This window comes from Achroia grisella, unplaced genomic scaffold, assembly GCF_030625045.1.
Source record: "Achroia grisella isolate CSIRO2021 unplaced genomic scaffold, CSIRO_AGI_Agris_v1 utg511, whole genome shotgun sequence".
In the NCBI taxonomy this organism is placed as follows: Eukaryota; Metazoa; Arthropoda; class Insecta; order Lepidoptera; family Pyralidae; genus Achroia; species Achroia grisella.
The window spans coordinates 5,542,132-5,686,310 of record NW_026712905.1 but is presented as its reverse complement, the minus strand read 5'-3'; the positions used below and the strand labels follow the sequence as shown (position 1 = coordinate 5,686,310).

At 32.0% G+C, this 144,179-nt stretch overlaps 5 protein-coding genes and 1 non-coding gene across 8 annotated transcripts; 3 read left to right on the top strand and 3 right to left on the bottom strand.

The window, feature by feature from the left end:
- Nucleotides 1-53,248: 53,248 nt before the first annotated feature.
- Nucleotides 53,249-60,397, top strand: LOC131846602 (uncharacterized). Its single transcript, XM_059195938.1, has 5 exons — nucleotides 53,249-53,321; nucleotides 53,906-54,131; nucleotides 57,399-57,529; nucleotides 58,191-58,346; nucleotides 60,216-60,397. Exons 1-5 carry the CDS (start codon nucleotides 53,249-53,251, stop codon nucleotides 60,395-60,397), a joined length of 768 nt encoding a protein of 255 aa, XP_059051921.1.
- A 19,214-nt stretch (nucleotides 60,398-79,611) lies between these two features.
- On the bottom strand, nucleotides 79,612-97,942 carry LOC131846381 (chromatin-remodeling ATPase INO80). The gene is made up of 28 exons (XM_059195656.1): nucleotides 97,762-97,942; nucleotides 97,308-97,553; nucleotides 96,702-96,907; nucleotides 96,058-96,261; nucleotides 95,279-95,373; nucleotides 94,531-94,726; nucleotides 94,131-94,268; nucleotides 93,369-93,565; nucleotides 92,625-92,886; nucleotides 91,798-91,977; nucleotides 91,003-91,258; nucleotides 90,269-90,415; nucleotides 90,003-90,143; nucleotides 89,602-89,723; nucleotides 88,905-89,191; nucleotides 87,871-88,121; nucleotides 87,291-87,394; nucleotides 86,702-86,863; nucleotides 85,969-86,128; nucleotides 84,816-84,943; nucleotides 84,206-84,295; nucleotides 83,584-83,661; nucleotides 82,880-83,038; nucleotides 82,370-82,472; nucleotides 82,011-82,084; nucleotides 81,641-81,737; nucleotides 80,480-80,701; nucleotides 79,612-79,799 (listed from the first exon to the last, which is right to left on the bottom strand). The coding sequence occupies exons 2-28, from the start codon at nucleotides 97,540-97,542 to the stop codon at nucleotides 79,612-79,614; spliced, it is 4,482 nt and encodes a 1,493-aa protein (XP_059051639.1). The 5' UTR covers nucleotides 97,543-97,553; nucleotides 97,762-97,942.
- Nucleotides 97,943-100,097: 2,155 nt separating this feature from the next.
- Nucleotides 100,098-116,027, top strand: LOC131846446 (zinc finger MYM-type protein 4). 3 transcript variants are annotated; one of them, XM_059195750.1, is made up of 20 exons: nucleotides 100,098-100,376; nucleotides 100,893-101,294; nucleotides 102,002-102,249; nucleotides 102,720-102,885; nucleotides 103,282-103,437; nucleotides 103,999-104,154; nucleotides 104,666-105,943; nucleotides 106,169-106,445; nucleotides 107,094-107,202; nucleotides 107,917-108,028; nucleotides 108,261-108,896; nucleotides 109,391-109,558; nucleotides 110,235-110,521; nucleotides 111,075-111,285; nucleotides 112,027-112,152; nucleotides 112,816-112,937; nucleotides 113,499-113,637; nucleotides 113,971-114,070; nucleotides 114,414-114,589; nucleotides 115,189-116,027. In XM_059195750.1, the coding sequence occupies exons 2-19, from the start codon at nucleotides 100,949-100,951 to the stop codon at nucleotides 114,586-114,588; spliced, it is 4,812 nt and encodes a 1,603-aa protein (XP_059051733.1). In that variant the 5' UTR covers nucleotides 100,098-100,376; nucleotides 100,893-100,948; the 3' UTR covers nucleotide 114,589; nucleotides 115,189-116,027. The 3 variants fall into 3 exon arrangements, with proteins under 3 accessions (XP_059051733.1, XP_059051734.1, XP_059051732.1); XM_059195751.1 differs by having other exon boundaries at nucleotides 103,279-103,437; nucleotides 103,999-104,145; XM_059195749.1 differs by having other exon boundaries at nucleotides 103,279-103,437.
- Nucleotides 116,028-116,704: 677 nt separating this feature from the next.
- Nucleotides 116,705-137,009, top strand: LOC131846593 (uncharacterized). The gene is made up of 16 exons (XM_059195930.1): nucleotides 116,705-117,631; nucleotides 118,261-118,611; nucleotides 119,148-119,403; nucleotides 123,637-123,827; nucleotides 125,109-125,308; nucleotides 125,469-125,546; nucleotides 126,733-126,981; nucleotides 127,349-127,623; nucleotides 128,332-128,539; nucleotides 128,959-129,085; nucleotides 129,462-129,681; nucleotides 130,247-130,396; nucleotides 130,850-130,948; nucleotides 131,465-131,672; nucleotides 132,500-132,567; nucleotides 136,605-137,009. The coding sequence occupies exons 1-16, from the start codon at nucleotides 117,252-117,254 to the stop codon at nucleotides 137,007-137,009; spliced, it is 3,465 nt and encodes a 1,154-aa protein (XP_059051913.1). The 5' UTR covers nucleotides 116,705-117,251.
- Nucleotides 137,010-140,034: 3,025 nt separating this feature from the next.
- Trnaa-ugc (transfer RNA alanine (anticodon UGC)) lies at nucleotides 140,035-140,106 on the bottom strand. The gene has a single exon. It is a non-coding gene; the product is annotated as a tRNA-Ala (tRNA).
- A 2,504-nt stretch (nucleotides 140,107-142,610) lies between these two features.
- LOC131846372 (meso-2,3-butanediol dehydrogenase-like) lies at nucleotides 142,611-143,739 on the bottom strand. Its single transcript, XM_059195644.1, has one exon. The coding sequence runs from the start codon at nucleotides 143,595-143,597 to the stop codon at nucleotides 142,836-142,838; it is 762 nt and encodes a 253-aa protein (XP_059051627.1). The 5' UTR covers nucleotides 143,598-143,739; the 3' UTR covers nucleotides 142,611-142,835.
- Nucleotides 143,740-144,179: the final 440 nt, after the last annotated feature.

Sequence of the window (144,179 nt, the reverse complement as noted above, 5' to 3'; positions counted from 1 at the left end):
TGTTTATTTTATGTATAGAATATAGATTACAACATGTCTATTCTTTTAATATTGGCGTAGATAAATTTATTATTCTTCTATTTTCTTTCTTTTATATACAAATATTAGTAAAGTTAAACATTGTAAACAACCTACTAGCTAGATATATTTAGAAAACCATCTTCGTCTACCTCTTTTTATATGTAAGTTATATAATTAGTTATGTATTATGTATATTTAAACATTAGGATCAAATCGTACAATGATGTATCATATGAATAGATACAAAATGTAAAATAACTTTGTATTGAAAAATGCTTCTTTGCAAGAAATTGTACTGATGTCATCTTTGAAATCAATAGATTTAATATTTCTTTTTAATCGGTATTAATTAAAGGCACCGTCTGAGCGGAAGTAGCCGGTATAGACAGGTGAATTTCTCGAAAAAGTTTACAAAATAATAAAACTTTGTCGATAGTCACTAAATGTAGATAAATTACAAAATCATTGTAGTGTTTATCTCTTTTAACTTGACTTTTAAATTGACTTGAATGATAGTAGAGTTTTTATATGAACTGGATTCACGTGGCGTACGTGACAGTTGTATGGTCAATTTTACTGAATTACACGCCATGATTTTTTACCATAAATAAGTCAACGAAACGGTTGCTTTTTATGAGTAGAATATAATTACTGATGCTTGCGGTAGGTCGATTTTCTATTTTTTTCACTGTCCAAAACTCAACCCCTGATCTGAGTACCATAGTTGAGGTATTTTCAATTACATTTAATATAAAACATAACATTAATGAAATCAGGTCATTGTTGAATAAAAAAACACGGCATCATATCACGATGGCTATAATGATCAATAGCCCTTCATCGACCGTGGTACGACTAAAAAAACTAAATTACCTCGTCGTGATTCTACCACTTAATAATCATAGTATACACGGTATCTCACGACTACTTCAAAAATAAAATGCCCATAAGAACACCGAGCCCCACGATAGGTCCATTCGAAAAAAGAACGCACTGATTTTTTATCGAAAGCTGCGAACGGCCAGCAGGTGTAATCTTCAATGAGGGTTTGAAAAAGAAGTTCGAACAGAAGGCCTTTTTCCCACGCCCTCACGAATAATGATTTTAAATTTCGAATACTGTGTACCAATGACAAACTGAAGATAATTAAAAATGTTATTACATCATTTTTAGCTATAGGTATCACTTTGAACTTTTACCTTACTCATTGCAGATAAGCTATTATAACAAAATTTCATTACATTTTAATAACCACTAATTACATAAATGTTTCAAGCATGTAGGTGGCCCTTATATAAAATTTAGTTCATTTCGCTGTCAATTAACAATCTGTTTATAGCTTACAATTTACTTATTTGTACATTGTAATATTTTTAAAGCAAATAAACACCCCAATGTAGTGATCATAAAATTAACATACAAAAATATATTAGTGGGTATAATGATTATATGTGTCTTTATAATTATTAAACACGAACATCTTTATTCGAATCTAAGTGCAAGTTTTATGCAGTTATAGGCAATAATAATGCGGCGACTTTAAGATAACGATCAATATTAAATAAGAAAAGTTGCTAATGTCCCGTTACTTCAAATACATTGTCACAAGTGCCCGCTATACAAATATTAGTACATAAAAATTACACTTTAATGTGTACTGAATGTATTTTAACTGTGGAGCTTTGTTTAAATGCGAATTCATGTTCGTTAACATAATAATTAATATTCAACTTTTAAACGATATTCTAATATATTTTTATTATAATCCGATTTTTAAATGACTTCAAGATAGTACAGACATGTACAGTAAAGTCTAAACCTTTTATTTTACTTTTTACAGTAGACAGATTTTAAAAAGATACTGCTGTGTTGCTGCACAATTAACTATAACAAGATATGTATAGTTTATATATACGCATACTGAAAAAGTGATGTGGATTTCAATGCAACTTGAAATGTATCACTCCTGAAATTACTCCCGATACTGTGGACAATAACGTCGAGACTAATTGATAGTTAGTTAATACAATAATTCTCGGATTAGCAGTGTTGTAAGTTACGGTTACACAACTCTAAAAATTGCGTTTATTTGTCCAGTAACATAAAACGCTTTTAATAATTAAAATGATGCATAATATAAGAATTGATAGCTTAATCAAATACTCGCCTTATTTAACACTACCGTTTTGATATTATATGTAACAATTTGTAACTTCTAAAAAGGAAACGTTTGGTGAGCTTTTCACAAAATATGTTTTGTTTCAATTCAGTTGGGTTGGAAACCTTCAAAATAAATCTATGCAAATAATTGCATGCAAATATACCGCGCTGAAAAAAATATTGTTATACAGATTGAAATATAGAAACAGTGAAACATAAACATTTCTTTATTCTTCTTGACGCTAGTCTTTACTCGGCTATCTCAAGAAAATCAAAGCACTAATATATTTTTACAGTTGTCAATTATTATGGTACAAATAGCGTTATCGAACAATAATAATACCCAGTTTTAAAACATCACAATTATAATACATACATGTAGTGCGCCATCTAGCGTCAAGTAGCTAACTTCACAAAATGTGAAATGTAACTGCCTCCACTGTATAACGTCGTAAACAACTTGTGACGAAAACTTTCTTATGTTATATGTTTTTTATTGAGTGAACTATTTGAAAATAAAAGACATCGGATCACACAGATACCAAGAAGTAATCTTAATAAATGTAGGCAGGGTATGCTTTCTATTTATATATTCTTTATTTTAAGCTTAGTAAACTCTATAAAAAGCATCTGCTATTAAAAAACTTTATTTTTTTATTAATGTTTATCGGTAGGTTACCTACCTACCTCATCCCTTTTTCTTCGACGACCTCTATGGTCTATTGATTTAGCATATCGCCTATTTCCGAAGGTCGCGGGTTTGATTCCTCGCACGGTACAAACATTTCTATTCATTAGTATAATTGTTTTCTGGGTATTTTCTATGTATGTGTACACACATAATGTATTTATAATAAACATGTGTTTTATTTACATACTACAAAATACATGTATACTTTAGTAGCATAGTCTCAGAAAGAGAATCACTTAAATTTAGTACAAAACTATTATATAAGTGCAATGCAAACTAGAACCACCTGAATAAGAATGATAACCGACCCCTATATAGCTGCCCACCTTCATGAAGAAGTACTTCTAGCCGAAGAGGGTGGTGCATCGGCGCTACTGTGGCCGTTGTCAATGCAGTGACCACAGAATCAATTGCAATATATTAGTTTTATAATATTAATACATATGTATGTTCGTCTATAAGGTATTTATAATATAGTAGCCTTGCTTGCGTATACCCTAAAATTTTACTGCAATATAATAAACCGGAACACTTTCCGCAAGCTGCATAAGAAGCAAGTTACTTAAGAATTTGTACCAAAAAACCTGCTTACCTCCAATAAAACGGAATTAATAAGGTAGAGCTCTATTCATCTAAAAATACGGAAGTAACTATCGATTGCAGAAAGTACCATTGCACTGGGTTCAGTTTTGCTGAATATCGCTTTTAAAATGATTTACGCAGTAAATTGTATATTGTATTTATTTTTGTAAATAATATGCACATTTATTGTTAAGCCGAAATCGTGTATAATCGACACTTCTCAAAGGTTGACTGGGAGATAATGCTGTAGTTTTAAGACCACCTACCAGTCTAATAAATAAATAAAAATTAAAGCCTAACTAGATAGGTATTGAACATCAATTAGAACAAAATTAGTATGTGAGTTTCTATACCTGCTAATTATGTTTTATATACTTTTATTCTTTTCGTGCAATAAAATTTGCCTATCTTTACCTTTTTATTATATATATTTTATTACTCTCAGTAGGTAGAAGAAAATAACAAACATAACTTTTTGTTACTACTTATTTATTTCATAGAAAAAAAAAAAAAATGTTACTATCGATTATTTCTACTATACTGTCAATCATTGCATACGACACATGAAATAGTTAATTAAAAATTCCTCTTATGCCTTTAGTTTTATTGTCTATTTTACACAGAACATTAATTATACCCTTGAAATTCCTAGAAATACTGCGACAGTGTATTTTTTTACAATCCAGTGTTGATCCGTCAAACTTACTAGTATTTCCCGCCAACATCTGCCGCCGTCCCGTTACACTCTCAGGGACGAGCATGCATGGGCCTTTCACGACTGATGCTCGGATAGCGCTGGATGCAGACCGGACCAATCCATTGAGTACTGTTTATATGACATTTACTACGAAACTAGTCATCGTTGTTTTACGAAAAAGTTTATTAAATATTTATATGTTTACGTGAAAAAATAGATACAATTACAAACACATTTTTTTTTATACATATGATGCAATACCATTTTATGGGTGTACATTTTCTTTTAAATATCACGCAATGCTCTTTCATACCAAACTAAGATTATACATATCTATTCTTGATAACTAGAAAGAATTACTCAAACATTTTTTTTCTAAATACAAAGAGAAAATACTAACTAATATAAGAAATTAGACAAAGTTATTAATACGAATATTTTTATTATGAGTGTCGAACTCGCGCCCTCGGTATATAAAGTAATATGCTAAACCACTGGACTCCGGAAGTCTTTTATTTTTTTTATTGGTAATTTTTTATATAACTCTGATAACATATTATTATCACTAGAAAGCGCTGATTGTAAAAATTCCGAAAAAAAGTTTTTGCTATAAAATAACATAAAATATACTTGCCCGACTTTATGGAAAATATTTTTTTAATTTCCTTACAATTGGTAGCTTAAATTTTTTTATCAATTCAATGATAATATTATCAGTAACATAACCGCATTATTACATTATATTTCTTACAGTAGCCTTTGAAGTTGACCGATACCGCCGCCCGTGCAAGTAGCAACGCTACTTTGCAATCGCTGAAAGTGGTATGTTCAGAATCGGCTACTGAATCGATTACATGTGTTTTAGTACATATTATACTACTTATATCCTGCAGCGATGCTCGCATGAATTCATATGAAAGTATTCTATGTTAATATAATATATGATCTATGTGCGTATGAAGTTTAACGTCAATAAATCTAGTTATTTTTCCGTGAAAAAATAACAAACATACAACCATCCATTCCAATTTTACTGTAATGGCAATATAATAAGGCGATCAGATGGAATACCTGATGAAAAGTCATCAGAATCATAAAACTACGCAACGGATTTTGAAGCTTTTTTTTTTAATAGATAGAGTGATTCTAGAAGAAGATTTATTTATGTAATACATATACACCCGGATGATGCCGGGGCGAATAACTAGTATAAAATAATTTTAAGGTCAGAAGCATTTATTCCTCGAAAAGACTTATGCAAATTTTTTTTATATAGCTCTTCAATTAAGAAATGGCAAGAATCTTAATAAAGTTCAGAATGTACATTTCAAAGAAGTCCATGGATTTAATTAATGGGAAAACCATTAAAGCACCAAGAATTTAATTATAGTATTTTATATTTTAAATAATGAACAACATATAATTCGAGGTGCACACGAATATATAGAAAAACAAAAGACAATCTGCCAAAAACGCAGAGAATTCTCTATTTGAAATTTATGAAGAAACAGTAAATAGCACCTACCAGTATCTTTATTCCATTTCCCTACAACTCAGCTATTACATTTATACACGTTTTATAATAAAAAAATAAAAGAAAGCATACATATAGACAGACAGTCAATAAGTAACTATGTAAAATATCAATACATATCTACCCTTTCCATTATCATCAGCTATCCGAATGTTGTAATATAATGATTGCTTTTAGGAATAAGACCGCCTTGTTGTACTCATACATGTTATAGTTTGTGTGATATTATTTAGTAAGTACGTGTTAAGTATAGTGCAAATAAACCGTATTCTGTCTATCAATATATCAAGTTATTATCAATATAACACTGATTTACACAGAATATGTCCATTTTCAACCGACGCTAAAGAGAGGAAGTTCTTCGGGAAGGTTATTCGAGATTTATGTTACCTTTTTATTAATTTTGATGATGATTTTCTGAAACATTTCGAAATTTAATCTCGTTAAAATTGATACCTAAGTAAGGTATAAATTTTACAAAGTATACATTATTTTTTTTATTTAATAGGTTTACGGCTTTGCATAATTGTTAATACCTTACACAAAAAGTAAATATTACCGACTTCAAGAATAAGTATCAAAATCGCCACAGATATTGTGTACAGGTACACTAAAATTGACTTGTTTACTTTTTCAACATGATTAAAAAATTTCAATAAACAGTCATATGAATTATTGTCCACATTGCTACAAATGGAATCCATCTATAATAAACAACTGAAAGAAGTTTCGAGCAAGATTTTGGCGGGAACTTGGAAGGCTGCTCGCGCCTAGTATGGCCACCACCTGCACTCCACCTGCCACGTCGTGCATCTGACACAGATGTAGATTAGTGCGTGACCAAGGAGATTTAATATCGATGTTTTTACCTCAAACAACAACTATAAACACCTATCTATATATATATACTACACATAAACTATAAAGCTGTCATTACAATCTTATGTATATTTTATTATTTTAGGTATCCTGATCAATAAAGTTTAAATAATTTATTGTATTACATGTAGTTATATACCCAGTTAATAATATTTATAGAAATGTCTTTACAATGAATAATGCTTTTCTAAATATTTATATTAGTTTCAATTCTTTATTATATGTATATAATAACAAGTATACTATCATACTTTCTTTTTATATCAGTAACATTTTTATGGCCTTATTTCGATAAGATATTAGAAGATTATGTACTAATAGGTCTTTCGTATTTGGAACCCATAACAAGGGCCATTGTGCCTATATTAGTGAGTCAAATGGTGCTGGTCACAGAAACCATTATCACTTTTCACCAGATGGCCCTCTCAGCTTGTTTGCCATTCCACTATCTATAAGAAGTTGTATTTGTAATTATAGCTAATGAGTGTTCAAAACTCTAAGATATTTTTTGCAATCTACGCCCATTAGCACAATTTATATAGTCGATTAGGGTTATTTATCTTTCCATTTTAAGAGTAAATTCAAGAATGTTAATTACGAAATAAAAATAAATTATAATGTGCATGGCCATACTTGCTTATCAATTAATTACGAAAAATATCGATATTTTAATGGTAAGCACTAATGCTTGAAGCACATCTCATACAATGACGAATGCGCTTTACGTTTACTCTGTGCGAAGTGGCCTAATTATTACGCTTAACTGAAAGCTACAAAGCCGCTAGACTGTCCAAAATAGTATTAAAAGAAATAAGTTTTATATTTCGAACTGGTCATTGCTGCAATATAAAATAGTATTTACCTAACCTATATTTATATTTCAATTTACATTTTTATGTTTTAACATTATTACTTACATGCAGTTATTCTATATTTGTTTATAAACTAAGTCGTATAAAACTAAAGTAGTCGCAGCTCTTGTACACCTGTTGATCGAAGGTCGATTAACAAAGTCAAGCAACGTTCAGTGCAGTCAACAAGTGGATGGATAACCATAAATATAATGTTACGTGCTCGTTGAATTATTCGACCTATTGGTTCTTGTATCAGTGACCGCTATATTTTTTGTGATGACAATGTAAGTCAATGCAATTATTAAGATCAATAACGATGATGTTTATATGGTACCCACATTGTACATAATTCTAATGCTTTATTTCGCCGCAAATGAGTGTGTCTAACACAATTCTGTCTGCACAACGTGGTAGAGTAAATATTTAACAACATTAATACAGCTGATCAAATATACTGACATCTCAATATGTGCTATTGTTAATATGGCGTGTGTGCGTTTGTTTTTGATTATGTAAAATGAAACGCATTTTTAACGACTCAATTTTGCTATCTACTCGTCATGTTTGTATGTGTTATACTTATGGACCATTAATATTTAAAAATGTATATGTCGCCTAATTTACATAATATTTTTTTAAACTCTAGCCTATGTGTCATTCTGATGTATAAGTTATATTACTGTAAAAACGCATCAAAATCCGTTCAGTAGTTTTTGCGTGAAACAGTAACAAACATCCATCCGTCATCAATATATATGGGTATACTCAAAAACTTTCTCGTTTGTAATATTAGCACAGATAATTTAATATATTAGTAAGATCAAATGCGCAGTACTGAATCATAAATCTAACAAAAATAAAGATTGTGTACCCCTCTTTTTGGTCCTTCAAGCATCAGTGGACGGACATCTTTTTGATACGCACCGTAGAATATTAATTATACCCAGGAATAAAAATTTGGTATCGGCAAAATTTGAACTATCGACCAGAATTTTTGAATTGAATATCTCTCAACAAGATTTTAGAAAAAAGTGTATTGTTATCATATTTAGATATACTTAATATTTAATTATTTTGATTCCATATTCAAAACTTGAATGTGTCTAGATTTACAACTTTCTTCGATTTGTAACCACTTACTGGTTCAAGTCAGGTTTTTGTCTGTTTAATTAATAAAGACAATAAGGTACTGCACGATTTCGTACAATGCAATTTCTCGAGAACCTTACCTACCTTATTGCAATTCTTGCATAAGTGGCCGAAACTGTCTTAATTATATGAATAAGCAATTTTAACTTTACTGGCGGTTACGTATGGGTATTTCGTGATACTCTTCAACAACTTTAAAGCAACTTTTATTTAATAATTTATATAAATTGTCATTTTTTAATCCAAAAATAAATTTTCATTTATTTAATAATTTTATGTAATAAATATGTAAAATCTTTATAAATTAGTTTATTAAAATAAATCGACTTGCTATTTTTAGGTACTTTTAAACTTTTGCATCTGTATGCAAAAGTTAAAAAGTACAGCTACTATGTAGCTGCACATTTAAATTATAAATTGATACACAAGTTTCTTTTTAGCGAACTCACAATTCTTAGACGCAGTAACCTAAGTCAGTAGGATACCAAAACGAGGATACGAATGATAATTAGATTAAATTATAATAAAAATACCAAGTATTCTGAAAAAGCATGTCATCAAAAGAGATTAAACAATTTATAATGTTTCATTATGTCACTTATTTCTGCTCTCTAATTCATCCTCTTGAATATATAATAATAAAATTCTTAACTATCTCAAATATTAGGTGCTTAATAAATTTTACCCACATTCATATAAAAAAATATGTGGTAACAACATTAAAATTTACAAAATATCTAACAACGTAATAAAATTTAACAGTTGAGTTTCTTGCCATTTCTTCTCAAATGAAGTGCTTGGTCGAACATGTTGGTATGGATACTGATAAAAAAAATTTACATGCATAAATGAAATTACATGCAAAATGTCGTACATGAACAAATTATTTTGAGTTTGTTTAACTTTATTACGATCGTAATAAAGACCAAAAAGATAGAATAATTGAAAATACCCAAAGCACATTATCGTTGCTTCATCAAATCATCTTTTTATCAATCGTTTGAAGGAGCCGCGTTCATTTTGAGTATAAGCAAATATGATGATAAGGTACGCCTGGCGCCTGGCGCTAAGTTATTCATTCAATGCCCAAGTAGGTACTTATTGAATACTAAGTATCCAACTGCGGACATTTATTTCCACAGCTAGCTGTCTCCCGCGACTTTATCTGCTAATTATACACATTATCTCCTATTTCACCTTGTTCTAGTTTTTTAAAGATAAAATATAACCTAGGTCCATCTACGTAATATATAATTCAAATTCAAATTACATATATATTATACATAGAAACGCCCAGACCGCTACAAATAATCATACTCATGAATACAAATCTTTGTACAGTGCTAGAAATTGAACCCGCGTCCATCGGAAGTAAGGCTGTATGCTAAACCGGTTTAAATAATCAATCTTTACATAAATTTCTTTAAGATCTGTTTTCATTTAGTTGACAAAGTGTAACAAAAAGACACACATGTTCACATTTATAATATTAGTATGGGTATTGTACAAGTCTTATATTAATTGACTACCTATATCTTGTATTATATCGTAAAGTAGGTATTAGTCAATTAACATTTTATTGAAGATACCAGGGATAAAAATATTGTACAAGTTGTATGTCATTTTTCATTCATATGTTTAAAAAAAAAGTTTTTTTCCAATGTTCTAAAGAAAAATTTCTTTAGGTCACAAAGTCTGGATCTGATGTTATTATCTATCTAATCTACATAATCTTCAAAAAATGCAAAAGTTCCAAAACGAACAAACACATTTATCCCCAATATATAATAATATTAGTGAGAACGTTGTGATCTAGTGATTACTAACACGACCCAAGCCGAAAGGTCGTGAGTTCGAATGCGATCGACAACAAGAACTTTGGTTGTCTTTTTATTTTTCTGACTAACTTTTAGGTGATGAGCTTTTAGGACTACGGACATCACTTTAATATGTCAAACCCGTGATACCACTCATACGTTGCCATTCCAGAAGACGTTCTCATGGCTCTTATGTATCCTGCAAAGCCATTAATTACATTATAAGAAAATTTCGAACAAATGACATTAATATAATTTGTATAACAAATATTTAATATATACTATGAAAAAAAATTTACTGCGTTGCCAACCACTTATTTTTGTGTTTTATATTAAAACGTGACCGCCATTCCACATCCTTTCACACTGTTCTGTACGTAGGTAATTATGGTCGGAAATTCACTTAATTTTGAAAATATAAAGGAAGAAACTAATTAGATAAACCTGGCCGGTGTTCGCACACGAAATTCTGTATTGTTGCTGTTTTATAGTGCTATAGCCAACTGTGTGTGAGTTGAGCAATAAACGTTGCTTTATGTATAATATCTTATAGAGAAAAATCTAGCTCATCATTCGTAAGAGACAAATTACAAAGCTTAATTTTAACATGAGTTTAGTTTATTGTGATAATGTGATTTTGATAACTGACTCAAACAAGCTTCACTTTCACAAAAGACTAAATCAAGCATTATTATGACACAATTTGAAATTAAGCCTGGTATTCACAATAGACATCATTCATCGATCAAGCTTCATTTTTACACGAGACGAAATCAAGCTCATGAAGGAGCCTAAATGAAGCTTGATTTTCGCAAGAGACTTAATGAAGCCGGATTTTGACAATAGAATAAATATGATGTTTATAAGAAACAAAATAAAGATCGATTTTCACAACACATAAATAAATCTGAATCCATACTCCCTGATCAAAATCTTTTAACTTATCGAAATGAAACGACAAGACATGTTTTTGAATCTTCGTCTACCATTTCCAAACATAACATAAATAATCTTTATTCTACAGATTATAATATCTAATTAGGCATCTATATAAATCAATGAGATCTATGTACATAAGGAGGCTACAAGTATGCGCGGTTGCGCGTGCGCACGCGATAACACTGCGCCTGGGCGATTATCGCGACATCTCCTGGGAACCCGGCGATTCACACAAACCTACACTCTAATTATATTGTATGCTTAATAAGAAATTGACGACCGCTATAACTACAGTAAAAGAGCTAATAATTAAACTCGTAATTTTATATTTCGGACCTTTCATGTTACCAGTACCTATGTATAAAAGCTTGTAAAGTTTGTAAAGCTTGTAATTAATTAAACATTATATTATTTTATTTGTACTTATTTATTAAACTTTAATGCACAAAAATACATACGTACATATGGCGGATATAGCACCTTGCTGCGTTATCTACCAGTCAACCATGAGTGGTGCAGAGAGATTGTTAGCGGTGCACTAATATAAATGAGACATGTCAAAAAATATATAAGGCAATATATGAATAAATTTCTATAAAAATAGTACATATATATACATATACAGATAAATAAATACTTAATGATCTGACAATCAAATTATAAGTATAGCCTCAAGTTGAAAGTAAGAAAAAAATATGTGACAATAACTGAAATAGCCAATAAACTGTCAGCCTTCCTGATGGTAGGTAAGTTGTAAACGTCCCTTATATACAGATAGAACATAAAATAGATTCATATTAGAACTATCTATGTACAAGAAAATTCACGCGTACGAAACAAAAACAAATTTAAACAAGAAACAAAATAAATATTTAACTAAACGACGTAACATCGTTACCTAACTTTGACAAACTACTTTGCAATTTGTCGATTTATATGTGAGAATATTGTTCCCTTGTTAAAATGCAAATAAACTACTTCATTAACAACAAAATAAAACACAGTAAGCATACAAAATCCGTTGTGTATCGTAAAATTGCCATAAATGATTAAATGTTAATACATATGACAGTACTAACACATAAAAGATTAAATCCTTACAAAAAAGTTAATTGGAAATCGTAAAATGAGCAGTTTTCGTTTAATTAGCGGTTGTAAGATTATATCTTACGAAAATTAAAAGTTTAGTACCCCCCGACGCTAGAGGGCGTGGTATATACATCCTGTGGCTTATCAGTTCCGGTGATATATATCGCCACTGTTTAATTACAAATATCTTTATATGATAACGATTATTTTTTATATTTCTCATTTTTATCTGTCCCCGCGGAGATGTTTAATTCATAATTCTGATTCGTAATCAAATATCTAAAAAAATATTTTGTTTGGATGATAATGATGTCGTAATCTCATTTGTATTTATGGCATATATAGAGGTACGTAGAGATAAAAGCAATGATAAGAAATACAAAATATAGCAATAATTGTCAAAAGTCAAGCTGCTAGAAAAAAAAAATCTTCAGAATATGTTTAAATTTCTTAATATCCTTAATTGCGAACATAATGCATGTTGAAATGCACTGTTTTTTTATTATTACGAGTAGGTACATACTGCACACAAAAACCCAAATAAGCAAAGGGGATATGTCAAAGTCAAAAAACCTGCTTGTCTGTTTGTAACAGTTTATAGTTAGCGTGTTTATTTTATGGTGTCATCATGTAGCATAGAGAACAATTTAAACGAATGTAACCATACCACTTTTAATAAAATTAGGTTGATCAAGCATATTCGTTATAACTATACATCCATATACTCATTTATATTTTTGATACGATATTGAAACCTCTGAAATTAAAAAAAAGAGCTTATTTCTTCTTGAAAGGACCCTGATATTGCGGGTGCTCATGGGCGGCGGTAACCACTTACCATCGGGTAAGCCTCAAGCTCGTTTATCCACCAATATGTTGTATACTATAAAAAAATTATTACCAATAAGAAAAAGCAAACATACCATCACGACTGTTATCCCAATTGGGGTAATCAAAGACGTTGTCAATTGTACTTGTGATGACCGTAACACTTGACATGTGTACACTTCGCTAGGTATATTTGAATCGAACAAAGTGGAAGGGGGATACCCAGACGCCTTTTTTGGATTTTTCTTTTGGTTTGATGTCGATGTTTCCTTCACTAGAGATTCAACGGATCAGTTTAGTGCTCAAATTAATTCAGGTTTACCGTTAACTTATTAGCAAATAAGATAATAACCCACCTGATAGAAGGTGACGTTTTTTTATGTAAATTTGTTGAAATTGCAAATAAGTTAAAGGCCTATCTGATAGTAAGAGGTGATTATCAATTACATTATCGTACCCGTGAGTGGTATGGTATACTCACGTATTGCCATTTCAGAGAAGTAAGATGTCATGCCTCTTATCTAGTAAATTCACTGCCTAATTGCACCCTATATATAGATATGTAGGTGATGTTCATGCTGCATGCAGAGCTGTCAGCTTGTTTGCCATTGACTTCACAAAAAAAACGGTACAATTATTATTCTGGCACGTAAGAAATCACAATGTCGTTTTCGTTTTATTTTCATGTGTTTAAAACAAAACACAATCAGTTTACTAATCATGTTTTCATACCCATCTTTTAAAGTAATGTTTATTGTAATGAACCTATTACCTTTAAGTTACAACAACACTTGCCGTATGAATACTAATGTAATATCTCGCCAGAATTCAACCCGGATACTTTAAGCGGAAGGCACTAACGATGTACCTACTAACTTACGTGTATGAATACCCACTGAATATATTCATTAACATTAAGTACCTAAATGATCAAAAATCTAGTTTTGTTATGTAATTGGCATTAAAATATTTTTATTTGAGCTTTATAAAAAGAGTTTATCTAATGGGATTTATCTATTTGGATATAATCAAACCAAAGGAAGTCTTTATTTCTAGATTTTTGAAGTTATATCTGTAATAATGTTGAGATAGATCTGTGGTGTGATAAAAAGAGACAAGATTATGAATTGATATGACAGTGGAAATTTGTATATGGCGAAAGTATCGTAGAAGTTAAAAAGCATTAGTATTCTTAATACTCGCATCTTTTGCACAGTAATGAAGAAACTGTCTTAAAGAAAGTATTGAGGCTTAGCAAGAGATGGCTCTACTGCAGTGTATCCCAACCTTATTAGTGCCATGCGCCACTTTGTCATTCTAAAATTCTCGAACTGTGTAAGATTTATGACATTAATAAAAGTTGTGTTGTTTACTTAAGAAATTCATATAATAGGTTTAAAATTATTAATGAATCAATAAGTAAATTTTCAAAACATATAATAAAAATTGAAAGACATATTCTATATAATTTTAAAAAATATATATGTAATTTAAGAAAATATAAATTTAATATAATTTAAATAAAGATACAATGAAAACGGGAGTCAATACCGAAATGACTGACAATTAAGAAAGGAAGAGAGTACGAATATTAATAAAAGCAGAAATATGTATATTTTGCTTTCCTATTATCCTACTAATTGAGAAATCAGATTATTTATAAATGGTATATGGTATTAGAAAATAAATATAGATCATAATAAATCACAGGTCATTGAATTCAATACCCTCAACACGAGTTATGTCTGATTGCGTAATACAAGAACTTATTCTAGTCTGAGTTTTTGCGAACCGATAAATAGCGGTATTTTTATGCCGCAACAGGTCTATTTTTTGCCTAAATCTAAACTAGATTCCATTACATTCTGTATTCCATATGATGAAGAATTTATTAAACTATGGAATGACATATAAAAGACGTATTAAATCGTCGTATTAAAAAATAATTAAATGAACTATTGTGACTATTTAAATATCGCTAGCTATTTCCCCCAACTTATTCTGTGTATTTTTGAGCTAATAAATTGGCTATGTCCGTCTAAAGGATATTACAATCTACTTACACACAAAATTTTATTAAGATCAAATTAATCTTGCAAAGATAACAAACGTATAAATAAAAATAGACTTTCACATATTTATTAGTGTATTATTATGGGTATTGTACGAGTCTTATATTATATTTTCTATACCCTTTTATTCCGTAAAAAAATCGACTTCGAAAAGTCTAATGAAAGAAAGTAACTTATAGAAATTATAAGATAGTAAATCTAAATAAGGTTTAACCGTAAAATAATTACAGTACTAGCGCATGATGGGTAAAAACGCAATTGAATATATAATCTAGATTAAAGAAAATATTTATGACACTAACATCTAACACTTATAGAACAAATATTAAATGCGAGCCTTCGTATAATTGTCACGAACTAAGTTACATTTAAAATATATCTAAAAAGCAAAGTATTAAAGTCTGCTTTGCTAAATTCGTTTGAAATAACAACCTTTGATCTAATTATATACGATTTTGAATTCTATTCTAATAGTATTAGAGTTTATGTCAGATTTAGAGAATATAATGTTGATAATAACAAAGATAATATGCGCAGGGCCATTAGATACTAACTCAATTAAGACGAAAGAAAAAATAATTCATCTGCGGGTCTCAAAATTACTTTATTTGGCCCATGTTCATGAGGCATACTAATTTAATATAATGACAATAGTATTATTTAATTATATAGTGAATTATTGTAATGATTATAACTTTTTATTATTTATTTTGAGGATTACGCAAACTATTATACTACAAATAAAATTACTAACATTACAATTTTTACTCAGTTTTTTTTATATATTGCACAAATATGATTTGTTCACATAGATACGAGTATTTTCACAGGAATATTGTATATTTTATATTAGTGACAGTAATATATAGTATGTAGTATATATAAGCAAATGGCATTCATTTCTCTCTGCCTCTCCCTCAGCTGGCGTGAAGATTTAACGCTGAGAAGACAGGTGACATTCTACTAAACCGTGTATATTTTCACCATATTACATATTACAAAACAAATTACTAACCACAAGGCATTAAATAAATACTTTTCTTAACAATAACGCTAACAAAACAAATGGGCCCTTTTGTATCGCTGTCTTAACAAACTATTGATTTTCGGATAGGATTGTGTTACACTTTATTCTTTTGTCACAACATTCAAGGTTTTAAGTAAATATTTATTCTGACAAATTAAAATAGTTATCTATAGATAATATATAATACACTTAAATTATTTTAGACCACGACCTAATTTTCCAATATATATCAGTATAAAAAAAAAAAAAATTTCTTGTAATTCTCGTGGATTTTGCAATTATCAAATTCTATAATACGCATATTTTTAATTATTTCTCTCGAAACTGATACTTTTATAAGTCATAAATATTAAAATTTTAAGAGTAAGCGAATTTCATTAGAATAATAATCTTAGTAATTCTAATGATTTCGCCGTGTTAGAGCTAATCTCATTCCGATTTTTCACTCATACACGACTCATATCTTGTACGACAACGCGTTTATTATATCACACAGTACGCCCGCACATAGTAGCGCCATCTAGCATCGAATAGCAAAAAACAATTTATTAGTTTGTGGATTAATTTTATTATTGTTTATTTATTTTTCACATTTCTAAATGATATCGAATGTGTATATGTACTGTATTAAAAAAATACATGTTGAGTATATTCTTTAAAGGAACAAAATTGTCTGTTGATTGTTTTGGGAATCATTTTCTCTTAATAGCATCGATTTCTTTTTAAGTTAAAAAACAGTCTCTACCGACCTAATTGTACCTACATCTATAATTCAAGATAGTAAATGGTAAATATTGCTGAAGCTTAACTGTAGTATTAAATTTTACTCTACTACATCAATAGTCAAACTATATATTTCAAGAATTCCGTCAGTGGTCAATAATGAGGGGTATATGTATTGCCAGCAATGTATGTTTGCGAGCCAAGAACACTATATTACAGCTACGCAAATCTGCTGAATGCGAAACGGATATAATCTTCAACCACAATAATCCCAAAGGCGCGGCGGCGGCCAATAAATGAAATAGAAATCTCAGATGTTATAAATTTCAACTTGTTAAAGGGATGATTTAAACCTAATAGGTATGTAAGAATTTTTGTAATTTATAAATTATAAACATGACAATTACTTTTTAATGATATTTTTTATTTCTATTAGTCAATCGCCCTGACTATATCAGTGTGATTATAAATTTATCTGTTTTATACATATATACCAACTAGCTGTTGTTAGCCACGACTTCGCCCGCATGAAATTTAACTTTTTCTTATTAAAATAACATTTCTGAAGTAAATTAAAATAAATAAATTATAACATTGGCTATTGAAATGAAAGTTCCGTCAAAATGGGTACAGCCGTTTTAAAGATGAAGATGAGAGAATGCATATAAAAGTAGATACGATACTTACATTAAAAAAATGGTTGTCTGTCTGTATGTTTGTTGTTGTTTTTTATGTAAGTATCGTATCTACTTTCATATGAATTTAGCCAAATTTGGTGAAAGCTGTTAATTTGGAATTACAGACAGATCCTTCAATTTTATTTATATTTTGAGAATATGTAGAAATTAACATAAAATATAACCTGTGTCACTTTACTATAATAACTAACAACCTTGGAAATAATGAAAAAAATTGACAAAAATTTCCTTATTAAGTTTTGTATCTATTAAATTAATCAGTAAGTTTTAGCGGTTGAATTGCGTGACGCACAACAGTGGGAAGGCATTTTGCCTCAACGAAAGGAAATCAAAGGTAGGCATTATAGACATTGAGCAATGCAAATACTTTCACTCTTTTGACTTTTTTAAATGATCTACGAATGAATGATGATCGTTATCAGTTGACAAACTTAATAAATACTTTAAACAACCGACAAAAGATTCAAAATATTTCCGCCCCGTTTGTTTATGGGCAGTAAAACTCATTTAACTTGATTACAAAATATGTTCACTTCATTCTGTGCTTTCTACTGCTACTCGTAGAGACTCTGATAACTATAGGTAGTTGATTTATTTTTTCAATTAAGTGATTATTATATTTATTCACTTTTGTCTATTTTTCTATTTGTATTTACACAAATTTTATTCAAAAGAGCAACACACATATTTACTGCTCGCTCTTTTGTTATTGAGTCTAAGTTTCGAATGAGTGGTATAATAAAAAATACTTCAATTCAATAGTGCTTATATTGAGTTGAGTATATTTTAATAAAAAATATTTCAATCGCATTTTCTTCTGTCTTTGTTTACGGTTTTCCTTTATATGTAATATTATGAATGCAAAGTCTGTCTATATGATTTTTCTTTAATAGATAAAGGAATGGTGAAAACCCGCCAGTATATTGTAAGCGCAGGCGGCGCTTACAATATGCTGGCGGGTGCACCATCAGTGGAGGTTAATAGGATGAACATGAGATCAGGTTAGTCTGCCCAGCGTGGCAAATTTACACGGAATTTATCACGACGGTTTCCAGGGGAACCGCGAGGATGTCGACCTGACTTGGTACATTCCTAGTAATGGAATTATTAATCCAAATTGCTACTAATAATCCCTTTTACCCCTGTCTGTTGTTATTTCAAGTCTAGACCTGTGGACGGATCTTAATAAAAATTTACGTGAAGATAGATTCTTACACGAGAATAAACATAGGTTATCTTATATATCAGGTAATATTCTGGAAGGGTATAAAATAGGGGATGAAAATTTCTCTAGATGGTCATCGTCACGCGAAGTCGTGGGTAACCATAATTTTTTTTTTACTTGTACATGATTTCTGATCAATTAACATAATTTAATGAACACCATGTGGTCAACCCTTCCAAAGTTAAACACAAAGAATCCTTTATTTATCTGACCATTTCCAACGGTCAATTTTTTGCTACGAATTATCATTATGTCATAAAGGGGTAGCAATGTATAAGGGGTGAATTGTACCCCAAATTATAGTCTCTAAGACGTCATTTGCACCTTCAGAAGGTAGCGAAGTGTGGTAATTTTGTGTAATATTATTTTAATGTTACAGTGCCATCTACATACAACTTAATGTTTACTTTGTTATGCTTTTATTTAATACATATATCTTATATAAACGAAGATTGAAGGTATTATTTAGGTTTCAAGTCGATGGTCGCGGGTTCGTTTTGCACAGTACAAACATTTATATTCTTGAGTATGATACAAACACTGCTTAGCTTTGAATTAGATGGCGTTGTGTGAATTGTTTAAGGATATTATTGTAATATTAATAGTACCACAGATATGATAATTAATAGTAATACCATCATAGTCGCAAAATAAGTCACTATTTGTTATTTATAACATGATAAACTGTAAAAAACCCATTAGAGATTTTTTACGATCTGCATACCTACTATTTGGTAAAATGGATCATGGATCATCAAACACTAGTAAACTTACCGAGAAAAACTATAAACTGAATTATATACTATTTATATTAATATATGGAGAGGCTGGAATATAAATAACAATAAGGAAAAGGCGCAAAATTTAACGTTTAAAATTATAACTAAATTAATGTTTGCTATAGGCAGCAGTTCTCTCTTGTAACATGTGAACACCGTAAACTATATAAGTGTGGATTAAGACCTTATCTCCAATCTGCAGTAAGCAAAGACATCCCAATAAAATTAAAGTTACAAACTTTATTATACATAATTTGTATGAACAATTAAGAAGTTCCACAAAATTATAATCTCAGTCCGATCCATAACCGTTAAACTTAATAATACACCGGGTTCCAGCGATCGCTATAAAGTCGTGCAAACTGTCTAAAATGTTAACTAATTACGACGCCCTTAACGCCGCCTGTGTAGGGCACGTGGTCGGCTCAGCAGGCGACGCGGGCGCATATTAACATACGCCGTGACCGACGTCGCGTCTAATAAAATAATAACACAACGCCTGCGCGTGCGCACCGCTGCGACACTGTCCGACGCAGGCACGGACTCAGGTGTCTTATTTTGTCATTATCAAAAGTTATTTTTTATCGGATAATTAAGATTTGTTAGTTAAAAATTGATTGGGTTGAAAAATTGGGTGTGCAAAGTGTGAGTCGTCGCGTAATGCTTGTTCAATCAGCTGGAATGGAATCGACTAAAGGAATATTAGATATAGTCAACGCATTACTACTAATACAAGCACTACTCATAAACATATTTTTTTACAGTATTATCTATTATCTAATATAAGTATATTAAAATAGACTTGTATAAACTCATTAAAAAAGTGCTGTTTTACGTCACTTCTAAGTTACTGTATCTAACCTGTATAGAATCTAGAGTATTACAACTTCTTTTTACTTAAGAACAATTAAAATAAATGAGTATTATTACATTGTTTACTATATTTTTAACATATTCAATCTTCTACAGGTTATATAAACGAGATATTTACCCGAGATATAACACTATTAAAGAATCTAGAAACTAGAAAAAATCAGTAAAACATGATTTGTCTTTGTAATAGTTTTTTATGGTTTCTTTTACACAAATTTATAAAACAAAGAAACAATATAACCAAAGGTAAAGTTTAAAAATATATCCAAATTGTCACAATATTCCACCGCTGACCTTAGCAAAAGAAGTCAGTAAACTCATTAGTATATCTACAACTTATGAGTACATATAACGTATTTTACATATTATAAATGTAGTTTCATTGTAGATGAAGGATATTTTAAAATTAATATTAATATAGACGTTGCATATAAAATCCATCCCTGTCCGTTCATAATTGTCGGCGGCAGCGGGCGGTTGCGGGTGCAATGGATTTTTTCTACAAATTGGACACAATAGGACGGTGCCGAAGGTGTCAAAGTAACTTAACCCTTTCTTTCGCCGACATATGTCTGATAGTTGCATTTCCGATTGCGTATTCAAAATCACGAATGTGTTGAATCTGTTACTGTTCGTTGATATAAAAATAACTTTGATTATTTAGAATACTTTGTGTCTAAATACAAAGAACGGGGTGTTTAAACTTAAATTATAATATAGCTATATAATATAAAAAAATAGTCTATTCATAATTATCCACTGCTAAAGACACACTAGGGTGGAGGAAATACATTTATACAGATTCCGCGTGAACCTGTATACAAATAATGTAGTAAATATAATCAAAATTGTTTAAAAATGAAAAATAAGAGTAAATAATATAATACTTACGAGCACTAGAAACTGCTAAAGATAAATATATTTTTTTAAAAATAGAACTATTTCTCCGAATAATTCCCTTCTCATATATATATATATATATATATATATATATATATATATATATATACATTTACAGAAATCACAAGAGTAATTTTGTATTCCCAAAACTGTACACTTGCCTCCAAAAAAATGACACACAAACTGTCCTTTTGTGCAACGGTGCATATCGTCGTTAACTGGATAGTCAAAATGCACCGAAAGGTGTACACTTCCGTGCACTACATTGCATATTATTGTGGATGGAGCGCAATCTGCATCATATTGCGGTTGCACATTTTATTTTGCAATTGTACTCTGTATTGTGTTATACACGTATGGTTTGAACAGCTTTAGTCCACTGTATGACTATAAAAAAAAACATTTTGAACATTCGAAATGGGGATATTAGTTGCAATTTATGTATAAATTATTCAATAGGTTTCTCATTATTGAATAGTCCGACTAAAATTCAAATAGTAATAGAGTGCAATAGGAGTTCATGTTTCGTACATGAGAGAAAAGAAGAATTAGAAATATCAATTCATACAGAGAAATGAATTTATGACCTTTCAATCTGTCGGGGTATTAAACCACTACGCCACGATAATTTATTAATAATAAATATTCATATAAATACAATACTATTTATGTATTTTTCTATGTAATAATCAAAAGATTTTTTTATTTTTGTTAATCATAAAAAATATTATTCATTATCGTAGCCTACCTTTTCTTAAATCATGCAATCTTTTATCTCAAAATATATTCTGGAAAGGAGTGAAATTAAAAGTTTATGCAGATGGAGTTGCAGATAACAGCTTGCATTGTTATAAATGTGAAATTTAATTGCACAATTTGACATCACATTACACTGTGTTAATAAACAAACCTTCTCCTTTTGAAATATATACTTCGTCCTAAGGAGAGAAGAATCATCGCTCCTATATCCTTCAATTCTTGTCCTTGATGGGTATAGATAGCGAACTTTAAAAGGGCGAGTACAATAGGTCGCAGTGCTATAGTTTTAAAGCACCTAACAATACTCCAACCACCACAATAAAAACTATACACTAATAAGTAAGGCCATTCGTTCCTCAAGGGTGCTTTGTCTCTATATCCATGTGAACTGTAATTAAAAACACTTATTTATTTTCAATAAAAAAACATCACTACTTATTCATTCCTGGACAATTCGAATTCTATAGTGTGTACATTTCCTAATTGCTATAATATAAGAAATAAAGGCCATTCCACACGTCAACCGGACGAGCATTAGGGCAGTAACACACCGGTTAATGACGTACCTCGTTATACCCCCTTAATTATAATACCAAGGACTTACGACTGAGTTCTAATGGCACAGTGCTGGGAAAGTGATTATTTACATCGATGTCATTATCATACAAATTTGAAACTATGCATACGAATGAGAATATTCTTGCTAGATATGTGTACAAACAAATTATTATATCGAGACATTTAATATAATGGTAAGGTTCCTATATTAGAATACGACAACATATGTCGTGGGTTATTTCGGCCATCTTTATTCAATAGGTCTCAGTTTATTTATTTATATAAACGTAAATCTCATTTATAATATAGGTATATAGATCTGGTAGATTTGTATTGTATTGTACAATCTTTATGTACTTAAAACATGCTATCTCAGTATTTTTTCCCCGAAAACAATCTGAAACCGTTAGAAGTGGCGCAGAGAGCAGATAACTTAAAGTTTCTACATTTAGACCGAGATTATATCCAACAAGGCAACTATATCAGTCCTGTGAGGTTCTAACAATTCGTCAACTTTATATATACTCGATACAGGAGAGAAGAATTCTTAATCAACATTCTCTGTCTACAATATGACCCAAAGCTTTTGACAAAACGAAAATCGTATAATGTATGTAAACAAGTAAATAAATTTAATAAAAACTAAATTTTGCTCAGAGATTTTTTCCCATTTTTGTCCATATTTGTACAACAATATTAACAAACACTTATATATATCCTAAAAGCAAAATAAAATGCAAAAAATTGTTATTAAAGTGGTTATTAACCCTATCGTATTACCGATAGTGTGTCTGTTCTGGGGTGATAGAATTAAGAAATCTTATATATTTGTTTGATTTGTTACTTTGGTGGGATGGACAAACAGATTTTCGGTGACGTATCTAAATTCCTTACACACACTCACAGTCATTTCACACACACACACACACACACACACACACACACACACACACACACACACACACATACACACATATCATTAACTATATTATATACCGCAACTAACGACACATTATACAACTTTACCTCACAAAAATTATTTATTAGATTTAGTAAATACCAGTAAGTCCTCGGAGAGAGCCTATTAGATCTGTAGTACAGGTTTCGACTTAGTTCAGATCTTTATTCAAAGGAATAGCTTTATTTAAATATAAACTTAATATTGTAATAGCAGTAAATAAAGATTATTATTATTATTATTATTATTATTATAGATCAGTAGAAAAAGAAGCAAACGTATTCTATCCGATTATTGCTTTTCGGGCGTTTCTTTTTGTATGTAAATGTAACTAAAGTCAAGAATTTTAAAGCAAATTAATAATGGATACTTATGGTTAATTATATATATGATATATATAATATGACAACTACTAGTGTTGTATACAGAAGCATTCAGCTCTTTTATAAAACGATATTTCATTTTATTATGCTACAATTGTAATAATTAATTTATGAAATAAATGAAAATTATAACAATGTAATTTTTGTTGTAATTATTATCAATATTTGTCAATCACATTGGGATATTAATTGTACAGCTACTATTTTTACTAGTATACTATAGATTTTCACACTTAGTTTACCACGCTATATTATATACATTCTTTATTGCACAGATAATACATATAATTTAGACACAATGTGAGCAAAGGCGGACTTAGCCCTAGATCTCTTCCAGTCAACTCAAAACAGTGGTATTGAGTGGGTTAATATATAATTGGTGCAAAAAAATGTCAAACTACTAAATAAAATACCAATTATTAATTGTATATTCTAACACAAAAATAATGTACATAAACATAAATAGTTGTACATATATATGTATATATGACTAAATATACATATCATATTATACATAAATATCTTTAAAAATATTCTGAGTTTGTGATAATAGCACTTACCTCCATTGCAAGTTGCAATGACTGTACTAAACATTATTAAAGCGATACGGTTCGCTGGAGTTTGCACATTAACCGTGAACTAATGTGGTAAAGCCATTAGTTCTACTTTCAATTTGATAAATTACCTAAAAAAATTTATACAAATATACGTTAAGACGATAATACTGAACTTTTTATTAAAATTTTTATATCACATTAATAGTAAAGAACCTTGCCACTCTTCTGAAGGTAAATAGTTACCGTAGCCTTTAGAAGCTTGAAACAAAGGTGTTAAGGTAAAGGTGTTAAGAAAATATAAAATGTTATTTGAATATAGTCTAAAATTTTTTTTTTTATAACACAGGGGACAAACGAGCTTGCGGCTCACCTGATGGCAAGTGATTGGCCGCCCATGAGCACCCGCAACACCAGGGATGGCAAGTACGTTGTCGGTCTCTTAAAAAGGAATAAGCTCTTTTCTTGAAGGTTTCAATATCGTATCGATTCGGAAATACCATTGCTGGAAGGTGATTCCACAATGTGGTTGTGCGAGGCAAAAAGTTTCTAGAAAACCGCACTAATGAATCTACTCGTACTATTGATTAGAATAAATCAGTATTTGGGATAAATTCTAAGACAATTTATCACAAATACTGATTTATATACAGAGTAACTTTTAATTAAATATAGATAAAGTAAGCTGCGTTCTTCAGAAACATTAAACTAATAAAGAAATCTTAACTTACGTAATTCTCGTAGGTGTTAATAATAAATTAATCCAATTTATCATGTAATACCCTAGGTATCTGAAGTCTACTCCTATATTGCTACAATAATTCTTCCACGGTTGAACTTAGTATAAAAGAACAAAATCCTGATATTTTTTTGTAGTTGGAAATGCAATTAAGCTGACCACCTGATAAATAGGAACCAACGTCTTAACATAAACAGCACCACGGACATTATGTCATAATGTCATCATTTGATGCTCGTGGTACTATGCATACGTTGCCATTACAGTGGAATAAGCTGCTGTATAACCTCCATATCCTGTAATTTAAACCCATCAAACAAAGCAAGTGCTTGACACAGGTGACTTTGTACAAAGTCTACGTCATTAATATCTTACTTAAATAATAAAATTCTACTCTGTCCTTCCTAAACAGATATAAAAGCCATAATAAGTCATAAAACAATCGTTTCACACAGTTCACGGTCAGAGTTCAGAACCAAGAATTAATGGTGGAACAATGTTGAATGTCAGGTGAATATACTACCTCGGTAACTAATTAACATTCTATACAGTAATATATTATTATAGGCCCGGCTCGTGCAACACTCGTGCCGGCTAGGGTTGACTTGTGTGGGCGACCGAATACCACACGAAAGGTTTACATGTCGATGTCGCGATGTCCTATTGAATAATACTAATATTATTCAATACGACATCGACATGTAAACCCTTCTATATATTATAAACCTTTTTCTTTATTTATCGAGATGGCTTCGGTGGTCTAGCGGTTTAGCACGCCGCTTTACTTCTGAGTGTTCCGGGGTCGATTCCACGCACGGTACAAACAATTGTTAAAAATACTAAACTAAATAATCACATTCATGAATATGAATATGATTGTTTAATCTATATTACTAACAATCCCCTATATATTGAAGACTAATATTAACATAATTATTGAACAATGAACAAAATCAACCATATACACATAAGGAATATAGTATGTAACACAACAAACATGAACTGGAATATTAAGAATTTTAATTAATAAATAACTTATATTTTTCGATTGTTCCGCTCTATAAAAATATTATGTATGCATGCATGCAGCATGCATGTAAACCAACCCTAACGAAATCACTTAACCCGTGTACACCCGATTTTATTTCAGTTAAATACATATTTACATTTTAATATTAGTGCGTAGTACTCAAAGCGTCGCGCGGTATCACGACTGCAACTGTAAGGCACGCGACACACGCACACAGCACACGACAGTGTGATCATGCCCTTACATCGTGACGTGCGTGATATTTGTAGGATTACAATAAACATACCACTGTTTACAAATGCTTAACGCGATCATGTCGTTATGCACGAGACAATATCTGTTATACTTAATTATTATCACGACTAAAGATTTAGTTGCTATTATTTGAATGTCCATTGTTCACATTTTTAATACTATGTACAATGACGACAAATAAGCTTACGGCTCGCCTGATATTAAATCTCTACGGTAGATTGTAGACGTTTTAGATTACGTAGATATAAACTTTATATTTGCAGCAATTGCATTCAACAATTTTAGTTTTCATTCGTATGAAAAAAACATTCCTACGGTTTAAAAATCTTTGAAATATAATATTTTTATCTATTACAAAAAAGAACATAAATACAGTTTAGAGTGTACCGAATGTATTTTTTACAGTTAATTTTCAAAGCATCCTATGTATTGATAATGAACTCCGGATGGTAACTGGTAACTGTCACCTACAAAATGAATAGAATGACAGGCACCACGTCGTCGTCATCTTAACGGCCGTTATACCTCTTATGTGTAGCATTCTTAAGGGCCAAATGCCATGTATCCATGTCCTGTAAATTAGGTGGCAAATAATAATAAAGTAGTTTTCATCCACCCGGAAGACGTCTCTATACTGCAGTTCAATAATATAATTTTATTTCAATATTGAATCTTATGCCTTTGACATATAAACCAGTATAATGAATGAGTATATGGTACTTTTTTTTATATAAAGGAAGTGAATTCTCGAAGTTAATTAGTGGTGGCGTTAATCAAGCGATTTCAGGGAAATAGTTATGTCACGTGTCAACAGTCAACAACCATTGACTTACGATGTGTGACCCTAAAAATCAAATAGAGAATAAGAAAAAATATTTAACATATACCATTATCAAAAATAAAAAAAACATGATAATTTCTAGGACCGTGTGGAGGTTGAATAGACAGGGGGTACAAATGCAATTAGCATATTTATATTAACTAGTATTTCTAATTGAAATACTTCTACAAATTAGGCGGGAAATCATAGAGTAATTTGATTTCTTTTTAATTTAAAGCATGGACAGGTGCACATAATGCCATAGTAGTATTGACATTTCCGGATAGATAAATTTAATAAAAATAACCACAGTAAGGCAAAACTACTATCTCGTAATGGGCTCCAACTGAGCACAAATTAACTTTTCGAAACACAACAACTGTTTCAGACATGTTTATGTCCAGTAAATGTTCACACATGTTGTTTAGTACCAATTAGTCAATAACAAGTAGGTACTTACACGAATTACTAGAACCAAAACAGTTGATACGCTTGAATTGTGCGCTAATCTCAAATCTTGTAACTTATGTAGGCAATTAAAATTTTATTTTAGTCCAAAATGTTTTATTATGATTTTTTTTTTTACTTACAATCCTCCATGTGGTAAATGGTAACTGTCGCCTATTTACTAGAAGAAACCGATGGACATAATATCACCATTAGATACGCGTAATACCGTGTGAAGGACCAAAAACTTACCCTTTTTATCCTGTAATTTCACTGCTCTGTTCAACAATCTGGAACATAATTCATAACATTTAAAAATTTCTAGAAGAATAATTAATTTTAGTCCAGTTTTGCTTATTCTTTTTTTATACATAATCGAAATGGCAAACCAGCTGAATGCCAAAGCAAGCAACTTGATGACTGAGATAGGTGAGACCAAGGTAGCCACGTAATAACTATTTACAGTCTACCTCAAGTAAATACTTATTAATTATTCAAATTGCAATAAATAGACATACGACGAAACAAGATTTTTCGACTATATCTATAAACAGGGACCCTTTTTACAAAAATAGTAAAAAGCTTAATCTAATAACATGCAACATCATTTATATTTGTAAGTTTCAATTTGTTCTACAGATGTATTTCGTAACAAAAGTCACGTGAGTTGCCACAGCTGCAGCAGAATCGGGAAATTACATGTAATTCCACATATTCGTATTACTTAAAAACTCACCGCAAACCGTCAAAAACGCAATTTTTCACAGTCGAAAACAAAATATTTGGAGCATAGAGAATCTGTTTTGTTTTTTTTTCTGCACCGGTGTCTTAAACACGTCGACGCGTGCAACGCTATTAATTCATATTAGTGTTCTATTTTTGAATTTAAAAAAGACAAGGATGTTCCTGGTAATACGATAGGTACGCGCGCATGCATGTAGGATCTCTTTGAAATCGAACGCTATTCCTAATTGCTGGGGAGTGTTATTTTAATTTATTTTTCTTTAACGTTATTTTTTTAAATAGGTACCTGCTTAAGAGAAGTAAATGCAATTAAGGTTTATCAATGTAACACAGCTACTGTTTTAAATTTTTCTCGTAGATGACAATTACAATGTATGTACTTATAAAAGAAAAGAGATTTTATGAAATGGTAATTATTTATACCATTTTATATACTAATAGTAGAAATTAATTATAATTTATTTATGTAACCAGTACATTTTAAATATATTATAATCTACACATCATCATTCTCTCAAATGATGAAGAAACACAATAAAACACTTCAATAGCTAAAATAGATAGATAGACAGATTTTACGTTTTTAACAATCTTACTAATACAATAACGTGAAAGTTTGTGAGTATAGATGGATGTTTGTTACTGAATGATGATGTAACTGAATGTTTTTTGATGAAACTTAAGAGCAATATAATTTATAAAGATACTACCTACTCGCCCCGGCCTCGCACGGGTGTACATGTAATATATATATATATATATATGAACCTTCCTCTTCACTTTATCTATTAAAAAAAACCGATTCAAAATTTGTTGCGTAATTTTAAAGATTTAAACACACATAGTGACGGACAGACAGCGACAGCGACTTTGTTTTATACAACGTATTGATTATGTTAATTATGAGAAATATTATGATAGATGTGAAACAAGTGTGATGCAGACGAAGTTGCGTGGATTAGCTAGTAAGAAATAAACAACAGTGTGTCGATATAAGACACAATTTTTAAAACTAATAAAAGAAATATTGAACCACTAGATTTGCAGTGATTTCATTTGAATACAAACAATTTAAATCACTCTATTATGCATCTCCTGCATTATGTAGATTTTCCACGAGGAAGAGGCACGAGGCGTGACTCTCCGCCTGGGAGCGAGGTGAGGTATCCACTGCAACTGACTCTATTACACTTATTATACCAATTGCAGTCTTATCACTTAAGGAATAAGATACACGACGTTTATGTGAATTGAATTAAGTAAGTATACAATTGTTGGCGGTGGGTAATGTTAAGTGTTTCGCTATAACGCAGCACAGTCGCAAGTTCTATAAACAATTTCGCGAAATATATCCTCGGCTCGCGCACAACTTGTGGACGGATTGCGCTGCAATGGCTGTTTGTGATAACAATAATAATAATAATAATATCAAGATAATTCACACCGCGCCATTAAGACCTAAGTTAAACTAGCAAAAGCTTGTGTTATAGGTACTAGATAACCGATACAAACAATCATACTCATGAATACAAATGTTTGTGCCGTGCGAGGAATGTGCGGAACATGCGAAAGTTAGATAGAAATTATAATATTTTATACAATATAAAAAAATATATTGCTAGTTAAATGTTACGTGTAAAGAATAATAACTTCAGTACAAATATATGACATATTATACAGAAACAAAATTAATCTGCAAAATCTCCTTATTTTGAGATCGATATTAGCGAACATGTCGTCTAACATCCAATACATATAAAAATATAACTAAGAACTTGCACTTTTTGAAGTCGGTTCAAAGTGTGCCAGAGCAAGACGGCAGTAGTCGAGTGGAATCCCGAGCGGAGTAGATAGCATCGACAGCCGCGGCGTCTGGACGGGACACGAGCCGCAACATTGTGCCAGACTAGTACTAGTACCAGCGACTATAGACTGCCTAGAGTAATTGCTATACAACCTCTTTATAATGTAATTTTTTTATGGGACCTCATTGAGCAATAAAAAAATCGGATGTAATTGGTCCACGCCTATGTGCATGGACAGTACTACGGACATCACGTCATTATGATACCACTCGTAGTTGCCATTCCAGAGGAGTAAGATATCATGCCTCTTACCCTGTAATTTCACTGCTTAATCTGCATCCTACAAACGAAACACTGCTTACAAACAAAACTGCTTTACGGCTGAGTTTAATTTTGCTGACACATCGTCTTCTAAACTTCTATTATTTTATATTTATACAACAAATTAGACATTAATTACAAAATGTCTATATTGCCGCCTTTGTTATTGCATTAAAGAACTTAACAATTTAGTTAAACTAATAAATCTTGCAACAAAAACTATTTATACACCTAATAAACATTAATACTAATATTACAAAATCATTTATTATGCCTAAATTAGAAGTCAACTGTATATTGAAATAAATAATACTCATAAATATGTTACTTAATTATATTTTCCAAACTAATGTAAATAACCGAATTCAATTTCAAAAGAAAATAACTAAGTGCATTATTATAGAATGCATTATGTTAACAAATACAACATTCAATTATGAATGTATCAATACATAAATTACGTATACACTTTGTATTAGAACGTTGGTGTTTCACATTATTTACGATTTGAAAGCTGCCATTTTGTGTAATGTGTATTTATTAAGGTGAATACGGCTGTTATTGAAAACGCCTCGGCTTGAGAGATGACAAATGAATTAATTAACTACCGCCGCTTAAGTTTTTTAATGAAACTATACACTATACACCCTAATATTATTCAATCTTCACAAGTAAAATGGTCCTAATTGATACTACAATGACATTATAAATTTGAAACTAATATTATAAATTCGATTCTGTCTGTTTGCTACCTTTCAAGACTAAACGGCTGAACAGATCTTAATGTTTGATACGAGGATAGGTCATAATACCAGCTCGTACGAGGATTACGTGACTGCCTAATATCTCAAATAATGAATTTAAGGGGAAGTGTGACTATTCTGGATATGCAAGTTTGTGCAAACCAAGTTTCGCGGAACACGGCTGAACAGATCTTAATTAAATTTAATATCAAAATAGACTACATTACAAGGACGAATATAGATTAGCTATTTGTTCCAAAAATATATATATAAAACAGCTAGTACTGTTTAATATCGTATAATAATAATAATATATATCTCAAGACGAGTTCTAAGCTAAGGTACTAGACAGCGGATAGTACATATACATATAGGTTTTATGCAAATACATACACATTTAAAACACCTAAATCGATACAAACAATCATACTCATAATATATACAATGAATACAAATGTTTGTACCGTGCGAGGAATCGAACAAATGACCATCGAAAGTAAGGCGAAGTTTTAAACCGCTAGACCACCGAGGCCATAAATTGATATATTAAAAACATTACTTTAAAAATCAACTGTACGTTTATTAAAATGTAAAATGATTCGATTTATCAATTGATGTTTAATTATTTCTTAACTTACTATAAATTGAATATTGGTCACCCAACCTACACTTCGTAAATTATTCGTTTGCTTGGAATATAATTAAAATGAAAAATATATGTAGTTAATGTAAGAATTTCTCTAAATAGAAATGAAACTTTATGTAAAAACATGTAGGTTTTTATCACGATTAGTTGAGATCTTATACTATAACAATACTTTAGTAACTCTGTGTATACATTTCGTTACATTTTTATGTAACTGGAATGGCAAACAAGGTGTCAGTCCACCTGATGGTAAGTGGTAACCGTCATATATGAATAATACATGAACAGCACCACGAATATCTCAGTATCAAGTAACGTCCAAAGGACTTATACATTACCATTCCGGGGACAAGGATATTATGACCCCTTGCCCTAAAATTTTATAATAATATCTTACCCTTCAATCGAGATACAACTTACTGCAGATGAAATAGGTAAAACAGAGGTACCTCTTACACTTACTCGTATTGTCGCAAAGGTCTACATCTGGTCCTCATCAGGAAGAGTGTGTCCACTCAATAAAATTATGATTTAGGTATTCTTCAGTATTCGTTCTCTCTATTCAAAGACCTTATATCCGAAGATCAATAGCTTCAATCGAATTTTACCATAAATATTTACATTCCGCTCTGCTCGGCTTACTCTATTATTACAGTAAATATAAAACTATTTGATCGTTATTATGAAAATTAATTTTTATTCCAATGTCTCGGAAATTTGTTCATATGTGTATACTAATCAAGATATTTATATATTATAAAACAAACTTGTTTAAAGAAAATCTGACTAGTGAAACATTGATGTTGCCTTATTACTTGACAAAATCTCGTGGAGTTTAATTAGTCATTCTGACAAATCAAAGAAGCACGTGTTGTATGAAAGGAGTTAGAGATATGCTGCCTTAAAGTGGATTAGGTACAGAGCCAATAATATTAAGGTTAGATTTTGTTAAAATTATAACGACTCTGGTGACAGTTGATATTGAAATTTACAAAATCTGTGAAACATTTCTAGACAGTCGTTAAATTAAGTTTTATTATCAATAAAATGTAATGTGAGAGAAGTGCTGGGGTGCTGTGGACGTGACGCATACATAACTGCGCGGATTATAGATTTAGTAGCAATTCATGCGCATACGCAACTCGGTGACAGCTATGAATTTAGATATTTATCATTTTGATCCCTCTCAAATGCGTTTTTTATTTATATAAAATTGCGTATTTAATCATTATTAATATTCTTTGTTATGATGTTAGTCATACTTGCTAATAACCGCGGCTTAGTCTATGCCAATTTTCATCCCCTATTTATTATTATTATTAATATATGAATATATAATATTAAAATTTTATATCACTAAAGATAAGTTCAAATCAAAATAATTACCGAGGTAGACTTTTTTAAACGTTTTTGCGTGGGTACCTCAGACTCGCCTATTATAGCTACAAAGCATATTGCTTTGTAAGCTGTTTCAAGTAAAGGGTGAGATTATTCAGTAAAATTACAGGCTAAGCTACATCGTAGTCCCTCCCAAATGACAACGCTGGAGTGATATCATACATGATAAGGTGATGACCGTGGTGCTGTTCATGTATATAGGCGACGGTTACCGTTTACCATAATGTGGTACGTCAGCTTTTTTGCTATTCCAATTACATAAAAATACATGATGCAATAGTTAGACATATACGTATATACATATCTAAATGAGTTTGTATACATTGAGTTATCTACACGCTAAGGGAGTGAAGATCGAATTAGGTGGCTAGACATACCTGTTGAGAGAGAAATGTTTGTTTGGCGGTAGCGTTGAAAAGTTAAGGTATATTTATTTTTAAAATACTTTCTTCAATAGAGTTCTAGCAACCCAGTAACCTGTCTGTTACATCTATTTGTATTATGGCCTAGTTAAAACTGTTTCAAAGCTGAAATTTAAGAGTATATATAGGTCTATTGTGGAAGCATCGTGGTCTAGTGGGGTACCCTGAATTATAACCAACTCATGTCAAGTTTAAATATGACTGACACTGAAAAAGAACTTTGTGCGTGATTTCATATTTTTGCCTCACTCTCCGGTGAAAGAAACACCAATGTCTCTCCTCCTACCAACTAAGATTCAAAGTATACCAAGCCGATATTCACAATAGACAATGCTTGTGACTACCTCATCTGGGATAATAGTTGTGACGGTGCTTTCTAATTTTTATTCCAAAAATTAAGGAAATAGGATGGTAGTAGTACCTCAACTTAGGCTGTACTTAACTAAATAGGTAGCGAAAGTGATCGTATGATGCAATCCCTATTATCAATTGTACATTAATTGATAACATTTCATATTAAAACATGGTTAAGCTCATTTTATAAAATGTAAAGCAAAAGCCACTTATGAAATTGTTTATTTAAAATGCTAAGGTAACTAAGAATCTTAATTTAAAACGGATAAAAAGTCCTATATTGTTTGTTCCAAACAATTGTCAAGAAAGACGTGTTAACTTGCCGTATACAGTTATAAAATATTAGTGTATAACATAAGTATAAAAATAAAATAAATATATAGTAACTAAATTGAATACCATTTTTGAGTAAAGTCAATACATTGGCTCAATGTTACTTACAATCCCAACATACAAGCCAACATAAAATATTATTATATTTTAATTATTTAAAAATACACGTATGTATTTAATTTTGAAAATTAATCCAAAATCATTCTCACTGTGTAGAGCTCAGAACATGTTATTTCGTTAATTCGCTAATGCATCTGCTTGCACGTGACTAATAATAAATATAGGAGATTTGACAAATTTGCACAATGTGCTCTTGAGATTATTCACTTAAATATAATTCAGTAAAAATATTTAGCACGGTACTAGATATATACTGTAATACCGATTCCTATAATAAAGTTAAGTTTCTTCTAATAAAAATAGAAATAAATACCTGATAAATTCTATAAACAAAATTGGAGAACAATATTTTTAATTTTCAATTTTCCTATTACACCTAATAGTATTTAGTTAGTAATTTTATTCAATTAATTGCATTCTATGCTGAATTTTCGAAACAGTATTATAATGATCTCTTAAAGACATATTCAAGTATATTATTTTAGAAAATAAATTCAACATGTACATGTGTTAAAATATAACACTTACAAAATTGGATCAGTGTATAAAAATATAATTCACCAATTATACTCCATAATTCAAACACAAAGCCGCACATGTTTCAGAAATCGCGTGACAAAAAGCCATGGCGATGTTGTTTTGCATGGGATGGGCGGCCGTTGACCCCGCCTGAAATAATTAACCTTGACCGTCGACTGGCCCGTTTACCCTACTCCCTGTAGTCAAACTGTCTTAATAAAAAAAAACAATTAATTAATCGTACAGTCTAGACTTGTACTATATAGGTTACGTAATATATAAATTTTTAGTTAACTAAGATTTTATTTGAAATAGTTCATATATCAGTAAATGTAAAACGAATAAATAATAATTTGTACGAATATCTTTATCTACTACTATAGTAGTATGTTCCAGTTCCAGTATACAAACTGTCGCTTGCCACATAAAGTACACCTAATTTGCAATTTTAAGGTCCTATTTCAAAATTATAAAAAATGAAAAAAAAATCTCTACTATTTCATGTCGCGGTCCACCTGGAAACTATCGTGATAATATCCTAGTGAATTTGCCTCATCCTCTACTGGTGCCCCGTAGCTTAAACGGTATTACATTATCATCAAATACAATAAAACCGCTCATCATCACGCCTAGGCAGACAAGTGATCAGGGACAGTGCGGTTTCTAAGAAGTTTTCTCCCGTGCCTTCTCACATTGTCCGATGAATTACCTGGCGAGCAGTATGGGGTTCTTCAAAAAGGCTATATTAAAGTTTATTAAATGTGCACGTGACATCTATGGTATTACAGGCGTTTATAGGCTTCGGTAACCATATACCATGGCTATTTGAGACCACTGTGATAAAAAAAATACCTTCCAAATTTGTATGGTGTGTCCAAGACCAAAGGATAGAGATTCATCTCCTTTTATAGGTAACCATGTAATTTGTAACATCAGAAAATCATAATGTATCTGGTGACTTTACATATATGTAGTTGTATGACCAATACTGACATAACGAGATACGTCACCAGTCACAAATCTGGCAGTCAGAATAACATGTTTTGTATGTAGGACATTAGACACGTCCCGGCATGTCCGCGGAGGTCGACCACGTGCCGTGGTTCCCACGGACCGCGGGGGGCTCCGCGTGATCGGGTGCTACGCCCCGAAACCGCGTAAGGTTGCCAAGCACAATAATTATAAAAATAAACTATTTAACAATATGACTCTCTCCTTTCTCACTGGACGTCTTTTCGTAATATATTAGTAATACATAGTTACATACTAATTATTATATACTAGCTGCCCGCCCTGACTTCACACGTTACCACGTTATAATACATATATGATACATTTAACACGGACACAAACTTCCTCTTGAATCACTCTAGCTATTGCTGAAAACTCTAGTAAATCTATTGTGTGGTTTAAAACATCTAAGCATAAAAACGGCGGGAACGGCTTCTTTGATACTTTGTCGAGATGTGAACGTGTGCATGTCTATTTGTTTGTTCCGTATTAAAAAAAAAGTAAACTGCTTATGGTTTCATGCCTTTACATTTATGAGCTGTTTATTTGTATTAGGACTAACCCGAATTTTTTAAAAACTGTTTTGGATGTGCTGTAAAAGTTCTTGATTCTGGTAGCTGTACATTGAACTAAAGTACCGCATCAGTACGCATTTGCTACAATGATTAGATCTTCAAGAAATATTTTTTAACTGTGTGCTGAGGACAGATAAGATATTATAACATAGTGCTGTGACATTCTATGTGTACATATTTGTTTCATCATAGAAATTTAACTGTCTGATTCATCACCACTGAGCTGAAAATACTAAAGAGCCATTGAAACTTCCACAAAAGATTTCTTGAAACTTTAAAAATAATGTGACAGCCCTGCTGTAATATATATGTATATCAATCGCGAAATTACAACGACCTCCACTAAAACAAGTGAGGATTTTTTAATAAGTAAATACCTACTTAGTTGTTTGTTACTCGTACATTGGTGTGGTTTTACTAATTACTCCCACAAAGCCGCTGAAATAACATTAATATCACAATAACAATATTATATACACCATATATCTTAAGGCCTAACATAATAGATTAACAACAAAGAATATAATATGTATATAATACCATATAATAACAAAACAGTAATTATTGTCTCTGTGGTCATTACATTACGACGGCAATCTGCCATGGTAGCGCCGATACACCACCCCCTTCGGACGGTAGTCCTCCTTCAAGAAGTTGGACAGCATGTTGGAGGGGACACAAACGCATTGAAACTCGCGTTGTGACTTGACTCCAACTACGTCATCTTTAAGGTCAGGTTACTCTTGGTCCAGATGTAGCTATATAATATTAATTACCTCACCCTCTAACTTCCACAAACAATTTATAATATAGCCAGTAATTAAATTTGTTCCTTGTAGACAATTTAATATTTGATTATCGATAAGAATACCTGGCCGTTTTCTCAAGCAACTTTAAAGAGTTTCTCAATTCTGCTGCCTTATTTTTAACTACATAGGATATCTATCAAAATCCAGTATTGATTTAGTTCATAATGATTCTGCAGTTGATAAGGTTAAGTAGTATATAAGTTAACTTAAATACAAAGTATTACTTTCAATTACTTGTTCAATTGCTTGCATTGTACAACAAACAATTATACCACGAGTGTGATTGTTCTAGATGATTTATTAGTTTAGCACTCTTACAACGAGAACTTCTTAGCTTGGGGCTAGATAGCGTTGTGTAAATTATGTTATTATTCTGTTGGTCCCATACTAACTAAAATTACAAAATAAGAGGCATGGCATCTTAGTTGTCTGGAAAGGCAACGTATATGTGGTATCACGGATTCCACATGATAATGTGTTCGTGCGCTATTTATGCATATGCGACAGTTACCGTAGGTATCATCAAATGGACCGGTAGCTTGTTCCAAATTTCGATTACATAAAAATAACTTCGTTTAGTAAGTGTGTTGTAGGTGGTTTTTTAACTAGTTAAATTATTTTCGTACTCAATTTACTGTTATCATACATTCCGACCTCATGTTCGATGATAGGTTAATATTTTTACACACATCTTTCTTGAATACATAATCGTAAAACGCATCTGTTTTGCTTTCATTAATTCTTAAGAGATTAACTCAGTAACCAGTATAAATAGCCGGACACGTTGTAGGGATTTCCTTTATTATTAATAGAAAGAACACATAAAGCTATATTATATAACAAGCAACTATAATCCCAGATGATGTAGTTAGGGTTCTTTTAATTTTAACGACAGTCGCTCACTATGTCGGCGATAAGCTTACTTTACTTACTTTTGTACTATTATTTTAAAATATATTCCGCCATTTCTGTTCGGTACTTTTTGTATAGTTTTGATACATTTTATATGTTTATTTGAATGCATCGTCAGGAGTTACACTATTGACAACAAAAGCGAATAGTTACAAAGTTTTCAGGACTGGTTTACTGTCCTTTACTGATATGAACTAGACAATTTCTAAACGTATAATACTAGATTAAATTAGTTTTAATAAAAATGAAAGAAAAAAATCTTTTTTCTTTAAACAAGCTTTTATATTTGTTAATAACTCGTCAAGATGAGTCAAACGAGCCCAATCTCGATAGGGTTGTGTCGTTTAAAAACGGATTTCCCATGGCCACCTTCTAGCTCCATAATCAGATCAGCAGTATGTCATAATAATATTGCATTGTCATCCAATTTATATATGCATGCAAAATTTGGCCCCAATTGGAAACCGGAAAATGGATCAAATTTAACTTGCAAGATTTGATTACAGACAGGCAATGGTACAACTTACAAAAACTTCTAATATATAATGAAAGGTAAAAAACGCAAATTTTCAAAAGGTGCTGTTAATATTTGATAGTTCTGTAGTAATATTTATTTATTTGTAGTGATTTTGTTACAGAATATAGCGTTCATATTTTTTTATAGCAACCGTCACCGTATACTTGAATAGCGTTACAAGTAACGCGGTGTCACATGATGCCCGCAATACTTCTAATGCGCGTCAAAATTGAACATACTCGAAATTAACTTAGTAAATTTTACGATATTCGTAATAGAATACATATCATATAAATCTAAGTTATATGCTAGATCTAAGTTATATGCGTGATGCGATTTTTGGGCAATAATATAATATTGTGACACCACCTATCTACATGTCAAATTTCATTCAAAACTGTGCATTTTATGGGAATAGGTTACTTATCTGAATGAACAGGCACACTTTCGCATTCATAATATTTATAAGTTCTTAGTATAATATTAGTAAATTAATATTTTCTTTGTCGCCGAATTATAGGATATGTCCTAGAAATATCCGATAGAAAATTCAAGAGAAATTTACCCAATATCAGAAATAATTTTAACTTATACTAATACCCAGAAATCGTAACCAGTGTCTGCGATATTATGTTCAAACAATTCACTTTAAAATAATATCCGGTATTAAACTGTATCAATAAAATAGTGTGTTAAATAAATACATGTATGTATTCGCATCTAACACTGATTCTGATATTCACAGTTAAATAGAAATAATATTGTTCAATAGGAACAATTTGTACTATTGCCAACAGAACGGAGCTTTTGATTACTGGATAATATTTAAAACAACTAGCGCCATCTAGTATCGGATAGTAGAGACTGCTTGGAAAAAATAAAATTATATATATTGAAGTTTAACAAACATCGAAATTATTATATCAAATATAATCGACACTTATTAAATCATTAATCTGATTGGCAATGTATTACCTTTTAAATCAATAGATAGAATAAAAGTTTTACCTACTTGATAATGTAAAGTTAAGAACTAATTAATGGGTTTCCCAAACCAGTAAGTAAATGAAATATTATTGAAAATTCTTATGAAGAATGTAAAATAATTATTACTAGTTAGTTAAAATTATGGTAAACAGTATAAACAGTATAACAGTATAATATAAATATTCTTGAACTTAAACGGCATTACATACTAGCTGTAAATATAAACTGATTAGCAAAATAAGCAATAAACTGGTATTTTACGAACTAAGTCGGATCATTCACTTGATGAGTTCGCTTGGAACTATAAATAACTTGGATATGGCGCACCAAAATAGCTCTCATCTATGCATGGTATGCCATGCATAAGCATTGTAATCATGCAGTCTTGTTCAACTTAAATTTCACTGTAGCGCCATAGACAAGCGAACAGATTTTTTGTTTTTATTTATGTCGAGTATCGGAGCTATTTTTATTTTAAAAATATTAATTCGTTTATAGAAAAAATCTTTAATTTTCGAATTTTTATTATTAATTAATGATATGACTGGCATTTGTATTGCATTTTATGTATGGTATTTTATTACACTTACTTACTTACTACTTACGTCCTGTGGCATTATCCGCGCATTATGAAACTGTACAATTCACATTACTCTCTGATGAATAACATAACTTTCTATATATGAAAGAGTTGTAATATCTAGGCAAGTATTTTTTTCAGTTTATTTATTTCAAATAAATATCAAATATTTTCACTTTGTAATAGTAGATTACATTAGATATATAAATTTATTAAAACAGTTAAATCGAAACAGAATTTTTGATGTCTCATTTGCAATTATATTTGTGGACTTATGTGTGTCTGTATGTCTGTTTATCTGTCTTTCTGTTACCTTTAAATTGATATATAGCTAAACAGATCTAAGTTAAATTTGTCTTGAATATAAAATGAATCACGAAGAAGGACATAGACACGTTACTATTATATAAAACAAAATTGCATAAACCACCTTAAGAAAGCAGTCTAAGTTGTATTGTTTTAATAGGTGCATAATATGTGATATGGTATGATGTAGTTATATTTATTATAATATTGGTGCGTTTAATAACAAGGGCTCAGAAGCTTGGTGACTCATAAAAATAACGTAAATTCAATTATAATCAAACGCTTAATAATTTGCAATAAACACAATAGTTCAATATGGTACTAGTAATATTGCGCAAATCGCATACCAGGCGCGGCCTTATGCCTCGACTCGCCTACATAGTAACATCCGCGTAGATTCCTTATCTCTACCTACCATCACGGAGGTTATACTTTGGATTCAATATTGATTACTCTTGATCACAACTTGGTCTGTACAAACTTTCATCCCCTATATCACCCCTTTAGACTATTTTTCGAAATAAAAGATAGCCTATGTGCGACCTCGTCATACAATCTGTCAAATATAATTGAGATCTGTTTAATCATTAAAAGGTAACAAACAGACAAACTTGCATGTTTAAGGTATTAATATTTTTAATAAATTGTTTTTTTTAACTGGATTGGCAAACAACCAGATTTCTTCCTGATGGTAAGTGGCATCCATCAGCTATATACATGAGTAGCACTATGAAATCTACGTACTCATAAAACCACTCATTAGTTCAGTAGAAGTTCAGCTTACAAAGTAAGCAGCTTGTTGGCTGAAGATACAGAGATACCCACGAAAACAACTTTGCACAAGTCTGTCGTTTGTGCGAAATCTTATATCAAAATTCGGACTAATAAAATACTCGTACTATTTCGTACCATCAATAATACGTAAAACATAAAAATACTTACGATTAATTTAAATTAACCACGAAAAAATGTTTTCTCAATCATACAGTGTCCACAGGTCAATAGCGCACTTTCTCGAGTCAAAGAAACCTTGGATTATAACAATACATTAATAAATCCGCCGATGTAACAATACATTTAAAAATTCCAAGTCATAGTCGAAATTACACAAGTACAAAGACATACACACCGATATAACACTCAAATACGCAATGCAATTCTTTCCACATAATATATCTCTGCATGATTATTTTTATTTCTACGTACATATCTCAAGTTTTGTCTTAAGCGCTTTATTTGTTTCCACTATACCTTACCCAACTTAGTGCTATGTTTATGACGGAAAAAAATATTCTTCCTCCATTAATCAATCTACCGATAATGTTAGTTCGAAGATTCGTTGAACTATGTCTTTTGGCTTAACCCATATTCGAAACACCCAGGCGGCACAATTGCATATTAAGAAAATATGTTACTTACGATTTCTATAGGTGAAAGAATATTTAAAATTATTTAAGTTTTTTTTTAGTTTATCCATTATGACCAAAAAGTCAAACCTTTCTTCTTTATCGTAGATTAATTAAGTTTATATAAAAAATACACCACTTCATGGTATTTATTTATTCTTAGATGTATACTTAGATGAAGCTAATTGTATGTCAATAGAACTTGACTTTAAAGATGATAGTGTGGAAGGAGTCTATTCAAAACTATTACAAAAAATATAATGTATTAGTAATAGTCCAAATATACTTAAATATCTAATAAGAACCATGTTTATATATGACTACAAATTACATTTTTTTCAAAATGTTTCAACATAACTATTATTTACTTGCTGACCTGTAAATTTAATATAATGATCTATTTTATTTATATTAAAAAATCATTTAATCAGGACATTTTACTCCCTTACACAAGTAATTTTTTTTATATTATTAGTTTTTGGTTACCATCCAGTTCAATCTGTACATTCAACTGAGAAGAAATGGCAAATAACTCAACTAGTTTTATTTAAGCCAATTTCAGTCTATCTGCCAGTGCCTGTGTTTATAAACTTTTACAATGCATATTTGTCATTGTAAATTAATGAATTAACTGAAAGAGTACTGCTATAAATTCTATTTATTAATTTCTCGAATCGTTTAATATAATGGAACTGTACACAAAAAGTGCATTAGTATGCTAGTGCCGGGCGACGTCGGCACGACTAAAATTTACTGTTATGGCGGCCGTGGATCTTTCTATGTCGGGAGAATTCTCTACTGGTGCACACCAGAAATGTTAGCAATTTTGTAACACATCTCTAGAACATTGTAGCGTTACCATTGGTGATGTGGGTACAATAAATATCCATGCTTCGTGTGGTGTCATCTGAAGGATTCGAAAGAGGTGACTAAAGAAGTAAAGCACCTTGAGGTCAATGCTATATTATCTGAAGATATGCATGGCCAGTGGTTGGATTACTGGGCCCAAAGTGGATTGCAAGTAGTGTGGATTGATTACAACATTGCTAGCTAACAACGTACATCAGGTTCGCTTCCACGCAGTTCACCCTGGAAACCGTCATGATAAAATTTATCATGATGGTTAACTAACCATCATGACAAATTCACCAGGATTTTACTGAGTTACCTTCATTTTCATAACCTCAACCTCCACTGGGCCCCATGAGCGTAAACCGTTAGCACACGCGGATGCACCATTCCATTACCATATATTAAAAGAAATGGTAGGTTACTATAACAAATTAATGTTTATTAAAAATACGAAAAAAATCACTTTGAAACCTCAAAAATTGAAACGCCACTGATTAATGTTAACTTATTATAAATGTTGGAAACTTAAACAAAAATAATGATATAAAACCTTTTTAATATTTTATTTTCATTATTATAAAGTAATGAAAGAATTTCATTCATTAGAAATTTCAAATACAGACTTCTGCCTTCTTCAGCGATCGACATTTGTCTTATTGTTTTTATTATGTATTTAACAGAATAATAAATATAAAATATATTTACGATTCTGATTTGGTGTTTTAATGATTTTACCATCTCGTTAAGATACACATAATATATTTTAGTCTTCGCGTCTCTTCCATATACAGTTTTTTTACCATCATAATTGAATATTTGTTACTAAAACAAAATAACTGCATCCTAAACTAATAATAATAGTTTTCATACTAACTCAGGCGGTCAAAGTCGCATTTTAAAGGTAGCAAGGATATAAAGGCTATTGTTATAATGACAATTTCACATGACCGCCAACTTTTCACCGACCCAACAATAGTCTCTAAATGAATTAGCCCTGTAATAAATGTATAGCGACCTCGACGCAATTGAGTCATTGTGACAGACGGACACACAGACAGGCCATGGTAACTTCGGACTAGTTCACATTTGTATAATGTAATCAAGTCATTATCACTGATGGTATTTAAAAAAGTAGGCCACTATATGTTTTTCTATTGTTTTAAAAATATACTGAACACACAAATTATTGATGAAATAATGGATGGTCCGTCCATAGACCATTTATTAAAAGTTTAGTTAATTACAAACCCCAATAATGTTTGGCCGAAGTAGAATTTGTATAATGATCTCTTCCTGACAGAGATCTAAGTGTCATTGTCAACCTATTTCTAGCTTGTTTTGTATGATTTCTTTAAATTTATGAATAAAAGTATTAGTTTTTAATGGTTTTATTATGTCGGTGTAGCTATCTGTATATATATGTACATGTGTATAAATGCTGACAATTTAATTTATCTGTGTTATTTGTTATACATTTTAATTTTAACAATATTTGTTAAATAAATGTATCCATTAATGTTTGGTATGACAGTCAATTAAGAGAGTACTGAGTTGTACCATTTCAGTCCTCAGTACTAATTGAAGAACTAATTCTTCAAGACTGTAGGCCAATTATTATATCAACATTATAATTTAAATTGAAGTAATTTTTATGTGTTGATGAGTATTGTTCTAAAGAAGTACTAATTACCTTCGTGGTATAAAAAATACGAATACTTACTACACTACAAGTTACTGTGAGTTATAGGGGCTAGGGATCTCAATTGCTACTAACAAGTCAACCTTCTTGCATGGTTAATTTCTGGATATCGCCATAATAAGGGCTGATAAAGGTTAACTGACCTACCATTAGTATCATCCTTCACTGATGACCCGCGTATACAGTTAAGGTAAGCGGGTGCACCATTTCAATATCATCCATTAAATAAAAACTATTTATTGCTTACACTGCCAAAAGTAGTAAAATTTCGTGTTTAATACAATGTGTATTAAATTAATTAATTTATATTGTTAACCGGGTCTTTACACGAATAATTTTATGTTAAATAAATATCCAGTCAACTTGTGACCACTGCTAGTACAGCCTAGTTGAAACCTCGAGAGAGGACCTTTATTTACCAAACAATTATTCGTGTTAAGACCCGGTTAACGATATAAATAATATCTTTATGAAACTGACTGTAGGTACTTATAGTTATCGTTAATCCCCAGACAACCAAAACATAACAGTCGTGTTAGTCACCAATAGCGGAGGGTCTCTTGAAAAGGTGAATGCGAACATCTGACATTTAAGAGCTAGACCGCTTTTGTACTGTGCTAACAACGAACGAAGATGTCATTGTGTTTTAATAGGGCAAAACTTGCGACAGACACGGGGTCTTCTACACCCCCTAGGAGGGTGCAGGTTGGGGCCTCAGGACTAGCCCTTTTGTTCTGGCATCAATTCCAGGAGCAACCATCCCCGAGGAACTTAATCAACAAACTCTACAACGGCCAGGTAGTCGTAAAATTAATTACAAATGTATAGAATGGGAACAATACAATATTTACAATTGGCTATTTCACAATTGTAGAAATAAAATATGAAAACTATTTTTTATGGTAGCTTCTTAGTAAACAGTAATCATACAATATGTTTTTTGCATTAAAAAACATTATTAATATTTTATTTTTGGAAAATAAATCTGAGTTTTTTTATCTGTGGTGATATAGAGCGGCCATGATTGATCATCGTATGACGTCATTATTCAATAAACAAAACTTTCTTAAGTAATCTCATGTCATTTGTTCTATAGTTTACTGAGAAACATCGCTCAAATATTTCAATTTGTGTTCTATAAGAAACAACATATCTTTTATTTGTTATTATTTTTGCTAGGATTGTTTTTCTCCTAACGCAACATGTTTCTATTCGTCTCTTTTCCGAGAACGTCTTTTCTAAACATGATATAGTGTTACAACAGTATGTCACAGTCTAACATATCGCTGTAGTGTGTGAGACGGCGTGAGAAAGTAGTTTCACGGTCGATTACGCGGCCGAATGGCCCATCCCTCCCACTGTACGTCTAACTACACGTATGTAATGTAAAGCCAATTAGTTTGACGAGGTTAATAAAAAAACAGAGGCTGATAGTGCCCCTATTTTCTTATCTTTTTTTTATCCAATGAAATAGAAAAGTAGCTGAGGGCCCACTTATTAAGTGTAACTGTCGCCTGTACAGTTGAACTGCATCACGTCATCAGTAAACCCCAAATTACCACCCATCCCTGCTCGGCCCTTCAATGGAAACACATCTCATCGTCATGGCATACCATACCGTGAATTGATATTTCTTGAGTTGTGTTTCTTTGTCTACTTATACATCATCTACCCTATATTTAAACATCTGCCCTAATTAAAAATATATTTTAAAAAGTCACCTTATAATTGATGTACAAAATAAGTGGAAATTAAATTAGAATTATTAACCAATATGAAAATAGGTACCTATCTATGTTATACCGTTAGATATACGTAATTACGTATATTAAAAAAGTATATGATCTTAATACCAAGATCCAAATTCTCTTTATTATTTCAATTTTAGAAATTGGCAAAGACAGATTTTTCGTTCACAAATCAGACTAAAGACAAAATAATCTACCTGGTTGATAACTTGTCATCCCAAGCAGGATATTTCTGTAACGCTATGAAAATAAATTGTAACATAAATCAAATATAAAGACTTAAAACTAGTTCGGAAATTACTTAGTTTCTTGAAAATTGTTGTCGATACGAGAGGGCTAGTTTTGTTGTGCGCAAGAAATTGCAGACATCGAAGGCTTCATTTGAATAATCGATGCCTTTACCTGTATCCACTACTGAACTAAACTTATTTAATAAGGCACTAACTCACTTTAATGGCATTAATGTAATTAACGAGATGCGTATCAACTTTTTAAATATTATGATACCCACCTGAACTACTATTTTTAAGCTGTCTTTAGCCTCCGTTATCGAATATGGTGTGAATTATATACAATAATTATTAATGTAAAGAGTAACCTTAAAAGAAATTATGGAAAATGACAATGATTAATCTTAAAAAGACTGTTTTATATAATGTGTATTAATAAACTAAAAGAAATAAATAAAATTTGTTACAATTTATATACATGTATAAATAACTTTAGAAAAGGAATATTTAGAAAACTATTTTATAGACCTATATCATGTTATCTTTACAGACAGCTTCAGGATAGTCATAAAGTATTGTTACTTAATAAAAATACTAGATAATACGTGTAACAAAAATTAAAACTTAACTAAGTGTCAACGCCTGAAACATATAAACAGCAAAACATTCAAACCAGCGAATATTGTTATTCGAGTTTGGTATAATGCAAAAAATACGGAGTAATTTCACACACGTGATATTATAAATAAATACTTATCTAACTATTATTATTATTCATTTATTAAAGAGCATGATGGAACATCGCGGAAAGTGGCAAGAGCTCCACCGACAAGAGTGTAGCTCTTAAATTATGAATGAATGAATTTATTTATATATTCTATATTCTCGAAATTCTTTAGTACAGATAGTGTTAGAGTTACAGATCATTGTTATTATATTACGTTTCACAAAAAACAATCTACAACTGAAACAAATATTATAGTATCTAATATCGCAAGCCAACAATTCAAATTGGAAAGCAATCATCGAAATGCATAATTTATTTGTTTATTTATTTCAGGCTACAAAGCTCATATTATAAATACCTTATATACTAACATACATATAAAATAGTATAAAATTAAGATATTAAAATTATCTGTAGGATCACGGCACTGATAGCGGCAGTCTGCCACGGTAACGCCGGTACACACACCCTTAGGCCAGTAGTCCACCTTCATGAAGGTGGGCAGCATGTTGGTGGGGACCCGGGCCACAAACGCCTTGAAACTCGCGTTGTGGCTCGACTCCAGCTGCGTCACCCTCAATGTCAGGTTACTCTTGGTACGGATATAATCGACAATGTCCTGTTCCTATATGCTAAAAACATTTTATATACACGCTAACAAGACCATTCGAATTCAAAAGCTCCTCCTTTTGACTTTTGGTGGCCCAACATGAAGTTTAGTTTGAATCACAGATAACATAATATTACATACAGATACCCCATCCCATACAAGAAAATGGTTCCTTCCTAACTCGGGCTATTCTTCGGGCTATTTTATTTCGCCGCCGTAGCCGCTAGATGTCTCTAGATCTGAAGCAGTTCGGATTACTAGTGGGTGCTTAGTAACAAAGCACGAAAATAGATGGCAGTCAATTCAGTCTACATGACATCTGTTTTGCAAAGATAGGTATATACAAGATATGTAGGTAACTGTATCGTGTACCACATTAGGGACGATTCAAGATTCAATGTAAATGTGTAGGTATAATATCGTTAGCCGATACCCTGCAGATATGGCTTATGTGCCAATGTATATATTATGTTATAGTTTATTCTACATTCCATGCCTATTTTTTCTCTCGACGAAGATATGTTGTAACGCGTCTGCGCTATACGTATAGCCCGATTTTGATACGTTTATACTCGTACGTATCAAAATCGGGCTATATGATTTTTTATTTCAATCGTTATGTGTAAGAGACTGGTTTTAGCTACAATGAATTTACTGGTATATACCTCATGTATTCTACGATGTACCCCTCTTTTCCCTAATGAAAATTCCGCTATATCTTATATATAAACTTCGTATCACAGTGTTAGTTGCCATATTTCTCCCACATTTTGATGAAATTTGATATGTATACTTGCTAGGTCTGAGGTAGGGTTGTTATCTATTTTTTATACCCCTAAGTCATAGGGGTGGCCTACCCTGAATTTTTTTTTTTTTTGTATTATGGACAATTTTTTATTTATTTATAATGTTACATACACGCCTAAATTTTGGCCCGTCTTTCACCAACCCCTATTTTTAATAGCGATATTCTTACAAATATTATAAATGCTAAAGTAACTCTGTCTGTATGTCTCGCTTTCACGCCCGTTACACGTTAGAAATGTGTAACGGGGGAACACGTTACTTAGTACGAAATTATGTATATTACAATAAAACTTAACGAGAAAATATTATAATGATGTCACTGGAACACTCATTGCTTTACTACTATACCGTCCATTAGTCGCGAACTTTCTGGATGCGCGAGAGGCGCGCTCCTATTGGTCCGTCGGTGCGGTTACCGCACGACGCGCATGCGCTGTACGCTTAGATGAGTCTCACGGCACGGGCGTAAGTACTTACTATGTAATATGTATAGATATGGGTGTCACAAATGTTTTTATTACAAGTAATATTACTCTATTATCTAAGCCAGTAATGTGTGCTTATTTTGAACTTGATAATATTCAGAATTACTTGTATACATAACTTTCGATATCTACAATAATAATATCTTTGATGTATGAAAGAAATGTATGTACCTACATAAAAAGTTCATTTTTTAAATGTATGAAATGTATGAAAGAAATGTATGTACCTACATTAAAAGATAATTTTTGACATGTATGAAATGTATGAAAGAAATGTATGTACCTACATTAAAATATAATTTTTGAAATGTATGCACCGTACAATAACAATACACGTTAAACATCATACCACAGAGTCATACGCAAGTTAAAAACAAACTGCTATGATATTAATGAGAAAGGAAAATCAACTTTATGGTATTCGAGTTAGGGTCGATTTCTCTCTTTTTTTTTAAATACTATTTTAATCTTGCCAGTATTCAAAGACAACTACGATTCGTACTCGATATTTTAAATTATTATGTAATCGATTTTTCAGTACAAATGTAAATAACCAACGACACTAATAATGTACTACTATATTCCGTTCTTTGAAACGGAACACTGCTATAATACAAAATAATGAAAATTTACTGTTCACAACGACTCATTAAAAGCATCATCGAATAATGCGCTGTAATAAAATCCTGTAAAATTATTCAAAAAAATCGATAATACATGTATTTATTTTTAATATGACAACACTTCATACATAAGTATTATTGGAAATAGTATTACTTGCTTGTTCGACTATTTTTAATTTACTTAAAATTTTTTTATATGTTTAATTTACAATAATGATATATTAAGTGCTTATTATTGGAAAATATAAAAATAACATTTAATTAGGCCGATACAAATGACAACAATGCCATCTATGAAAGCATTTTGAAAACATTGAGCCCCGTATTAGCACTGATTAAATTAATTAAGTACTGGAAAATAACAAAATGAGTAAATATATGAAAATTACTTTTCTAAACGCATTATTTCATTTTAACATGTATATATAACTTTTAAAAATTGATTAAACATTTTTGTAAACACAGTTTTGTTTTTTAAAACGTTTGCAAAACTATGAAGAATTCCATCGATACCAATCACGCCATCTATATGCAACTTTTAGCAATAATAATGGCTACTTCCTCACGGATTGCCACTGGTTTGAATGAAGATTATTTCTATTCCATTTGTATATTTCAACAAATGGAATAGAAATAATCTTCATTCAAACTAAACTTCATGTTGGGCACTTTTTATTAGTAATGTTTTTATTTTAATACTGTTCTGCAACACAGATTCCGCCAAGAAGTGAGCAAGAGATTTGTCGATGATACGGTTTTGAAAAAAATAATTTACTTAAGGTATTAATTGTCAATCATGTGATAACTGTCTGAAAATAAAGAATCTTTTGTTACCTTTAATCGTTTAATTTTGTATTTTTACCAATATATTCATTGAATTGGTGATTCGAAATGGCGATTAATTTATCAGATCATTGGGCATCGATAATGGCTCCATAAAACGTCGGAACGTTCTGTCGTCTGTGGCTAACGTTTTGTCACACAAATAATGGCCAATTTAGTGACACTGTGACAATAGTGACCATTCGCTTTTGTCACAATTTTCCCGCTTGTTGACCACCGTGCGAAATGCTTTTCATCATTGTGTAGAAATTCATTGATGGATAAGTCCTATATAATAATGATACGATATGTATATTACAAAATGATAATTTGCAAAGATTATATTATTTCTTGATTATGTCCTACAATTTTGGGATCCTTACACATATCAGTATACTATGTTATATGAAGTTATTGTTAATTATTATATCAGTTCTAGGGTCGTGTACCATAACATTAGAATGTCGAAGAAATTGAACTTATGTGGGAGTGACGTAATAATGCTGGAGACAATCTATGTAGATTAAAATAACTAAAGTAATTATTTTCATTCAGTTCAATTCAATTCAATTGAAAATATCTTTATTAATGTACATGTTCGGAACAATATCGAGATGAGAAGAACTGACAAGAAGCTCGTATTCTTTTAAAAAAAAATTCTACATGTTTACAATAATACAGATTCGTTTCTAAATTCAAATCTGTGAAAATAGAGTGACCAGTATAATTTTATTTGCAACTTCTTGGTGTTATTAATAAAATATCAAAATAACATTCTATTTATTTATTCCGCCAATATTATTACAATTAGATATTAATGCATTATTTATAAAACAAACTATATTTTATATATTATTATTTTTCTTATTTATAATCAACGATTTATTTGACAAGTCAACAATTTTAAAAATAAAATGTTGCCTACAAAAATTATTTATATTATATTTTTTCTTAAATTATATTAATTCAAAGTATATTGAACAAATAGCTTACATAATTATTTTTTTGAGTCACCACTCAACAACTCAACAATTCTAAATTAATATTAATATAAACATAAATATAAAAAAAGTTATGAATCCTACTTTCAATATTGATCGAATAGCGTACACATAAACAAATATTTATTATTACGTTATAGGTAAGTAGACATTTATTATTAACTCAATTATCGTGTAACGATTCGTTGACAATACATGTACGTACGTAATAATGACAGTACTTACATAACGCACGGTTTTGTAATTTCATTTTTTGTACAAGCAAAAATAAATTGTACACCACGAACCCAATAAACTTAAGCCTGAGTTCCAATCATATCTACTAAAAAAAAATTAAATTAATTTAATTTAATAAATGTAAACAAAATATTACATATTTGTACAGTGCCAAGCTTTTTCGTTAATCTTCAAAACATTCATTATTGTCTACTTTCAATTTGAATAAATATGAATATAATAATCTACTAAAACTTTAAATGTAAATTACTTCAACTTTGTTTCTTAGTGTGCATTACTTTTATTATAAATTTTTACATAGCAGACGCAGTGTAGTCCGACCCCCATTTACATAGAATGGATGGCGACCTTAATTACAGAAAGTCGCTTAGGACTATTTCCTATGTGAGAGTTCCTATGGGGAGGTTCATATTCAGTAGTGAACTATGAATAGCTGATATAATAGTTAATGATGATTGATTGAATTGGATTGTGTCATAATATTTTATCACTATCTCTACCCTCTTGGTCGCTAGCTACTTCAGTCTTAAATTTAACTTTCAGATAACATTAATTAAATACACTATAAAATGCACTTTTACTTTTCTCTGAATTTACAAATACTTGAGGAAATATTAAAAATATTTTGTATAGAAGTACATTTTTAATTCTATTGCTTCACGTAAATCACCAAACGGCTCGATCAAATCTGTCGTAATTACGAATACGCACAGTAAATCCTTGAGAGCTTGCCTAATGAAGGCTCAAAATTAAATATCAGTTAGGCTTAGAGTTAACGCCATTCGCGAAACTAACATTGCATGCACCAGACTGTGCGTGTGTATAGCATATCGTAATAACATACAAAACATAGTTTAATATGTCATATTATATATTTAACATACTGGTGTTCTGTGCAGCATTGCAATGCAGCTTCCAGTTAGTGCCTTTACGTAAGTTTTTCACAGTTGAATAAATGTATCGATACTCAATTAGTTAAAATTTAATATTTTGCTTCAATGATGTTACCAAATTAAAATGTGATAAAATTAATTACGAAAAAAAAACTAAATAAAGTTCATCGAAACCAGTGAAGAGGTACGTAGATAACATACCGATATAAGAAATTATACATAAATTTAATGTTTCTTCGGATTAAAAATATCTCTTAATAATCAGATACCATAAAAAAATATTAATTTTGAAATTTTAAATATTTACTTAGATCCAGTGTTGTAAATATTTAACGTGTAATTGTTACTAATCGGTATCTATAAAATCTGTATTTTGTATTTTTTTTTTTGTTTTTATCCATGCATACTAATATTATAAATGCTGGAGTGTATCTTTCGGCCTATTTTGTTTGTTACAATTTGGCATGAATATATATTGTATCACGAGGACATACACATAGGTATCATTTATCTCAAAAAACTTGAAGTGGCTGGAATAGAGAATGAAAGTTTCGATCTTTCCATCTTTGTTCATTTGTCTCTGCTCTAATAAACTTCTAATTCTATTGCTTTTATTATAACAGCGGACTACATTCACCCATGTTCAGAGCTCAGCGATGAATGCTTCACCAAAGCCACCCTAGATGCCATACCAGGGGTTGTGAAGGGCATTCCTGAAGCCGACATACCACCCTTAGATCCTTTATACATGGATAGAAACATCAGTATAGAACTACCCGGAAATCTAATGATGACTTTCCACAACGCCAAATTATCAGGACTGGGATCATGCGTGCCAAATAAAGTATCGTAAGTACCTTCTAGTTCATCTATTGTATAATACACTTTTCAATTCAAATATATATTCTTAGAAAACATATTTTTTTAACGAGCATATGACTGATCTAATGATACGTAATTACCGCCTGGAGGACCTGAATCACCTGACCAGGGGAATTACACGTGTGTCGCCGGTCTTTCAGAAGAAAAGAGAGGAGGTAGGTTCATTTAGTTTTAGTAGGTTTCCCTTCCATTACTAGGTATACTACCACTTCCACAAGAGAGAATAATCCTAATGAAAAGGGACTACTAATACGATTATTTAACTAAATTAACGAAATACATTGATTTTTTACTGGTTTCCAAATTTTGTTAATTACAATGCGTGTAACATGAATTCGCCTTCAAACCTTATTGGCGGGAAGTAGAAGATTAATATCACGTTATGCAGAGATTAATAATATTGTAAGTAAATTTACAACCTTTATAGGTTTTATAATTAATTATAATTATTTATAAAAACACCGTTAATACGCACACATAAAAATACCTTCACTATATGGTGTAATTTTTTTTAGGATCAAACCTGTTAATTTTCTTATAAATAATCCAAGTTCATTTAACGAAAAGGGCCTGGACAAATACCAAATAGATTTTGGAATTGTCACCAATTCCAACAAAAGAAAGAATAAGAAGGACATGTCTTTCTTATTCTTTCTTTTGTTTCCTGTAGGTACTAGCATTTGTTTGCTACTTATATATTCTTGTTGTCTTTAAATTACTTTCAAACTGTTTGCGTTCACCTTGTGGCAGCTAGTTGGCAGGCAATAATATTTTATTCAATATTTTCATAGATATTTATTTTTATTACGAAACCTTTATTAAAATATCATACTAGAAGTTGCGACGTTGTATAAAAACACAATTAACATTTATGAAATTGCACACTCGTAAATAATAAACCATCCCGTTTTATAATATACTAGTTTTTGTCCATGACGTTGCCTGCTTTTTCTGAGATAAGAGAAAGACTGTCAATTGTCGTATATATCGATCATAGAATCACTTAAATTTGATTACGGTTTAGCTCAGTCGTTTAATTATGTAAAAGTAACAAATAGATGGCTAACTTTCATGTTATAAAGGATCATTTTACAGTATTACAAATCAAATGTATCTACATAATTAAGATATATTTTGTAATAAATAATGAAAAATCTTATGCAATAATCTTATAATAATCTATATGTTTTTATCATAATTTCTACCATTTTACTAAATGATTTTTATGAAGCTGACTGTACGTGACATTGGGATATTGAATTGTCACATTGTTAAATTTTAAAATTCGTAAACAAAACGTATGTCAACGTAAATATTAAGTTTCTGTGCTTAATATTAAGACGATTATGATGTCAGAAGTGTCACCTCTAACTGTTTTATGTTAATAATTATTCATTGTTATTTTACCGGTATGTTGATCTTGACACTTGACTGTGTATTGTTGTACTAGACAGTCAATTACATTACAAGTACCTATATATTATATTAAATCTATAATATATACGTTATATGTCATTACATACTATAAAACAAAGTCGGCGCTGCTGTCTGTCCGCTTAAATCCTTTAAATTACACAACAGCTTTTAATGCAGTTTTCAGCAATAGATACAAGAGGACCCCTCTTGAATAACTCTATCTATCTCAGTTTTTCTAGAATAATAAATTATATGTTTATATTTTTATAGCAATACATTTGCCTCACAGACATGAGAATATCTTACATGTAACTTAACATGTAAGTGATATAAGTGACATAGAGCCTTATATTATGCTCATACATTTATTTCTTCTGTACATATACCTATTAATAGCACTAATACGATTATCTTAATAAATATTGAATATGCGGTTTTTAGATCGACAAGGACATTTATTTAAATTCTATTTGTAAATAAGTAAAAAAAATTTTTTTTTAAATAAATCAATGTTTATATTTCTTATGGGATATCATTATATAGATATATTTCATTATTTAAATAAATAGACTATATATAAAATATAAAACTTTTAAATTATATTTAAAATATTATTTCTACAATTTTTATTTTCGCTAACCTAGGATTTCTTCGGAAATTATCTCTTCCAACCATACCATACCATAACCGTAGGTGAAGCTATTATATATATAGCTTGAAGTAAATATTTGATATAATGTGGTGCATCTACAAATTATATTGGATGAATTTATAAATTTATGCAGTTTTTATATTCAATATAAACTTTTGCAATATCTTGTGCAAATTTTGAAGAATGAGTGTATGTTTATGATACCAAAATACAAATATCCATACTTATATTATGAATTCGATAGTATGATAATCTCTCTGTTTGTTATCTTTTAACGAGTAACCGGCTAAACGGATCTTAATGAAGTTTGACTTGAAGATACATAGATTACGGATTACGGATAATTATAGTATGATTTATCTCAAAAAATTGTATTAGCTTATGGAGACGAAATTGCGGGTAGCAGCTAGTAAGCGCTAACTATATTTTAACTTGTTTAATAATGTAAATATTCAAAAAGGTTAATTTAAAACACCAGACCGAACTGCTAGTGATGGAAATTAAATAGGAGATGAAAGTTTATGAAGACGAAATCGCGGGTAACAGCTTGTGAGCGCTAACAATATTTTAATTCAGTCTTCAATAATGCAAATATTCAACGGAAGATTAATTTAAAACACTAGACTGAACTGTTAGTGACGCACCTACTTCTTTACATTAATTGAGCAACTCTCCCGCGTCTGACTCCGATTTCGAAATGTGCATGAAGGCTGGCTGCACGAGTAATAGCAAAGCAAATATGGTTATGGTGTTACGAAGATGAATGCGAAACTTAAATCATACTGTCTGCACTTGTACAGTTTTAAAAGCAAAATATATTTATTTACACTCAATAAAATCATTACAATGAACGAAAATCAGTGCAATCATTATTTAACAATCAAAATGGATACTTAAAATAGATATATGTGTGTAAGATATACATAAGATACGTTATTTGTGAAAAGTATTTCATACATTTTATCTGTTTTAATTATAACACGAGCGGAGAAGCTCGTGTGAAGGTGTTGACGTCGGCAAAGGGGCCACTTAAACCTACACCCGGGCCACTAGTCCTGGGAGCTGCTTTTCCCTCTCTGCCATATAATGGTCCCGGCACCCTCACAGTTAATCCATGGAATGCTAAGAAGTTCGTCTTAAGTAATTATTGTGTGAATTGTTCACAGATCCCGTCGTGCCACGCGCACCTTTGTGTTCGACATGCATTGCAACTTTACTATCCGCGGTCTATACAGCTTGCGAGGTAGACTGCTACTATTCAATCTAGATACCGAAGGAGCTGCTAAAATAAAAATCTGTAAGTACACATCTGTGGGAATCTATTATTTCCTATTTCTATTGGCCTTCATTTAACAAAATTTCTAAATGTTTTTTTTATAAATTAAAATGGAATTTTTGTAAATTTTAGAATATCTTATCACGTTTCATTTGTTATTATTGAGTTACAATATTATTGCAGTATCACAACCGCAATGATCATGGGTAATCTGTAGAGCAGCGGATAGATAGGTTAAATAAATTATAAGCAGAAATATTCGTCTAAGCTCACACGTCTGAATTTATTGCTAATACTAAAACTCGTTGGATACTCATCTCAGCACACTATACTCACTGTATCTTCACGTAGATACTTGTAAAGTACATTCCGATCGTGATTTTTCGTTTTGTTTAACGTCGTAAGATAAACATTTTTGTAATAATAAGTGTAAATAATAACCACGTCAAATTTCAGCGGCCAACTAACTTGCTTTGTACGTATTTCGGGCATACTTAGCAGTAAATTATAGGATGAGAGGCATGACGTACTAGTCCTCTGAAATGGCAACGCATTAGTGGCATCATTAGTGTTACAGAATAACGTGCTATCAGTACCTATTGCTGTTTTTGTGTTATATGACGGTTAGCGCTTACCATCCGGTGGGCCAACTTAATCAAATTAACTTCAAACATAATTCTAGGGAACCAACACATAAGACTGGAAGTTGTAGAAAAGGTGGTAAAGAACAAAGATGGAGAGGGCCACTACAAAATCAACTCTTACAAATACAAGGCTGATTATGGCACAGACCTCAAGATGAACTTGACCAACCTCATTAGAGGCAACCCTGAAATTAGTAAGTAGGCCAACAAATTATTATGACCTTACATAAACAAATTTTGTTTTCATAGGACTTTGACAATTGTATGGAAATAATGACGACTATAATCCTTAATCGTCTTAACACTGTTTCCCATCATTAGAGTGTGTAATTTTTAAAAATATCAAGCTTATTGGGACTTTATAAAGTGGCAAATTGGTTAAAATATTTGTGTCCAAACATTTGTGTAATATTTTTATTGTGTTCTGTCAATGTTAATGGTAACCCTGATAGTGTACATCGTCGGTTAAATAGAAAAATGGCAGTATTCAAATTAGTAAATAGTACATTTTTATGCAATACAAGCATTCAAAGTTTTTAAATTTATTTAATTTATTTTTACCCTTCAAGTTTTAAATCTACATAGAATCTCATTTTAAAAGTATTTAGATAATGATCAAGATGTCGTGCTTAATTTAATTGACTTATATAAAAGGACGCAATTCAAGTTTCTAATTATGAAAAATGTCTTTTTTCTATTTAATCGGCGACATGTTATGATGCGTATTACGAAAGATAAAAGAATAAAGATGAATTTAAATCCCTCTGCCTATTGAGGCCAATTTATCTGGGATTAATCCAGTGACCTAATAGAGTATATTATTAGCAAATTTATTATCATAAAATAAATTTGCTAGTATACTATATTTAATATTGAATATCTGTGGTTTATACATGGCAAGCCAATTGTCATGTAATTACAGCATCTCATAGAGTCCGTGGCTAATTAGTTTTTTTTCTATATATCCCTTGTTTATTTAAAATAGAACATGATTGAATTAGCAATGAACAGTCAGTATAAATTAATAAAGATCGGATTCTATTAGAGCATGACTAACAAGTACGCAACGATATTTTGTAAATCACTACAGTACAGCGCATGTAAACTGTGTCGGTATTTCATTAGGCATAGCATAGTATACATTTCTTCCTCTCTGCTGCAACAACATGTTAGCTCTTGGCACTCTACCAAATTGTAACTTAGATATTGCAGTGCCAAATCTGTGTATTGATATTATTCAATAAATTTTGGCCAATAACTTATATTGTTACATGGATGCTTCATGAAACTAAATCTTTATACTAGAATTATTTGTCTATTTATATAACTACTTGAATTGTAATGCAATAGGATGCAGTAGGTAGACTAGTTAGATCAAAGAGAGCCCTTGTACAGTTGTCTGCCTCTTGACACCTATTTTAACTGCCAAGCAGCTTGCATTGTAATATTTGTTGTTGTAGAATATAAATATGGCAGTAAAAATACAAGGTAAGTACAATACAGCTTAGGCCTCCAGAATGGAAACGCATGAGGTGTATCATGAGCGTCACTTGACGCCGTGATGTCTATTGTGCTATTCAAGCATATAGACGACGATTAGCACTTACTCAGCCGTCAGCTTGTTTGTCATTTTAGTTCATCATTCATTTACTTATTTGTTTTGTTAATCAAAATTTTATTACCAGATGCAGATATTTAGATACAGAAAATCATTAAAATTATAAATTTACATAAAGTTATAGAAAAGACAGTCTCAACACTAAGCAATCTCTTCCAGACTTTTGGTTAGATGCTTTCCAGACCTTTGGGCAGAAAAAGTAATGATTAGAAAAGGGTATATGGCGCACGTAATGAACAAAAGTTTTAGCTTACAAAATTTAGCTCATTCATAGACCACCGAATTCAAAATTCCCATAACGATAAACTTGTTATCATTCCAATATCGATTGATCAGTAATTGTTTCAAGGATACAATGGTTCCGTGTTATTCTATATATTCTAATCTGACTTTTATAAAATATGTCTATTACTTATTTTGTGTAATGACATGTTATCATTGCCAGGTGCCAACATTCTCCAAGTTCTCAACAGGGATTCTCAACTGTTCGCGAATGAGTTCGGAGAGCCCATTTTAAACTACGCCATTGATTATGCCATGAATGTCACCCAAAGATTCTTCGATACGTTTACCTACGACCAGATCAGTCACGTGCCACTTACAGAAGACTTTTTTGTGAAAGAGTAGCATTAGTTCTATAGAATTTGTTTTTTAAATAATTTAATGAAAAAATGTGATTTATTAATTATTATAGTGCTGTTTTACTATATATATATATCCTTAGAAAACCGACCTGAAGTGATAACGAAGTGTTATCACGTTTCGTATGTAGAGTGAGAAGTTTGGACGCCAATTCTCCTCCTTTTTATGCTTTTGGTAACAAAAAAACTTTACAAGTACTATTTAACATGATAGCAGAAGCAAAGCTAATCCAACATGTCTACTTCAACATAATATTTCTCGGATTAATTTGTATTCTCATCATAATCTCCATAACCAAAATGACAAGACAGTTTTTATGGTGAGGGCCAGAAACAAACTCGTAGTTGCGTTTCGTAATCAAGAACCACATACGAGTGTAAAACAACTGTGCGACAGTATTTCGCATATTATAGGTAATATTTTCACATATATTCGTATATGACCTAAATTTAACAAAGTTCGATGAATACGTTCTAATGCTTACTGTTAAATTACAAATATATAAAACTTTAATTTAGTTGGTAACAGAGCATTATTGAGCAACTATTGATTAACTGTACGTGCGAGCAATGTTATTTATAAAGAGAACTGTAAAAAGTATAAAGTTATTTTACCTACTCATTGCATGTTTTTCAGAGAGTATTTAGATACTATATGGCCTATTATGTTTTTGTGTGTATATTAATTTGGTATAGGCTAATTCGACAAATATATGACAATATTAAAATACAAAACAAGTCAATATTGACAGTCTGCGAAAAAAATACTGTTCTGTGCAGGTAATATTAATAATGAATAATGTGATGGGACATGGGACAATAATGGCGGTTCCTTTAAAATTAAGGAGCGGGTGAAACCGCGAGTCACATCTAGTATTAGATACATACTCAGGTTTCTTACGTAGTACATAACAAGTTCAAGCACTTAGTACAGTATTTTGCAAGTCTATATGCATGGTATTGTGCAATAGAATTTCCCAGGCGTCTTGCGTGGCCTCACTATAAGTATAATACATGTACTCAATATAGTACCTGTTTATTATTTCTGAATAAAAATTCTTACATTCGAATATCTAATAAATAATATTATAATATAATAAATACATATAATACTCTATTTGATATAGTACCTACCTATAGTATACCGAAAGAAAGTATTTCTAAAATACTGTATTCAAAAAACTGAAATAACATTCCCAACATAAACGTTTGGGTAAAGTAAAAATTAAACTTTCATAAAATATGCGTGGTGATATGATCAATACAGTGACGGTCTCGGTGTTCTAATAATAACCCAGGACAATTCACACAGCGTCGTCTAGTCCCAAATTAAACAGAGCTACGGGTACTAGACAACTGTCAAAATCCAGACCAATACAAACAATTATATACATAAATGCAAATGTTTGTACTATCTATGAAATTGAACCCGCAATCATCGGAAGTAAGGCAGAATTTAACCACTAAACCACCGAGGCCGTCTCTTTATTGACCTATTAATTATAAATGACATAGATAGAGTTGAATTGTAAATATCACAATGTATGCAAATGTATTCACATTCAAAACATCTTCTAACATAAATAGGTAAGAAATCCAACAGCATTACCGCAAACTATCATTTTGTCATTATATCAATTACCTATAATTTGTCCTCGTTCAGATTTTTGCCTGTATCCTATACCTAGATTCAAAATGTTGCAATCAAACATAAATTACCGTTAAACTGCCATTTGATATGGCTATTGATTCACAAACTTACACAAGATTACTAATAGCTATCTGAGGTATTCTGTGGCTGACGTAGGTGTTAATATTAGTTGTATTATCATCATTAATCAAAACCTGGTTCGAACCCGTGACTTCCACGTAAAATTATTAAAGACTTTACTACATCCTATATTCATGTTTGTTTTCTTAAATATTAATTATATTAGATAGATATATATAAGAATAAACTAAAAAATAAAAAACATTAAATATTAATAAATATACCTCCACTATAGTCGTCTTCTGAGGAGTAATGAAAGGCATTGTCAACTGTCGACATCATATCTCTATATTCACATAACCCAAATTTCACTTATTTGAATCCAACGGAACAAGCGGAAACCCTACCGCTGAATCTCGAATTAATTTAGTTTTTAATTGATGTTTCCATCGTTAGAGAGTCAGTCATAATACAATTTGATATCAATGGTTCTTTTTATATTTAGAGATATGGTATGACGACCTTTCAGGTATAAATAAGATAGACTATATATACAAGTATGGTAGATGTCAATATATGGGTAACAAAAATTTAACTAGTGGTCGCCCTGTGGTCAAACTTTGACCATAATTAATTTAACATTTACTAAGACTACAGACACACAATATTGAATACAAACAATATTAATATATTGTATTTGACCAAAGACTTTAAAAATAAACAAAACACCTAAGCGTGTATGTCAATTAAAAAATTGCACACCTTTTCTATATAAACTATGTAGGTACTATAAGTAGTTACTTATAGAGGAGTTCCTCTGTCAGTGTAATTTTCGTAAAGAAGGGTTAAATTTTTACTTCCATTATTAATATACAGATAATTACTAGGAACAAATATAAATGTCCATTGGTAATATTTCGTTTACATCACAACGCAGTCAAAACAGATGGATAAACAACAGGACACAGCGAAATAGCCCAAAGCGGATTTCATCCTATATGCACGTTAACATGGCAACATGGTAGTCATATTCTATGATCTACGTCCACCCACGAAGCGCTTTCACTAGCCATCTATTACAGGGTTATCTCTAAGATCTGGTCAAGCCTAAATTTGACTAAATGGTCTAGTAGTTTAGGTGGATCGATTAATAAAATACAAAAACTACCGTTATGGTGAACGCAACACTTGACATGGGGGTAAAGGGGTAAAGACTGATGACTCCATTACTAGCAATATACTATGTCCGGTTGACCTCCACGCAGTTCCCCCTGGAAACCATCGGGATATATTCATGATCAGACGGGTGCAGCATTCCATTATCATCCATTAAAAAAAACACTTGACGGCCTCTATGACGGTCTTGGTGGTCTCTGCTTGAGAAGTTAAGCTCAGCTCCATATCTGTGTGAAAAGTCTAGGAAAAAATTAAGTTAGCGGTTAAACTTCCAATTTTTTTACTACCTATCCATATATCCAACTGCGCTGCCTTCATTTAACACTTCACTTAATTATTTAAATTTATCCAGTACAAAGAAATATAACATTTTTGTTTTAAAATACCAATGAATTCATTACGTTCAGTTTTAATACAAAAATAATGCAAATAGACACATATTAAAACACCCAGACCAATACAAACAATCACACTCACTTTATACTACTCTTTTAATACTCACTTTATAATACTCAATTTATCATATGAGAATCAAACCTGCGAATAACAGTCACTCAAATCAACATAGGAAAGTCCGGCGCTATTCTTATCCGCTAGACCATAACCATAACCATCAAAAATTAATAAATTAATAATACATAAAATAGCTCTTAGGTAACCCTACTGAAATATAGATTATGAAAGTTTTGGAATGAAATGAGAAACGCCCGCGCACCGACAAATTTGGAGCGAGTTTACTTGTAACTATTATAACAGGCTCACTGAGGGTGATAGTTATAAACACTGCAAGTTACTTCAATATTGGCTAATGTTATCAGCAGATACAGATATTAAGTTATTATCAGTAATACTTCCTTATTTTGATCCTTAGAAGGTATTTTAGTCCAAATAAGGCATATAACTTTTTTTTTACTTTTTATAAATCCATCATGTAGATCCGGATCCGTTGGGAAGACGGTTATTGCCGGAATTCTACCACCACAGATAAAGATACTGTAGTACCCGTAGAAGACTTCTTGCAAAGTCTACGTCGGTAAGTATGATAAGTTGCGACGATTCTTTAAATTATCTACAGGGCGCATTTATATAGAGGTAACTTTTGTTGTAATTAATCTGTATTTAGTGACACAAAAAACAAAATTAATAAAATATAGTTTTATAGACAACTCTAAACTTCATTCTCACATCAACGTTCATAGATAGATTCAAATCAGGTCTTTACAGGACAGATCAAAATTTTAGTAAATTTCATAGATTAGACCATAGATTTAACTTATGACCATAAGACCATAGATTAAACTATAATTTTACTATTACTAGGTACAGACCTACAATAGTAAAACTATAGTTTTAAAAAGGAAATTAAATAATTGCTGTACAAATAAACACAACTTATTGCTGCGTTATCAATTAGAACCGTCTTAATGATCCGCAAACATTTTCTATTCAAACCGTATAATAAAAAGACATAATCACTTTTGAACAGTAATTTTTGATTACACAGACACTTTAACAATACAGATCAAGGCAAGATATAATTATTCAAAATAAACGTACCACGAATATGTTTACGCGATTTTTTACGATTATTCCTCAAATATAGACTCAGGTTCAACAACGTATAAAATTGGCTAAGTAAATTTGATTACAGTAATGTCATTTTAAAACCACATGCTTGCAAGAATATAATCATTGCATAATTCATGAATCTACCTATTTTGTAATAATTACCGCAGTATTTTAAACAATGATGAGGTCTTTTTTTATTTGTCTATAAGATTAGCAAATTAGCAAGCTTTTTTATACGACAGCAATAACCAACAAGATGGAAGTCGTAACTGCAACCTATAGTCATATACAGCAACAAGAACACTACAAAATATAGTATCATGACTAAAATATCCTACGTGAATTGCTTATTCTTTAATTTAAATCAAATCAAATAATTGTTGATAACTGTAATTTGTTTTCAATTAGCATTACGTAAAGATAACCACATGACAACGTAACCAGAGCATAGCTTGCAAGAAAGAGACCAAGTAAATATAAAACTATTGACCTTTCTATGAAATACGAGAGCAATTTTGCGCGATATGCATGTATGCGCATAATGTATACATATAGGTAAATAACATTGGAGTGTCTGTTTGTTGTACTAAAATAACATTTTTTACAATTTTTGTCTGTCTGTCTGTATATCTGTTTGTTCCAGCTAAACTCTGAAATCGATGCTACTTTCACTGATGCTACTTTTATCTTTATATATTTTAGAAAAATAAAGTTTAATTCCACGCGGATGAAGTCGCGAGAACAGCTAGTAAGGAATATAATTCTAGAGAATAATGAAGTACAAAAAGCTAAATCTCTTCCAGACATAGCTTGATTAGACGATAGGAGTATAGGGTAGAAGGTGCAAATAACTGTGTTAAATGACAACCATCTCAACATACCTTGGGTATGCTGACACGAAACACTAGGAGCTGGCAGAAAACGGATTTTGGAACATAAATTTGTTTTTATGTTGCACGAAACAAATACTTTAAATTGAACAAGTTTTTAAATAAGTATATATTTTTATAATTGGATAGCAAACTTTGTTTCTACGAAATCAAGTCACGCGATTGTCACAATATGTCGTGATGTCTGAAAAGTTAAATTATAAATCCATTTTATTGTTCAAAAGAGTGTATTTTGACAATAATGGATTGACAATAGTATTGCCAAGGGTTCATTGAACTGATATATACCTACATATAATTCGATATGTAAACTTGAAATACTTATTTGTTTTTCGTAACATTAATACTATTATTAAACTACACGTACATTTGATTTTTCAACCAGCTATTTGCATTTTAATTAAATTACTATTTAAATTTATAATTTTAAATAATAAATAAACAAAAATACTTTTTTAAAAAAAAAAAGAAAGGCAAAGGAAACTGCGTTTATACAGCCATGAACACAAAAATACTTCAAACATCACTGAACAACGCGTTGATTTATATACAGTATGTTCATTTGCTTGCCGCACGCACTAGCCGAAAGCTGAATGCTTTAATTTAATAGTCAAACTGTCTAATAGCGGTTATATATCATGGTTATTGCGGCCATGCGACGGATAATTAATTCATAGGGCGTTATTAACGAAAGTACATCGCTGCAGACAATTTGTACGTGAATTATTGTTCGTATGTATTGTGCTGTGTACAGTCGAGACTCGAGAGTGTTTACATTTGTAGATTAACTAACTTTATTTAGGCTGACTTTGTGAAAAGACATCTGCGTGGGATGCTCTATCCACCTATATACGGCCCTAACCAGCTTGATTTGTAATCTATATTTCGGTTCAAGGGTGAGAGTAGGTAGTGAGTAATTACAGGGTACGAAGTCTTATTTTACAGAATTATAGTCCATTGGAGATACCACTAGCGTCTCATAACAACGTAATGTCCGTAGACTTGTTCATATATATAGGCGACGGTCACCGCTTAGCCTTAGGTACCCTATGTCTTCCTCCATTCATAATTTAATTATGTTTGTTCTTATTGTAGTAAGCACAACAATCACAACATATTACCACAACTGTTATTCCGAATGGGGTAGTCAGATACATTGTCAAATATATACGACATACGCCTTGAATAATCATCAATTTTACCATCGATACAGTACGAACCTACAATAACCTACGTAATATATATGTTGAATTCGAGAATTACTAGTTATAAATTTGAACCAACATAAAGCGACACTCCTGGCTGAAGAATCTGCGGGAATGGTTTATCTAGAACCCAAACTAACTTCTCAGAGCAGCGGTCTCAAAAATTTAAATTGCCATGATGTTGTCCAACCTCTAATAGAAGTAGAATTCAAAGAAAATAAAATTAAAATCAAGTAACTAATAAACGTTAAATATATTAGAAAATGTGTACACGATAATACAGCGGCCATTAGCCGGCCAGACTCCGTGCTATTGATCTGTCTAAATTTACAGCGTGCCGCCAGCAATTATTGAACAGTTTGCCGCCATTAATGAGAAATCCATAGTGCTATCCATACGCAATGATACCAGACTGGGGGTTTTCCATCCTGATTTGGTGGACTTTATGGCAACGGGGGAAATTTGGGGGAACAATTATTTAAGGAGATTTGTGAGGGAAGAAATTGAGGCAGAGCGGTCTTAGGGATATTTTCAATATAATGGACAATTATTGAGCTTAAAAGCCCAAATAAGTACACAAAGGCTGTAAGCTAAACAACAATGAAGAACAATCAGGTTTAAAAATAATTATTAGTTGTGCAACCACGCCAGAAATACAAAAAAATCAAAATTTATTGTAGTGCATTTGGGCTAAAAACACTACTATATTGGGATATAGTCACGTTCTATAACGACACCGAAAACAGTTTTCATTATTGGGTGGATTTTCTTCGCATTTTGGATTTTGGGTGTAAATAAAATTTAAAGGAAATCACACACATATCTGCCAACACTCTCAACACGCCATTATTATTTAGTTGGCTTCCAAAGGAAGCCCCTCCTCCTTTTTTAGATTCAGTTAGTTTATTCAACTGGATAGTTTTCTTTTTGTTCATTAAATATTGAATGATATTTGATGATTCTTTATACCATCGTATTCTATACTATCTGATAACTAATATAGTGTTTTGGTAACAAAACTGTCTGTTCAAGGTTGTTACATTATTTTTATATGAATAATTCTATTCTATAATATTATTTACAAAAAAATCTTAACAATAAAAAACATCTTGTTTATCTAGAGAATGGAACGGAACCTATCCTAAGAAAATCTATGTTACAGTATTCCACTCCCGCCATAAGTAGTAGATAAATAATATCAGATAAATTAGTTATAGCTATATTGATCAATAAAATATAATATATTCAAATAAAAGTTGATTACATTTTCATGCCCAAACAACAAGTTATTTTACAGTTAGTACATTGAGGTTTGGTTCTTTTCATGTTTGAGTTCATATCATAAACACCTCCAAAACTTAATTCAAATTTGGTCCAAATAAAAAACATATTTTTGAAGCTAGAATGATAAAAATATTTTCTTTGGAATTTCTGTTAGATTACTGAATAAATTTTCTATTTGGTCAAGGTCATAACACGCGGACAAAGTCGCGGGCACAGTTAGTTGTACATATACGAAATTGTCCATAACATCAACAATTGTATTTAAAAAGAAGCAGTAAGTGTATATATTTATTCGTTTTATTCCTTAACAGTTGCTGTCAATAAGTAGTATCATTAACATAGCTAAGAAAAAACTATACAGTAATACATCATCAGTTGTTTTTGCACCCTTCAGCCACGTCGTAAAAATCTTTCCGCACCAACTAGAGAAAAAGGTTCCGCAAATGGTAATTCTGATTCCGGTGTGAAAAAAATCTGTCTACATCAAGATCCGGTTTCAGATAATAGCTATTTTTTATTTGTTGAAGGACGATTCCTACTTTATTTACTTTTAGTGAGTTATTCTGATATTTTGAACAAAAAAAACATTTTTTTTTTCAAAAATTAACTATGTATTGCTTGCTACTAAAGTAGCAACCTATATTTGTAATAATTGTTAATAAATAAATAAGATATTGGACTACTTATTATTAAAAGCTGTAGACTATGTAAAAGAAATCAAAAAAATTGTTGCCTATATATTTATTGTTAAACATACACGTTCATATATTGATGAAAAAGAAATAGAACTAGGTTAATTGAATCTCTTCAATTGTATGAAGCCACATAATACTGCACAATACATTGATATGCTATTGTACCACATACTTATACAAAAGCATTTTGAATTTGTATTTAATATTAATATATAATATTGTAATTATTTGTGACTTGTAAAATAAAATCAGAGACGTATAGAAATATATTATAAAAATATATATTAGTGTTAAATGTTATATAGTCAGTGATTTTACTAGAGAATGTTCGCAAAGAACAGTTCTGCCACGTTCTCAATTTGTAGTTTCATTATAGTATGTAAATCAGAGATAATAGAGATGTCCACAGCTATAACAATGATAGATAATAAATAACCTAAAATCTATAAAAAACAGTTCATAAAAAAGCTGATCATAAATAATTTTAGTCATAACAAAATCGTCACGTAAATGAAACACACGTTCCGTTTATTTCAGTGCACGTGGGCGACATCGGATACGCCGTTTTTTGCTGCACCGGTAACGTTTTAATTCGGGGCGTAAAACAAATATAAAAAACGGAGGGTGGTAGGATACACTTATCTTTCGCGCGAGCGATATGTTATCGCATGCGGTTCAGTAATAGTTTCTCAAAGTTTCACCTAACTGTATGATTTATGGAATGTAATATAAATTAATTTTAAAATAATCCTGTAATATTGATTAATGTTTTATTATATTTAGTAATAATATGTTACGTATAGTATATTTTTGAATGAATATTGGCTCTTTTCTGTCTATAAAATAACTTTTTAAAATCTTTTATGACTTACATATGTTTTTACCCTATGGTGTAAAAAATATGTAAGTCATAAAAGATTTAAAGTGTTCGGAGCCAATACTTATTAAAAAATATTCCTTAGTATAAACTGTGTCCCCACAATATATACGTAACATATTACTAAATATAATAAAACATAAATCAATATTACAGGATTATTTTAAAATTAATTTACACCATAGGGTAAAAAATATGTAAGTCATAAAACATTATAAAAAGTCATTTTATAGACAGAAAAGAACACTTCTCGTGTTCGTGCATACTCAATTTTACACCGAATAACACTACTCCATGTTCATATCTATCAAGTTGTTTAGTATAGACGTTATTCCATACTTATAAAATTGGAAGGCTTTGCAAATTCTAAATTTTTTTTTTTATTTTTGTTATTTATAAAACTGTCTTTCAATTATCTATTATGATCACTTTTTCAATACAGAGTCTACCGTAAGTTATCATCGTTTTCTGTACATAACGTTCACTAGTCCTTAAAAACTCCTAGTTAAAACTCTTATTTCCTTACCGGTCAAAGAAAGATAATAAGCACAAGAAACCAGGTAACAAATGAAAATAAATTAGTTATAATACGATACCTATGGATAAATGTACCTTTATTATTATTTTAGTTCCAGAGATATTCATTATGATTACTATATAAAAATGTCAAGGCTCCTTACATTTGAGAATCCCAGAACGGCACATAAACCGTACTGACAACTCCGCTAGCTTGTAAAGACATCCGTCATTCTACGCCCCGCGACGATTTAGCCACCCCTGTTTTAAAATGCTACTTATATCGCACCAACGTAATAAGACCTATGATCTTCTTCAAATATATATTGAAAGACGTCATATTACAAAGAAAATAAAAAAGAACTGAGATCAATTTAGATGTGGCCGATTTTCAGAGGTGTAATATGCCATTTCCGTTAAAGATTTTGATGTGAGTATTAAAAGAAATTGAGAATTGTTGTTGGATGTGTGATTTTATTATAACTTCTTTAGGAATCTAGAACATTTTAATATCGTAATATATATTAAAATATTGCAGATTAATAAAGAAGTCCTATGTACAAATAATATGTAGACTTTACATATAAATATAATATAAAATCATAATATCGTAACAAGAATAAGACTGTTTGTATATTAATGTTCATTAATAAAAAAACTAGTTGAATTACAATTAATTTTTCAATGTATTGTTAAATATGGGTTCTTATGTTAGGAGAAAGTTACTATTAATAATATATTTATATATATGAAATATATGAAATAGGAATACTTATTTCATTAATCAAATAATATTTGGCGTTTTACAGATACTTTATTTTGGCGTTTGGTCACTAACAACAAATGGCGATCTACAAACGTATACAAGTATGAAGTCGCGGGCATTGCTAGTCATTTAATAAATTTAATGTAGATAGAAACATTAGAATAATAAATAGAATAAAATAAAATAAATAAATTCTCTTTAACTTCTTTCATATTCTTCAGTTTTATAAACTCACCATTTTAAAGTTCTTCTAAATCAACTTCACGAAGAAGTAAACGTTCAATTCGTTTGTAATTTTATGTATGTTTTACGCGACAATTCGTCTTTTAGTTAATCTAATTTATTGGGTTTATTTGCTTACTTCCCGCACACAAGTTCTTACATTATTTCTACTTTATACATAAATATGCTGACTAATGTTATAAATGAAATTATTTGTTTGTAATTTATATCTTAATGTTGTAAATAAACATTATACATATATACGTATGACAGCTATTTTTTCACCGGTCAATCAAGGTCACAAGAACAAAGTCACAGGCAGATACTAGTCTATAAAATATATCAAATGTGCTGAACAATATCTATTAATAGTAGACACCATTAGATAAAATCAAACGATGATTTTCCACCTCTGCACTTCTGTACACATTTATCACGTGATGACAGATACAAACTGGCGATAGTAGTTTTTGTGACCATAACTCATCACAAACCGCCCTTCGTCACCTCCCTCGTGGTCCACTTCCGGAGTTAGCACAACAGGCAGAATGCCAAAGCGAATTCTTCGTACATGTTGTATAGATAATTAGCTACCTATTTTTGAGTTACAAATTATTTGTACATTTGTAATCCTGGAGATCTATAGTACAGGTTTAAACCTAGTTCAGACTCTCATAAGGAATAACTTGAAAGTTTAAATATTGATTATGTATACCTATTATAAGATTTCATGTGAGTAGTAAAATAAAAATGTCATTATAAGTACAATGACCAGTGCTAGAGTTATTCTACATTTATAGCAAAATGTTGGAGCTAAGTAGACATGGATTCTACGCAATTTTTTTTTTATGAACGATATTGGAATGATTCTCCCGCCTGCACTAACCCTTTACGTTAGTAGGAAAAAAGTGGAAAAATGATAAGAACCTGAGGTCAGGTCAATTAGCCCATTGTGATCAATTCAGCAGGAATTTATCACGATGGTCTCTAGGGGGAACCGCGTGAAAGTCAACCTAACATGGTAACTTGCGAAAAATGGGGTGATTTCCACATTACTAAAAAAACACCTTTTCCCCTCTACGCAAAAAATAATTATTTATATATGACGTGAACTATTGGTTGTCTATACACAATGATACCTAAAAATAAATATGATTATCAAAATACCTTGAGAGATGCAAATTATTATGTTTACTATATTATGTATACTATAGTACAACAAATTAATGATAGATCTGTTTAAATAATAAGTATAAATTAAAATGTATTTTCAGAGAAACCAATTATGATATGACTCAAACCTTCGTCTATTCAAATGAACTTGTATTACCTACATGATTACAAAAATACAGTTTTTTTTAAACTCCATTGGGCAGAGCGTATTAACCACCTGCGTAAGCTATTGTTAGCATTTTCGTCAAAAGGATATAATCTAATCATAAGTTGCCCAAACCTAAACAGATCAGTCCCCACAAACAACAACCCTTTTACGAGTATGACTAATATTTTTTTTATACTACGTTGAGCAAATTTCATACACCCAGGCATTTTATGTAAGTTGTGACAATTAACTACTAGGTCATTACATTTAGATTTGTTTAGTCTAGTGATAATGAAGAAGCCCGCTCCAGATCAGCGAGCTTGGTGCCACTAAGGCGCGGTGAGCGAGCCGTGAAACGGGTCATCTCATTAGCCTACTCGCTCGTATGCGATAATGCGACCCTTTGCTTTCAGTTCACTGAAAATGTTACTTACATAACTATACATACCTATGTTTATTCATGTAATAAAAGTCTGACTGATCCCAGTCTGTATTATGGATGTTACATTAGAAACACTAATAGGTATTGAGGGACTTTTTATAATAGCACCTATAACAATGATTTATAGAATTGTTATACATACTTATATTTACTGATGTATGTGTGTGCTTTATGAAATATGGATTGTTTTATTCCAATTTTTTTAAAAACTAAAAAGTTTTCAGATGATGTTGTTCCGAATACCACGGGTCCGAAGTCAAGGGTTTAATAGTGTGAAATATGTATATTATAATTTTATAATGTGTATTATTATTATATAAATACATAACACACATGAAAACACTCATACATACATAATAGAAAATCGAAACTACGACCATCGGAAATAAGGCGGTGTAAACGGCTACACTTCTAAAGCTGTCTAGTCTTACTCTGTATGTTATCTGTAAATTGTCAATTTATTTCGAATATTATGTATTTACACTTCGGTGCCTTTACCGCAAACACTAGTATCAACCTAAAAATTGGATTCCAATATACCGAGGGAAATGTGAGCATGTCAAGTGTTGCGTTCACCATAACGGTAATTTTTGTATTTTATTAATTGATCCCCAATTAGAGTCGGAAATGTAAGTTTTATCAGTGTAAAGTCGACCATTGACTGCGCGATATGTACTGCATATTAAACTAAATGCCCGTATAATATGGAAATAGTCTTAATTTAAAAGATTATAGCGTCTTCGTTTGAATTAAAACATTTTTAGTTAATTTTTTTAAGAATACAAAAGTATCCGCTTTTTAACTTTGTGGTGTACGACCTTTGGATTATTGGAGAATTATTTGATGATTTCTAAATAACATCGATTTTTAAAACATAGAGTAACGGCAAATATTAAATTAAAGTAAATACTAGTAGTTACATAACAGTTAAAACTGCTATAATTGATTATTTTTTTATTTCTGGATCTGACTGCACTTATTTCATTAAAATTTTATACATATCAACATTTACATAAAAAAATAATACCAATTAATAATCATAATATTATTAATATTATATTATAGGTAATTCTGCTAACATCTTGAGAAAACTTTTACAGTGGATAAACTATCTGTCAAATACTGTTTTTAAAATGTAGTTATATATTTTATGTGTATATAAAATATTTAAGTACTTACTTGTAACATATCTTTATAATATTTTCATTAATTGTGTAATTATATCTAAACTTCTTAACTGTTCGTATCTATATATTCCTAATCATATCATATTGTGGGGAAGGGGATTGATAGTAATGTGGACTAATAACTCCATTCCTAGCAATGTACCATGACAGGTTGACCTCCTCGTGGTTGCCCTAGAGGAAACTATAGTGCTAAATTCATAGTGAATTTACCACAATGGGCTAAGTGACCAGACCTCATGCTCATCTTATCATCCTCTACTGGTGCACCGCCAGTGTAAACCGTTAGCGCAGCCAGGTGAACCATTCCATTATCAACCCTCAAAAAAAATCATATTGATATTATTTTTAGTTTCAGTTTCTACTTTTTGACATACTTGACATTTGCATATTTAACCTTCTACATAGAATATTTATTCATTTGTTTTACACGTCATAGAACTTAATTAAATGCAAAGTAAGGTGGAGTGACTCATTGTTTATTGTATTATTTCAGACAACGACCCCTTGACTTGTAATAGGTTTGTGTCTAATTAAAATGCACAAAATAGCTAATTACTTAATCACGTACTTGACAAACCTACATAAATAAAAGTCAGGGTTCCATACTAAATAAGTACACAAGTTAAATAAACTCCATGGTGTAACTTCATTTTATCCTCGGTTGTCTAGCCGATTTATACACACCGCTTTATATCTGGTGGTCGCGGGTCCGATTCCCCACACGATACAAACATTTATATTGTGTTTTCTATATATAATAATATGTAACCCAGTACAATTTGCACAGAGCCATCTAGTCAACTGGATCAGGATACTACACAACTGAGATACATTTACTTTAGTACAATTTTGGTAAATACATATAAGTAATATAAGTAGAAAACACCCAAACCATTATAAACAGTTTTAACTGTAGTACAATTTACTCTAGTATTGAATACAATGTTTGTACCGGTCGAGTTAAACCGCTAGATTGCCATTTTCTATATATGTATATAACATATGTATTTACAAAAAAAAAATTTAGCAGGTACATGTTTCTATCAGTTGTTTAATACCCATAACATAAGTTTTGTTTAACTTTTGAGTAGATGACGCCGTGTGAATTTTCCAGAGTTACGTACTTACAAATTTAAAGGGCAAACATTTTATTATTTGTACGTTTCTTTATAATGTATAGACTAAAATATTTGACTGATAAATCAGTAATTATGTTAAAACATAATTAATCAACACATCGTTTGTGATATGTACTCTACACCTAAGTACTATGTACCTACTTAAATTGTTACACGTCCGTTCGAGTTTAAGGATAATACTACCACATTTCTCATGGTGATTCATATGAGAACAAAAATGTACCAATAAACCACGTGACCTAACATGGTAACTAGTTCCCATTACTAACAATCCTCTATTACTCTTCCTATTTATGTCAGAATACAATTTATATTAGTACCTATCTATTTCAGGATAATTAAGTATTAAGTACTTGACCCAACAGTTTTTTGTGTCAGTCATGTTTGAACTCACTACCTTGTGACAGAAAACGCTCAAGTAATTAATATTCAAATGCAATATATCAAGATACTAAGATTATTAGATTAATGGGAAGTTAACTTCGTACTATATGCGATCGCGTGGATCCCAGACAGCGGATGCAGTGTGCGTGCTTAATTAAGCAAAATAATTACTGTTGCTATATCAGATGTACTCGTAAATAGATGTAGGACATTATTATCTATCTATATCTGTACTCCCATGATTGCTATAGATGCATTGTCAATGGCAATATTGTGATGGTCAAAAACTTAGGCGGCGATAATCACTTATGCCGATGCCACTATTGGTGTGCCACAATAAATATAAAAAAAATCCTTATTCCATGGATTCACCGTGCCCGGCCATCGCGTAAGAGAGGGAAACTCCGAGCATTCCCGAGACTTGTTACCCGGGGGTATATTTTAGGTCTCTTTGGGTCTTTTCTCGTCTAAACAACTGACTATTTTTTTATAAATTTTGTTACTGAGATAGGACTTCGGCAAACGGCATGATACGTATATATTGTCGCCAAAATGAAACTTAAAGAGGGTAATAGCAGATGCATTTGTACATGTAGATATATAAAATTCGACATAACTCTCTCGACTGTACTTTTAACCATAATTAAAAAATATTACCTTAATTTAACTAATTAAGATACACAGAAATCGCGAGCGCCGGATATTTACATATACATTTTATAGAAAATAACTTCCTACAGATATTCACATGGAATATTTAAAAAACGAAGTTTCGGTAAAGTTGCACAGTGACACGGTGTGACGGGCGCGTAGGTAACTGTACTACTCGCTGCAGCTAATTAAAATGTTTAGCGGTGATCTGTGACGAGACCTCCGTGACAGTCAACCGAATAGGCTGTTGCAACACTAAATATCTTAACTGCTTAACTTAAACCGAGTTCACATATGTTTAGAGGTTAATAACTTCTGCCATAGGCAAAAAAAATTACATATGTCCTCGATTCATGATTTGTGAGGCGTGATACATAGTGTAACAAACTCACTTTTAACATTTACCTACGACCTCCTCCTAAACCCACCCTTGGACGGAACCGCAGCTCATATTCATTATGCTTCATAATATAACTACCTAAATGATTTTAGAAATTTTTCAGGAAATCAATCCGAGAGGAAAAGTTTAACGAAATTAGGAAATGTTAAGGGGTTTGAAAACATTTACTTGTTTATTGTAACTAAATTAACTCTTCTCTTTTAGTTATTGAAGTATGTTTGCAATTTATCTATTAAAAAAACTGATACCAAATCTTTCTTCATAATAAATAATCTCAGAAAAATTCACACACGCCATCTAGACCCAAGTTAATCCAGCTAAAGCTTGTGTTATGGGCACTAGATAACTAATACAAATATATAAATATATTTATCATAGAAAACGCCCAGACCTATACCTACAAACAATAATACAAATGTTTGTGCCGTGCGAGTAATCGAACTCGCGACCATCGGAAGTCGGTGTGCTAAACGGCTGGACCACCGAATCCGTCATAATATGAGTAGATATATTCCATATTAATGTGTTATTTTATTTGTACAAAATTTTTATTTATGGCGCTCCAGCCAGCTTGATTAAGAAACAAACATGTCTAGAATGTTTCACATGTATATTAATAATATACCACGTCATTTATTTTCCAAATTTGTTCCAAAAAAAACGGGCAAAGGGCGACACAAGTAACGTATAATAGAAGTTATTTGTTTACCTACTCAGAAAAATGTTTATTCATATTTTTCTTTACTTACAATTACCAACTATAATAATCTTCGCTGCTGATATAAATAAACTGTCAACAGAGGTGAGGTAAGCACTGATATTACTGATCAACAACTATTAATGACTATTTGCTCGAAGAATAAACCCGTATATATGTAACATATATACGAGTATAGTGTCCCCATTACTAGCAATGTATTTTGTTAGGTCGACCCCCACGCGTTTTCCCTGAAAACCATCATGATTAATTTTTGGTTATTTAATCACAATGGGCAAATTGACCCTGACTCTCATCTTATCTCATCTTATCATCCACCACTGGTGCTCCGCCAGCGTAAGCCCAATGGGGCCCAAATGGGTGCACCATTCCATTATCATCCATAAAAAAACATACAAATCAGTTTACATAGCATTTAACTATTATAGCTTCGAGTACTTTGGATTCCGCAGACACTAATTACAAAGTCGCTCGTCTAAGCACAATCAGTATTTTTCTTTGGGGCATCAATAGATAAAAAAATACACATTTGCGTAACACTATCGAATTAGAATATACTTTATTTGCAATATACAGTAAAGAAGAGAGTCGTATGTGTATTAGGAAATTTGATATTTGAGTAGGGTAAGTAAATAATAATAGAGTTACGTTACAATATTTAATTTAATTCCAGTCACATCCATAAATAATATATTACAATGTAAATAAGAACACTTTATGATTTCATGTCGTTTTATTACAATTGCGTTAGTCATAAAATAATGTTAATAATTAAAATGCCTTTATTCCATAACAAATTAAAATAAACAAAGTTTCTCAAACTTTGAGCGTTAATACTTTACAAAACGACAATATTTATACAACCTGGGGCTTTCATTACAGGTTTTATATATAAGAACCATTTGACAGTAGAAAATATAAAACCATTTTTTTCTCTCGAATGTGTCATACATACAACAAAACTTATATTTAAATCTGTTTACAATAAGAAACGCTTGAAACAGCGTTACACGATCGAGCCCCTTGCCTTATTGCCTATATGTTATGAACAATATAAGCAATATTATAAATAAAACAATTGCACTAAAGGTGGGTTTTTAAGTAATTCACCGCAACGGCCATAGTTCACATATGAATTGTCACAACTGAAACAAAACAAATTAATTTTTATATAAAAAGTGAATACAATAGCAAAACGTGTTGTGTATTTTATTAAGATTATTAAGATTTTTTACAAACTCGCTCTACTCGCTTCGCCATGTTCCGATATGAACAGTGAAATTTGGCAGTAAAACTATAATTTATAAATATACATTTATTAACTACAAATAGTGGGGGATGAGGATTGTTAGTAACGTGGACTAATATCCTCATTACTAGCAATGTACCACGTCAGGTTGATCTCCACGCGGTTTCTGCTGGAAACCATCATGATAAATTCCTAACTGACCTAAGTTCTGCTTATTTTATCATCCTCCACTGGTGCCTCGCCAGCGTAAACCGTTAGCGCAGGCGGGTACATCATTCCATTATCACCATTAAAAAACGAGAATTAGTAATATAGTACTTAAATATAATTTGTAGGTAATAATTTTTTGCAACACATCTAGGTATCCATTCTAATATTATAAATGCGACAATGTGTATTAGTCTCCCTGTATGTTTATTACCTTATCAAAATTAATCAGCTAAACGGATTTTAATTAAATTTGACATGAAGTTAGTTGATACCATAGTTCTTATGTATATAGGCCATACTCATACTAATTATGATCGATGCTCGTCATTTCGATTTCAAAAACCAAGGTCATCTGAGTGGGTACTTCAGTCTCGCCTAATTCTGCCGAATAGATTGCATCGTTTTCGGCTGTAGGGTGAGATTAGTTTATTTGAGTGACCACTATTCAATGCTTTTCTTGAGGCCCCCAAGTAGGCCGTCGTTGCCGAGAGACACCGTTATTATTAATCCGGGCGTGTTGGCATGTGTAGTTCCGTACCTGAGTGCGAGGTCCTAGCGTGCGTCCCGAGCGCGGGGCGCGGCCGAGTGTTAGGGGGGCGGCGCGAGGGGCACGAGCAGCGGCTCGCGGGGCCGCCGCGGGCGCCGCGTGGGCCCGCGCGGGGCCGCCGCCCGCAGCCGGGGCCGCCCCGGGCCCCGCCGCCCGCGCGACTCCCCGGGCTGCCCGCTCGACACTTCCAGGTTCTCCAGGGGCGCGTCCGATTCCAGTAGTGCAGCGCCTGAGTGATGAAATCAATGGAATAGAATACAAAATTATTTATTCGAATCAAATTACATTTATCCCGCATTCAGAAAGCCGTCTCATTAGAAGTAGAACGAGCAAGAAACTTGTGCTTTTTTTTTTCAATGTGTACATAGTCATGTACACATCGAGCCTTTTGATTCGAATAGATCGCAATTATTTAATGGAACGAGTTATATATTTTAAGAATATACTCATATCGGAAAGCTTACAATACACCGGTTAAAAATGACTAAGTAAAGAATTAATTGTATTCATTCACGTATATTTCAATAGTAAATAAACAAAAAAGTTTCGTCAATATCTGTGCGCGTCGCTTATACGTTTGCATGCTCTATAGTCTATCAGAAGTGTAGAGAAATACGCAAGATGAACATAAAAGCACACTGGCGTATCGATCTCCCGTTCAATTCACAGGGGATCACTTCGTAATTACGAACTCCTAGCGGTGTCAGACTAAAATCGTATTCGTCAGGCGGATGTTGGCTTTCATCCACTTCAAGCCGCTTAAGTTCCTCTGCGGGTTTGGAGTGCCATCTCTACTCGCCCCATCGCCATCTGTATCCGTATCCGTCTGTCCATTGAAGCTTTAAAGGCCGGCTGCGGCTGTATTAGAGTAGTCCGAAAAACAAACAATATGGTTTGGTTCGTACATACCCGCGGCGAGGGCGTCAGCGTCGCTGGGCGACGGTGCAGCGGAGGCGGACGCGGGCGAGACGGCGGCGGAGTCGGAGCGGCGGGACTGCGCGTGCCGCGAGCCCCGCGGGCGGCCCCGCCGGGCCCCGCGCGCCCCGCGGGCGGCCTGCGCGGGCCCCGCGCCGCCCCACGCCGCGCCCCACGGCCCGCCCCACGATCCGCCGCGCGTCGGCGGCGAGTACGCTGCCATCCGACATTACATTCATATATTAACTGCCTATAATAACACTCTTTCACACGTGTATAGTCTATCCACGCAGGAAAAATGTGCATGTAGACAAGGAGACCTTGCGCATTCACTTTAGCGCCATTTTTTAGTAATTAATTATCATTGCAAAATGGCGGAAGTCTGACAAAGAGCAAAAATATAATTATAGAGATTTTGATAATTTATAAATCTTACACGTATCTCTAGAAAATGTGAAATAAAACGTAAACTTTTAAAAGGAAGTGATTGTACATGAATCATTCATAAAAAAGAGTGATTTATCACACATAAAAAGTAACTACTCATTGCTCACGATTACCTGCGCTGGTTTTCCTGCGCTAAATCGCGGGCGCTACTAATCACGCATGAAAAAATGTATCATCTAAGAGCAGTTTCTACTTTAGTATTTGTATGTTTAACAAACAATTCTTCTTTTCAATAACCACAGTATTCGGTATCTACGCCACGCACAATAAAAACATTAATTATTTAATAACAACAAATAATTATGAGCATGTTTATTTCTGCTGATTGAGTTGAGAAAAGCATTTTTTTAATGAAAGGGAAAAATGACATTTTCTTTTATTTAAAAAAATGAAATGATATATGCTACGTAAATGATAATTTATAAGTATATTATTGTTATGGTACGGTGTTCCGTACATGGTATATTAGTAAATATTTATACAGCGATAATATCATTTTCTATATATAAAAAACAAATTAGTTTATTATGTATTTAGTTATATCGTATTTCTTTCCCGCAATACATTACATTAAAATAAAAGCTGCATCATCATATTTCGAAAAACAATCTCCTAAGTGAAGTAAATATAGAAAAATCAATTAAATTCTACTATTCTACTACTGATACATGTAGACTTTTCTTCGTCTAAGATAATGTAATAACTTACAGTTGGGTGTGGTAGACACCGAAGACACATCTAGTTCGGGTGGACTGTCGGCGGACGGCGAGGACTCTCGCGGCCTCTTCGTTTCACCCGCCGCGGCCTATCAAATAAACCATATACTAGTAGTCACACGTAACTTCGACTGCCTTTTTTAAATAAAAAATAACTTATCTCCGTCTACCTGTACAATGTATGATGATATACGTATGATATGCTTTTGATTATCATTTTCAGTCATCACCAATCAATAGATCTTTGCACAAGAGTTATAGTGATGATGGGTTCGGCATAACCACTAAATAAATGACACCAACGACTTTGGTATACAGTTTCATTATGAGTCTTTTCTATATAAATTTTTAATTCTACTTACCGATGGTATAATCCCCAATTTCCGTTTCCTTTCTTTGTCCTCCATAATTTTCTTCTCTTCGGATTTTTGGCGATCTGTCAGACATATAATTAAGTTAAACACACATTAACTCTTACATGCCTCTATTTAACATTTTGCTGAATATGAAATTTGCAGAAAGCCACGCTACGGCATTCACAGTCGTGGCACCAATAAAAGGTGATATGATAAATATGAAACCACGAAAGATATGAACTAAAATTATTTCCAACGGGAACCATTTGGAGATCAACCCGATTTGATACATTACTAAACTGAACCGCTAGTCTCCATTACTAATAATCCTCTATCGCCATTATACTAACATAAAAAAAACTTACATTTGAGTTCGATTTCCTCGTCGTCCAAAAGCAACGAGACCACTTCTTTTGGTTTCAGTGTATCAGGTTTAAAGTTACCACCACTTATCACCATTCTTTGGATCTGTAAAAATAAAAATAATATCTATAGACATAGCATTGACAAATGTATATATGAAAACCTACAGATAGTGGTTTTTTTATGTTTTTGTACATATAAAGATGATAATAATATAGTAACCTACTTACAGCCTATTGTAACAATCGCGCAACAATTAAGAAAAGTATGTATATAAAATATCCAGAACCATTTATAGATAAATTTAGCCTATACGGAGCACAAAATAAGAGGTATAATTACAATAGGTAAATTTATATTTTCTGCTGATTGCTGTATTGTATAGTACTTCTTTACAGTAAGTACAGTTCTTCAGCAGAATTTAATTTGGCTAATGGAATATAAGTTGTTACATTTTAACACACAATTTGTAAAGTAGTTCAAAAACAAAGATTCACTAGCTTGTAACTAACCTCGCTCTTCTCTCTGGCACGCTGCATGATTCGTTCCTCAATGGTACCCTTACATATTAGCCGGTAGACTGTCACCTGCTTGGTCTGTCCGAGTCGATGGGCTCGGTCCATAGCCTGCTGGTCCACTGTGGGGTTCCAATCCGAATCATAGAATATCACCTGCAAAAAATAAAATCTATTTTATCAAGGTATACTTTATACCAAATCATCTTGTCTCACCTACTTCAGCTGCCAAGCAGCTTACTTTAGAAACTGAGTTTTGGTTGAAAAGGCAGTTAAATTACGTATTAGGCTAAGACCTGTAAAAATAGATGTAAGTGTGGAAAATAAATAAATAAATAAATAAAAATTTAGAGGCATGACATCTTAGTCCTCCGAAATGGCAATGGATGAGTAGTGTCACTTAAGTCACATGATAATGTGATATCCGTAGTACTGTACATATATAGGAGTCAGTTAACATTTACAATGCGGTGACGACTTTTTTTTTTTTAAATAAACTCTACAAGTTTTTAGGACACAATAATCTCATTACTATCTTCCATCCATTATCCCATATTAAATAATAAATCAGAATAAATTAATTATTAAAAGTGAGTAAATGCAGCGTGCATGCTTCTTACGGTATAAAAAGATAAAATAAACACATTTCATACATCTTTTACTAAAACTAAAACGAACCTAATAAAAAAGGAAATACTCACAGTATCAGCGGCAGTTAAATTGATGCCGAGGCCGCCCGCACGTGTTGATAATAAGAACACGAATATATCTGCTCGAGCCTAAAGAAAAAAATGTACGTAAATATACGCATATTATATTAAAAAACAGTATTGAGTCTTGATAAATTAGCACATTTTGTAGTTTATCTTCAAAACTATTTCAAAATCAATGAAAAATCCAAAGCTTAGACAAAACTTTAACTTTTCGAAGTTTGAAAATTAGATTCCGAAACTCATAACCTCTTATAAATCACTTTGTAATTCTTTTTAAATTAATGTTCTGTCCCTTTCTTTAACATAAAGATGTTTGCATGATTATGTGCATGTTCAAGTCACGAAAAACCGACTTCCATCACATTATTAGAAATAACTCAAAAACTGTAGATTACATCATGATCACATTTAAATGGAATAATGAATAATTTCGATTATTTTTAATACAATAGTTTACCTGGGAAATTTTGTAATAATACAAAAATAAATACAGGCGAATTCGTACATCCTGCTCCGATTTTTGAAGCAAAAATACCCCATATATACTTTATTCCACTTTATGAACAATATGGAAGTTTAATATCTCAATATTATAAAAAAAATAATGTACCTGGAAATCAGCAACCATGTCCCGACGAGCTGATATCTTGCTGGAACCATCTAACCGCATGTACTTATGTTTGCGGTGCCACATGTACTCCTGTGCATAACATATTTACATATAATGTTAAGGCACTGTCTACGGAACCTTGTTATCATCAGGATTCAGGCTTATTTCTAAACATTATAGTATCAATCAAAAAGCAATGGATACAAAATTCAAAAATATAACAAGACAAAATTATAAATTCTATTTTACCAACAAATTTCATTTACTACTTTGTGCATAAAAAATTTAAAAATAAATTTAGATTAATTTTGAGATTTTAGAATTAACGCTATCACACAGAAAATATCAATTATTGACATAATTTTATATAATCATTGACTGACACGAGCAAATAAACAAAGAAAATCTTCAGCTTTCAATATTAGAATAGATTTCCATTGCATTACTATATATGGAGATTGATCAGGCAGCTAATGATAATCTTTATGGAGTTCCTGTATAAGATTTATCTTAGAAACCATAACCACAATAACTTTTGTAGTTTGTACAGGACAGTAAGGATTTTACGTACAAATTTATCGCCAGTTTTTACTTCATAATGTACACATACCTCTAATAAGTCGATCATCTTGGTCATCTGGCTGTAGATGAGCACTCTGTGACCACGCTCTTTCAGTCTCTTCAATAATGAATCTAATACAGTCAGCTTCCCGGCGTCACTTACTAGCTGGTTTTTATCTGTGAAGTGATATTTACTATGCAATTATATATAATAAGAGATAAAGTGTTTGTTTAAAGTTTACTGTAGAGTGTTTCAGTAGTGAAGCCTTTTTCAGTGGTCACGGGTAAAAGAAAGACAATTATTTATAAGTCCCACACTACAATAAAATCAATTACACTTTACTAAGAATACTATACTAAAGACATGCCTGTCAAATCATTGACCTAGGTGGTCATCTTAGGTCAGATCCTTAGGGTTCGCCTGAAAATCTCAACTTACAAGGTCGCATATTTAAAAAGATAAAAAACAGGTTTATCTGATAGTCTTATTAATAATTAGCAATTCGACGCGTACTCAAAATGCTTCAATTATTGCATCGAGCTCTAATTTTTATAAAGTAAAATACAACCCATGACCAACCCATAAAGATAATATTATTCTTTATCTAAATAAATATGACGGCGCCGGCGCATCTACTCCCTCTACGGCTAGCTGTCAATGTCAAGTGACAACCGAACGAGAGTGACAGATCGTGGTTGCTCTAGCGGAACGTACATAGTGTAGAGCGGCATCCGTCGATAGAATAGAAGACGCGGGATAACAAGATGGCGGGTGCAGCGATAGACTTACGTTACGAATCGCTAACGTTCGGATAGCCATAAGTGTGTGATTTAGCTCTGTGATTAAACTGTATTATTAAATTGTTACTCTGGACTAATGGACCTGTGTTGTTAACTGGACAATTGTGATTGAAGTGAATATACAATAGTGATTGAAAAATTAACAGTTATTTAATTACGCACGACCCGACCCACTTCCGCCCACAAGATGAATCCTTCTGATAAAGGCCCCTCCGATCCTTTAAATACTTCAGTGTCGAACAGTTGTTAAACAAATATTGGGCTCGTGCACAGCCGGTACGAGTTGCTAGTTTACTATAAAATTATTAGTGTTAAGATCCGGTTAACAATGTATTAAAACATCAAATTCTTTAAACATTAAATATTTTAAGTAAAAACAAAAATCGCTGGACAATACTCACCTGGCACTTGTAAAGAAGCCCATCCCCATGGAGGCCTGGCGGATGCCACCAACCTCGCCAGCGTGTCGCTCCCTGCAGAACACTCTCCATGCTGATGCCGTCTCACGTGATATGCAAAGTTTCTCGAAACCGCGAATGGGCAACGAGTGCTTGCGCATACCTGTTGAGATACAAGTTCAATTTGTATTAATTTTCAATACTACAATTAATTCTTGGGAAAATATTTAATTTAATTCATTTAATAAATTATTGAGAGAATATTTCATTAAACAAATTTTAAATTTAGTATTTTATTCAATATGCGTATATAGTAATTTCATTTGTAGATATGGTTTGCTTACAATTTATCAATTAGAAACTAAACGATTACATTAGTAAAAATTTTAAAGTTCTCAAAATATAAAGAGGTTTTTTGAAGTAAGAGTATTTTTATGAATTACGCAATGGATTTTAGTTTTTAGCAATAGACAGTGATTCAAGAGGAAGGTTTCTATATATACTACATGTACACCCGTGCCAAGGACAGGTAACTAGTAAAAGAAACTAAAAAGAGAATAAATAACTATGTGAAAAATTATAAAGCATGACGAAGAGTGATATGTTCACTCCTCGTCATGCTTTATAATTTTTCATACCATATGATGATATCACATAAAAAATATTAGGAAATTATGTCGACACAGAGAACACAAAATAAATTAAAACGAGGCTTATGACAAAAATGTTTATTTACCTTTTGCTGGACAGTGTACAAAAATGCGGGAAGCGTAGTGGGAACGTTAGCATAGAGTCGCGGCGGCCGCTCTACGTGTGGGAACTCTGCGAAAGTAGCGTCTGCTGTGGACACCGACATTACGCCACCTTCTTCCGTTTTAATTTCACTCAACATTTCCGTCTGTGAAAATAAATATAAATTTGTCTCTATTTTCTGCCATGAAAATCACATTTGCACGTGAGGTAAATATAAAAACGAACATATTAAATTTAATAGTAGTAACAGTTTTGGTATAAAAAGATATTTATTTCAAACATAAAGCGCCATCCGGGGATTTAATGGGTAAAAATATCACTAAGGGTGTCTCATCTCATAATGGTTCTGTTTTGAACATGTCCTCTTCTAAGTTTTTATCACTTCTTACGAAGCTAAGTACGACACAACCATCCAGTGGACTGCAATAGTAAACAGTACCCTCAATCATGCCAGCGCACGCATTTTAGTGGTGTAAGAGAGATCCTAAGATGTTATAAGTCTACTAATATACCACCGTGATAAAGAAAAACTATGTTCAACGTATTTTCACAAATAAGCATCTATCACTGACCTGTCCCTCCTTTTCCCTCATGTGTCTGGCCCGTAGTGCGCGATGTTCGACTGTTTCTTGCATATAATGTAACGTATGCTCTGTATGAGTGTATAACGGACCAGCTGTAACAAATTATATATCTGCATATCATAGAATTACAATAACTACCTTTACACGTACGCTCTTTTACGTGCGAATAGACTATACATCTCTTTGTCTACATTTACATGTACATACATGTAAATGTAGACAAAGAGGACGAGAAACACTGCATCATCATCATTGCAAAATGGACCTATTATTTAGTTTTAAAAACATTCACAGCATGTACATAGGTCATTATTTAGGTGCTAAGGCAATAGAAACTTGGAAAGAAAGTAGCAACATCTGTTTTTAAAGACTAATTTATATAAAAGGAAACATTACATACATTTTTGATATATTCAATCGCTAATATCATCATCATGGTAAATATATATCACAACAAATACTAGGCACCTAGGCAGGGTATGCAAATAGTTTCCTAGAATATATACTGTTGTATATATACTGGTATAAATACAATGATATAACATATATCATTGTATTTTGTAATTACCTTTATCCCATAAAGGATCTGTGAATAGCAACTCCCTCCACATCAAACTATCCTGTTTTCTTCGCTTCAAAGTATCCCCATCGGGACACACCAGCAATAAGTCTTTACATCTCACTCTATCATAATGGTCTGTGGGTACATCTGTCTCTATCACTTCCTGTTTTATATCACAACCATCGTTATTGTACCACCAACTATCTCTATGCCGCAGTTTTTCATATTTTTCAAGACATTGTTCTATATGCTGCATCCTGCATATAATGTAAACAAATTAACATGTTTAGCTTACACTATTATTAATTAAAGAGGAAAAATACCATAATTTGGATTAGTTATTTTTGGAGCGGGGGGAAGGTAATTGCTAATTATATGGACTAATAACCCCATAGCATGCAATGTATCATATCCGGTTGACCTTCACGTGGTTCCCCCTGAAACTTCTTGCAAATGGCATTTTACCAAGATGCGCAAAACTGACCTGACTCGCCTGTAGTGACCTAACTTTATACTCATTTAATCAGCCCCACTGTTGCCCCGCTAGCCTAAACCGTTAGCGCAGGCGGGGGCATAATTCCATTTATTCCATAAAAATTCGGAGCTATCTTTAATTATCATGGACATAATTTACAGCTACGCCTTTAGTTCAAGTTGCTTCCCATTATTTGGGGCAGCATGCCTTCCTCCGAAAACACATATCCTCCTACATATAGCAGTAAAATTACAGGGTACGGTCTCCATATCAATCTTATGTACATATCATATTAGTGCTGTGGCATTGTAATGCATTGAGGGGTATTATGGGTATAAGATGACGTAATGTGCATGGCGATCTTAAGTATATATAAAGGCGAGGATTACCGATTACTTTCATCCTATCTGACAATCCAGTTACAATGTAATGTAATGTAATGTATGTTGGACTCCAGTCTCCGCAATTAACCTCTCCATCCATTCCATTTTATCTACAAATTTTCCATTGTAACTCCATTCCAGTTACACATAAAAAAAAACAAAAAACTTAACTGAATACTTACGCATACAACCATCCACATAACATAACTCTAAACACCTCCATAGGAGACAGGTCGATGAATCTCAAAAAACTAAAACACTGACTATCAGCGTTTTCACTTATACTTCTATGCATATGCTCAGGTTGCAATATTGAAAATATATTATAAAGTAAATGGCGCTGCGATGGTATTGACCGTATCAATATACATTCTTCAGCAACCAACTTTGGCATGTGATAATCGTCAACTTGCATAGCAAATGGAGATCTCACGTCTCGCCTCTCGAACAATTCCGGATGATTGCAAACCTGAAGTATACGAAAACTGTTAGTGTGCATTGCTACGAACTAAAATGTTATACAATCCTAGTAACTTTACTGCCTTATGCAAACATAGGTGAGTCAATAAACTCTCGCATTAGGAATGAGAGCATTCTCATCAGTATAATTTCGTTAGCGGCGTATCAATATAATTAAAACTAAATTTTAATATTGTTAAATATTATTGTAATATAGCCTTGTTGGCTAATATTAAAATTTAGTTCAATTTATATTGAACTTTTAACTAAAAGGATATATAGCTAACAATAATATGAAGTACCTTTTCAAAAGTATATCCTTATAAAATTATTTAAAGACTGTTTCATCTATGAAACATTACTTAATTGATATATGTACATTGTAGCTTTGTAGCAATAAGATTTATTATAATAAATTACCTTTCTAAACTGCATAACTAAGTTCATTAAATTCGATGTGAAGTTCTTATCTACATTGTGGCCGGATTCAGCACCAACAGAATAATGGAGTAATTCTTCTATTTTAATTTTCTTTTTTAACGCTGAAATTTAAATTGTATTAGATTTTTTTTTTAATATCAATATTACCTAGGTATTTTCAAAACGTTGAGAATAATAAATTGTAATTGTATGTAAAAGTATAAAAAACTATATAGGTATAAGGAAATACCACAATTTCGCGTCCAATGAGAAAGTTCAGTGTGGGTAACATGATGACAAAAATATGATACAACTTGTAAAAATAGATAAATAAAGAAATATTCCGTGCCTCCGCTTAAAAGCCTAATAAAAAAAATGTCACAAATACACAATGTTCTTACCTATGTATAAAAGTTTTTGTCTAATAGTTAACGGACAATGCACCATAATTTCAATTTTATCTGATAACTCATTCTCTACGTCTTTCTTGATACGCCTCAACATAAATGGCTTCAATATCATATGTAATCTAGATAAATGTTCTGAAAATAAAACATAGTACATAAAGTTTCTACATACACAATCAAGTTAGTTGCATATATAGTAATACTTGAGATGTTCTTAAATGGTTAGTTAGTATATGTACTTAGTATATTTGTTAACTTACTCTCGTCTATAGTGCTTTTGTTTTCAGCATGGCTCTCTATATCCTTGGAAAACCACTCATTGAACTCCTCGTGTGAATCGAAAAGCGTCGGCATTATAAAGTGGAGTAAAGCCCACAGTTCAGCCATACTGTTCTGTATTGGTGTACCTATTAAACATGGTACCATATATATATAAATTGTTCACATTGTATGATAAAATACATATTGTATCTGTATGGTTGCATGACACTCCTACTTCTTATACACACACATTTTAAATGATGGATTGATGGATGTTTGTTACTCTTTCACGCAAAAACTACTAAACAGATTTTCATGAAACTTTACAGTAGTATAAAATACACATAGTACATAGGCTATAATTTAAAAAGATATTATTTAAAATGTATGAAATATAACGATAAATATCAAGTGTGATGCAGGGAAAGTTGCGCGGGTCAGCTAGTATTTGTTGTTAAAACGAAATTAAAATTATATATATACTATACAATATTTATTGTAGATAAACTCGGCAAGTATCTAAGTTCGTGCACGATACTACTCTAAATTAGTTAAATTGTTAATTTTAACTATATCAAACAGGCGACATAGTCACATAATTCAATCTCCAGAGTCTCCAAACGAGAAAAACAGGATTGAGATAGGTCCGAGAACTTTAAACAATATGGAATCTTAAATACAGAAAGTCAAATCTAGTCAAATGACATTAATATAAAAAAGTATATTTACTTACCAGAAAGCAGCAACCTGTTCCTACAGCTAAATCCAAGTAATAACTTCCACCTCATACTCGCTGAACTCTTTATAGCCTGCGCTTCATCTAATATCATGTACTGCCATGATACTCTGTTGAGGTACTTCAAATCGGATACAACAATTTGATATGAAGTGACGACGACGTGAAAGGCGGCTTGGGGCGTGTGAAGATCTTTACGCTCCCAGAATTGACGGAGGATTTTACGCTCACCAGGACTACCCCAGTATGGTACCTACAAGAAAGAATCTTTGTAAATATTTTCATTTTTATAAATTTTTATTTTTGTTTTGAAAAAATGTCTTATGGTAATATATTGGCTTATTATTCTGTTATTTCTTCAGTATAAATGTAAAATTTATAGTTTATGGAATGGTTAAAGTACCAGATTTATAGAAATTAAAATAAAGTTAAAACTTCTTATCAGTAGAATAAGTATTATCTCCACACACATAATAGTATAGAAAGTAGTCCATTTGGTGGACTATCAGCTTATTTACATTGTAGTTGTTCTAAATATCATATTATTTTAGTACTATCTTTCTAACATTTAACATTAACATTTATGTATATAAAAGTCAAGAAATTTCACTTCCAAAGAAGCCAAATGTTCTTATTTTTTATATTATTTATTATTTTATATCATTAATGTTTTCACTTTAACAACAATATTAAACTATATCCACACATATACCAATTCAGAACAAACATACAAACGCCATAATATGTTTGGAGTTATAATAAATTCTATAAATGTAACATTTAAGTACTTACAACTTTAAAATCTGGTACAAATCTTTGCATCTCCTGCTGCCAGTTGTGTAGCGTGGAGGCTGGTGATACGACCAGAAAGGGTCCCCAGACCCCTAGTCTCTCGGCGACATGGCACAAGAACGCTATACACTGCACAGTTTTGCCCAGACCCATCTCATCTGCTAGTATACCACTGATACCCTGTTTGACATTAGATATTATATATTTTACTACAATTACAACAAATGTTGAGAAAAGGCTACTGTGTACAATTAGTTAGTTAATTTTTAAGCCATATTCAAACATACTTCTGATTAATACAGAAGCTATAAATTTCACGCGCAGGACTAGTATATTATAAACGAGAAAGTTTGTGAGAAGGGAATCCCTACTTACAAACTTTCGCAGCACTTTTTCACGCAATAACTACTGAACGGATTTTGATAAAACTTTACAATAATATATCTTATACATCAGAATAAAACATAGGCTATAATTAAAAAAGATATTATGTAAATTGAGGGAAATATAGTGATATACATATAAATAATAATAATATAATAAGAACAACTTTTCAAACAACTGTATTTAAAATTGATATATTTAAGCGGGAGCGATATGCTAAATGGATAAATTATTTTCATTTTGACTTGACAGTGCTTTCATTATGTAATGCATATGAAATTGAAGGTGGTTTTGATAACCATTCCTGAAGAATATGATATTACACAGCTTCCAATAATCTGTTTACAACACAAATAAGCGGGTTAAGGTTACCGGAGCGTATTACTTCGTAGTTCTTAGTAACTTATTAAAAACTAAACATATCTACACTAGATGAAGCTCACCTGATCATATAAGTTTGCAAGCCAATTCATCCCCTTAAGCTGGTAACCCTTCAAAGTTCCTCTGAAAATAGAAGGTTGGTCATGATCACCGGCGCGACGATCGTTAGTATCCGTGGCCGGGTCTTCCCCGTGTGTGGTCTCACTGTCCGGGTGTTCCCCGTGCATGGCCGCGTTAGCCGCCGAGTCAAACTGTTGTGTGCGAGCTCTCTCTGCGCGAAATGCTTCGCGCGCATTGCGTGATGCTTGCAATTTCATTGCCTCGCTGATGAAAATAATACACAGTTATTATACATATTAAACAACAAATATTAATCAATCGATTTTTTACGGCCTCCTTATTACACTTACATTACTATTATATGTACTTAGAATATATATACATAATAAAAATGTTTCTTACATATAATATCTATATACATGTATACCGTCATGGCTAATTTCTCAGATGGGGTAGTTGGAGGCGTGGTCAACTGTCGGCGTTAGGTAAACATAATGTTTAGATTAAGATGCCTACATTTCGCGTAATAAATGGAATCCAATGTGGCAGGACCGATCACAACCGCCGTCGAATTAATTTAGTTTATTATTGGTGTTTCTTTCACCGGAAAGTTAGGTTTATAAATTGATGCAGAAGTTCTTTATGTCAGCAAGATTTGAACTCAGGGCATATTTGGTCGAAGTCGTACCAGTTAGAGTACGAAATTCTCTATATATTGTGTGTACTTATATAAAAAAAAATCAAACCTGTCGTAATGGTCAATAGTGGAAAGTCTCGGATCTCTATCCTCGTCTAGTTGTCTCAGTATATGATCAGCACCGTTGTCGCCCTCCTCGGCTGAGTTCAGCTTACGTTGCATAAAGTGCGCATATAATTCTGTTTGCGTTATTAAGAAGTTCAATTTCCTACGTTGTCGTTTGGCTTCCATTAGTTCTACATCCATCTGTGGCAATAAAAATCATATCTCACCTTAAAATTATTTAGGATTTAATGTATGCATGCCTTAACAGATAAAAGTAAAACTCATATAAGATTGAGGTTGATTAATTAATTGTTTAACAAAGAAACTTTACAAATTTAACTTTTTCCAGAGTTTAAAGTTTCTTATCTGTCTTCTTAGCTCAAAAGTATGCCGAACGGACGGTAGATTTGACATATCAAGAGTCTGTAATAGTCCTCTATTTGAATCGAACATATTTTGATTTTATTTGATTTGATAAAAAAAAATCTATACACAATTAACATGGTACTATTATCATAATACCTCTATGTATTAAAAAATACCAAAATTAAAAATAAATATGGTCGAAATCAGTTTCTTACCATTTGCGATAGCTGAAAACTTTGATCATAATAATTACCTACCATTATAACCCTTCTTTGCTTTACTCAAACAATACCTTAGCTGTAAAATTACAAAGTAAAAAAGAAATTCATGCACATAAGTTTTTAGGAAGTAAATAAATATAAAAAAATATTTGATATAAAAATCAAATAACAATACAGACCTTCCTTTGTTCCTCGGCTTCTCTTTCCATTCGCCGTCGAGTTTCTCTCTCGGCGCGATCATACCGCCGCCAGTAAGCTTGCATTTCGCGGCTTAATCTCTTACATCGCCATACTGTTTCTTTCATGTTCTTTTGAGACTATTGTAAGAAGACATAGGTAAAAATTATAATCTTTTATTAATTTATTACAGATATAGATTAAAATACATATGAAATAATAGTATAAATAGTGTTGTCTCTATAAATAAATATAACAAAATCACTTTAAGAGCCTGATAATATTCAAAAGATCAATTTAACTATACTATATATTTTACTATACTATTTATAGAAATGGCTATTAAGAACAAAATAAAGTCTTATTAAAATACATACAGTGAAAAATTACAAAATACGTCACCTGCATAGCGACATGTCTCCAATGTTTGCAGCACAAAGTGGCCAGTCGTTTCCTTTGCAGCATCACTTCCCTGTGCGTAGCCGTCCGCGCCCTCTGGACCTTGCCTAACTCCTTTTTGACTAGTAGCAACCAGTGTCGACGACGGCGGGCTGTTAAGGCCTCTGGACTTTTCAGTGTAGACAATTTCTTTCGACCCCTATTAATTGAAATGACTAATTTTAAACATATTTTTTATTAATATCAATCTAGGATATGTATTTATACCAAATTTCATTATAATCTGCCCAGTAGTTTTGTGAAAGGATAACAAACATACATACATGCTTAAAAATGTTGCAAATGTAATAGTAATTGCATAGATCAATTCTGACCAATAAGCTAAAGAGGTGACAAACTAAGCAATGTGACTGTAACTATCTATTCATACAAGTATGACCCATATCCTTATATCATCTAACTTGCTTTAAGTATATCTATTAACAAGAAAATATATAGGAGAAATGAAAGTCAATATGCTAAACCCCTAGACCACCGAAGCCGACAATAATATATTAATAATGACAGGTTATAATATATAATACCTATATTCAAATTAGTTATAGATTTAATAAGTTAAAATTGTATCTTATCCTTTTTTAAACCAATGATTTAATGAATATTATAAACATCTTATTGATAATAAGATTAAAAATAAGTGATGTAGGTAGATGATTTAAAAACTATAAAATTTAATAACAATTAAATTTACCTTACTCCCGGTTTATCAATATTGTACTCTTCACTCTCAGGTTCATGTTTTACATTCTTAATTAAAATTTGTTGGTCCCAATCAACATTCTCAGGCTGAAAAAGAAATTGTATACTTATACAAGAGCAAATAAATATTTACAATACATCAAAAATATTCTACAGATATCCACAATAAACCAAATTTAATTTCATGTATCAGAGATGGCAAACAAACTGATGGCCAACCTGATAATAAGTGGCAAACCCGCCTATATATATGAACAGCATTACAAAGTTTGTTATGTGACTCTGCATGTCCACATATATCTTAAACATTTTAGTTTAGCCATTGCCATTCCAGAAGACTAAGATATCATGCCCCTGTCTGACATTGTACTGCCTCACTCTTCAACCAAAATACAGCTTACAAACCAAACTGTTTGCTGGTTGAAATAAGTGAAACAGTGGAAGACATAAAATAATACTTATAAAGTAATTTGTGTAGGACAAATAACTTTATAAATATTCTTATTATGATAATAAGAATCCTATACAATTCACACAGCTATCTAGTAGCAAGCTAAGAAGATCTTGTGTTATGGGTACTAGACAGCTTATAGAAATACATACTTAATTTTTTTTTTGTAAATATATAGACTATATATACATAGAAAACACTCAGAGCAATACAATCAATCATACATATGAGTACAAATGTTTGCATCATGTGAGGTATTGAATCTGTGAATGTGTGAAGTAGGTGGCATGCTAAATCATTAGACCTTACTCATTACTCACATTTTCAACTTCAATGCCAGCCCTACTATCCCTTCCACGGCCTCTTCTAGCCTTGTGTACGCCTCTGGTTGCACCTCTTTCTGAAGGCCGACCCCTACGCCCTCTGGTGCTAGGTGGTGGAGGTGCCGGCCTACTGACTCGACGTTCAGGATAACGATCCACAGTAGATAGAAGACCAGCACCATAATACATGTATCGAGAATTCTGTAATAACACTTTGGACTAGTTATTTTTATCTACATATAATACAATATTATAAAATTTAAGAGGTAGACTTGATAAATTATAATAGGAAAAAATTCTCTTTGTCTTATTACATAAACTATGTACAATATTTTGAAACGAGAACAAGCCAGTTTGTTCTAAGTATAAAAAAAATATAACTATCAAGATTGGATATTTAATTTTTTAGTAATTGACATACATAATGAAGTATGAATTATACTTCAAAGTGCATATACATACATATACAACATAGAATCTTATCACTGGATTTGTAATTTGTTGGATTACAAGATGCTGATTTGTAAAAAAAATTAGACTATAGGCAGCTTTACTCTATAGTCCGAGAAATTCTAAGGTCCGACACTGCCCTGCAAAACATTTGTCAGATAACCGGGGGTCCACTGCATGAAATAACTCACCCCAGGATCTTTATAGTACTTCTTAGCATGTTTATTGTGATGATGTCTTTCTTTCAGCATCCTCTGTATTCTAATCTCCTTGCTCTCAGGAGTGTCATCTTCACTGTTGCTTTCTGAACTAGAGGATAATAGTATGTCACGTAACCATTCTCTCTCTTCCCCAACAGATGCTAAATTATAGAGTCGCAGGCGATCACTGTGGCGTTCTGGAATGTGATTTTAATAATAATAATACACTCACATTTTCTGCATGGTAAAAAGTACAACTAAGAAGATATTCCATCCATTCTAGTTTTCATTTCAATTGAAAGCAAAACACACCTTTGAGAAGATTTTATTTCTCCTTGAGTCTAGATACAAATGCATAACTATTCATATAGATATTTAATAAATTAATTGCTTTTTGACTAACCATTTGCTGCTACTATTTGAGTAGTAGAAATGTTAAAATTAGGAGTCAGATCGGTCCTCAACTAAGTTCGATGAATAATTACTTAGATCATTTGTATTCACTTTAGTATTGTGGACCTAAATGAAAAGTCCAATTGTATCAAAACAATAGTTTGGACAGAGCATAATTTGGTTAGTAAAAAGGTATCTTCTTACCTTCTTTAGTAGTAACAACCCCATGAATGACTCTGTCTCCTTTAGATAATTCATTTGCTGACTTAGAGTCAGAATCATCTTCACTCTCTGTCCCATCCTCTAGATTCAGGATCCTCTTCACTTGGTCAACAAATGGTCTAACATCTAAGGCGACCTCCAGTCTCTGAATGTGAATAGGTTTTGCCACCTCATGACGTTTAAGTGTCGTTTTACCCACAGCTGATTTCTCAGTCATTATATCAGGTCCTGAAACGAGGATATGAGTTGAAGAAACCATACGAGGTTCAAGCGATGCCGGTAAAGGTCATAGTTACTATATTTCATGGAAGGAGGAAACAAAATAGTAACGACAAAGTGTAAACAGCGACCACACTGTTACTATCACACAAGAATTGTGAAGAATTCCATAAGAATTTTGAGCCTCCAGGACATAATAGTACACAGTTGAACTTACCGCGTTGTTGTTATTCTCGCGTGATTACTTAACACCAAATTCCATAGCATTCACAAAATGGCGCACGGAAATATTCGGCAAATCGCTGTCAATGTCGCCGCTCGATGAGCAGCGCACATTAGTACTCATTTCGTATTTGAGCTTGAAAAAACACGAAACCGCCATAATTGAACAAGTTTGATAGTTCTACAAAATAATTCTGTTTACAATCATTGGTTGACAAAGTGAAAGCAACATTTTGAACCAATGGAAGTACATGATTCTATGTTTCCACCAATGAAAATATTGTGTCTATTATTAATATGGAAGCATAAATGAAAACAAAGCAGGGCTCAGGCGTTTGGGTGCGTTCAACATAGAATATTTTATACCATCTAGTCCCACGATAAGCAGAGCTTGTGTTATTGGTACTAGACACGTGATTTATATCTTACTTAGATATTTTTTGTAAATGCGTACATAATATACATAGAAAACACCCAGACTGATAAAAACAATCATACTCATGAATACATTAATGTTTCTACCGTGCGAGGAATCGAACCTGTGACAATCGGAAGTAAATCATTGAACTAAACCGCTAAACCACCGAGGCTGTCAATGAATAAATAATTGTCGATTAATAGATTCGAAAATCTTTTAATAAAATAATTAAATACATTAGCCTTGCCAGTCTATATAAAACATGTACTTATATTTTTGAAGCATGAGGAAAATTATTGAAGCTGTATTGTATATAACAAGTGACATTATCTTTTACTTCGGGGATTCTTAATAATGTGGATAACCACACTGCGAACTAGTACTGTCAGTTTAACTTCCACACGGTTCCCCTAGAAACCATCATCTTAAATTTCTGAATTTGCCATAATGACAAATTCGTTATCATCCTTTAATATCTTTTATTTTACTCTCACATTAACAAGGACTTTTATTTTAATGTATGACTCTATATGATCTTTATTTGATATTAGTTTTTTTGTTATTGACATTTTCGGATAAGGTTGCCAGGTCACCAAACCTAACAGACGGATAGACGAACCAGTTTGGCCGGATATTTGGGTAAAAAGGCTGGCCACTCTACAATATCTTGTTTAAATTTTGTGTCTTAGTATTAATAGGTACGACAAGAAAATGTATGTAAAATCAAACTTTTTTATTATTGACAAAAATCTTGTTAAATTCTAATGAAATATGAATAAAATTGAATGATAACTTTATTATTAATCAATCCAATAAAGTCTAAATACTAATATAAAACGAAGTAATAAAAAAAATCTAAAGAAAACTTCTGTTTCACTTAAATAATAAATTATTTATTTTTTTACAATAAGAATAATGTTAAAAAACGCCTAACAAAAACCGGACACCGTTTATTTCTGCACAACATGCAATAAAAAAAATAAAGGCTTACCGTTGCCAAGCATCCTGATATGCCTGGCAACGGTATTCTCGGCTAATTCATATTCTTCTTATAAAGAAAATATATTATGTGTGATATATTGTATATTACAGATAAAGTACACATTTTTTTTATTATAGTTTGATCATACCCATTTGTAACTTGGGTTTATTCATAATTTGTCATTTAACAGATACCTATTTCATCTAAAATTAAAAAAAAAACATGATATGCATTTGTGGGCGACATGTAGTATGAATGGACTGTATGCGTGATATAAATGAAACAATGGATAGAAAATGGTAAATACTTATAATAAAGGTATAAACAGTAGCAAGGCAAAAGTGACAATAAAGAATAAAACAATTCTATAAACGAAGAAAATACATTTAAAAATAGTACAAAAATATGCGAAGAGTTTGCAACAATATCTATTTTCAAATAAAATTTTAACACTATTAAATATGTTTGAAAAGGTGCAAAAGTTATGTAATTAGATTTTAGAAACAATTTTAGGAGTACGTGCTTTATTTTTGTAATATAAGCACAGAGAAAATTTATTTATATGTATATATTCCTCCTATGTCCTATTCAAAAGATTTTTGTTTTATTATGCTATATTCTATATTTATGTCTGCCCGTATATTTCATAATTATAAGCATGAATTAAAATTGACCTTTTGGTACATATTTAAGCAGGTTTTATAAAAAAATAGCGCAATACATTCTAAATTGTTCAATAATACTAAATTCTATATATATCTAAATTGTGCAATAGAAACACAAAAAAAACTCATTGGAAAAATTTGTTAAATAGTACCATATTTTAAATACCAAATTGCTATATATTTTATTCAGTGAAATAATCGGTATACTAAAATGACGATGTCACATCACTATTTATTCCGAAGCGTCACTTCGTTGCCAACATAAGTACAAAATTGATCCAAAAAATAAATGACTATTTAAGAAATAAAAAAATTACCCTGGTTTTTGGTACTAACTTGTTATTAAAATCTACTATATTTTATTATAATTTAATTTTTTTTCCAAGTAATAAACATTCTACTAATGTCCAAATCGATTTAAAAGGTTGTGTAAGCTAGTTGTCATGAACATCCGCAACCAATTGGCCGGGGGGGCAGACAGGTTAATTCCAAAATGGTGGTCGTTTGTTGTGCTTTCGAGTGTAGTGATTTGTAAAATTATTTAAGTAAGTAATTGTACTAAGAAATTATAATCTTGTTATGACCACATAACTGATTTATATAACTGTTTGTACATGGATATTTATCGGCGGTTATAAATTGAACTAATATATTACAAAAGAAGTGACACCCTTGAATTTTCAGATTTTCATTACTAATAACAAAGTAATTGTCTTTATTCTAGTTTATATACAATGTGAGGTTTAGCAGTAGTTTTAAATGTATACTTAAGCATTATAAATAACTAGAAACTGCATAATAAAAATAAGCGCGGGACCTAGTCCTAAACATATTTTGGCGTCATTTGTGTAGGATTCATGTTTATATTTTATATTCGACTTATTCTTATGGCTAAATATGTGCATTATAATGGTTTTAGTGTACAAAAATAATAAATAAATTGACTCAAAAATTTGTTACAACGAAATCTTATTTACTGCTTCAACATAACCTAAAAGGCGGCCCGCCGGCGTCGTCAATGTATTTTAATCAATTATAGTAACACGTCTGTTTTCATATAGTTTTCAGATGCACACAGTCTTTTAAACCAATGGTCAATTCCAATTAGATTGGAATTATGGATGAAAAGGAGCCTATATCTGAAAATTCGAATGAGGCTGGCACTGAAGCTCCTGACTACATAGCGGCAGATGATAAGCCTAGCGATGTAGATACAATGCTGAGATCGCCTAGCGATAAGGCGGAAAATGAGGAAACTGGTGATAGTCATGTAAAAAGTGATAGGGAATTGAATATAAATAATAGTAAAACAGAAAACAGTGAAGTTAGAGACAGTGAACTCCAAAACCATGTAGACCTTGCAAGTGATAGTGATAATGTTAAAGAAGTGAGTGAGTTAAACCAAGCCAAGACAGAGGATACAGAGTCTGAGCAGGATAGTCAAGGAGAGCCCAAAGACTATGGTATGTTGTTTATTTATATTTATTTTTTATTCTTATTATTGACATTATTATAAGAGATTATTATTTTGTTGTTAGGTAATTTTTTTATTGTATCTTATTACAAAATACAGCAATATTTATTTATTAAAAAAAGCACTATAATCTAATCTAATCTAATAAAATATAAAACTTCTTTCTGATGACATTCAGATATTGCACCCTTATAGGATGTTCATTTCCTCAAATCAATGTATTAAACTATCTCAAAACTAAATTTGTTATTCCCTACTACAATATAAAATTTTTTGGAAGCAGATTGTTTATTCTCACATAAGATACACTAGTGTAATACACATATTAGTATAAGTTAAACCTACTAGCTCTGGGAGCTAATAGGTTATAAAATTAAGCAAAGCCTGGGGCTGTGTCCGAGTGCTTATACCTTTGTATATATTAATACATTATATAGCCTATTTCAATTTGGAAAAAGTACCTTTCTTGACTGATGTCAAAGAATTTTCAAATCAGTGCAGTGGTTCTGATGTTTACTTTTAACAAATGATTTCAAAATTCAACAACAAATGTTAAATACTAAATGTATATACAGAAATCACATTATCTCTTAGTACTGATATAGAATACTGTTTGAATTCTGTCACATACTATAAATCAAGAATGATGTTACATATAACAAATAATAAATACAGTTGACAATTATATTACTGCAGATAAATCTCATGAAGAAAAGGAATCTGATGGGACTGTAGATAAGCAAGAAACAAATACAGAAGATATAGAGGATAAGTTAAAAGAAGAGTCAAACAGTCAAGATGGAATTAGTCAGGAATCTATAACTGAGGACAATGCTGAAAGTTCTCAGGAAAAGGAAGAGAAAAATGATAGTGATGTTGGAAAACCTGAATTTGAACATGCCCCTAATGTCTCCATGGATGAATCTGTAGAGGATCATTCACAGGTAACTTATTTTATATTTAGAAATTAATCAATAGAACATTTATTTTAAGTAATAAATATTAGTACAAAGCATTATAAGCCAATTGAACATAATTAAAAAAACATACAATTAGTTGGTTGGTGTAGTGCCTGCAACACTTTATGCATCTACATTTTGCTGAGTATATATTGAATCGGAATAATAAATTGTTTCAAGTAAATTTAAACTCCAATTTAATCTAACTTTCCTTATATTATGGACATGTGAAATTTATCTATTATATATACTAAGTATAAATGTATTATTTTAATTGCATCATAAAATATAATGTCCAAAGCATGCCTTTTTGTGATGATATTGGAGTTGAATAGATGTTTAACTTTTAAAAAATAAGTGATGTCTTTCATATTATGTATTCATGGTATATATATAATCATTTTTAAAATTATTGTAACATATTTGCAGTTATATATATTTTAATATATTTCCAGGCATTAGATCCCTTTGATGCTTTACTCAAAGACAAAAGTGATTCAGGCACAACTGAGGCAGCTCCAACAACATCACAAGCTGAATCTTCAACAGTGGTTGATGATGATGATGATGATGATGATCATAATGCAGATTTTGAAGGTGAACATGATGAGCACCAGCAAGGTCAGTTAATAATATTTATTGTTATCAAATTATGATTTGACTAATATACCTCCATTGCTAACAACCTTAACTCTAAATTATCAGGTCAAATGAAATATAAGATGTTTACATGTTTCAGATATGTAATAAATTTTTCTTTTAATTTAGTTTTATAAACATTTTAAATCCACATAAATAAATTATAAAATAATTTCTCATTTAACTCTCATGTTAACATTAGTCCTAATTACTATGCAATTTTTATACTAAACTAAGTAATAAGGAAGACATCGAAAAACATATAAATTAAATTTATGTATATTTTCTGGAAGTGACTCAATTTACAAACCTTTACCAACCAACTTTGTGCATAAGTAAACAAGTCACGTAGTAGTAACACAAATATATTTTCAGAAGATGCTTCACTTGATGATAGTGGCGTAACAGAGCCTGCTGACGAACCTGGAGCTGATGAAGAGGTTTGTTTGTTGCCTGACACTGAGAGAGAAATATCCGAGGCTGATAAAGCAGAAGCAGAGAAAGTACTGGCTGAGAAAAGAAGACAAGCTGAAGGTAAGAAGAAATTAGAAATAAATTACAATTTCATATTATACATATTTTGTAAATAGGTACATGCATATTATACATAGAAAAAACACCTAGATCAATACAAACAATCATCCTCACGAATACAGATGTTTGTACCTTGCGAAGAATCGAACCCGCGACCATCGGAATGGAAGGCGGTGCACTAAACTAATAGACCACAGTAGCCGTCAAATTAATTAAAAGATAAAGTCCTGCTGGCAGCGATCAATCTTAATCTAAAGCTAATATGGCGGTCAGCCCATGTTTATATATACCATACTAGCAGACTAGTTATTCTTTTTTAAGTTGCAGATCCATGGTATAATAATAATAAGCCTATAACTATATATGTATTACCAAACCTAACAGAAATTTGTACTTCCTATATTACCAACAACACATACAGAAACCAATAGAATAAAAAACTGTATTACCAAACCTAACAGAAATTTGTACTATTTGTATTGTATTTGTAGTTGAAAACTGTTATAAGAGTATATATACCTTTACATTATTATCTTATATCAGATATAATTTGTTTATTAGCCCAAGCAGTAGCAGTACCCAAGGAAGAGAATGAAGGAGTGGACAATGATGATAAAACAAGTAAAGATGCAACAGTTAACAGTGAGGATGCGGATCTTGAGCAAATGGACGTTGATACGGCCGCTGAAGACCCATCGCAAGAAAATGGTAGTGGTGGTAATAATTATAGAACCTTATCACTGATTCATTGAAGTTTCCTAATTATATTTGATCAGATTTAGAGAACACTAATGTCTTGTGTGAGACTTTTAGATGTTGTGTTGTTGTAACAGAATAGTTAAAAGCTACACTCACATAAACCATAACCATTATAGAATAAACAAGCCCAAATAATGGGATGAATGCAAGGCAATAATTATGAATGATGATTATCATACATACTAATTGATTGTGGCGTAATTATATGCTATATAATTACGCCAAACTGGTATAAAATAAAATCTATTTCTATCAAAGTATAATAAAAGTATTTCTTCATGCAATCTAACCTAGAACATAGTTAATTCTCAAGAAGTGTATTTACTATAAATAAGATAGTTTTTTTCAGGTTAACCATTTGGAAAAAACCATGCTTTAGTTTTTTGAGAAAATATCACTATAACAAAAATTATAATTTATAAGTGATAATTAAATTTCCGCCAATTTATTTATTCAATTGTAATTGCAGACAAAGAAAATGACATGGAAGAATCAATGGAGGTTGATAATTTAGTACCAAACACCATTCAAGAGATTAGTCCAATTGATGCTGCATGTATTCAATGTAAAAACGAGCAACCCTGTTCTTACCGGTTTGTTACTAAGGACAATAGCAGAAGTTACATTTGCACAGAACAGTGCATTAAAAACTTCCAAACAGAACATCCAGGACAATATACAATTACTCATAAAAAATATCTAATCGAGGAGATAGTCTCAAAAGTTTTAGTTTGTTCGGAATGTGAGGAAAAGAAAATTTGTTATTTCTATTACAACTATGATGGTGAAGACACTCATTATTGTTCGATGACGTGCTTAGAAAGTATGATGGCAGATGAAAAGGACAAATATACATTCAAGAGACGGAAAATTGTGATATCAGAAATCGACCCTGTGGATAATGAATGTTTTGTATGTAATGAAAACAAAAAGTGTTCCTACTCTATGATAAGATACGGTCTACAACATCTAATATGTGAATGTAAATGTATTAAAACATTAAATACGAGTGAAAATTATAGATATGCGGTAAAAAATAAAAGAAAACCACGAAATATCAATGCAACCACACAAGCACAAGCACAATCAAATCCGCCTTTGTTAAAATTAAAAGTTATTAGTAATGCTACAGACAAGTATTTAGACGAAGCTTATAAAATTCAGGCAAAGACCCCCGGCATGGTACAGGCTGCTAGAGAGGAAAGGGAGCGTACATTCATACGCAAATGTGTCCATTGCACTTTAATACTGGATATTGATGAGAAAATTGTCACTTGGGAGACCATGGACTTTTGTGATGAAATTTGTTTAGGAAGATATCAAAATAAAATAGGTTCGAGGTGCGCTAATTGCAAGAATGTAGTCCAACACACGAGTTTAGGAAAGTATTGCGTTAGATTCGGATATGATATCCGACAGTTTTGTAATTCGGGGTGCTTAGAGGAATTTAAGAAGGGTTTAAAAATATGTTGTTATTGTCAAAGAGATATATCAGCAGGGCACCAAGGTTTCCTAGCTCCAGTCGGTGATAAAGGCCAGTTTAAGGATTTCTGCTCTCAGAACTGCATGGAGAAGTTTGACCAGATGAATAAAAATACCGCAGCGCAGCTAGTATGGGCGAAGTGTGCCGTATGTTCTTTAGAAAAAGCTACATCAATTGAAGTGGAAGTTAATGATACTGTGACACAACGACTCTGCTCAGATCCATGTTTTGCTGCATTTAAATTTGTCAATAATATTTTTCCAGGTAATTTCCTTAATTTGTACTCGAATAGTCAAAGTTTATTTATGGTCCCTTACATATGTATATATAGCAATCTTCGATAAATGAGGTACTGAATGTATAATCAAAATCTTATGACAACTGCATGGTACGGGAGATTACTGGGAACATCTAAATTCACTTTACAAAGCTAACCTCATTATAATATTAGTATAAATAGTATTACAATAGACGCCTTTTATATTTCAGATCAGTGTCGCTGGTGCAAAAAGTATTTCGAACGCAAACAAAGCAAATGCTTTACTATCTACGACGGCAACACACCTAACTGTTTCTGTTCTAAATCCTGTATGAATGTGTACATAAGTAATTCTCGACATATAGTGCCATGTAACTGGTGCAAAGTTAAAAAGTATAATTTCGATATGATTAGGCGTGTCCAAACCAACGGCCAGGCGGTTATGATGTGCTCGCTCAATTGCTTGAATCTCTACCAGGTGTCTGTGAACGCAGTATCTTCTAGAAGGTAAGATATTCATGTAACATTGTCTAGTAACCCTTACCTGATTGTGTAATGACCCTTACCTCGATTTACATATTTCTCTTAATATTAGTATTCAGCTAAACATGAATGCCCATCTCTTTTTGCACAATCTATAAAGGTTTTATAAAATAATAATATAAACTCATATAGACTTACTTAAAATATAGATTTTGTGACGCAAATAATATTGTAATTTGAAACAGAATAAAGGTGAATTTTGTTTAACACACATATTGTAACAGCTATTATGTATTTTATAGCAATGATGAAGAGGTTAACACACTGAACTTACAATTTGTAATGCATTAGTTTTGAAAATCTTAAACTTTTATCTTAATTGCAGTATTTGAATTTACGGAGGGTAAAAAAAAACTCACAAAGTTATGGCCCCCATAAATTTTAGTCATAATATAGCCTTTATCAATCTGATTTTAGACAATTTTATATTATTAAGTTTGACTTTTTACCTAAGTTTATGGTAATATTTAAGATGTTTATTTCCATGCTATTAGGATACCTCTAATCCTGAATTATCTCATACTAATTTTTGGCAATAAATTTAAAAATGCAAGCAATAAAATTTCGTAAACAGAAATGTTATATGTTTGTGAACTGTTCATATTATTTTAGGACGAAATGTGACATGTGCAAACGGACATCTCTCGCGCAATATCATTTGACCATGTCGGATGCCACTGTTCGAAATTTTTGTACTTACCAGTGCGTAATGACATTCCAGGTATGTTATTATTATATTTCAAAATATTCTTAATTGTAATTTTGGAAACGAGATACGACCTTTTATGTATAAATATAACAATGGACCAGTCTAATATTGGTTTGACTAAAATACTAAATAAACTCTGTTGAACACATGATGTAAAAGTAGCATCTGTCACTTATGTACATGAACCAAAACCTCAGACATCACTTCGTCATGGAATTCTGCAATTCTGGAGTATTATGGTGGCATGCCTTCATATCCAGTCACTTCTTTACTGCTTCTTAGTATTCAAACCTTTTGGTTATACAAGCAAGCTGCTTGGTGGCAAAAATAGGTAAGACAGATGGCAACGATTACGGCTTTGTTGGTCTAGTGGTTTAGCACACCGTCTTAAGTCTTTCTTCCGATGGCCGCAAATTCCATTCCTGGGAAGTTCAAACATTCGTATTTTTAGTATGCTACACACTTGTATTGGTGTTTTCTATGTATTTTCATAAACATGTATTTAAGTATTTCTATCATATAGTATAGAGAAAGAAAAAAAAATATTTACACAAAAATAACTTAACATTCATAAGCAGCTAAAATTCCCTACATTAATAAATGATTTTAGATTTGATTTGATTTATCAGTTGTCTAGTACCTATAACACTGTTTCTGCTTAGCTCCGGAGTAGATGGCGCTGTGTGAAACGACCTGGGTTATTATTATTATCTATATTTGTTGTAGGGTCAATACTCTAAACATGCACCACCACTACTGCCCGGTGAACAAATAGACCAGGCTAAGGCTGTGCCCACGGGTGTGCCGCGGCGAACTTACTCAGCTAATAAAAATAACGGTAATAGTTTTAATTATGTATTCATATCGTCCACCATACTAATTAAATAAGTTTAAAGAGTATAATGTGTTGTCTCCGTAACCTGAAACTAGACTGCTGCATCCGTTTCAAATTGGAAAGTGCTTGCTAATTGAGCTGGTCAAAGAAATATGTGAATGTGAATACTACATAAACTATTTTTTAATCGTCAAATTTTGTTACAAATTTATAATAACTTACAATTATTTTACAGCGATACCGAAAGGACAACAACGGACCACCTTGCCGGTAATTTCGAATGTGCAGTCCTTGGCAGCACCTCCTCCGCTGATGCCATCGACACGTGCTAAGTCCAAACGTCTCGCACAGCCGCCCTCAGAGCCGGAACCCCCTCAAGCCCCAAAAACACCCCCTCCGCCCCCCAAACCGCCAACACCACCGCCCCCGCCGCCTCCTAAAATTTACAATCACGTTATAGTGAAAACACTTCCCCCCCAAGAAGTCGCAAATAAGGGTACTATGTCGAAACCAATGATGGTCTCCAAAGGAGTGTCTTGCCGTCCCCATCCTTGCACAAAAGAATGTCAAACAGATCCTAGTCTAGAGAGGCGGGTACTAATCCCAATTCCCGTACCTATATATGTACCAGTTCCTTGTGCTATGTGGTCATTACCATTCCCAGTCCCCGTGCCTATTCCACTGCCGATACCTACTCCTGTATTCATTCCGACCACCCGGAATTCAGCCAAGGGTATTATGAAGGAAATAAACAAGATCCACGATAAGATGCCGACAGATCCGTTTGAAGCAGAGCTGCTGATGATGGCGGAAATGGTGGCAGGTGATAAGAAGAAGGATCAGAGTGATTCAGACACGGACGACGATAATGGTAAGTGCGTTTACGTATTGTCTAGTATCCATGACACAAGTTCTGCTTAGCTTAGGAATAGATGGCGCTGTGTGGATTGTTCTGGAATATTATTATTATGTAATAACTACATTTATTTTGCGCATTCATTTTTATGGTTATCTAAATTAAACGCCTTAAAAGGTAAGCAGTACTTTGTGAGTGACTGATATAATTGGAACTTAATTTTTCCTGTGTATTGTAAAGCACATTAATAAATAAATAGTGCAGATTATAATATTAATTATAATGATATAAACAGTTAATATTATAATGTGCACTATTATGGTTGTGAATTTTTTTGTTTCTGTTTAATTCATAAATTTGTTCACCATTTCAAAGGTACATTATTCCAAATGGTTTATGTCCATCTGGAATTATATGTATTTTGTTCAACCTGTCCAAAGTCGTATACACTGATAGAAGATAGCCTTTATACGTACCGATATTTATTGCAATTAAAATTATTTTTGTAGAGGAAAGCTTCAGCCCAGTGGCAGGCATGGATGGCAATAATGCGTTTGGTGAAGACATGCTGCAAATGGCGTTGAAGATGGCCACAGAGTATGAAGACCAGCCTGTAGATTTGGAGTCTGCTATGACAGCGAATACTATAACGCCCAGCTCACATCCAGGAATGCCTGGTGAGTCCAAAGTTTCGATTTGATAGAAAGAAAGTATAGTCATCTTACTTTCTTACTAATGTTATAAACGCGGAAGTATGTGAGTGTGGATGTAAGGATGGATGTTTGATACTCTTTCACGCAGCTTATACATTAGAATAATACATAGGCACTAAATGTGAAACCGCAGACACAGCTAGTTGTGTATAAATGTTTACTGAGGTAGACATTTTATAAAGTTATCTGTGTGGATACTTGCTTTGTATGTTATGTTCTGTGTGTTACCAACAAATTTGTAATTTTGTTTTTGCTGCATAGTAAGATGATCAACATTATATAGTGTTACTTATAATTACTAATACTTATATTACTTATTACAATAAAGTGTGAAGTTACTGTTGCAGCACGCTGGATTGCGTGTTCTATTTCTCGCTTCTACTTTATCTTTACATACGCACTGTTTCCCACTTGAATGCCAACTAGCGCCGGTAAAAGCGTTTTACAATAGTGGCAAACAAGCATACGCCCCATTTGATGTAATAAAGTAAATGGTTTACAGTAACCATTTACTTTATTACATCAAATGGATTATATATTACGCCTACAGACGTCTAAAACACCAGGGGTGTCACGTGGGCGTTGCCGACCGTACGTACGTGTGAAGACATGTAATATGTGTATACATGTTCGGTGTCAGGTCTAGAAGGCGAGGGCATGCACCACCATCACATGATGGTGCTGGAGCAGCAGCGCGCGGTGGCGGCGCTGCGGGCGTCGTCGGGCGCGGCGGGCGTGGCGGGCGTGGCGGGCGTGACGGGCGTGGCGGGCGTGGCGGGCGTGGCGGGACGCAAGCGCGGCGCGGTGCCGGCGGCGGCGCGCCCCGCCAGGACCTCGAAGCGGCGCCGCGCCGAGCCCGCGCCGCCGCCGCAGCCCGACCCGCCGCGGGAGCCCGCGGAGAAGCCCGACGCTAACATGTGCTTGAAGGTACGGCTCACGGCTACAGTTGATTGCACGCACCTTATGGCACGGTCGGTGTCCGGAAGTAACTCAATTGTGTCGCTTTTTTGTCGTGGTAGTTCATATTATTGAAAGATACTACATTATATTTATAAAGTTACAAACCCGGCACTGAATAAACAGTGACTTATACTAAATATAAAGAAAAAAGTTATATAGAAGTTATTTTGTTACGATTTTAACGTCTCCCGTAAAATATACAAAAGTTTTCAGTATACTTAAATATTACTGCAAAAATTATGAGAATTTTTGCTATTTGTTTAACACTATAATTCCTTTCTTAATTATATACTAACTTATTTTTTTATTTTAAACCACATAAAAGGCTTTAGTGTATCACTAATATAAATATTACGAAAAGTGAGCTTGAATTTTGTTAGTGAACTCTGAAACCATTGCACTGATTTGAGTCGTCATTACACTATTCAAATAATACTTTCGGTTAAATTAATGTACATAAAACTCATAAAGTTTATATCAAATTAATTCGTTTTCATTTAACATAGTACTATGTTTTCAGTACACATTCGGAGTAAACGCATGGAAACAATGGGTGATGACGAAGAACGCGGAAATAGAGAAAAGCTCGATACGACGGAAACCATTCAAATCTGAAATACTACAACTTACGGCGGATGAATTAAACTACTCGCTGTGTCTGTTCGTCAAGGAAGTGCGGAAACCGAATGGCAGCGAGTACGCGCCAGATACGATATACTATCTGGTCTTAGGTATGATTTAATATGTTCTAAATGAGTTGTAATAGATTGCAAAATAAATTTCTATTACTCTCTATTTCACGATTAAATACTACAGATTAGTAAACTCTAAAGATTCCTATAAGGATACAATTGAAAACTTTAGAATTGAAATTATATCCTATCTTATTAACTAAAACATTACAACCACACGTGTACATTGTTAAAAATGATAATTTGGTTATCTATTATTAATGATTAATTCAAAGCAACTAATTCAATTTTAAAAATTGGTTCTTCTATGAAAATCTATTAGCAGGGATATAACGCTAGTAAAGGATAGGCAATTAAATTATAGATATTACGGAGGCATAACACGATAATTCTCAGTAATACCACTTGTATCATAATGTATATAGTAAAAATGATTTTAATGATGGTTATGCTATTAATGTATATGTATCACTTTTATCGCTTCGTGTGAACAGCTTCTTTACATTGTAATCAAGTTATGTAAGAAAATTAATTAATAATACTGTCTACATATATCTAATATATCTAACTGAGCCCATAGACATTATACTGTCTTAACTATGAATATTCGCATTGTCATTTATTAACTTTTCTAATCTTCCGAGTATTTTTTTATTTTTTCTTTCATAAGAACCTACTGACAATCACGTGTCTGCCGTAATGCACACGGCACAAGGGCAATAGTGATTCATTTTTTATAGATAACCTAAATATTATATTTACGCCAACATTTGATTGCAGGTATACAACAATATTTGTTCGAGAATGGTAGGATAGACAACATATTCACAGATCCATATTATGAGAAATTTACAGACTGTTTGGACGAAGTTGCTAGAAAGTTTTCAGTTTTATATAATGACTCCCGTAAGTATATTTCATTTGTATAATTTTCTTACATGAATGTTTTGAATATTTTCGTTATGCAAGAATTATTCATGTACTAAATAGAACATAATAGATATTCATAAGAGATTAATTACTAAGAAATTATACTCTTGTAAGATGTCATAGATGGCAAGTAAAGAAAAAGGAAAAACAAGTATATTTTACTCACTTAATAATTTTTATTTAACTCATATGTGAATGTTTTTAATGGCGAGACACCCAGTGAATGTGACTTGGTGATTGCTAGCTAATGGGGACAATATCCCCATTACTAACTCATCCCTAAGTTGGAGATTACTACCTATACATATGTAAAAACATATATGAAAATAATACTACTTGCTATCTGTATGGGGAAGATAAATTAACAATTTTTGGGGAATTCAGCAACGTAATAGAACCCAATGTTTGATAGATGTTTTGTTTGTTTGTCTGTGCATTTGTACGAGTAAATCTCAGAAATGGTTTAACCGATTTTCGTACAAATTTCAATGATGTATTCTGGTAAGATTTACTTAAAATGTGCTGTTTGTTTAATTCCAATCAGTTTCTATACAAAAGGTATATTATAAAATATACTATTGTTATTTCGAATATCACTGCTCAGCTAGTCAATAACTGTAATAAATGTTGTTTACACAGAATACATAGTAACGCGAGTAGAAGAAGAACACCTATGGGAGAGTAAACAGTTAGGAGCTCACTCTCCACACGTTCTGCTCTCAACCCTTATGTTCTTCAACACTAAGCACTTCAATTTAGTGGTAAGTGATCATATTATAAATGGAATATATTTTTAGTAAGTGGTAAACTCAGGCGGAGTTTTTATATATAAACAGCACTATGGACATAAGTTTCTTAGGTGACACCCGCAATAGCAGTTATGCGTTGCCATGTCAGTGATCTAAGACGTATTGTTACATTTACAGAAGACATAATGTAAAAAAATAAAGGAAAATATACTATTTAAGAATAAATTAACTTAAGAAAGTTCACAAAACTCGATCATGAATGTTTTCTTAAAATCTTAAAGTATTTAAAATTTAATTAAGAAATCTCGTAACATATAATATTGCATTCACAAGAAGTCGTTAGAAAAGTAGGACCTAAGGCCTCTGGAACTATGTATATTGTAATTTAATATAAATATTACACCATATTGTATTATTTATATATTATATTGTGTTATTATTATTGTATGTAAAAAATGTTCTGGAATCAAATTCCAAACATCGGTTGGTTTATCTAGAACATTCTTTCCCTACACTGGGCTAGAGTGTGGCTGATTGGATGTCAATTTCTTTGAAGAATTATAATTGTTACAGACAGTAGAGGAACATATGCAGTTATCATTTTCACACATAATGAAACATTGGAAACGGAATCCTAACCAGCCAGGGCAGGCAAAGATACCTGGCTCTAGGAATGTACTTTTACGTTTTTATCCCCCACAATCGGCGCTAGGTGAGTTTATAATCATTATTGCAGAATATTTTCGTCGTGGTCCGCCGTACAACATCTCGCCACTTCTCCCTTCTACTCGCTGCCATTCTGGTGCACTTGTGACCTGTAAAATATAACACTTTATTATTCCAATAGAAGTATAAGTTCTAATAAAATAATACATCATTATTCTGATATAAAATTAGTATTATTTTCATAATTAATTTATAAAATAGCCTGCATACTTTGAAAGGGGTTTCCCGCCGAATTTGTCTTATATACAACAATTCTTATTTTATCTACTTAATTTTTGGTATTATGAACGAAAAAACAATTAATTAATTTACTTCGCAGAAGCAAACTCAAGAAAAAAGAAAGTATATGAGCAGCAAGAAAACGAGGAGAATCCACTTCGTTGTCCTGTGAAATTATATGAATTTTATATATCAAAATGGTATGTTGAGAAGATAATTATCAACCTAAGTCACATTAATAGTAGTATAAATATAATAGAACCAAAATAAGACTTATCTTGTTTTGATGAGCAAATTCAAATACTCTTTTTGGTTGAAAGATTTGAAACAAGTACGTTTAAATACTCTTTTAGGATTAAGAGTTACGATAAAGGAGATAATATAAAAAACTACGCATGTAAATGTAAATTGGACTCTATTCTCCGCAATTAGTCTCACATCTGGTCCTTTACTAATAGTTACGTATAAGGGGTACCCATGCAGATAACTCTTAATAAAGTTTCGGTAAAAAGATATATTTTTAATACTGGTTTACTATTGCAGTCCGGAGTCGGTGCGCACTCGCAACGATGTGTTCTACCTACAGCCGGAGAGATCGTGCGTGCCCGACTCGCCTGTGTGGTACTCCACGCAGCCGCTCAGCCGCGCCGCACTTGCTAAGATGCTGCACCGCGTCAAAATGGTCAAAGAGATCAATATTGCGCTGCTCACTAGCTAAGGTTACTGTCAGTAGAAATAATAATTGTAACGTGTATATTTTTATGGTCTAAGCACAAGATTACATTACATATAGATAATAAAAATTATATAGACGTATATAAAAACCTCATATCAAAGTGTGCTTATCTAGCTCCCCCGAAACTGACGTTATTATTATTATTTTATTTGTGTATATTTGGTAGGTCTAAGAATAGGTTATAGGATATTTGATATACCCCTAGGTAATAAGGGTGACTCTAAAAAAAAATTCTATATCAAAACATATTTTGCCAGGTCAGTTATAATAAATACAGTATTTTGTACTTAAAAGTGTAACTTATAAACAAATGAATAACTTTTAGTGAATCTATACTAGTGTGTACTATTGAATCTATAGAATACTTAACGATAATACATAGTTTACAAAATATAAGTAATAAGCACTTACTGCGATCGCTGTACAATACAAACTTGCTTGCATAATGCATCAGTCTCTTTTTCTTTGCAATTTTTTATTTTCTGCAAATTTAAATAAGATCTGCTGTTTAAGCATCAAATTTGTAAATAACCAAACCAATGTTAAAATTGTAGGATTGTAACATGGTAAGTTTGGTTACAGATTTCACTGCATCGTCTGCTGAGCATTGGGACGCGGCGACGAAGCGGTTTCATATACACAAATCTTCACATGCCGTTCTTCAGGAAATATTTAGTTACTGCATGCAAAGTGTTACGACCATATGTTTTGCATAAACTCAGTAAACGCAATGATCGCAGTCACTTTATTGTTGTAAAGTTTATAACAATGTATATTTTTTCTACTTTGTATATCAGTCTGCGTGAGGACGGCGAAATATTAATTTTAATACATAGTCTATAAATAGATGTCTTTTTTTATAATGTTGCAATGTTTTAGATTTAAGATTTCTGTGCGGGACTGTTTATGTATGTACAGATATATTGGTAATTATTTGTCATTTATCGCTGCTATTTTATTTATAATTTTGTCTTCATATAGTTATATTTGAGGTACGAGTTGAAAACGATGAATTTATTTAAGCCCTTTTTATCAAAGGCCTGTGTTGGTTTGGGAAATTTTAAATTTGTATATATGTCAAACCGGCATGTTTTTTACAGCACGGGATACCAGTGACCTTAATCACTTTCCTCTGTGCCAGAAAAGATTTATTAATATTATTACAATTGTGTAATATGTATTTGAATATTAAAATTAAATACTAGATTAGGAAATAAGTGACAAATTCCATTTTTTTAGGAGATGCACTTTTGTGTTTATAGTAGCGTTAACTGTTCGTTTTATAAATCGGGAAACAATTTATAATATTCTCACAAATAGAAATTTTTATTAAAAAAATAATATAACTTAGTGAAAGAGTCAGATTCGTATTATATTTTAAGTATAATTACGTCAGCCGTAAGAATTAGGTTATGATGTGTAAAAACAATACTGATTCTCTAAGATTGTGTTTTATTTAAGATCTTGCGTCATAACCTTCCTAGCGGAATAAGAAACCGTTGTAAGTATATAAAAATATGATCAATGATCATCATTGAAGACCTGTCAAATAATTGTAATAGTAGAAACGAAGAATTAACATAAAGACTAAAAGGAGTCATGAAAAACTCCTTAAATGTGTTTCATGCTGATATTTCTAATCTAATATTAAAAATTACATTTTGTTACTGGAAGGTTACCTATTGTTCCTGGCCTACGCTGAAATCACATGGCAACACAGCGGCAAAAAAAAATTACGAACCGTAGATGAATGGCTCTATTTATGAATGTAACTAAGGTAATTGTTGTTCAGTCACAAATACGAACCAAAAAGTAATGTATTTAAAAATTACAAACAGAACAAAAAGGTATATTAAAAAATAAATCATTATTCTTTTGGTAAATAAAACCGGGTACCGCTAATGCCGATTGGATAATGTAATCTTGACCTTATTGTTCCGATAAGTTGGATGTTTATTATGCATCTGTTCAAAAAGTGAACTTTCCTAAGATCTCGTTCTCTCGTAAACATTGAAGCATTTGAGAGAAAAGGAAAGTATCTGTTAAACATATGGCTCGAAATGACATCGTATACAACAATACATTGGAATACATCCATCCAGTCCATCCACTTCTCATACCATAAATTCCGTAATTATGTAGGAAGTCAAATTTTGTTCGTCTATTGAAATAAATTGATTTTTTATTTTAATTTTAAAGCACTAACTCAAACCAAAAATATGAACATTAATTTCTCGTAATTTGTATTAATTTATTATTTATAGGTAACATGTAAAGTAGATCCTATAATTGTAGAAAAGTGTAAAAGAAATTAATTGAATCGGTGATTGAATACTTCTCGATCGCCATTATCATCTATTCATATTCTACAAGTTTCATTGAAGCGTTATTAAATTAACGGTGTAAAGTGTGTCAATGCGTACATCACGGAGTATCTTTTCTGAGGGCTCGTTTAGTATTTATTTGTAATAAAAACTTATTTTTCTTTTAATTTTGGCGGGAGTGCTGGCACGTTGTATGATCATTGTAGAACAGTAAAATCTGTCACCTGTCCCCCTGGCCTCGACGCCGATAGAGGTTTGTGTTTTAACGAGTCTGATCCGTAAAATTAACAGTGCAATAGTGAAATTCCTGGTGCGTGATCAATGTGGACGTACGACGATGTGTCACGAGTAAGTGTATCGGACATGGATAGCAGAAGAGCTTGCCCGAGTTACGAAGCCGGGTTTGACGCGTGCGATCCTCTGGGATCGGTGCTGGAGTGGTCAGGGCGGGGACCAGCGCGAGTGTTAAGGCGGCGCTGCCGCAGTGAAGGCGTCGATCGCTCTCCATATGAGGATGCAAGTCGGGATTCACACCGTTCCGCGGACGGCATACCTCGATTTAGGGCACTCTCAAACAAGAGCCACTTCACTTTAAGTAACTTAGGAGAAACCCATTTTGAGCGATTCAGACACGAGTGCTCCCTGCCTGCAGCCGAGAACGGTGACTACATCATGACCCATGAACAAAAAAAGTACTATGGGTAAGTGTAATTCATCAACATAACCTATAAATGTATTCAAATGAGTTATGTTGTGACAAATTGTATGTCAATTTTCTCTTATTAAAAACACTCAAACATATGTAACAAATAGTTTCTATATGTTAGTGTCATGTATAAAATATTTGTCTTCATATTTACCCTTAACAAATTATTCAATATAATAAATATTTAATTAATTTATAGTAAATTTTCAAGAGTAGTTGTAAAGTTTGTAAGTGTTTAAGTTTTGGTAATATATGCTATTGTAATACCCTATATAATTGAGTGTGTTTTGAAATATTTATGATAGAGTAATATTCATCAATACAAATGTTGTCAATTGTGCAGACATCAATTCTGTCACAGTGTTAACACACTTGTGTTAAATTACTTAGGCACTAAGATACTGTAGTATCTTTTCTGACTTGTATTACAAATTTTAGAGATAATAAGAGATAAATAGAATTATGGAGTGATATTTAAAGAGTATTAAAATTGTCAAGTAATAACTGAGAAATAACATATAAAATTATGCAATACTGATAAATTCTCAAAGACCATGTCGATAATATTGAATGTAATCTTAATTTTCTTTATACAATTTATAATGAAATTCCATGTTCACATAGATACCAGCCAGGAAGATCAAAATTTAGAATGAGTCCTAGCAGACCATTACTTGTAACAACATTATCAAACACAAAAATTGATGATAGCCGTCTTCCAAAAGTAGAAGAGCTACTAGAAAAAGTTGATACAGAGATGATGGAGGTCCAAGTTACTAAGCAACCATTGAAGTCAATACTCAATAATCCTTTACTAAAGTCACCACCTCAGGGTATACTAAAAAAACCTAAAAGTAGGTCATGCCAAGACTCTAAAATTAACTTGGAAGGTCGTCGGAGACAGCGGGCTTCCAGCGAGTCAGATAATCTATACTGCAACTTTCATGTTAGCAGTCCTATACCAGGATATGACAGGTTTGTTATAGGTTATGCACACATGTTCCACTGTAATATCTAATCAAAATGACTGATAATTGTTATGGAAAGCCAGTTATTGGTATGTATTAAATTCTCAACCAAATGATTGGCCAATATTTCAAGAGTTTGATACCACTATCATTTAATTACACATTGCATTCTTTAATCATTATTTTCATGTTTTGTATCTTTGTTCTCAAGAAAATAAAATCAAGATGGTTCAGTTGTCTTTTAGATTGTGTTGAGAAATGTAATTGATGTGTAAACATTATTCTAGTTTATTCTTATAAATATTGATTAATTGTGGAGTATACTTTTTATAGTTTTATTGTTAATATAAATTATTACCCTATCTTAAAATGTTAAAGAGGTGTTTATTATTTCATATTTACTTTATTATTATATTTTATTTATTATGACATACCAATTCTGTTTTTTTTTAAAGATACAATGGCTATGTTATAAATATCCATCTTTTTGGGTACTAGACATTTTAAATTTGTAATTTCTATTTCAAAAATGTTATTTTTCAGTCGATTGTCATATCTTTCCAACAATATGAAAAGAGCCAAAGATAATTCTGGAACAGGCTACTCATATGGTTCATTCGCCACACTCAATACCACACCAGTATCAAAAAGTCCACTAAACTACAGCAAGGGTATGAGGTGTACTTGCAAAGACCAAATCATAGTATCTTCCAAAGATGACATTAACGGTATCCACATCTTGAGAACAACAGCAATCAACAATGAGACAGTTGTTGGAGATGCGCCTGTGGTGGAAACTGTAAGTATTTCCTTTCATTTTCTGTTTTTGTTTACCATTAACTAGGAGTTCTATACAACTTGGTCTGGTTTGAACCATATGCATTGTAATACGTAATAAATAGCTAGCGAGGTAGCTTTCCATCAGGTGGGTTCACCATTCAAATTACTTTAAAATCTTTAAAAATGTGTGAATTTTGTTATATTGTACAATTGTTTTAGATACAACACCACTTTATATGTAGTTGTATTAAAAATATTATAGTGTATTTAGGATAAACACTCACAATATAGGGAGTCCCAGAGACAAAAATATATAAACCATTTTTTTAATGAATGAATTTAGAATTTTGTACCCATCTATGCTATATGTTGACCTAACAATGTATATTGCTGGCAAAGAGGTCCTTATTCCCCTCCTTCTTGACATTATGATGATTATGATTGTGTGGTTTTGAGATAAACTTGAAAAAATAATCTTCAAGATTATTTTAACTATCAGACTATGGAAAATGTCTTTAATCACCTAACAATATCACAGATGATGTCAAGTTAGTATACATTACATTTTCATAATATTAGTACAAGATAAAAATAGAGTGATAAAGTACTCTTCACAGTTAAGTAGTGTTGCTATAATGTCAAATATAGAGAAATAATATTAATTTTTTAAATGTTATAATTTCTCATTTCTTTTTTGTGTCTATGGGAGTCGAATTTTCGTTTATTTTATGAGATTTTGTACTATTTGTGATCTGAACACGATACTTTTCACTATGGTGGCTACCATTAGTTGGATTACTTGTTTCTTTACTAATTATACTAACTAAATTAAGTGCAATGACTGCTACTTTAAAGCTCTGACGATCCAAATTAAATATTATTGTAGTGTGTAGAGACTAATTTATTTCGGGCTATCCTACACATGATGATGGTGGAATAATATTAATAAGTAGGTTATAGTGATAGGCAGGCATTGAATAATATTCTATTATATTAGTAGTGAGTGTCGTAGCGATCTCTAGATCTGTCACGTTCTCTATATATTCAGTTTTGCCACTGTTCATATCTGTCTTCAACATGCTAGCTGTCCACTAGCTATGCTTATATGTTGCTAGCAACTCACCCTTGCTTCACACAGAATAAGAGATTTTTATGCTGTAAAATGAAGCCTATATTAAAAATAGCAATACATTGGTCAAAACTGAATTAAGTTCCATTCAGTAGTTTTTACGAGATGGGTGTACATACATATTGACAGACAAATAAAATGGTAAAAAAGTTTGTTTTGCTTTCTAATAAAGTTTAGCGGTTTTCGCAATGTTATAATAAATTGTATTATGTGTTTAGATAAACGGAACAGCTGTAAATATTGTATTGTACGTGAATGTATAACAATTAACAGATTGTAAAGACCAGTGAGAAATTAACGGTACTATTAATTTCACTCTGCTTTTGTTATTTGTACTGCCCACTCGTGCCATTTCTGTTACACAAGTATTTCAATTGTTTATATAACAATTTGTCTAGGCCGCATCATCGGCGGAATTCTAGGATATTTTTGGGTAGATGTGACGAAAGATGTTTTTACGGCATGATGACTTATTCGGTGTACGGTGACGTTGCTATACTTGTAGTGTGAGAGGAGGCCAATAGTGGCGATGACTAGAATACGTGCTCGTTAACGTTGTGGAATTTCATTATCAAAATGCGAAAAATCAAAAAAATGCTGAGGAGAATATGCCATTGTGTGAGTGAGGTTTGAAATATTTTTGTAGCAATGTCCGTTTGTTCTTAAGAAATGATATATAATTAAATGAGTTTTTAAAGAAGCCGGTCCTCAATTCAACTGTAATAAAGTGTATACCAAAGATTTTAAGTAGATTTTGATGATTACTTTTTTATAGAAACCATATACCCGTATTCGTCTCACAATACTTTTAATAACATGAAATCTGTTTTAATATCATTTCAGTCTTTTACGAAATTGTATTGATAATGTTGCTATTACAGTTTACTTTATTGCATGAAAAATTAATGGAAGATTTATAATTGACTGACATATTCTATGTGTTGTGTGTCAAACACATGGTCTTGGTATGAGTTTCAAGTAGTAGGCATACTTGAAAACCCATACCCGGACCACGTGTTTTTCTAATCTTGAATGTCTATTCCTGGCCATAGCAATAAGCAACTAGCTGAATATCTCGTTTATTGCGTAGGTGTCATATAGTAACTGGTTGCATCTCGATTAATATCTTCTTATTGTCTGGTTAATTCGGTACTCTTTAGATTTTATTACGGCTTCAATACACGAGACCTGGCGTATTGCCAAATTGTACAAAATGTCAATACGAATGTATTATCACTTTTGTACAGCACTGATCCGAGCCGTATCCGTTATTGCATGTCAATAAATATTAAAAATATAAAAATAGATACTGAACATTCTTTTCACATGTGAAAATTCTGTAAAATTAAACTGGCTATTCGACCGTGGTGTTCCAGTTAACAAATTGACCTTTGTAACTTCGGCCTTGACATGTTTTGTGCGGTTATATTTGAAAACAGTAAGCCGCACGTGTGAAGTTAAGAAAGTGCAGTTATAATGTGTTTTAAGAATACTTTAGTGGGTTGGTTGCCAACACCGTGAAATACGTCCGGAGCACCGGTATTACGGTGAATTCTTGTATTCAGCATGCTTCTTACACAATATTTTTTTTAGTAAACTGCATTTATATACTTACTATCTCCCTTATAAATTCTAAAACCTACATATACAACACACTAACTGTTACAGATATTTGACGTGCACGCTTCATCAAATAAAAAAAAAATTGCTAAAAACGGTAGGAAAATCCGTTTAATACCTACCTAGGTTATTAGTGCTATAGCATTTTTTTAATTAGATGCCATGTGTATTGTATACTGAGTAGGCAAGTACAGTGCATTTCAAAAAAATATTTGTTGTCGAAATGAAAACAATAAATATTTGTATATAAAATTATTTGTTTGTTTGTTAATGTACTGAATGTAATAAATAAGTAAGTGGTGTAAGAATGATAGTAGTTTATTATTGTCTGCATTTTTACTCTATCTCTAATCGATCAATCTAATTATTAAAAAAATATGATAGTATTATTATTTATTATGAATCATTATTATTATGTAAATCCAATAAATAAATGTCAATATTATTTATAAACAATACAAAAATTGGATTGTTATGAAAAATAACACCATTGTTTCAATACCGGATATGTAATTTACAACAACATATTAATAAGCTTTGATGAACTTCGAATGCTTTTTACGATTGTTAAAAATTTAAAACCTATGTGCATGGTTTAAAATTTTTAATAGTCGTAAAAACTCATTATTGTTTAGAATCGGATTTATTTAGTACTAGCTGCACCCGCGACTTTGTTCGCGGGGAATTTTATTTTATTTTTCTAAAATAAAAGTAGCCTAAGTTACTCCTTATTACATCAGCTACCTGTCAATAAAAGTCCCGTCAAAATCGGTCCAGCCATTTTAGAGATTAGGCGTAACAAACAGACAGACAGAAAAATATTGTAAAAAATGTTATTTTGGTGTATTTAGTAAAAAACTGTTATTTCAATATTACAAACAGACACTCACACAATTTTATTAATATGTATAGATTAATATTGTCTATTATTATTTAAAGCGTCAGCGGTGTTTTATTTACAATTTGCTCTACTATTACTACTTCACATCGCCTTTGGTTTTCATCGAAACCATGCATTACGTATGAGTTATGTATGAAATTATGTTTTGTATTATGCTATCAGTTAATAACTAATTTACTACGTATTAATATATATATATAATATAATTTCTTTAGGATGTATTTACTCGTGTTCACCACATAAATCATGACCACATGAGATTCACAAAATTGTTCATATTTAAAATCGGAATCATATCTAATCTAGCTGTACCCGCGGTATCACCCGCAAAATTTATAGCCTATGTGTTATTCTGATGTATAAGATATATTACTGGATAGTTTAATAAATATCCGTGCAGTAGTTTTTGCGTCAAAGAGTAACAAACACACATCCGTCCATGTATCCATCCATAAACTAAACTTTCGCATTTATAATATTAGAAAGATATCGTTGTTCCATCAACTAAGAACTAGTCTAGTAATTTAGGCTTATCGTTGTAATGGAAAGTTGTTATATTGATTTTTTATGGGACTATTATAACATAATGATCTTTTATACAGGGTCGTCAAGACACACCAACACCCACCTGCCCAGCCGTAAGTCCAGCGTTACCAGTGAGTTCAGTGACCGCAATACCTCAACCCAAGAAATCAGTGAAGACAGTCAAAAAGAAAATCAAGCCTAAAGTTAATGTTGGCAAGATGAAGTCTAATAGTAAAATAGTGTGCAGTGTTACAGAGGAGGCAGACGAGTTAGTATCTATATGCTATAACTTTTCTTATAATTACGTATCTTTCATCTCTAACACAGTAAGTGTAGTTATAATTAATTAGTCTAACCAAAGGAAATTATCTTTTTGGTCACCGTATATAGCAACAGATACGGTTACCACTGTCCATCGGGTGGGTTATTTGCCATTGCAATTAAAAAATATTTTTAAAATTAAGTCTACGGTTTAGATTTTTTAATACATTCAAACTACTTAAACACTTTAATTTAATAAAGATAGCGATTGGTAGTAACATGCGCGGGTTCGGGCTCTACTCGTCTGATTGTAGACGATTTTTAAATAATACACTCCGTGTTCATGATAGTTTGATAGAATAAATAAGAATATTTTTCATTTCAATATGTAAATTACCTTTGAACAACCCTCGCAGGCGAACACGACGATGTTACCCCCGAGTCTTTTCTATTTACATATTTATATGCTATTGTTTAGAAACAATTTCAAATACAAACTCTTTTATTTGCGAAGTATAATAATCTTGTTACAATGCACTTTGAAACGAATGCACTTTTTATGTTAGTATGCAAATGCACGAGCTTAGTTTATTTATTTGCCCAACTATCATCACAAGTCGTGACCCAATAGTGTAACTAATACTATATTATAACATATGTTCGGTAATGTAACATATAAGATACAATGTTGTTCTTGTGAATTCATATAGACTACACACAAACAAATCCTTTCTTTCTGGTATTTGATTGAGCGTGGCAATGCGAGCGTCAGCGGTGCCTTGTTTAGCAAGTCAATTCTGCGGCGAGGTATCGCTAGCAAGTTTACTTAGCTGCGCTAGGTGAGATATAGCAGTGAACATATATCACAAGATATGGAGGCATAACACCGCAGTTAACCGGAATAGTCACACATGAGTACCAATGACGGCATATGACAACGTGATATTTGTGATGCTGTTCATACATCTTCATTTCACGTAGTATAAAACAAAGCGACTTTCTAAACTTGATCTCGGCGACTTTGTAAACTTGTTATAGACAAGCTTAGAACTTTTATACTATGCAACGGATTTTAATGCAGTTTTCAACAATATTAGGTTATATGTATGATACATGCATATACTAGTACAAAAAACCTAGAAGTTAAAAAAAAATATGTAAAATGTATCTGTGTGAAGGAGTGGGTTGCTAGTAGACGGTAATTGCCATCGAGTGGACCGTCAGATTGGTTACTAATTCTGTTAAAAATAGCTCCAGAACTGTGAAAGCATGCATGTTTTTTTTACAGTGTACATAGCAGATCGCCCTCTCCAGACGCTATGGATGCATGGGCCATGGAAACAGACACTGCAATATCTGATATTGAAAAGCTAGACAAAATATCTTCTATACCTATTAGGGAAGAGTTAAATGAACACAATTCAGTTACTAAACTATCAAATAAATTAAATGGGACTGTTATACTACCTAAGAAAGTTCCATCTAAAGGTGAGTAGAATAAATATATTTTATAATAATTTATTTTTTAATAATTTACTTTTTAAACTCAACTTTAACTGTAATTTGTATATGGCTAAAGTTTTTTTAAGACTACATTAAAAATATAGGTAAGCTAACAGCTTTGTTTGATTGTGTACATTGTTTACAGCAAAGACGAACAAGGAACAAATGTTCATTACAGCATTACACACAACAAATCCTTTTAAATCGATACCAACACGCAAAGGTTACAATATAGAACACTATAATAATTTATCATAAGTTCATAAGTTTGCTCGTTAGTTTATATGCAAAGAAAACGCAACCAGACGTACTGCCACGTAATGAGGCATATAATTAGGGATAATTTCGTTTCGATTTATGCAAACGATAATGAATAATTTATAAAGTTTCATTGAAATCATTGCCGTATTCTAATACTTACTTTTTATTTACAATTTTATGGTAAAAAGATAACACTCATCAATAAATAATAAGTACTTAATTACAATAATGGGGACAGTCGTGGCACGGTTTGGTAATTATTTAGAAATGGTCTGGTTGCCTTTATCTTGATGTTATAACATTCATATTGATAGTACCTGTATAGTATTACTGATTATAGTATTTCATTAAACGAAAGAATATCTGCTAGAATTCCATTCATAGTATCATTTGATTTATATATGATTATTGTTTTATATTGGAAATCTAATAATAAAATGTAATTACAACTGATTTTAACAACAGTATTTTAATTATAATATTATGTACTTATTATAGCAGCGGTTTTGTGTTTGAAAATAAAAATACGGCCAAATTCAATTAAATACTTTTGTAGTTAGCAATTAAGATTAAAATTGCTATTTTTTAAATTTGTTAACATATAGTTGTATGTATCACTGCTTCCATCGTTATTGAGACCGATTTCTCCGTGATCCATTTTGTTTCTTATAAATAAACATTAGTATTAGTTAAAGTAATTTAGTAGATATGTACTCGTTAGTTCAGTCATATTTAAAATTCTCAACATAGATGATTTTTCAATAGTATATATAGTGCAATAGTGATAGTGTAATATTTTCTACTGACCTACCTTTTATAATTCTAAGCAACATCCTAAACAGCCTTGTCGATGCATACCCCTCTAGAAATGTTACACAAAGTCAAAGGTCAAGAAAAACGAGGATGTTTGACGTGTAGTTTAGAATCACGAAAGGGATTCATGCAAAAATTCAGCTTATCTTTATTTTTCCAAATGCAATCTCTTTATTCCAGGGATTAGAAGGTAACAAGTAAAAGTATGAAATACAGAATTTTCATTAGATGTAAATGTTAATGTAAAGCCAGCCAAGCCCCACCAGGAGGCTCAGAAGCTCCGTTGTTTTTACAAGCTTCACGGATATCTTTTCATGAGATGATTTTGTTTTTAGAATCTCCCCTTAATCTACCTGAGTCAATATCGAGTTGCTTGAGGCCATCCCTCTTCCCTCGAGTGCCACCCTATCTCAGGTTTGTTGGTCACGAAGACACACCACCCATCAAAATCCCCATGGCGATACAGAAGCATCTCAAGTGGAAACTGACGACAATAACGCCAATAGTTGTTAAGAAGACTTTAACCAATTCAGGGTTTAGATTGGTCAAGAGTGAGTGTGATACAGCTGAATGTCCACAGGAAGGTGAGTTTTATCAAAGTTACTGCAACATTATTTTTTAATGAATAAATAAAATGTAGGTAACTAAGTAAGTAAAGTAGCTAGCCGAACTGGACTGTAGGGATATTAATATAAAATATGGCGTGCACAAGAAGCCGAAAGGTCCTGTGTTAATAAATAATTTTGAATTCGAGTTTGAATGCATCAGAGTTGCAAATGTATTTATCCATGCAATACCAACAGAGAAGTTTCTACTGATTACAAAAAGAAATTGAATTCCTAACAGGTTTTAACTTCTTTATTTATTAATAATTTTTTCGCGTAACTTTCAAATAAAATAATGTGGAATTGAGAATTTTTGTACAATTTATATAATTTTATCACATTACAGAGACAGTAGAATGGATCGGGATATGGGGAAAGCATATGAAGTCATTGATGTTTAGAGCAATAAAAGATGGTCAGAAGATGAACCATTTTCCGGGTACATTCCAAATAGGGAGGAAGGACCGCTTGTGGCGGAACCTTCAGAAGCTGGCTGCCAAGTATGGAGTGAATGAGTTCGGGATAATGCCGAAGACTTACGTATTACCACATGACCTGAAATTATTGAAACACGATTGGGAAAAGCACGCCGCAAATAATGAAAAGTGGATTATTAAACCTGTAAGTCTAAACCATTGTCTGTAGACAGTTGCGGATTAGTCAATAGTAAGAGTAGCCAATGCTATGGGCCGCACACAATAATTCCTCTGTCTGAATATAATATACGAACAAAATAAAAATTGTTTAAATCTCAAACTTAAAAAACGAAACTAACTATGAACCATATGAAAAAAATTCCTAAATGTTTCGCGCTCATTTAATAGGCTCTGTCGTTAAAGTGTCTAAGAAATAATAAATAGTGTAAGGGATATGTATCGCGATAAAAGTGTTTGGATTTTTAATTGGTTCTTATTTAGACTATAGGATTTCACCAATATTCGTACAGGATGTTTCTCGTCGATAGAAATATAAAAGCGTTTATTTCCTTATTCAATTAAGACGAGGAAGTCGTACGATGCCGTGTCATTTAAAATAACATTCTACAATCGACTGTATGAATAGAATATGTATATAATGATATAGAAATGAATAGGTATGCCGTATGATAAGGTACTTGCTGGGAAGTAGGAGTGCGATTAAAGCTTGTTCTGTTTATATTGTGTATGTGTTTCCAAAAAATATATTTAAATATTTCTACCCATAATTGAGTGTAGGTAACACTAATGACTAATACGAGCTCTGCTTAGTTCACGGTCAAATATTGTATGTTGTTCATGATTATTTATTTATTTATCCTTGGTGTTTTTTAAATAAGTATTTTATTTACAGCCAGCGTCAGCGCGAGGTACAGGCATCAAAGTGGTGTCCCGTTGGACACAAATACCTAAGAAACGCCCCGTGGTGGTGCAACGGTATGTGTCGAAGCCGTACCTCATCAACGGGAACAAGTTCGATATGCGACTCTACGTGCTCGTCACGTCCGTGCACCCACTTAGGATATACTTGTATAAGGATGGACTTGCGAGATTCGCTTCAGGTATTTTTTTATAGATGATAATGGACTAATGGACCCGCCTGCGCTAGCGGTTTACGCTGGCGGGGCATCAGATGATAAGATGAATATGAGGTCAGGTTAGCCCATCGTGGTAAGTTCACCAGGTATTTATTACGATGGTTTCCAGAGGGACCGTGTGGACGTCAAACTGACATAGTACATTGCTAGCAATGCCATATTACTAACAATTTCTGTTTCGCTTCTGATATACTATTGTTTCACTACTTTTATGAATTTTGGTATATATCGAAATAGTATATATACATTATTCCAGAGTGGATATTCAACGAAGTGGACTTTATAGGAGTAGTATACGTGGGGTATCTCAGTCTTAGTTTAAAATTTGTTTTTATTTTATGTGTTGTTTAAAATTTAAACTTTTATTTATATTTTCTTTACAGTGAAATACAATGATGAGTTGACATCGTTGAACGATCGGTACATGCATTTGACTAACTACTCTATCAATAGACTATCTAAAAACTACACACCAAACGAAGATTTTGCGGCGTGCGAGGGACATAAGTGGTAAATACGATTTTACAACGATAATTATAAAAAGTGATTAGGAAAACTATCAAAGTATGAGTAATAGCGTAATATCAGTGCTAACATTAGTATTCTTGATAATATCAGCTATCATCTGAAAATATGAAATGCAGTTTTATATTTATGCTACATTTAGGTACTCATGAAAATAATTTAACAATTTTATATTTTGATTTGATTATGTTTAAATATCTATCCATGATATAATAAAAGCTGAAAAGTTTTTATTATATCATAGATAAGGTTTATTATGTTAAACAAAATTCAATGTTAATAAAATTGTACTAGTTCATTTCATTTACATTTTTGTATTCCAACAAATCACAATGCTAATTGTTATTGTTATCTTTTGCAGGACACTACAGACATTGTTCCACTATTTAAAGACTGAAAAGAATGTAGACACTGATGCACTGTGGGACTCATTGAAGGATCTGGTAATAAAAACAATAATATCGGGCGAAGCGAGTATCAGCTCACTGACTAAGGCCAACATCACATCTAGGTATAATTGTTACGAGTTGTTTGGTATTGATGTGCTGTTGGACGAAGATCTCAAGCCTTGGCTACTGGAGGTAAGGCAAATTTATGCGTTAAATTTATTTATGTAATTGGAAAGTAAGTGGCAACCATCGGTTATAAACAGTCAAAATAGTGTCATGAATACCTGGGATACCGGTGGGTTTCTTTATATTCGTGGGTTGGTCATTCCATTCACTCTTGGTTTACCATCCCTGAAGAATAATGTGTCATGCCTTGTATGCCAAATATTTGTTAAAGCACATGAATAGGGTTGGTCAAGCAGTTTAAAAAAAGAAAACCTGAATCACAAGTAACTAATAATGTATTTTTTGTGTATGAAATATGATATCTTCAATTTTGTACCAATTTTGGTGATTCTTTTTTGTAATATACGTGATTTATTGACGGAATAAGGAAAACTATTAGGACAATTCACACAGCGCCATTATATATATATTTTTTTCTAAATACAAATTTATTTCATATACAAAACACCTAGACTGATACAAACAATCATTTGTGTGCGACCATCGGATTTAAAGCGATGGGCTAAACCGCTAGACCATTGAGGCCGGCGTATGTATAATGACTAATTTATGGCGCGGTGGTGTATTGCAGGTGAATATCTCACCGAGTTTGCACAGCGCGTCTCCATTGGATATTCACGTGAAGGGTCCCCTCGTCTGCACAGTACTCAACATTGCACAGTTTCAAGTGCCGCTCAAGACCAACCTCGAGATGCTCTCTAAGGACAAACCTAATAAATTGGTAAGTTTCGACCTTTTTTACTCACTTAAGAATACAAATAATATTTATGTAAATAAACTTAATATAACATTACATATGTACATTTGAATAGTAATATGTTTTTTATTCTACTACTTATTCGGAAGAACCGTTTAAGTTTTCTGTACAAATTCTTATTATAATTTTTTAACTCTTCAATTTTATAAGCTTTTTTTACAAAGAAAGCGTTTTATACGACTATTGATTTTTTTTCAGTTAAGTAATTGAATTAGAATATAATAATTTCAGATAATAAATTAAGACGGCATATGTTCGCAATTCAATTTTGTATTTTTTTTGTGTATTAATGAGGTACCCTTTTCAGATTTTATTTTTTAATCAAAAGGTTTTTGTTTTTAATTTCTTGGAAGTCTACAGTCTATTCAATTTTGAAATGAAATAATCACTTAAAAATACTATTGTATACTATTTCAGGCTGGATTACCATATGATAGCAGATTATATACAATTTACTTATCAAAAGAAGAAAGAGACAAACATATTATTTATACAAATATGGAAGAAAGAGATATGGTGAGTAGTTAATATGTTTCTATATTTAATTTATTCTCTCATTGTAAATAATGAAATGGAATTATAGCTTCATTTTGTAACGACGCCGTCTCTTGAGACGAGTATGATCTCCCGCGGCGCCATTCCATTCTTCGTTCACGAATCTCCTCTAATTAAGATATTGTATGCAATAGTTGGCACACTTATAATATTTGATAGATAAAGCGTTTATTAGTTTGTTACAAAACTTTATATAATTCGATTTAACTCAAGAATAATTAATTTGTATCAACTGTAGCAATACAAAAGGTCATAATCTCAGTGTGAGATATAGCTAAATCATTTATTCACATAGGAAACCTGCCTTGCCTCTTGTTCACTTCACATTTATCACTAGTTCGGCTAGCTACTTCATTTGCGAAGAACTGGCAAGAAACTCAACTGGTACTTTTTTTATGTTAAGAGAGCGCAAAAGCTAAGAGAGCAAAACAGTGTATGTATCTGTAGTGACATGACGTTCAATGACGATGTCGACAGTACCTGCGAGACATCCTGTCGACGCTGACGCCCGATGACGTGAGGCATCTGCTGCAAGCAGAAGACGAGTTGACCCAAACGGCGGATATGCAGCGCGTGTTCCCCACGCCCCATTCCTACAAGTACTTGCCATATCTCGCCGGCCCGAGGTACTACAATCGTCTCTTCGACGCGTGGGAGGCCAGATATGCGAACAATAGGGAGCCAGGTCAGATACTCTTTGTACAAACTAACTAACTATGCGCGTTTTGTATATTTCCTTATTAATATATAAATAAAAACATGTCCGCGTTGGAATCCTAAACCACTGAAGTGATTTTGATGAAATATTATATGTTAGCTTGGTAGGTCTGAGAATAAGTTGTTATCAAAAATTTGTACCCCTAAGTAATAAGTGTGACCCATCCTAAAACGTGTTTATTTATTTTTTGACATGGGTTTTATAAGATGCGGCATTAAAAATACCACCCTAAATTTTAATCTTCTACCATCAACCCTTATTTTTTAATAATTATATTATTTTATATGGGAAAACAACGTTTGCCAGGTTACAGCTAGGATTAATTTAATATATAGGCTAGTTTGTATCTGTCTCTTTTTAATTTTGTCACAAGTAATTACTGGGAAACAGTTATATTATTGATATATGAGTTGGTAGCAAAATTATCTGCTAATAAATGATCACAACAATAATTTATTGGTAGAAAATATTTTTACCATCAGATACGATTTTATTAATTTAATTATTATATATATATTCTCAGAATCATAAATATTCGGCATCTCAATGGCTATATTGTCCGCAAATAAAGTGCAAAAATATTTTGTTATAGTCACTAGGTCATTTATACATAAAATAAATTAATAATGGACCCAAAATTCCTCCTTGTGGTATTCCAATGTTATTTACTTTATCGTGCTTACTTCTCTTTCCCACATATACTACAGTTATCTTCGACTAAATCGTTAACTATCCACCAGTCCAGTCTGTATAAAATGTATAAGAGTATGTAATTGTGTGTATATATTGTACAGGTATCGAGTTACTCCGCAACTTGTGCGACATCGGTTACCATCTCGAGGTGCCACCTGTTCCCCTCAAGGTAACTGTCACGTACACCCTCACCTCTGTATACAGGCGGTTAAGGCAACAGTGGCTTCATATGTTTCTAGCTTTTGTATCCCTCCTCCTCACTATATGCCGGGTTTGGTGACCTTGTTTAATACTTATATGTATATGGTATATTTGTTTGCAATTTTTTATTATTTGAATATAATGTTGAATTTTTTATTATATGGTTTTGGTTTAAAGTTCAAAAATGTTTAAACTTGTGTATTATGTAAAAAAAAATGGTATTTTATCTTAAATACTGAAATTTTATGGTCCATTTCACAATTTCTTGGGGTAATCATACTATATAAACATTTATTTTTACTGAAATGCTCATTGAGAGCTTTTGGGTAACTGTTTGCTCTTTTAAGTCTATTATCACAACCACTTAAATATTGGTATATATGGGTTATTTTTTGCAATTACGTTTCTCTGTATAATTAAAAGTTGCAAACGAATCATATAAACAAATTTATATATTTATTTATTGTTGAATTAATTTTTGTGTTCATTTTGTTATATATATGTTATAAAGAAAATTAATATTATAGGTATTTGACATAACTTATTCAAGATTGTAGGTAGGTAGGTTCTGAAAGCTCGTTTTTTTACACTGCCATAGGATTATATCAATAAACGGATAGGTTTCGAATGAAGGATTCTTGTGAATTGCAGGGCAAGACTGGAGTTAGTGTGGTGAGAATCATTTATGTTAATATAGCATGTTTCTTCTCACACTTAGTAATTTTCTTACATATTCATCTTAAATATATTAAACAAAAATGATACTTCAGTTGTAATTTTTCATATAATGTTTAATAATTATGATCAATTTATGTAAATTAATTGATTCTTAAACATTCTTCTTCATAACTGTAACCATTGACATTCCAAAGAATTTACGTTATATGTTATGTAGCTCAAAATTTAACCTTTATTAACATTTCTTATTCTCCACTAGGCAAATATGTACACAGCAGCACTATTTTATTTATACATGTAAAGAGTTGTCTGGTGGGGATAGATCTTTTACAAATTATTTTTTCGATATTTTTCTCAAAATTTTAATCAATTAACAATTTTATGAATAATTTCATTTATGTTAATAACATAGCTTTATAATGTTTCTGGATCGCAATAGCGAATGGAATGTCATTTGTTATAAATTTACTTTATTTTAATTTGAATAAATTTTACAAAAGAAAATAGTCATATTTTAAAGTTTTGTTAAATTAATATTTTTTGCACGGTAATAGTTACTTCGGTGTCTGGCCATTTTCATTTTGTCTTATCAAAATGGCCAGTATTAATAATTTTCAAAGTTCATAGACAAATATTATAATATTGGTATGTGGCTGGTTTGTCAGGGCAAAGTGACAAGCGCGCTCAGGCGTGCCTACTTGGGTTGTAAGCAGGTCGCTCACAGTAAGTGCGTAGAACGGAACGCGGCCAGAAAGACCGTGGCGCCACGAATCTTCGTCGATTTAGTGTTAACCCTGTAACAGACGGAGTGCTAGACGTAATAGAAGATCGATTTAGGATGTTCCCGCTTGTGCACTGAATCGGATTGATGCAAATGAAACTTTAAATTAGTCGCTCTAATAGTATTCTTAATGTATCTTGTTACATAGTGAGTAAGATTAAAAATAGTGGCTAATGTAGAAATAGCATTTAAGGTCGAAAATAGTTTGTTCCGGTTGTTTAATACTAACCGTATATTTTTAAACTTATAAGTGCCTTTGCCTCAGATGTATATTTAATATAATATATCCAGCCGATTCGGAGCACGTATGAGGGTTTTAGCGTTCGTCGTTGGCTAGCCGTTGTGTCATGTCATAGCTAGTCGGTAATAGTGAAATATTTTTATAAAATAGATTTTTCCTAGAATAAATATGATGCTATTTAAATGTAATCGTACTGCTCGGATACAAAAAATTATAATATTTACATAGAGAAATAAAAATATTTATGTGTTAGAGAGAAATATTTTATATTACAAAGTTTATAATTACTAAAGCATGGTAACAATGAATTTACTAGAAAAGGTGCCTTATATTCTTAACTATTTTACAGAAATGTCTATAGATGTTGGTTAGAAGCGTAATATAATGTATGTTTTATATATTTTTATATTAAATGTTGTTGTATTGTTGTATAGGTTATATCTGTGAAGTTAGTAACTTATTGATTATTTTGGTACTAGGGACGACTCCGTTGTTAAAGGTAACATTAAACATCATATTTTGATTACATATCATTATAATATAATAGTATGATTGATGTATGGCCAAAATATATTATGTCGAAGTAGTTAATTTATATACAATACATTAGATTAGATAATTTCAGAATATTGTTCGTTATTATCCTATATGTAGCTAAGTATTGTTATTATTATAAGATATTGCTTATTGTAAATAAATTTTACACATTTAATTATCAGGAATATAATAGAAGTAAAATACTACGTACAGTAATTTAACATATTTAGTTAATGTTATTATTATTATATTTAATTATTATTAGCATTATATATTAAGCTTTTTAATTTATATATATTCTCAATATTCCTATATTTCCAATCTAATTCGCTTCTAACTTTACACGCTTTAACTAGACGAGGTCTAACAGTTCTCTTGCATGATATGTTAATATTTTACCCAACTGCTTAGCTATATCATAACTGACAAGTAATTTAATTATTACTGAAAAGTAATTCAATTTTATCATTCATGTGTTTTTATCCTATCCAATCTTTTTAATATTCATTCCGTTTTTTAGTAGCTACTTATTATTTCTTTAGTTTATTATTCGCTTATTCACTCTAATTAAACCATAATGGCTTCGTTATTAGCATTTTGTTTCAAGCAGGAGGTGTATTGTAAATAATTATAATTTAATATACAAGCATGCATTGCCACAAACCCATGTGTGACGGGTGTGACCCAAATGCACCAATCAGGGCTCTTGTTTGTCTAAATACAGGACTATAGCGATAAAAGTTAACAAAAGAGATGATCAAATACCCAATAATTGCGGAGGTGACACTAGCAAACTATTGTTTGTTTGGTTTCTGTTACATTTTATCGCTGTGGACATGAAATTATGAATAGTCTTTTGACAACTAGCACAACAGCAGCATATCTGTCTTTTCATAAAGATTAACAAGAGCCCACCCACTACTCGCAAAAGTGCTGATTACCAAACAAATGCTTCACATCTTAACAATATGATATCTTAAATCCATCCTTTGCTCTCAGACGTCTGAAGTCTTCATCGGTTTCTACATTAATTTTAATTGGATAAAACTTAAATGGATTTAAAATATTTCACATCTTCATCTTTTACCCACACATGCTTTTCGGGTATATAATTGTTCCATATTGGTTATTAGTTGAAATATCATTTCATATTATTATTTTTCAAGCAGTATCACAAATGCTTTCTCCCACGGTTCACCATTGTTTTAAAGGCTTCGCATTCCGCAACTAAACTTCTAGTCCCATATCGTAAGTTAAAATAAGTGATTCTAGTCATTTTTGTCAATTTTGTGCCTAAGTTTTGTTAAAATATATTTGTTTCTTGTCCAAATACTTGTTTTCATACATTATTTTATATCATCCCATGTAGTTATCAGCACATAAGTTCAGTAGACCGTACATGTCGCTTTACTACCGTCAGTTAACTGTCTCGATATATTCTTAAATAAATTATTGGTCACATTTCATAACATAAGTAACAGGAAATTATAAACAAACTTTTTTTTGTTGATATTTATTGTCAAGTACATACATCCAATAGTACCTAGTAATGATTTATATTAACCTGTCGCTGTATAATCAGAATTCTGCTATTATTAGACCATTCCTTAGTGTTTTCGAAGATTTTTCTTAAACCAGAGACAGCTAGCCTCCCACAGTAGAGCGACATAGTGGGTGCGAGTGAGTAATGGTGCCCCCTCCTCCCCGCCCGCCCCCCGTCCGTCCCCGTCGGTGTCCGGTCCCGTCCCGTCGCTCCCTGGTGTTGTAGCCGGCGGCGCCTCAGCTGAGCGCGTTGGATCGTTGCAGAATGATGTGGACGCGCCGTCGCCGGCCGCCTCGGAGCGGCCCTCCGTGCCCTCGCTCACGTCGCTGGAGCAGCCTGGCCTCGGCGTCCCCGTCCCCGCGGCCCCCGCCGCCCCCGCAGCCCCCGCCGCCCCCGCCGCCCCCGCGGCCCGCGTCTGCGGCGACGCCCTCGCTCGGCCGCCGCCCCCGGCCGCGCTCGAGCCGCGCGCATAGCGCCGCGCCCCGTCGCCCCCCGGCCGCCGCGCCGGACCCCAAGCGGAGGCCGCGCCCGCCGGAGCCGCGCGTCGACCTCAACCGGAACCTGCACCGCGACGCGCCCGCCTCCGCCACGCACGCGGACCGCGGCCCGGCGACGTTGAAACTATTGTGATCGTCGATTGCACGTGCACGGGATAGCGGGAGACCCGTTCGGACCTGAACGAGAAATTGTTGTGGCGAAGTCGTGATGAAAATTTAATCTGTGCATTGACGGTGTTCGGTCTGTACGATCCGCATGAAAGAGCTTATTTCATAATGTTAGTCGAGTAGTGATTTTAATGTGTCTATTTTATGATTGTCGCTCGATAACTCTTTTGAGACGTCCTGTCGGGGTTGTCGTATAGAACTATTGTCACGTCCTGCCTCCATATCCGTGCATTCTTAAATTTTTTACATTCCTTAGGGACTGCTACAGTCCAATCTCTCAGGACCATGACAGTTTTCTTACTATTTGAATGATTTAAATTTGTAGCGGATATACCCTTTGTGGCAAATAACTTGTACAGAAGCAGAGATATGAAAGTACCATACATAATCAGCTGTCAACATTTAAAATTTTAATTCATGCGGGAAAAAGTATAATGAACATAAGATACAAGAAACTTGTATTTACTATATTCTTTTTATGTGAAATTTCCAATATTACTGATTCTATTTTCAAAATTCATGTTACGATATAACATTTCGATCCGATCAGTAGGAACGCAGCTGAATTGAATAAGTTGCAAAAACGGTGAAAATGTGATGTTATGTGACGTCGGCGGGTCAGATAATATTATAATAATAATAATACGGTTGATGTAGAATCAGTTATGATCAGTAAGACTATGAAATTATTACTTTCAGGGATTGTCTTAAATCTGTTACACATGATATACCTTATAGAATATATATTTGCAAGTAAGAAAATCGTGGTATATGGTTCTGGGAGTGGACGTTTTTTTAACCAGAATAGTATTAGTAAAGTTTAATACTGTAGTTAGTCCCTATTGCACATGATGCATCTCTCTTCACGTTATACTGGTATAGTAAATAAATTATAATAAAAAAGCGAAAAATAATAAATTACTTGTTAAGAAAATAGATTGATACGATTTTGATGTTATATGTGATTATAAATGTAAGATAAAATTAAAAGAATGTGGTCTGAATTAGAAATCTACGACATGGTTGCAGGTTCTATCCTTTAGTTTCTATCTTGGTTCATAACTTTCTTTTATATTTTCTCTAAATAATATGTGTATGTGGCCATTTTTATATTGTATAACGTCGCCAGTATTTGTACCTAGATAGACAAAGTCGTCTGTTTGAATAAAGCTATTACATTGGTCACATATTGCCAAGCAACTTGTTTGTACGATGTCTTTCGGTTGAAGGGTACTGCAATAAAGCAGTGCAATTACAGAGTATGCGAAGCCATGTATTCGTGATATCATGGACGTAACATGATGACGTATCTATATGGTGTTCATACATGAAGCTGACATCACGCCTCACCATCAGGAGTAGTCCATCACCTCGTCGGTTTGTTTACCAATCCCGTTGAATAAAAAAAGCATATTTGTTTTTGTCTCAATATATTACTGCTATCAAGATACATACTTTTGTATTGTTTTGTTTTGAAGGATGATATAATAGAAATTCGAATCGTGTGTGGTACAATGCTATCTACGTCCACATCTATGTTCATATTGCTGTTTTGAATAGCTATAGAGAACTGTTGACAGTTTTTTATGGTCTAAATCATGTATGCCATTCGAATTCATATATAAAATCAATACAAATGCCTTGTTATAAACGTATGATCAATATAGAAATCGCCATATATAGCTATCAGTACAGTTGGCAACATATAAAAAACAATAATACTGATTAGTAGTCTATTACACATGTAGTCAACTGTACTCGATACATGTGTCATTTGAGAAGAGCTGGTCATAATAGATGTTACATTTAAATATAACCTGCCCCAAGTTAACGAATAATCGGCCCCAAATAAAAATTTTAGACTATACACATTTACTTTTTGTATATAGTGTTAATTTATTCCTTTGAATTTAGTTATTTATTTATTTTTGGAAATATGGAATGGCCATATTTCAGTTAAATTGCTGTTTTCCACTTTTAATGGTTTGATTTAACAAAAATAGACCAGTTTTTCTATTTATGACACAGTATCTAAATATAATTATTTGAAGCGAAATTTCTTAATTTAATTTTATATATACTCAATATTAGCTGACGTATTGGCATGATACGAGTTAAATTATCCTGTATATATAAATTATGATTTTCAGTTCATTAGTCTAGGAAAGTATTGAGATTCTAAAAAAAATGTTAAGTATAATTTAGGTAATTTCCAAATTACAATGTGTTCATTGTATACCTAGTGTTGCTAGTGTAGTAGTTGGTAAGGGAGCGTCCCTTACCCTGAGCTAAGTGGTGTATCGAATCGTGTTCATGTGTCGATAAGAATCAATTGAATCCAATATGTATATCTTTGAAATGAAGATAACGATATGATGTGTTGTCTGTATTATTTCCATTCCTTTAAAATCATTCTTTATTATGATTACTTTGTTTGTGGCAGGTCGCGCCATTATGACTTATTACTTTGTACCTAATATTTCTTTTTTTTTATTGTAATGAACTTGACATGTTAAATGACTGAATGTATTGCAATTTCCTTATGTAAACTAGTTTTTATGTAATGTAACTGTTAGGACGTTCCGAATAATATTCAATTTTGAATTCAGCTTGTATGTCGTTTATTAAACACACATTTTTTCTAACGGTTGTAAATTTTACGTCATATATTCACTGTCAACCAAAGAAAGTAATGCTTGAGTAATTGTCCTGAATTGTTACAACAAACCTGCAATTTCAATCGTTATTTCTATTTTATGTAAGCATTTAAGTTAGTGCTATAATGTACCTTTTCCATCCACTGGCGGGATAGTTTTGATCTGATCCTATAAAACCATTAAAAAAGAAAACATTTTTCGTATTTTTTTTACTTACCTAAAGAAATGGAATTTTTCACGCAATCATTTATGGAATCACTAATTTTAGTTTGCAATAATTATGTCTAATAAATTATTTCTTATTATATGACATTATTTTATAAAATAAAAATTTGGAGATGCCGGGGATCGAACCCGGGGCCTTTCACATGCAAAGCGAACGCTCTACCACTGAGCTACATCCCCTTTTGTAAGTTTCTTAAAAATCGTAACCTCTTAGTATTTATTGACAAAGTTGTAACTTACACAAGGTTAAGTTAAAGAAAAGCCTGAGTATTGCATATTTGATATGTAAAATGATCATATCATATATTATGATATGGTACGCTTAGCAGGTGTGTGCCTCACAAGAGTTATATCTACAATTCTAATTCTATGAAACATTCGCAATGTAAATGCCAGCACTTATTAACTCCCAAAATGAAAGTACATTTACATGATTTAATTAATTGAAAAAAAAGGAGTTATTTTTTCCCATATTTCTAATTGATAATGAATCTTTAAGAATATTCTGTATGTAATCATACAGAATATTCTTAAATATTCGTTCAGGGATCGTTCTATCTTAATAATATTCTAAACCCGAAAGTTTGTAAGATTTTGATGAATTTTACGGTAATATACAGCTTATGCATCAGAATAACACAGGCTATATTTTTATTGACATTTAACGCGGGTGAAACCGCGGGGACAGCTACTATCAAATAATGTTGGTAGGCGAATAATTAAATATTTATTATAAAATGTAATAATGAAATCACCAGTGACTTCGCTTGATTGGTAACATCACATGGTTTACAATAATATTTAGTATTTAACTAAAAAATGCTTAGTGAATTAGTCATTTTAGAAATGTTATTTTATTTATAGAGTATCGTCTGCTGAGGATGGAGCTAGGTCGGCAATTTGTGAGTTGCATTACATATTTTGAATCGATATGGATATAGATATCACAGGGTAGCTAATACTATCGTATTAAATATTTATTATAAAATGTAATAATGAAATCACCAGTGACTTCGCTTGATTGGTAACATCACATGGTTTAGATATCACAGGGTAGCTAATACTATCGTAATAAGGCTACTGTTTCAATAGTAGTAAGGACGGCTCGATTTGGAAGGGAAATTTAATAGAAAAATTGAATGGTAAAATTTGTTTATCATTGCTATATTTGACATATAGACAATTCTACATACTATATTTTAAAATATAGAAGTAAGTAGGCAAATAGAAATAGAAAGTCTTTATTCAAATAATCTTAATGTAAGCAGTTTTGAATAGTCATATTTTTTATTCTACCACTCATTCAGAAAGCAGATTCATCACATTCACATAAGAAGAATGAGCAAGATACCCGCATGTTGACAAAGAAGAAAAAACTTGTATATATTAACATAAACTCAACAGGTAATAGGTTTGTATAAATTGTAATTGTCAATTCAATTTGCTAGTTACATATTAAGACGGTCTTTTGTTTTAAAAATCAATTATTTTTATATTAAAGTAGACTGTAATACGTCATCTGCGTGGGTAACTCAGTCTCCTATTTCTGCCGCGAAGCACTGCTTTTTATTATGTTTCGGTTTCAGGGTTAAATAAGGATTTAATTTACTGTCATGCCTGTTATCTCGTAATTATACATCTTAGTTCTTAGCACGGACGTCACAGGATCACGTAATGGTGCTGTTCTTGTATATATTTGACGGCAGTTAACTTGTTTGCCATTTCAATTACCTATTTAAAAATGCTGTTCCTAAAAATAAAGTTCAGCGAGAGCTATCTTTAAAATCTTTGAACTGATATGTATAGTTTAGTTCTACGTACTTAATCTCGACATTGATCGAATTGACGAAAAAATAATTCTGCTTTTATGCCCTTTTGAATATTTCATTTCTTTTTAGAAAGTTTGTCAGCTAGCGTCGGTATGTCGATTTTCCCATATATGTATCGTTCGGTACATATTTTTTTTTAATTCATTGTTATAGTGCGTAGATACTTTACATCTTATTTACTCTGTTTTTTTTCAAACCACGTAGGTGGCAAACGAGCATACGGCCCATCTGATATTAAACGGTTACCGTAGCTGTGTTAAAATAGAAAAAAATAGTATTTACTTCGGTAAACGTTTATTCAAATTTATATTTAATCTATTATTAATAACAGAGTGATCGATACTTATAGTGAGTAGGGTAGTACCTACCAATGACTATTTCACGGTTTTGTAGATATATGTTAGTATTTGAAGGTGGTAAATAAAAATAATATCTATTTAACGTCAGGTATAATATTTTTATTACATATATTAAGAAATAGTAATACTCTGTACATCATACCCGTAGTGACATGCGGTAACAGTGTTTAACAATGGTTCTTATTCTATTACTAAATTTGACGATATCTTTGGAGAAAAATCAGATGGTATCTATATATTGAATTGTATACAGATATATTTGATGCAGTGGCTTAAATAGGAAAAAAAGAACTTTAAAGATAAAACATGGTAGATATTATAATACGACTATGAATCTCCGCGTGCTTTTTCCATATGCCTATATTTTTTTAAAAATACGCTCTGCGCTCACTATCATTCAGCTAATATCTTATCTATATATATCCATTAATCAGATTTACAAAAAATACTTGTATGTATCTACACGCTTTTTTTTTCACTGTACATATGTACTAGTGCTATTAATACTTAGTTGGCGCGAAATAAGTTACAAACCCTAAAAAATAAAATTCTACATAAATCTCCTTACAATATTTTTTTGTGTCGCATTCTGATGACTAGACAGTTCAATAATAATTCACTAAATACAGATTCAGAAGTCATTTATAAAGAACATACAAGTTAATTCTTGTTTATAATCAATAATTACATTTAGACTACATTTCAGTAGATACCCTTAAAATTAACGTAGTGAAGTGCCACCATCTATGACATAATTACACCCGGTGATGCTGGTAGCCTGGTCACTCGCCAGAAATGCAATCAACGCCGCCACTTCATTGCACTCTACAGCTTTCTTCAATGGCATATTACCCACAACATTCTTGACAAACAAATCTAATTGCTCCTCAGTTAAACCTATATCCTTTAATAAATTTGTCTTCACAAATCCAGGGTTTACGGAGTTCACTCTAACGCCATCTGGCGCCAATTCCAATGCAATGCATTTCGTGAAATGGTCTAATGCAGCTTTCGACATGTTGTACACCAATGACATAGTGCTAGGTTTCGAGCTAGCTAAACAAGAAGTATTTATTATGCATCCTTTACTCTGCACAAGATGTGGAACGGCCAACATAGTTAAATGGAATACAGCTCTAATATTGGTTGACATAATTTTATCATATGATTCCATGTTTGTTTTCTTTATACCACCCATATCAATAATTCCCGCATTGTTGATAAGCACGTCCAGTTTCCCGAAATGCTCTATGGTTTCATCTATAATTCTTTGTGCGTCCGCGTCCTCTGTGACATCAGCCAGTATTACTAGAGGTTTGACATTTTTAGCCTTTTCACAATATAGAGATATCCTTTTTAAATTGTTTTCCTTTCGGCCAACTAGTGCCAATTTTGCTGATAGTTTCGACAAGTGTATAGCTGCTGATGCACCTATTCCGGAGCTTGCACCGGTAATCAATACAACCTTTTCAGTAAATTCCATAATTAAAGTCACTTTACTCACTTGATAACTTATTAGATAAACGTTTAGCGTCCAAGGTTAAACATAAACAGCTGTTTCGAGCGAATGACACGAATTCAATATCGATAATAAGTGGAGAAATAAACAATACTTGCGTGTGTCAAAACTGTCAAACTCGATTTGGCATCAGTGTTGCTTATAGTATAGTTCAGTTTTCTACTAAGAAATTATTTTAAAATCAGATTAAGTGACTTATAAGTTACATTATGAATAGAAAACCCCAATAGAATCTATCGCTGACATAATAAATATTTACAAATCGTACTTACTTAATAGGTACTTTACGTTTTTTTTTATTAATTATAAATATGCAATGGTGCAATTGGCGACAATTGGATGATCATAAATTGGTCAATTAGTTCTTGTAGAGAACTCATCAGGAAATAAACATGATAGTTGACCAGGGATGACCGTGTGGAGGTGGACCTCACATAGTATATTACCAGCATTGGGGGCACTAGTCCCGATTACTAACAATCTGCTTTCCTTAGGTATTCTTATATATCAAGTATACTTGTGAAATAAAAGCTATTCTCTGAAACA

Excerpts from the sequence above, each read along its gene's own strand:
- LOC131846602 (XM_059195938.1), top strand. The coding sequence starts at position 53,249 with ATGTCATATTATATATTTAACATACTGGTGTTCTGTGCAGCATTGCAA. Across the intron at positions 54,132-57,398 it reads TGCGTGCCAAATAAAGTATC|ATCCCGTCGTGCCACGCGCA; the intron begins GTAAGTACCTTC and ends AATTGTTCACAG. Across the intron at positions 58,347-60,215 it reads TAGAGGCAACCCTGAAATTA|GTGCCAACATTCTCCAAGTT; the intron begins GTAAGTAGGCCA and ends TATCATTGCCAG.
- LOC131846381 (XM_059195656.1), bottom strand. The coding sequence starts at position 97,542 with ATGACTGAGAAATCAGCTGTGGGTAAAACGACACTTAAACGTCATGAG. Across the intron at positions 93,566-94,130 it reads AAGCCGAGGAACAAAGGAAG|ATGGATGTAGAACTAATGGA; the intron begins GTCTGTATTGTT and ends TTATTGCCACAG. Across the intron at positions 82,473-82,879 it reads GTGCCAGAGAGAAGAGCGAG|ATCCAAAGAATGGTGATAAG; the intron begins GTTAGTTACAAG and ends TTATTTTTACAG.
- LOC131846446 (XM_059195749.1), top strand. The coding sequence starts at position 100,949 with ATGGATGAAAAGGAGCCTATATCTGAAAATTCGAATGAGGCTGGCACT. Across the intron at positions 105,944-106,168 it reads TGTCAATAATATTTTTCCAG|ATCAGTGTCGCTGGTGCAAA; the intron begins GTAATTTCCTTA and ends TTTATATTTCAG. Across the intron at positions 108,029-108,260 it reads CTCAGCTAATAAAAATAACG|CGATACCGAAAGGACAACAA; the intron begins GTAATAGTTTTA and ends ATTATTTTACAG.
- LOC131846593 (XM_059195930.1), top strand. The coding sequence starts at position 117,252 with ATGTGGACGTACGACGATGTGTCACGAGTAAGTGTATCGGACATGGAT. Across the intron at positions 128,540-128,958 it reads ACTTGCGAGATTCGCTTCAG|TGAAATACAATGATGAGTTG; the intron begins GTATTTTTTTAT and ends TTTTCTTTACAG. Across the intron at positions 130,397-130,849 it reads AGGACAAACCTAATAAATTG|GCTGGATTACCATATGATAG; the intron begins GTAAGTTTCGAC and ends ATACTATTTCAG.
- LOC131846372 (XM_059195644.1), bottom strand. The coding sequence starts at position 143,597 with ATGGAATTTACTGAAAAGGTTGTATTGATTACCGGTGCAAGCTCCGGA.